A 112,796-nucleotide genomic window follows, 5' to 3' on the forward strand; every position below is an offset into this window, starting at 1 on the left:
CTCTGGATGAGGGCAGCTGCTAAATGCTGCAAATGTAAATGACGATGTTGATGATGATGATGATGATGATGATGATTATTATTATTATTATTATTATTATTATACACATGGAGAGTGTGCAAACTTATTTCAGACAGATACTAAGTTATTAAAAGCTAAAAATGGCTTTGGCAAGCATGACCTCGCTATCCTTATTCACACGGCATGCAACAATTTATATTCCATGATGCAAAGAGTTTGGCATGCTGTTCCCAGCCAGTGGGAAGTGATGTCGTGTTTCTGTATTGTCTGTTTGACAGAACTGAACTGAGAGAAGGGAATAAAAGTCCCCTGCTAGAAAGCTAGATTTGGGTTTCTTAGCGGAGTAATTTATGGTGTAATTTATGAGATTGTTAACACTTGCACTATTAAATGCTCAGAGATTGGAGCACAAAGGAGAAACTTCACAGAGCAACTTCTGAGGACACAACACAATGACGGAGAAGTTGAGAAAAAGCAATACAGTAAACATTTCTATGATTAAGTCTGACCATTTACTTTTACTTTCTTTTTATGGCATTTTGGCAGACGCTCCATGTCCAGAGTGATTACTAATGAGCAATTGAGGTAAGGGCCTTGCTCAAGGGCCCAGCAGTAGCAGCTTGGTGGTGATATAACATATATATATATATATAAAACCATATAGATGTAAATACTGTATGTATATGGTTAGACATATATTTCATGATTTCATAGCAAGACATTGTTACTGCTGCAGAAGGAAAAGTGCTGGATTAAAACTACCAGAATTACTGTTTTTGTGACTAAAACTAAACTACCCTGATATGTGACTGACTGTGTGTACATGCATGGGTCTCTGTGATAAAATGCAGTGTGTATTCCTGAATCATGTCTTGAATTCGCTCTGTATACACTATCATCATAAACAAGACGATTACGTATGGTGATTATTATCAACGTTAAATAAGTAATTGAATAATAATGTTGCTGGGTATGTTGTGTCTTACTGGTTGAAATGAAAGGCTAAGTTTGTCAGATCACTGTATGCATATATCTTCTATATTTGGAATTTTGATATCTCTAACTTGAGACTGCCAGGGCACCCATTTATTGATGCTTTTAAATGTAAGTGGTCTGACCTTAGTGACATTGTTGCCACAAATAGAATTGTTAGTGTTTTACATACAAAAGTCTAAAGTACATTATGGTGCATTTACTCATGCACATTAAAGAACTGAATGGCTGTTCCACATAAATATTCTTCTTATGTATATAAAAATCAGCACTTTATCTGATTCATTATTGGATTTCCTCCAAATCATTCAGAGTATGTGATATTCTTAACTATTCTGAATATTGCTCTATAAAAGGTCCTTCACACAGAAAGCATTCTCCTGACTGACACTTGTACAGTCCTGTCAGCTAATTTTACACGTGTCAGTCTGTCACAGGGACATATTTTAGTCCAGGGCTCTGAGTGAAATGAGCTGACGCTTTAATTCCACTGTACCGGAGATTCCTTATATGGTAAACCCGAGCCCTAATTTTTAGTGAAGGAAACCACATGGTTAGAATGCAGCACTGTATATTTACTGATCTCATTCCTCCAAAGTAATTCATATATAACTTTATGTCGGGAGGGTTAATCATATGACCAGACAAACATTTGGCAATTGATATGCATTTCACCAACAAGGCTGAGTACTTATGCAAAAACAATTTCTACGTTTTTTATTTTTTAATAATTCACAAAATATATCAATATTTTTCTTATAGATTCATACAATTTTCCAGTTATACTTCCATTTCACAAGTCAGTTTCACAGGTCTAACATTTTGAGATGCTTTTCTTCTTATCACAGTTTCAAAGGGGGGTTACAGTAGCCTTTTTGTAGCCACGCTCATCAAGGATTTTTTTCCCGCAACAATCTGATAGTGTTGTGTGCAAGATTCTCTGGAGATCAGGTTCTTCTAAAAAACCTTACACTATCTCCTAATACACTATATGGACAAAATAATAGGACGCCTGAACTTTACTGCCATTTGTGGTTCTTCTCCAATCTGTTACCACAAAGCCGATGGGACACAATTGTACAGGATGTCATTGGATGTAGAATAATAAGATTTATTGTTCACTTGAACTTGGAAACCCAAACCTGTTCCAGCATGGCAATGTCCCTGTGCTCAAAGTGAGCTCATTGAAGATATGGTTTACATGCTTTGGAGAGGAAGATCTTGAGTGACCTGCTATATTGGAACACTGACTGCACCACAGGCCTCCTCACTTTGCATCAGTATTGAACTTTACTTACACCATTGTGGCAAATTAGGACTACATGTGTAATGTGAAGCTCAAAAAGCACAATCAATTCTTATGACCAGGTGTCTGCAAATGATATCACATACCTCCCTTTTCTTCTATTTGCTGTGAACATTATCTGAATCTTTTGGCCAATATGTACATAATTGCAAGCATTTTGCTTTCAGTTTATTTGTACAATTAGAATTTACCTTTCAGGTCAGTAAACACAATTAAGAGGAGTGGTTTATGTGTTATTGCTATAATAAATTGATTTTTTTAGAATAATTTGGCTCTTACCTAAAATGTATATTGTACCCTTGATCTACACTATACAGTGTATACAGTATATACTTAAACACCCCATTCTCCCTTTCTAGTAATAAATATCCAGCACTCTATATGCCAAGGCTTTTCACTAGATTTGTGTTCATTCAGCTACAGATACTGATGTCAGGAGGCTTGGTGTGTATTTTGTGTTCCAATTCATCCAAAGGGAGTTCACTGCAGCTCCTCCATTCCAACTTTAGCAAGCCATGTCTTCATGGACCACGGTTTGTGTACAGGGGCATTGTGGATGAGACACATTTAAGACACATTGAGACACATTGATGGAACTTATTTGACTTTCTTAGAATCAGTGAAAGAACATTGTAATGCCACAGCATGCAAAGACATTGTACTGTTTGGGTGTGGCAGTGAGGTGTCCACCTAGTTTTAACCATATGCTGTATGTTGCAGTTCCATCCTGTTAAATTCATGACAAAGTATAACACTGGAAGTGATTAAACACAGGCAAACTATTAAATTAAACAAGAGTGCTAACTGCTTTATTTAATGTACACTCTACACACATAAGTACAGCTCAACAGCTCCGAAAGCATACGGCTGACTACATCACTATTTTACAGTATAAAAGCCCAGGTAAAAATGACAGAGTAAATTTATGTTATACGCTTAAGAACAGCGCGAAATGACCACATGACCAAAGCACGATTGACAAAATAACACTGTAAACGTTCATGTCTAGGCCACTAAAATTAAGACTTGTATATTTAGAATGTATAAATTATAGTCGTTTACTAGACATGACATTGGGGTCAAAAAAAAAAAAAAAATTATAAAGTGGGCCAGAAATCATTCATAGGATTTCATTTGGTCTTTACATAAATCAAGTGCGATCAGCCAAAAAAAACAACATAAATAAATAAATAAAACAATTCGCCACATCGTACAGGTGAACGGTAAGCAGGAGTGACACACAGTGGCTGTGTTACACATCAGTGAAGCTGTATATTCAACTTTTTATTCAACAGTGAAATACATTATAAAGCATTATAGGACCACATGGCCAGTTCATGCATACTGATACGATCTTCACTATGGCATGCCTAATGTGTTGTGCTTTATTTGAATTGATCCAGATGAAGCTTTATCTTTATCTGCATTTAAAAATTGTACAACCGAATATCATATTCAATGTGTCAGTAGTTAAAGAGTAGGTGGGTTTCATTCGCTTGTACCTGAGCCTTTGGTTTTACATGAAATATGATCAAACTAGGCAAGTTATTAGCAATAGATCAGTGATTACAGTGCCTACATGATAACTGCTCAGAAATATATCAGAGCTTTATGGCACGGAGCACGAAAAATACAGCGCAATGTTGTACAGGTTAGTGTTTAGAAATTGTGCTCACGGTAACACTTATGCATAGTAAAATTGTGAACACGATAGTGACGTTACAGTGTCATTCTAATGCTGTCATTCCTTTAAGAATCTTGTCTCACTACAAGTGTTATTTTATTGAGTGTATGTTGTTGCATTTCTAAACCGAATGCAAATTTACAGTATTTCGTATGTTAAGTGCATTTCATTAGCTAACATATGCTCCTTGACAGTGTAGTGCCATTAAATGTTGTATTTTTTTTTTTTATCTTCACTCACATTTGCCTGGAAGCAGAACAAACATTTGTATGCCTAAATCTTAACCCTCTATATAGCTTTACCATCCTGTCATCCTAAGACTGGATAAGGCTGAATGTAGCTTACTGTACACTGTACCTCATATTACACAACAGTGTGAGGAATCCCAAAATCTATTTTGCAGCAGCAGCTGTGTTCAGGCTCATATATTTTTCCTAAGTATTTTATAGTTTATGGTAGGATTTTATGGTTGCAGTTCAGTAGAAATGTACATACACATGTGCAATACATGCAGTGTGTATGGTTTTACGTGATATATTTATGGTAACCAGGTATGCACTGACTGTACATTTAAAAAACTATGAATGAATTTGTGCAGATAAAAAAATGACATCTTTTTAAAAAGCTGTATCTTTTTTTTCAAAAATGCAAAGACAAAAATCACCTTAAGCTCCAATGAAGTGCAAAGATTACAAAAAAAGAACCAAACAAAAAAAAAAAAAAAAAAATTTTTAATTATCTTAAGAGCTTCAGAAGCTTTTCACAAATAGTCCACAAAAGTTCTCGACAAGCCTGCAAGCATATTGCAAATATGAAATGTCATTAGTTAGCAGGAATTATCCAGCCGGAACTACATCTCAAACTCTCTGACATACTAGGCTTGGTTTGACAGAAGGCTGCAGTGAGATTCGTTGAGCTTAGGACACACCAGTCGCTCCAAAGACCTCTGAGTCAATCAGAAATCCCAGTCTTTGCATTCATGCTTCTAGAAGTCCCAGCTCCATCTCTGTACTTCGTTCTTGTTTTTTTTTTCACTCTCCTTAAATTACAGTCTGAGTTAGGAGGTCAAAGGTCAGTCACTTTATTTTCCACAGCTGCTGCAATCTGCTGAAGCCTGTAGCCCAGCTGCATCTTCTGAGCAGTTGAGTCTTCCTCTAGAGCAGCAATGATCTGGAAGTAGGAGGGAGAGACACAAATTAATATTAACTCAATACAACAAATGGTTAGCGGTAAAATCTACAGATTAGAACCTCGGAATTATTGAGTAAGGGTCTTATTCAAGTGACAACGAGGAGTCATTTATATTTGTTTAACAGAACTGTGGATAAGGCTATCTCTCTCAGATACAGCTATATATACTGCCTTCATATATGGAGACAAATGTTTATATTTTTAGCCAACAATTTATAACCATACTGTTGATCAGTGTTGTGCTAGTTACTAAAAAATAGTAACTAGTTACAGTTACTCGTTACTTCATTCAAAAAGTAACTTAGTTACTTTGTTGATTACTTACCCCAAAAAGTAATGCGTTACTGTTAAAAGTAACTTTTTAGTTACTTTTTAAAAGAACGTTCTTTAATGTTCCCATTAATGCCCTTTTATGCGTTATGGTCTATACAAACACAAAACTGACTTAAACACAAAGTCATTTTTAAACACTATTTTATTAAAGTCAGACCAGCACAAACTGAATATATCACAAGGATTTCTGAAATAAAAAACAAAACAAGCTGAATAATATATTCACAATCAAAAACTAAAGTGGCTTCTGCTGTTGTGTTGAGCTCTTAAACATGTTCCTTTCACAGCTGAAGTATGAAAACTATCAACAATGTAGAACAGAACACCGGGTTAGCTTCTAGCTTCTAGCTTCTAGCATGGAGGTCCTGGAGCAGCTTCAACAGATTGGAGTTGCTGTTTATCGCAGTAGATACGAGCTTCGAACCAGAAAGACACAGCTTACATTTGACTTTTTCAAGTTTTTGTCTTTATGCTCAACTAAAGTGAAATAATGAGCCTATTTCCACTTTGAGAAACTCGTCTTGCTCTCGCCTCGACTCTCCATTACTGCTGCACAGACCTGAATAAACGGAGACACGCCCTCAGTGCGTCTTCTTCGTGTATACAGAGGGTAATCCACCAATCCTACAATGCGACGCTGCTGTAAGCAAGTTAGACTGTAGTCTACACTTCAGCTGAAATTAATTAATTAAAAAAAGTAACGGGTAACGCACCATACGGTAACGGTAACGGAGTTACTTTATTTTTACTAGTAACGCGTTACTGCCCAACACTGCCGTTGATATGAAGTACTTTTTATCATTGTAGCCACTATGCTTATGTAAGATATAATGAATTCATGGGCTCTGCATGCTTTTACACTGACACACTGTACAGTGAAGATTACATCAATTATATCATTTTACCAGACCTTTAAGCATTTTGCATAGGAGCGCTTTAATTTAACATCGAAGTATGAACTAGCACCAAAATAAGGTAAAATAGCAATCTTTTCCTCTACAGTATAACAGTAGATTAGCAAACTGATATAAAACCTGGAATGATCTGCACAGTGTGTTTCAATATCAAAACTTACTGTAACTCACACCTCCTAGAAACCACGCCACTCATTTGATCTCAGATGCTTTACTTTCTCTCACAATAAACAAGGAATGTTTCAGAGATGTCGTTAATGTGAAATTAAAATCTATCAGTGTTTAACTCAGCAAACTTTTGTGAAAAACGTCACCTTATAAAAATTAAAAAATTGATGTTTTTAGTACTCAACAAATAATGTGAATAGTGATCATAATTTAAAAGTGATTTAATATGATTTTTGCACCGTTCAGCACTTAGATTCAGTACATAAAATGTGTATACGCTTTTCTGTATGTCAAAATGTATGTCACAGTAAACCACTCCTGGTCCTTAGTGTAACAGTCAGTTAGCTGAATGCTAACACTCTTTAATTGTAAACATTTTTATGATCATTCAAATAAATTTTATTTGTAAATTGATTTTTAACAATTAACATTATCCCAAAGCAGCTTTGCAGAGATAAATAGGTTAGAAATATATATATTTTTAACATTATAAGTTAGTGTCTATAAGTTTATTGTGTCACTGGGCTGGCTATCTAATACGTCTTTATTTAAGGTCTTCATTGGTAGCTTGGAAGAATTTTTGCAACAGCCCATATGAGTATATCTCATATACCACACAGTGTGTCTCATTAACAGGTGTTGGCCACCAACAAGCTTGCTGTCACGGACATGTCTGACTAAGAGCTCTGTTTATTCTGTGCTAAAATTAGTATATACACTATATAAGCAACTACTTGTGGACACTTCATCATTAAAATTCCTATGTGTTTTTTAAACATAAAATTTCACATTTAGTCCCCATTTGCTGTTATAATAACCTCCTTAATAACTCTTTTCATTAAAAAGATTTCATTAGATTGTAGATGTGGAGATTTGTGCTGCCATTAGGGTTTTGGTAATGGTATTGATGAAGTGTGAGGACGCCTGGGGTGCAGTCAGCACATCTTAGGTTAGACCTCTATAGCAATCCACTTAAGATCTTTCACTCCAACCCATGTAAACAATATGTTCATGAAACCGGTGCTGTGCATGATGAAACAGGTTTGGTGCTCTCAGTTAAAGTGCTCCAAGACACTTCTGTTCCTCCAAGTTTGTGATAACAGTTTGGGGGAAGAACCACAAAAAAACTAAAATATAGATATTTCCACTATAGGACCAAATACTATGAAGGCATGTAATCCCACAATCCAGCATCATCCACAACAGGATGGGCTTTAAATTCTCATTTCATTTTTTTGTGCTGTGATTTTCTCATCTTGGTTCTGGATTTCAGAATGTCTGCTGAAGTATAATGAAATTTATGTGATTTTAGGATAATGAACCATAAAGTTTTGACCCCCAATAAATTAAAAGCAGATAGTACTCTCGAACCTACATAATGTTAATTGTACAAAAAATACATGTATACAATTCAATTAGATTAAATTACAATTTACATTAATTTCAAGTTATTCAAGTTCATTGTGATATTTTTTTTCTCCCATCTGGTTTTATTGTATAATTTACATATCAAAATCTTTTTTTTTTATGTTTTATTTTTTTAAAATAAATTTTAGTGCACCTGTTTTATGTATTATGTAATTAATCACACATATCACCGTATTTGTCTTTTATGTTTGTCCAAGTTCATGTTCATAGTTGTTTTATTCTTTGTTTCACATGCTATGACACATGCCATGGTTATTTATGCCCTGATAAATAGAAACATACAATTGAATTGGGATTCTTTTCCCCTTGACTGTAGACTGGAATAGCATGGGTACCAATATTTACTTACCTGATCATAATATTTGTTGATATACTTGTATAACTCATTCAAGGCCACTAGATGACTTACTTCACTGGAGTAATTCTGGAAAAGTCAAAAAGGAAGAATGAAAGAACAAAACATTTTGAGGTAAGACAGTATATACCAAAGATGCAGGAAAACAGACACACTAGTTGATTTTCATGAATCTTCCTTAGTATTCAAGGTGAGCATTCAGCATTCAGGCAAATCATGTACCAAAGTATTATCTATAATATTAAAGAAAGACAAGAGGACTTGCTTACCCTAGACAGCTCTGCCAAAACAGAGTTCATTTCTTGGTCACTGGCAGACATGGTATGCTTTATATCAGCATAATACCTGTGCAAATATATGAATGCCATCAGACATCTTGATTTTACTCTTGACCGTGTATTTGACTGATCTCAGCCTTTTTTTTGTTCACAAACAGGTTAGTTAGCATGATGATTCTGATTAGCCATTGTAGGTTCAATCTTACATGCAGTTTTTGTTTTTAGTGTGTGTTTTTTTAATGTTAGTTATTATGTATTAATGCTGATATATTGCACAAAAAAAACAGTCAAAAATGTTAGTTTGAACTAAATATTCACAGTTAATTTTAAACTGGGCTTAATGGATATTAAGTGATATGCTGAGTTTCCTCCCTAAAACTACATCGCTCATGAATAACTATATTAACTGGACAAAGCAAGGCTTATGTCAAAGCCAGTTTTTTTAGTTAACGGTATGCAGTGACTTAAAAAGGAACCCTCAATTGACATAATGTGTTGAATATTTGAGAGTGTATCCATTTTTATTTTAAATATAAGTTTATTATACAATGTATAATAAAAGTTCTTTAGTAACAGCACATTTAGAAAGGATTGTCAAATCTTCTATGATGTGTCCACATTTTGGGAAGTACATTTAGGGCATCTGTGTTTAATAGAATATTTGGATTACTGTATATTTTCTTAAACTGACATGTTATGACTATTTCAATAACTTAATTTATTTAAAAATCACAAAAAAAGCATTTACCTTTCCACCATCTGTTTGTAGCGTGGGATGTCTCGAGCATACAGCAATTTGTTTATAGGAGAATCCTGGACAAGGAAATGCACATGTAAGAAAATACTGATTATAGCATTTATTCCATAAAATAACTATGTAAGTCAAAAAGTTTCAGTTCTTTAACTCCAGTTTGCTAGTTGTATACCAACTTTTGCTTTTGACTGGCCACCTCATTCCTGATTGGCTTACCCTGCCCAGTTTGTGGTCAGCGATTGTACAGGAGTCCATGAAGGTTTGAGCGATAACAGACAGCACTGCATCCACATTGTCTGAGGTTGGGACATCAAAGATGAATTGTGGGTTTTTCAGAATATTGATCCAGAACCTCAGTGGTAGACTACAAAACAATGACAAGCAAGTATTTGTTTTAAATAGCAGTTTGTCTTCATTACAGTATGACAGGCTCAGCTTTTATTCTCAACAACTTAGAACACAGAATTATATCATTGAACGATTACCTGTTCGTCTTCCAGATGTGGATGGTTTCAGGGTCGGTAATATTGTGTTGTGCTGCCTGGTCATCCAACAGATCAAAAAAATATTTTACAGCCAGAGGAACTGGCTGACTGGTACTAAGAATCACGGTGAACAAGTCGTCAACAAACTTTTGCAACGTGCCCTGCAACACAGAGACGTTCATGTAAATTGCTAATTTACGCTACATTCAGATACTACTTCATTCTACATTAGTTTGCAGTCTATTGTTTTGGTCATGTTGTCATGCATGAGTGGTGGATGAAGTACAATGTTCCGGTTCATGAGAAAAATCCAGTTAAATTTTTAATCCAGTAAAAGTACTCCATTTAAAGTTAAGATAACTGTGTTTTAATCATTTGTGAAATTCCATGTTCCATTTTTTTACACATCATACCATTGCGATTATCGTTCAATGCAGTTTATGTATTCACTTCAAAGTAGTTGAGAGAAACAGCATGTTTTGCACATGTGTACCACCTTCATAGACAGTAATCGTGTCAGGTAGATCTCTGGAATGGCCTTGGCTCTCTCTCGCTCTCTTTCTTTCAGACTCCCTCGTCTGTGTTTGGACAGATCTGGCTCTTCATTGGCTTTCTCCAGATGCCAAAGCCTTATTCCTTCATCCTCTCCATCCTCCAGCATTGGAGTTTCTGACAGACAGACAAGGATCATAAAAGAGAGTAAATGTAATGGAGTTATATATCTATAGAAATCTTACTGAAAAAACAGTGTACTGTGAGACTCACTTTCTCCTGGTATGTAGTCATGGCTGTCATCATGATTTTTGGACTGTCGTGATACCAGTGTAACTGTGGCTCCATCGGGGACCTGACACAGTAATCAGAACTAGTTTAAGTCCAAACAAGGATTGCAAAGCATTCAATATATCAGCTGCATACACAAAATCAACGATTATAAAAATGTGGCGCTTTGAATTTTTTTTGTTGACATGTCAGAAATGTCACAGAAATACAACAGAGGCGATTTAGTTATGATCTAAAAAGGGCAATCTCTATTTTATTTTTGTGAGACTGAACTACTTTTGCTTTACCAGGGCCATGAATCAGATTTAGCACTGAGTTCACCTTCAAGAGTCTGTTTCCTTCTTCCAAAAATCTTCCAAAATGCTCTCATGGTAAAGTAAATTTGGTTGTTCAAAATTATATTGATGAAATGAGAATTATAGTGTGAAATTAAAATAATTATAACATTAAAATTGTTTTTTAAAAGCTCGGAAAATGGTTAATTTATTGTAAATCATAAAATAGATTTATTGAGTACAAAGTGAGTCATTCTTTGCCTTCCTAGACACAACTTTATACTGAAATGTCCAGATTTTTACCTTGTAGTGTTGCAAAGTGTTTAGACGTTTCCAGGAGCCCTGAACCACTGAGGTCAGGTCTTCATCAGACAGGATCAGGTGTCCTGCCATCCCAGCCCTCCATTCTACATTAGAAATGAAAAATAGACAATATTTACTTCTCCTTTCTTAAAGACACTAAAGAAGTAAGCTAGTAATTTAGCTCTGGTTGCTTTAAGGCAGAATTCACATTGTTACAGTGTATTCATTAAATTGTGTTTAATGCAAGTGGTTGTAAGGGCTCTTACCTAAGTGCACTGAATCTGTGGAGGGTCTCTGAGAGTATGATGTGCCCTTCCATGCATGCTCCAGGATCTTCTCCTTCACTTGTGTGATGGTGTCACAGTCCAGCACTTTAACAGGAACTGTCTGTGATTCATTTGTACCTCCACTGGTTACCAGGACATTTAGAGTCTAAAGCACAAAAATAAAGAACAAGGTGCGAATGTAATACACCAATTGATCATTTGAAGCATACCGACACAGTTATAATCCTTTTTGAAGAACAGTTTATAAAACTTCTATCATTTATTTGCCTGTGCTTCTACATAATATTGCACAAACTTTCCATTTAAATATAAACACCTGTATAGCTGCTTATTTATGCAGTCACCTAATCAGCCAATCGTGTGGCAGCAGTGCAATGCAGAATATCATACATCAGAAACTGCTGAATATCAGGTAATGTATTTCAGAAACTTCTGGGAATTTCACACCCACTGGTATCAATAAAAAAATTACATGGAGTGGTGTGACAAAAATACATTATAGACAAAATACATTAACCGATTGACAATGTGGTGGTGGAAATGCTTTGTTAAATAAATGTGAGGTAAAATTGGTGTCTCAAGCCGCCAGGAGATATACTAACTTATATAACGGTTCAAACTTTTTACAACTGTGGCAAGCAGAACAAGTATGTCACCATGCACAAAACATCAAACATATGAGCAAGAGGACATGCATTCCTAATAAAGTGGACAACATACAGACAACTACACAAAAAAGACGTGACTATGTCGCACTGGGCGTATTTCTTACCAGTGTGTGGTATTCTACATCATCACGCAGTAGCCGGTTGTCGTTGAGTGTATATTTGGCTTTGCTTGTTACAGCATCCACAGGGCCCTTATCCACCTGGTGCTTTATGGCTCGGAATAGCATGTAAAAAGACTCACCTGCGGATTCCTGTGTTGCACAAAGAAACTGAGTGAAATACTACATGCCGCTATGCTCACAGTCCTCTGCAAATCAGCTCAATCAAAGTAAAGATTACATCAGTGGCTTAATTGGACTTATGTAAGATTAGAGCTACAGATTCACAATGGGGTAAGAGTGTGGGTTAAAATAAGGAATTTACCCTTAGGAATGAATAAAGGCAAATAGACATCCAGTTGGTTAGTAGCTTCTCTACCACTGATTCAGTCCTGTGAAAAATATAGAGAAGCAGAATATCTTTATTTATTAGATATATCTTTTGCTTAATGCTTTAATAACAATATAAATAGCGCAGCAAAACAGACCGCTCAATGTGAGAAAGACATTTTTTTTTCTTAGTTCAAGAACAAGATGGCAGCACTGACCTGCGCAGCATGAGCTTAGGGTTTTTGTTGGTGTACTGCTCCACCAAGTGACTCAACAGGGTTTTCAAAATGTCAGTGAAATATTCTAACTTTTCGTGCAGTGCCACTGTAAGAAGGGAAGCCACATATGCTCGGTCCCTTGGTGAGAACGTCCTCTGGCTCTCCAAAGTGTGGATAAACTGCACATTTACACATTCAAAATGAATATACATCAAGCAATACTTTCCATTTCATAAAACCATCTTTTGGAATCAAGTTTTAGAGGAATGCACCTTGACGAGGAACAGCTTGCTGTTGAGTAAATTGGAGAGCTGGATGAGCCCCTGCTCTACTGTAGTCCTGCGACAAGCTGGCACATCCAGATCTCTTTTCAGTGGACACTCCCGGTGGCCAGGGAAGAAGATCCTCTCAGAGTAGGTACGGTAGTCCAGAAAAGGAATTCCTGAGCCCACCAAGTCACTAGACATGTCCATCATCTCTGTCATCAAGTCTATCGATAAGGACAATATTTAGATTTATAACCTGGGTTTGGCAACATTTTAGAAATAAATATATGCAGTATATTTCATCCACTAAATGATGATACCAGTGAACTCTTTTTTGCAGCGATCTCTCACGCTGGTCTCTAGGTTCTCTAGCTGAATCTGAACTTTCTTGTAATCCCTCAGAGCCTGTTTACTCTTCCTCCTGATAAACACACAGAAATATAAACACATGCTGAATCATGCACAGACACACAGATAAACACACATACAAAACTGTCACCAAGAATTAGAATTGACTACTGTTAGTCTTGCTGTGTGTTGTACCTGTATATAAGCACGATGATGAGTACAATAAGAGCCACGATAGAGGCACCGACTCCAACGCCCACTTGAGCTTCCAGAGGAAACAAGGCCTGGCTCAGAAAGTCATACTCCACCTTTCCCAGGGAGAAGTTTAGATTCCCCATTCGTACCTATACACACATACAGCAGGATGTGCTGTGACTTGAACACTGAACTAGTTTCGAAATCTTTTCCATTTGAAAATAAGACATTTGTACATAGTTTATTAAGATAATTAAACATGAGTCAGTCATGTTTAATTGAACACGTTGAACTAAATAGTATATAGTCCAAAACATTTAGAGGATTCATTGTAACAAAAGGAATATTTTGAATGAACTTATAATTAGACAAGTTTAGTCTTGAAGTAATTTGGCAACCTTGAAGACTACATTGAGATTTATTTTTATCATTACACACAAGAATTAATCCATGATAAATCTCAAACAGCTGAATAAATAGGGGCTCTGGAGGACTGATGGCATCATGAAAATTCTTGCTTAGATAAAGCATTAAACAAGATACATACAGTACATCTAAATCAACATGAGAATTATTAACATTCTGCATTGCCTATTTATGTGCCTATTATGCATATTATAAATGAACTAAAGTTGGTCTTCATTCACAAACCTAAGAACATGAAGCTTGTTGAAATGTTCTGTATGTGGGAGCATGAAGATTCATCTATGACTGTTCTCCAAACTTGGCAGACTTGACGGACAGTGGAGTTAGTTTCTCAACAGGAGGCTTCACCAAATGTTCTGATGATGTTACTGTTACCACATCACAATTGCAAGTAACTCTTGAGCTTGGTCCTAATTTTTTTCCACCTACAAAAACTTGCTTTTCGATGGACTGGCAACACTAAAATTGCTCTCATACGTGGCTGAGTAAATGTGGGCGAGGAAATGATGCCCTGAAATGGACTTGCGTTCCATCTAGTGCACAATGTTCCTGAGCTGGGCTGTGGATCCACTGTGACGCTGACCAGGATAAAGAATGAACTGAAGACAGATTAATAAATAAATAAAGTTTCTAAGACTCACTGTGAACTCTGGCAGAGGATCTCTGGCCTCTCGTTTCTTCGTGGCAGGTACTGAGGGCTGCTCAGCAGGAGGCTCACAGTAAAGATGGTTCCTGGTGAGCGTTTTCACAGCACATACGGCTTCACCTATCAGAGCCACCACCTCCTCCTTAAAAATGGCCAAGTCGAGATTCTCCCCCTATACCAATATACAAATGAAGTTAATTCATACATATGCGCCTAAAAAGCTTTTGTCTAAAAAAGTTAAATGAATGATATCTAATCAGGTTATAGTACACAAATGTTTATGTATGAATTTAATGTTTATGTTAACTTGAAAATCTGAAAATAGTTTGGGGGCTTTTTGAAAAGGGCCTTATTTTATTTGTATATTACAGCACAGTGAAATTCTTTCTTCATATATCCCAGGGACGTTAGGAAGCTGGGGTCAGAGCACAAGGTTAGCCATGATACAGTGCCCCTGGAGCACAGAGGGTTAGGGGCCTTGATCAAGGGCCCAAAATTGGCAGCTTGGCAATACTGGAGCTTGAGACAATCTGATCAGTAACTCAGAACCTTTTCCAATGAACTACCACGTCCCAAAAAGAAGAGTCAGATAGAAATACAGCTAGTCCCCAAGTAATGATGGTTCGCCTTTCAATCTTACAATGAAGATGAAGTGATACAAATCATTTTTAAAAAATATTTACATTTCCACACGCCATTTTAATTTTCATAGGATATGTTGGTACGATACATTTTCAGTTTTCTGAGATGTCTTACTCTCGCCAGCGGTTTACTTTTCTGTGTTTTTGGGCTTTTCAAATCCCAATTTTAGCTCATCTCTCTTCTTTTTTTATTTCCGTCTCTCATGCATGCACCCACTGCTAAATACATATATGCTGTAATGTTTATACATTATGTACTGTAAATTGCTCTGTTTTGCTAAATTATGTCCTGTAATTCTTTAAATTATTAACAAATGACCGTATACTACCCCATAATGATCACCAGTCTTTAGGATTCCTGGGTAGGCTAGGCCATGTGTCGACTTATATTTTTAAGTTCCGCTGGTGTCATTGTAACACATTTTCATTGCAAGTCAGGGAATACCAGTAATCATAACAGCAGGGGAAGGATTATGTGTAACCTCAACAGAGATGATGCTTCCAGGTTTGTGAAGGTAGGGTTTGCTGTGATCTTCCTGGTTGAGTGGGTGGAGAATAGGGTTTAGCTCATAAGTGAAGGGGCTGCCAGTGATCTCCTCAAAATCGAAGTGGAGGTTATCAAGCAAGAACTGGATGCTAACGGTGGCATGGCGAGCTTCAGGGCCCAGTGCAGGTGTGGGGCACAGAAGCAGAGTGGAGCTGTTTATCACACAATGATTCTCCGTCTAAAAAGGACAAAACACATGCAAATTAAATGCCTTGTTTGTTGTTGACAATGCTATAAACTATTTCTGGATTGCACACTATGAATTTATTGACACAATATATATGCATATATACAGTACATGACCATACCCAAACACATCGACTCACACACAAGCATTAAGTCCATACCTGCTTCACATCACAGACGCTGTCTTCAGGACAGCGGGATTCTGGAACTATACGCCGCTCTCTTTTGAGAGGCCAAAGCATGTCGTCTTTTCCAATATGCCTCTCACTCTTTCTCTTTCTCCTTCTCCTTTTTCTACCCTGGAATTGTGGCCCTGGGGGGCTCAGGGTCACTTGGATGCGAGGGTCCAGGACAACATCCAAGTTTTGACCAGATACTCTGATCACACGGCCCCCACTGGGAATTGAGAGAAATGAAAAAACAAGTTTCATCAAGTCAGAGAGGAAACTGGGGAAGCAGACATTGTCGGTATGTGAGACTGAAAAGCAAAGCTAAGAAGGATTAAATAGATCAAATTTAAATCTTGTAGAGTGTTGGCAAGGAGCGCTCTGGCTTCCCAGATAAATGCAAAGAAAAAAGAGTTGTGAAAATGTTCCTATTACTGTGTCTTTTCCTGGCTTTGGGTTGGAATCTAATAAAACATATGCAACCTGGCTAGACTACATCCCTGCTTTTTGTGTTATTATTTTTGGGGCTCTAGAAAGTGACCCAGTCATGCAGTGTATATTGTAACATATTGTAACAAAATGTTATTTTTATTAAAAAACAAATCTCCCTTTTTTATCCTTTTTAAAATGTGGTGAATTTACTTACAAATTGCTTTCTCTGAAATCTTGAAACATGAATATACCTGAGGAAGCTTTTAGAGGGAGCAGCACTGGTGATATTCGGGTCTGTAGTATAGTGATAAAAAGAGCCCTTTAGATGCCGCTCTGCTCTTCCAAACCACACTGTCACTGCGTGGTTTCCTGTTCTGTTGCTTCCACTGGTCACGCATGCGAGTTGCTCATCATCCATTTCTGGAGAGCTGCGAATTCAGCATATGAGCAACACTGCTATCAACACATGGACGGTGCATATGACATGAACGAGTCTATGATTATACACTACATACACTGTGTTAACTAAAACTTTGCTGATTATGATCAGTTTAAAAGATGAATAACCAAACAATCAAGTTAACTACTTGAAAAAGTTTATACCTAGTTAAGATGCAGGGCACTCCTCCAATCAGGATTTTGATCTCATTAGAATGGCCTGTTCGTAAATCCCGCCCCATGATGATGACTAAAGAGCCTCCTGACATTGGACCTTTCAGTGGAAACATTCCCAGTAACATTGGGTCCTGAAATATAAATAAACATGAGAAAAAAATACAGCCAAAACCATGTGAAAAACAAAAGGCTGTAATGCTAATATCAGTTTATTGAACCTGGGCATATTTAAATATTAACTGTCATCCAATTCATTAAAATACATAATTATTATTATGTAATAAAAAAGTTATTAGTTAAGATAAATCATTATTACAACATACTGCTGACAACATACATCTCATAACTGTACTTTAATAATGCACATGTAAACTCCTGGCCAACCACATATAGCAAAAAGTAACTTTTCATTAAACATTTTTTGGTCCAAATCATTGATCAGGAATTTAGCAAAAAAAAAAAAAAAAAAATAGATTAAAAAAAACAATTAGACAATAGATGTAATTTGTTAGGGGTTAGATTTTCTCTTGGATTTTTAAATTGACATTTAAATGTTTTAGCTTTGCATACAAGAAAACAATTTTCCTTAAAATGAAAAAGCATATAAAAAAATTCTAGACTGAAAGCTCTGTAAAGTGAATTGTACCTGGTAGAAAAAGTCCTGAACAGATTTTCCAACTCCTCCTCCTTTAACCTCTACAGAAACATGTCCTTTTCTCCTACTTCCACTCGCTGTGGTCTTACACACGATGCTGAATTAACACACACACATCCCCAAACACACACACACGCACACACACAAAATTCATGCTCTCATTAATCAGTTTATTCTTTAAAAGACATGTCACTATTCTTTTGTGCAAATCTATAATTATAAACTGCAAAGAAGAAAAGGTTTTGGCTTAAAACTCTTTTTCTTTCGGCTGCTCCCACTAGGGGGCGCCACAGCAGATCATCCAACTCCATACTACCCTGTACTCTACATTTGACTCTTTCAAATTACCTCCCTGTATGTCTTCCCTCACCACATCCATAAACATCCTCCTTGGTCTTCTTCTTTACCTCCTTCCTGGTGGATCCATCCTCAGCATTCTCCCACCGATATACCCCCCTCTGCACATGTCCAAACCATCTCAATCTTGCCTCCCTCACCTTGTCTATAAAAACGTCCTACATGTGATGTCCCGCTAATAAACTCGTCACTCCCAATGAAAATCTCCGCATCTTTAGCTCTGCTACCTCCAGCTCCACCTGCTGTCTTTTAGTCAATGCCACTGTCTCTAATCCATACAACATCTAAGGTCTCACCACAGTCCTATAAACTTTCCCTTTCCCTCTTACAGATACCCTTCTATCACAAATCACTCCTGCCTTTCTTCTCCACCCACTCCACCCTGCCTGCACTCTTTTCTTCACTTCTCTAACACACTCTCCATTACTTTGCACTGTTGACCCCCAGTTACCTGAACTCCTCCACCTTCTCCACCTCATCTCCCTGCAACCGCACCACTCCACTGCCCTCCCTCTCATCCACACATGTACTCTGTCTTACTGCTACTGACTTTCATTCCCCTTCTCTCCAGCAAGTACCTGCAGCTCTCCAGGTTCTTCTCAACCTGCTCCCTACACTTGCCACATGTCCTCTTTCTGCAACCTTTCGTACGCTTTCTCTAAATCCACAAACACACAATGCAACTCCTTCTGACCCTCTCTATACTTCTCTATCAACATTCTTAAAGCAAATAATGTGTCTGTGGTGCTCTTCCTTGGCATGAAACCATACTGTTGCTAATAGATGATCACCTCTTCTCTCAGGCTGGATTCTGCTACTCTTTCCCATAACTTTCTGGTGTGACTGAACAACTTAATTCCCCTGTAGTTACTGCAGGTCTGCACATCTCCCTCATTCTTAATATTTAGTACCAGCACACTCCTTCTCCATTCCTCACCTTCCAGAATCTTGTTCAACAATCTTGTTAAAAACTCCACTTTCATCTCTCCTAAACATCTCCATGCTTCTACCGGTATGTCATCTGGTCCAACTGACTTTCCACACTTCATCCTCTTAATAGCTGCTCTCACTTCCTCCTTACTAATCCTATCCTCTTCCTGCTTCACCATCTCAATCATCCAACCTTCTCTCTCTCTCTTATTTTCCTCATTCATCAGCTGCTCAAAATACTCCCTCCATCTTCTTAACACACTCTCCTCACTAGTCAACACATTTCCATCCTTTATTGCTCTAACTTGCAGCACATCCTTCCCAGCTTGGTCTCTCTGCTTGGCCAATCAGTACAATTCCTTTTCTCCTTTATTAGTGTCAAACTTCTCATATAAAAGGTTTTTGCTTAAAATAAGCAATTAAAATAACAAATAATACAATTGGTCGGACTATAGTGTACCTGGAGGAAATCTCATATCTTGTGGGAATAACAATGCAGGGAACTCCAGCTACATAAACAGAATGCTGAATGTCTTCTGCTCTCCGGCCCAAGTTCGATCCTGAGATAGTGATCACAGTACCGCCCTCTACTGGACCAGACAGAGGCTCTATCTACCACAGAAAGCACAACATGTGAGTGGCTGTAAGAATGTTGATTAAAAGCTGGATAGCATCTGTCAAATGTTACATAAAAATGTCTGTATAAACCTTAAATAACACAAATTAGCTAGATTGTATACACACCTGGTGTATGTGGGGTGCAGGGCAGATTTGCTGGATGTGATCTTTGCAGGAGCTGTTGAAGATGCAGCTGGATTGGCTTCCTTCACACCACACGCATTCATAACTTGGCTCGGCTGTGTGACAGCGGCTGCAGTCGGAACGGCCCACCGAGCAGTTATACAGTTTCACTGAGAACAAAACATATGCCTTAGTACATATACAGGCATAATGTAACAGCTGAATGATATTATCATGCAAATGCATCTTATTTTTCATTGCATTATGCTCATGTGTAGCACACCAAAGTAATATCTTCTTGTGATCTGGGTGATTATTAAAGCCGCTTTTACCGTGCAAGTCCTGAGGACTGTCGATTTGAAAATAGCCTCGTCTCCTCACTGTGATTGCTGGAATGTATTCGTCCACAGCAGCTGTGTAGGAATACTAAAACAGATAAACACACACTTTCAGACTTTGTTGCAATGAATGTTTAATCCATAACTGCTGAATAGTAATGTAATGATGTGAGTGAATTCATGAGAAATGTATGAAAGACCTGGTGGCGTTGACACGTGATGTGGAATAAAAAGGGCTGTGAGTCATCCCTTTTAACAAATGCGGGCACCACAACAGACCTGCCCTCTATGGCTAACACGCACTCATAATCCATCCTGAGCTCCTCATCCTGAGAGCATACAACCACAGCCACAGGGTAAGTCTCACACCATTATCAATCTGAAACCAATGAATGAGATTCACATTTGTATTACCTGGTAGAGGTGCAGATTGCGTCCTACCAGCGTAATCTGTCTGGCAATGTTTACAGGTAGGAGCGAAGAACCTTGAACCTTCTCTACACATGGGCAGGTGTTGGAAGCTTCACTCACCACTGAGCGTTCATTGTCCTGTGCAAACATCGCCATAATGCATCATAGAATTAATGAAAAAATATGTCTACTTATCTTATATTCAAACAAATAACAGTCATTAATAATAGACCTTTTATCTACGTTTTTGTTGCAATAAAAAATCTATTTGGAAAGATCCTCATGTGCGTTAAAAGTGTTCTTATGTCAATGATATCAATAGACCCATTTAAGAATGGAAGTGTATTTTGAGTTGGCTCAAGCCTTCTTGGTCTTGATTCAGCCAGAGGACACTGACTCACCATGGGGGAAAAGTCAGACTGGTAGTCCACTTCTGAAGAATATGGAAAATCAGGTGACACTTGCTGTGTCCTTCCATCCTCAGATGGAGGAGAAGGAGAAGACACTAATGATCCAGTCTCAAATAATGCTTTTACATCATCAGTCTGCTTTAACCAATGGTTCACCCCAGGAGTAGAGGAGGTTGAAACTGCTTTATGTGTAAACCCTGCATCCAGAGCTTCCACCATTTGGGTGGTGGATGTGGCCAAGTCTGCAGCTGATCCTTTATGACTTAGATCACTATTGTCCTTACCACTGCCACCAGGAGTCAGTACTGACACATGTGCCTTCTCTCCACCTACATTGCTGTCCTCATGTAGAACCTGGGCTTTTGCAACTATAGTTATTGCCTGTTGGGTTGAGGAAGGCATGGTATGCTGGAAATTGCTCGGCAGGTTGGTGAAGGGTTTCACAGCTGTTCTAGTTATTGCAGTTGTCTCTTGAATGATGGGAGGTATCACCACAGCAGTAGATATGGCTATAAATTTGGCTGGAGTAGACACTTTGGTTGACTCTGTAGTAAATGTATCAAAGTCTTTTGTTGTTGAAGACTGTAGCTTGAACTTGTGATCATAAAAAAACACAAAAGGGCGATGAGTGATAGAAAAGAAGTAAATAAAGACACAAACATTTGTAAATTGTACCTGTAAAAAACGGCTTAATGTTGACAAGGACACTGCAACAGTGTAAACACAAGGCAAAACAAACTAGTAGATGTATAAAGCACTATAATAGGACTAACTGAACTACAATTTTTCTGTCAGTAACTTACATGCTGATTGTATATGATCACTCCTTGGTCGCATGTAGCCTCGTGAGAGCAAATGTGCTGGTGAACACACCAATTACACCTCCAGCGACTAGTCACACACCCTATACATCTGCACAGTGAGAACACATACAGAGAAAAAAGGAGAAAAATAACTTCTGTTAGAGAGGGGTGAAATGACATCCAATACTCCAAGCAGAAAGCCAGCCCATTTTCATAAAGCCCATAGAGGCTCATACTATGTGCAACTATTAAATTATAGAAATTCAAGCCTATTACTTCCCGGACCTTAATGGTTAAATCAAGACATACTGGGCGGTATCTGAATCTCAATACATGTTTGCTGGGAACTACTGGTTGAGAATGAGAACGCAGGAAAGAAATGGGATGTCTTGCCTCGACAAGGAATGTACAAGACAGCTGCTACATCACCAGAGAGACATCTGTCACTGAGATGAGACCGGGTCAGATTCTTTGTTACTCTCACTGCCCTGACATTTTCAAATCCGTGATATTCTATTACTATAAATACACAATAATCAAACAGTGAAATCTTCTGCAGCACAAGAAAATGCCAAGAAATATATGTTTAATTCCTAACACTAGACAAAGGCTTTCTGAACTTTTTTTTTATAGCCCACAAGCTCATTCTATCTTGACACTCAACTGAAAAACTCATAATGACAAAGCATCTGTTTGTCATATGGATGTTTGTCACCTCGGAATGTTTGATCAGACCTGTCTGGTCTGATTACACAGAAGGGGTTCTATATTACAAATTGCCCAAAAGGTTTTATCCCAGCTCTTATAGAAGAGCACGCAGCTGCATATGCTCTCCTGTACATAAGCCAAAGCAATGGCAATGGTATTCCCAAATTGCAGTAGCCTCCTTCAGCAGGATAATACTCCATGCCACACTGCGAAAACATGACAAAAAGTTCAAGGTGTTGACTGGACATCTAAAATCCACAATTGTTAATCTGATTGACCACCTGTGGGACAAGCTGGACAAGCAAGTCTAATCAATTGAGGCCCCGCCTAATTCCTTATGGTAATTACAGAATCTGCTGCTATTTTAGGGACAGACACCACAGCACGAAAGGGCTATTAGAATATTAGGCAGGCTGTTTATATATTATATATATATATATATATATATATATATATATATATATATATATATATATATATATATATATATATAAAACCGCCTGCCTAATATTCTCATTTTACTATAAGCATTGTTTTTTTACTATAAATTTTAATTTCTTCACTTTGTATCTTTTTCTATACTTTTATAGGGCAAAAAGTAAATATTCATGAGCCAGTGTACTCATATGGTCAAAATTCTTTCTCCTCATTAAATATGACTGAAATGTAAATAATTTCCACTTTAAACTCATTTAATTGATTTAATGTCAATCACAGTAACTATTTCAATGTGTTGTTTATGTCTTGTAACAATGTAACAACATTGAACAAAATGTGTACAATGTAACAAAAATTAGTTCACAATGTCAAATTTTTCTTTGAGTACCTTGTATTAATGACACTGTTTTTTATTTTTATTTTAATGATCATATAAGCTATTAAAATTATACATGTACTTCCAGCACATAATATCTTTTTTTTTTTTTTTTTATCAGTATAAGAGTCAGTCAATATGAACTCTAAGGGCATCCTCAACAAATCCCAGACATTAGAAAAGCATAGAGATTGGCAGATCACAATCTTAATTCAGCGATGAATGAGATTTAGAGTTAGAGAATCTAATTAAGAAATAAGAAAGATATGGATGGCCAGAGGAAATTATTAACTGACTGAAGAATAAGTCTGGCTTGCTGGTAAAATCTTTCTATTGTATTATTTTGCTGAAAACCTGCATTCTAGGTTTAGCTTTCCATGTAGCCTTCATACAAAAAGCTTTTAATTCACTACATACAAGGTAACATACACAACATAAGAATCTGTCTTTTTTCCAATAAAATGATGGCTGAGCAACTTACGGCATGGTGCCTGACAGTTGCTGCACAAGAGAACAGTCATAGAACGTGAACTCCTGAACTGCCACAGTCACGTTCAGGAAGCGCAAGGACAGTGTGACTGACACTGAATCTGTCAAAAGAGACAAGTAATGTAAGTTTTTCTGACAAAATCATTGCAACAATCTACACAATAAGTATTGTTACAAATACAAAAAGCTTTCCTGAGGTGTGTCAGTCTTGCTATTAGTTCAAATTCTGTTAGTAAAATCTAATCAGTGCAATATGTCTATGGGAAAACAACTAGAACTGCCTGAAGACATTTAATGGAAGCATTTACAGATTTTTATCTCTATGCCTGGCATGTTTTTTTGAAACATTTTTATGACCAGTATGTATAAAAAAACATACTTTCATTTTCTATTAAATTTGAGTGAAACAACAGAAGAGCTTGCTATAATTGGTCAGAAGTTCAAGAACTGTACATTGGCAGCAATTTCCTCAAAATGTGTTTTGCTTCATTTGAAATATAGTGGCATGATTTTAGAAAATATATAGTCAATGGTTTTATGTGTATTGGACAAAACACATTCTAACTTTCAACTTCCCTAGGTGGTGTCATGGGAAGAACTAGTCGCTGGGTGAAATTTGGCAAATGGTCAAACTGGAAAAATTACAATTACTCGGCATGAGTGTACAACCACATATACTATATGTCTATGTATGATTAAATCAAACTTAAAGCACAAAGTTGGATGTACACAATGCTGTATGAAGCCTGTATGCTGTAAAATTTATTTCAGTAACGCCTCCTAACCCAACATTAGTGTGAGAAATCCCCACAGAATGATAAAGTTTCCACAGTCACATGCCAAAATCTAGTAACCAGCTTTCTCTGAAGAGTGGAGCTTATTATATATGAAGCAAAGGGAGACTAAAATCTGGAACAGGATTTTCAACAAGCATGAGTGTTTTACCTTGTCCTTGAGGTACAGGAGGCAACATGCTGGCTGAAGGAGTGAGGCAAGTGACTATAGTTTCCTGAACAGTCACAGCACTTTGTGTCTCATCAAAGAAACATGAGTACTTATCGCCCTCAGAGAGAATGGGCAAGCCCGGTATATCGAGTGCCACCTACAGAAACACAAGTGCTATAATCAGTGATTTCATATTATATTACTGTACTTGGCATTTTTTTTATATGATAAAATCCAGGATTTTAATGTTTAGATCTGTGTTAGCAAATAGATAAGAAGAAATATGATGTCTTATTTGTCCAAACACATACATTTTTCTCTACTCCAAGGCTGATGTTGGACTGTGACAGTGACTCCACCTTCAGACACTTCTGCCCCATGTCAAAACTCCAAAGCCAATGGCCTTCCCTTGAGCCAGAACTACAGTCAGAACGCATAACACACCTAGACAAAAACAAAGAAAGAAAGTCCAGACTCCTCAAATGAACATCAAATACAAATACAAAAAATTTCATTTTCAGTTTTATGCAGAATGACTTGATACTCACTTGCCCTCCAAAACACACCAGCCACAATAAGGATCTCGAGCCGCAAGACATGATTGGCAATTTATGTGTTTATTACACTCTGCCACTGGCATTTTCTCTACCTGCACACATTAAAACAGAGGAAACTCACAGCTAAACTCACATATCATGCTTGCCCATGTTTTTTTTTTTCCAAGATTTAACTATTTATGCCTTTTTTAGTGCACAATCTGAGAGAAAAGACTCACTGTATTTCTAGTCATAATGTAAAGGTGTCTCTGGGAAGAGTCAAGTAGCAGGTCTCGGTTAATGGCTGAACCTGGCTGGATGGGAAGACTGGAGTAGCTCTTCACTTCTCCAGAGCTCCCCAGAAAAACCTATTAAACAAACATTACAGATAATTTGTCAACAAAAAAAAAAAAAAAAAAGAAAAAAGAACATCTAAACTCTAAATGCATGAAGAAGCACTTCCTCAAATGACTAACCAGCTATTAATATGTGGTAAAACCCATAGCGAAAATATCCTAATTGCTACACAGTAAACGCTTTAAATGTTATACTACATTTTAGAATCTTAAATAACTACACAATGTCTTTTGGGCTTTCCGAGCATCATCCTTTAACAAGAAGTCCGGGAGAGACTGTAAGAAGAACAGCAACAGAATACATCCGTGAAAGATCCTTAATGTCTCTTGAATCACATCAAGTGTGGAGTGGATTTCAGGTAATGTGATTACTAGCTTAAGAATCCCATCAGCAAAGCAGGTGACATTGCTAATAGTGCCAGAAACCTCATACTAAAGAGCTGCACGGGTGCTTGCATACTCAGGTTAGGCAGCTTTAATTGGATTAGCATCGACTAACTGCCAGTTACTGCAAGCTGCGGGAAAAAATCATACAGACTTACGGTACAGATCTACACATCAATGTATGCCTCTGTAACTACTGTGGTTAAAGGAAAGCTCCACCTCAAATGATTTGCATATTACTGATCAACATGCAAACACTTAAATAAGGTCCAATATTTTTTTCTAAAGAAATGAGTTGACTATTTAAGCTTAAACTACTTAGAGGGACATGGTATATTTGTACTTTGTCTAAGTTTCCCTCATTGTCTATAACGCTATTTGACTGACTGAACAACAGTCAAACTGACAGTGTTGTTATAGATTTTCACTTCATTTCTAAATGAAAGAGTGATGTAGCATCGTTCTCATTGGTACACTCTGCTCAATCAGATCATAGTATATAACATCTTGTAGATCACTATAAAGAACAATTCTCTGTAAATAGCACAAGTGTCTCAAGTATCTGTCTTATAGCTAGAGGAACTTCAAGTACAACTTTTTTCTCCAACATTCTAAAACTGTTTCTTCAATAATATGACACTGAAAGATACTGCATGACATCTGCTTTTGCAGATGTCTATAATTTGTAAAAATCTGTACTTTTATATTTACTTAAGTATAAGTAAAAGTATAGTATTTCACTGCATTTTAAATCATCTCCGTTAATAAAAAGATTTATATAAAAATGCTAAATCATGTCTGGAAACCACTGATCTAAAATCACAAGGAAGATGGGGATAGATAAAGCAGAGAGCTGTGGTGTAGCAACAGCTGAAAGCAAAACCCATCAAATACAACTGGAGTTGTACTCAGAGAAAAAGTGACCCCCCCCCCCAACCATATTAAAGTTTTTAAAAAACTCGACATGAAAACTGTGTTAGCATGTAGAGGTAAGTTATATAATACCTGTTCCACTGCATTGGCAGTTAAAAAAAGGTATAGTACTTTGCTTAAATTAGCCAAAAAGACAATACAATGTTGGTTGGTGCTAGCAACCTGCTGTACCTAGCTATTTATTCTGCTAATGCTAATTATGGCAGCCTGTTTAAGTCTAAATAGTGATATGACTTCATATACAGTGATCAGGCATAATCAACTTTATGGCCACTAATTAGGTTTAAAATTATGACCAACTGCCTAATATTATGTTGGTCCCCTTTTTGCTGCCAAAACAGTTCTGTGCTGTCAAGCATTAACAGCATTAACTTCTTCAGCAATTTGAGCTACACAAGCTTGTCCGTTGGATCGGACCTCACTGCATCAATGCCGCCCATGACCCTGTCGCCAGTTCACCACTCTTCCTTCCTTGGACCACTTTTGATAGATACTGACCACTGCAGACCAGGAACATCCCACAAGAGCTGCAGTTTTGGAGATGCTCTGACCCAGTCGTCTAGCCATTACGTTTTGGTTCTTGTCAAACTACATCTTTATGCTTCCCCATTCTTCCTGCTTATAACACATCAACTTTAAGGACAAAATGTTAACTTGCTGCCTAATATATCCCACCGACTAACAGTTTCCATGATGAAGAGATAATCAGAGTTATTCACTTCAGCGGTCATAATTTTATACTAACATAATGTTGTGCCTGATTGATGTACATTTACACCAAATGAACAAATGTGTGAATGGTAAAGTGATAGTTCAAGTTGTTTTGCGGTTGTAGGCGATACTTATGCCTAGTCAGTTTATTACCTGTAGCAGACAGTGCTCTAACAGTAGACAGGGTCAAAATATATTATGACATTTAACTGCAAGATCACACAACCTGGAGAACCCTCAAACTTGCACAACTCTGTACATTAGTTTATAGCAATGTTTAAATGCTGCACCCTGCTGTAATCTAATGAAACTATAACATACTAAAATCAGCTGGTCAACATCTATTGCTTGAATGTCAATGCTAACTCCGTCTTAGTTACCTTGTGTAAAATTCCTTTGGAGTCTCCCAGAAAAGCAATGGAATGTCCCTCTCTCACACTGACAGCCACTGCAGTGAAACGAGCAGAAAGACTCTCCAAAACCGCTTCAGCTTCCACTGGCTCCTGGCTGGCCATCGGACTTGGAGTGTGGTCTGAGCCACAAGGATAGGTACTTAGTGTGTCCTAAAAGTAGTTATACAGACAAAAAATTGTTCAATAGTGGTTACATCCTATTATATATAACTACAAACAAAAAAATATTTCTTTCTTCAGTCTACATATTTGATCTTCATTTATTTAAATGCCATGCCTAGAAAATCCAAAGTTTAAGTAAAACCTGAAAAACAATTAACTATCCTGAATTTTTTATTTACATCGCAGACTCTGTGTACATCCCATGTACCTTTTGTGACATTCAGAAAAAGTGTAAAGAAGATTTTCTCACTTTTGGTAAGTTGGCACAGCTGGATTTAACCTCATACTCTATATATGCCACCCTGGTGCCATCTCTATGACCATCCTGTGTGTAGCACAAGTCTCGTGTACCATCAATCCAGTGGTCAATATCATCCAGACTGTAAAGGCAAAGTGCTGATTCTTCACTCGGCATGCTGGCACCATTCAATGATGTTGAAAACACTGCCATCAGGACCTCTCCACCCACCTGTGCTCCCTGGAGGAGATTGTAATTTTTTGTCAAGCGAGAGTGGCACGTCAGGGGAACTTCGATGTAGGAATAATATGCATGATCATCCAGGCACATCCGTGCTATGTATGTTATATATTCTCGGGAGGTGGCTTTGAGGTTGCGTCTTAAGAATAAAAAGTAGACATGGCTCCCTCGTGCAAAGGCATGTATAAAATTGTGGTCGTACTCTGATAGGCGGCCAGCCACACCTAGTTTAGCTGTTTCCTCATAGGAAAAGATGTGCTCAGAGGAAAGTTGGCGGGTGGAGATTGGTGGGAGGCTACCCCGTCCCACGTAGCCCCTTCCCACATATAGCAAGGGTGGAGCCCCATCTCTCTGACTTGCTACAAGTCCAATGGTGGAGACAGTTGGGTCATTGGCAGCCACGTATTGAGTGTCCATTGGTCTTTCGGCAGAGAAGAGAACTTGGCTGACATTAGCCAGGCTGCGCTTCTGGCATGTGCCCTGGTGGACACTGCCACATGTAATAAGCTGGAGGGAATAGGGTTCCACCAGCAGCAGCTTGTTGTGGTTACTTACTAACCGGGAATGTGGGCAGTTCTCAGGAGTTACAGGTGGAAGACAATCCTTACTGTCTCTCAAAGGACCTGTTGTCTCTTCCACCTCCAGAAGCAAGCGGTCCAATCCAGACAGCTGGAAAAGGCGATCCTGTGCACCAATGTACACCGTGCCCACGGTAGGGTCAGGGTGCAGCGCCAAGTGCTGGAACACAGTGTCATTGGATGAGAAGCGTGGATAGTGGCAACATACAAGTAGGCTTTCCAAAATGCCCAGAATGAGCGAAGAAAGCAGGGTGGAGACAAGTGCCATCCCACAATGCACTGCAAATGCACTAAAGAAAAAACACAAAAAGATAAAAGTTATTTACAAATGACAAAGAACTGGACCATATTATGTTACAGATTATATTTCAGATTTTTTAAAAAATCTGGTCAGCAGTGGGCCACTGTCCATTAATGGGCACTGTGCATGTGTACATAGTAAACATATTTAAACTATGGATGTCAAACAATTACAATATTTTATTGGGATTAATCGCATGATTGTCATGAGTTAACTCGTGATTAATCGCAACTTAATTACACATTTATCTGTTATAAGTGTACCTTATATTAATACTTTTCAAGTTTTCAATACTCTAATCAACAAATGTGGATGCTGTATGCAAATGCATGTTTATTAATAGTGAAACCACTCAATATAGAGCATGAACACAAAATATTTTTGTAAATATTTAAAAGTAATTATGGTGTTTTATTATTTATTATTTTTATTATTTTGCTGTTGGCTTTTGTCCTCTTGGTTATCATGTAGCATAGGGCATGTTCATGGGTACAATAGGAGAACAAGATTGTTTAATTGTTAAAAATGTAAAGCAAATAAAATATTGTAAATCACTATATGCCTTGCTTTATATCATTTATATGTAATTAATAGCAGCTTAATAATGTAGAGAACTCTTGACAACTGATGGGTGTTTTTTTCCTTTGACGTTTCCTTTGATATATCACTTTCAACTTTGCTCAGTTCACGTACAGTAAAAGATGCATCATGTTTGCACACACACACACACACACACACACACACACACGCGCGCGCACGCATGCACGTCTACTTCCTGCTCATTCTCTCACTTACTTTATGTTTCATTTATCATTTTATTTAATCTTTACTGCTAATATTGGATATTAGCTATAATTTTTTAAAACCACAGTATAAAAAATAACACACCAAAGCAGATATAATTTTCAATAGATCACACACAAACAACAACTCAGAAAATATACAATACCAAACTTCTACCCAGAATGCCTGCCCAGCCGAATAACCATTGGCTAAAAGGCAAGCATTGTGGAGCTGAGGGCACGAATGCATGGACTAAGGGAGCATGTCAGAGTCACACGGGGGAGGGACAGACACTAATGTCTGTTGTGGAAAGCTTGGTACTGATTCTACATTTCATAGCTTCAATAGAGTGTCACGTCTCATTGGGCATGACAATGAACATGAGAAGCTGCCACTCTGGGTGATTAAGAAACCAATTTATTATTCCCAGGGGACAATGTGACCATTCACCACACGAAAGAGTGTTGAGACTGGTTTCACGCTGTGAAAAAGGCTTTTTCAGATATCAATTTAATGACATTAGGAGCTGGAATGGAGATGATTTGTCTTCAAATTGCTAGTTATTGCATATGGACGCTATTTCTAATGCGGCAGCTAATCTGGCAGCTGCTTACTGCTGGCAGCTACAAAGAAAGTGAGAGACAACAATAGAAAAAGTACCAGAGTTACAGAGACAGCAAAGGTGCAGAGTGAGAAGAGAGAGAGAGAGAGAGAGAGAGAGAGAGAGAGAGAGAGAGAGAGAGAGAGAGAGAGAGAGAGAGAGAGAGAGAGAGAGAGAGAGAGAGAGAGAGAGAGAAAGAGAGAGCAGAAAGGAAAGTGTGTAAGAGAGGCTACTTGCAGCTACTTACAGGGTCTTTGGACAGACACCAACACACATCATACAACTATAACTACCTTTTCAAATCATACTATTCTAGTCATCCTGCAACTATTTTTGATTGATTGTTGTTTTCTCTGACTTTTCTGATCATTATGATGGTCAGGGACAATTCTACGAATTTGTTTCAACCTCCATATTATAAAGTCTTTTGCACTTACAGTGTTTTTTTTGCTCTTTACTATGGCTCCATAGCTACTTTCAAAATCTGTTATATAATTATTGTTCCTAAAAACTCATGGATGTGTTTTCACCGTTAATGTGATTGGTAGTTGTTGTGCGCAGGGTTCGTAATTAATAGTAAAATTAATAGTAAAAAACTGTTTTCAACAATTTTACATTCATCTCTAGCTTGAGCTATCTTTTTTTATGTAAAGTTTACTAAAATATATTTCATATATAGTATTAATGTAATGTATATAAATGCATGTACTTAAATGTTTTTGTTTAAATATTTACTTTACACCAAAAGTTTGTAAAACCTGTCCTTGTTGAATATCCCATTCCACAGTTTCAGTCACAGATTGTTTCATGGTTGTGTGGATTTGTGCTTGTTTAGCCTCAAAAGCATTAGTAAGGTCAGAAACGTATGTTAGGTGAAGAAGCCTGTGGAGCAGTGGATGTTCCTAATCATCCCAAGGGCTTGGTGCAGGTTTAGTTACATTACACTAATCTTGGCAAGCCGCATCATCATGGACCTTACTTTATGCCTAGGGGAACTCTCATGCTGAAACAGGTCATTTTTGTGAAAGAAAATTGGAAACTTTCCACTTTGTGGAAAGTTTGAGTAAGAACCAAACATGGCTGTGAATATGGGATATGAAAACTTTTTCTATACAGTAAATTTTACCCTATTTTGCGAGCCAATTTCGAAGGCAAGAGCAAACCCACGTTCCCCACTTTCGGCCGAGGGTAGCATCAGTTGCTTAGTTGATCTCGTGTCGCTCAGTCTCTCTCGTTGCTCAGTGCAGTGAAAACTTAACTTTTTTAGTGTTATATTTTTATTTCACTAGAAATCTTAAAAAATGTGTCCCAAGAAAATCAGTGATGGTGCTGGAAAAACTAAATTAAATAGAATTACCTTTGAAACCAAGAAAGAAATAGTCGAAAAGTAAAGAGTGGTGTGCATCTCACACTCGCAATTAACCACTACCACATGGGTAAGTGTTAAATTATTTTTACTGTACAGTAATTTGCAGTGTATTTGTTTGTCAAAATAGGCTACTTTTTAAGTGCAAAAATAAGCGATAGAATGAGGTTTCGGAATGGATTAAATCACTTTATCATTAATTCTTATGGGGAAAACTAGTTCGAAAATATGAGCAAATAGACCTACGAGCAATATTCACGAACAAATTATGCTTCATATGGGGTTTTACCGTATAGTGTATATGTCAAACAGCATTACTTTTTTTAAAATTTGTAGTGGATACATACTGTACACTGTCAATTACAAAAATAGGCAATATTTATTTATTTATTTATTTATTTATTTATTAATTTATTTCTATTTTTCAGTGTGTAAAAACTGTAGTAAACCATTTAATTTTTTTAATAACAACTTAGCAGTGATATGAGAATGAATTTGAGAAGCATAATCATACAGCATCATCTGTAGTTAGCAATCAGTGACTGCTTTTTATTCTTAGGGGACTCACAGTAAGTCTCACAAAACATTAATGACAGAAATAACAGACATGAATTGAACAGAGCTGTTGAGGGTCTAGCATGCCTAAATGACACCAGGCTTGACTTATCTAAAAGTTCTCAGGCTCTTCAAGTCATCTTGAACAAGTACCCAAGTCCTAAAACACAGAGTTCCCATGACAACAAGACCCACAACACTATAAATAGGCCCACCCTCACCCCAAAGGTTAGACACTCAATGGGAACATGAATGGTAACACAGAGGGGTGTCTTTTTTTTCTCTCCTCTTTGCTATAAACCATCTCTTCATTCAATTCTAATCTAAAATTTGAACCACACACAACCATACACAGTAGATGTGCCATTAAATGCTTTTTTAATAATAAAATTTTACTTGTATACAAAATTTACTTGTATACATGTAGAAATGGAAAATTACATAACTATATTGTAAAGCGTATGAAAGATCAGTGGATCTTTCATATACATATGAAAGATGTACAATGCAGTACATGTGGGAAGTCGCTTCTGCTCATTTTCTCCATGTTGGCCTTGAGGTACAATGAGTACAGTGGGTGAGCTTTCAAAGCACTTCATCGCAACTCTTACTCTGTTTATTTTGTTTTTGTAGAAAAACTTAAAACTTAAACAAAAGTTAGCTTTGCAAAATAAAGTTACAAAATAAACTCAAAAGTTACAAAAATTATCACTGTGCTTGTCTAACTCTTATTTCGGTTAGAAATGGCTCTAAAAGGCAATAAGAGCTGTTGCTATATTGCAATGATATGAAAAGTTGATTAACACTTTTGTTTTTTCACGTCTTGACTACTGTAATGCTTTGCTGGCTGGAGTTCCTAAAGCTACCCTAAGTAAATTACAGTTGGTACAAAATTCAGCTGCTAGAATTCTGACTAGGACCTGTGCAATGGAACACATCACACCTATCCTGGAAAAATTGCACTGGCTTCCTGTTAGTTTTCGTATTGATTTTAAAATTCTCATGCTCACTTATAAGGCCTTGAATAATTTGGCCCCTCAATATCTGTGTGAGCTGTTAACCCCCTACACACCTTCACATGCTCTACACTCTTCTGAAGATGGTCTTCTAACTGCCCATAAAAACACGGCTAAAAACTGTGGGTGATCGGGCTTTTTCTTCCTTGGCTCCCAAACTGTGGAATTCCCTGCCCTCCGAGATTAGGAATTCAGAATCCCTGGGTGTTTTTAAATCCCATCTTAAAACGTACTTTTTTAGGGTAGCTTTTATGTGACTTCTTTGTTTGTGATTTATTGGGTTTTTATTTTTTGTATGGTTAGTTTTAGTGTCTGTATTATTATGTGTATCTTTTAATTTCATCTTTTATGTCAAGCGCTTTGAGAAACTTATTTTAAAAGCGCTATACAAAAGAAAGTTTTTTATTATTATTATTACTATTATTATTATTATTATTATTATTATTATTATAATGTTTTATTGTGCCTAATCTTTAATAAAACTTTATCATAGGCATATACAGTATGTTCAGTATACAAGGTTCCATTTCAAGAACTGGTGCTGCATCGAAACGCTTTGGGTAAAATCCGGCCAATGGGCAAGTCGTGACATCATCAGCGGGCGACATCCAGGAAGCTACAAAATGGTTGAGCTTCTGATTGTTCATGTAAGCACTTTGTGTGTGAGTCTGTGCAGCCACACGATGAGTGTGTTGCAGGCATACCAGACTGACCTGCTATGAGATATGGACAAGGGATTCAGCTCTGGGGCTGACAATTAAGGAGTTACGGGGCGCTGTGACCTAACCCTCACGGTCATGCCGTAGGTCAGTCCATGTCATCTCTAGTAACCCTGTAAGCAGAGATCCTGACAGGGACAGGGCTTTCCTTCTGAACAGCCCGGTGGCTCCCCCTGGCCTGTTCAGGCAACGCTGTAGGTAAGGGCGATCACCGACAGGTTCAGGAGTCTCAGTGGTACTTCCCCGCCGCTCTCATGGGGCTGCTCGGTGAGCGCAAAGCCTGAAAGCTAGGCCCAGATCGAAGGAGTCGGCCAAACTATGGGGGGTCCCCTCCTCAAACAAATGGGCAGTGGTGAAGGCTAATAGAGCCAGTACTTCGTTGTTCCGAAAAAGGACGGTGGATTGCGGACAATCCTAGGTCTCTTTGAACCGCTCACTCATGAGGCTCAGGTTCAGGATGCTTACCGTCAAAGAGGTAGTATCTCAGATCAAGTTCAAGAACTGGTTTGTCACGGTAGATCTAAGGGAAGCCTATTTCCACATAGCCATCCTTCCTGCTCACAGGAGGTTCCTGAGGTTTGCTTTCGGGGATGAAGCTTACCAATACCGGGTCCTCCCCTTCAGCCTAGCACTCTCAGCCCGCACCTTCACAAAGTGCATGAATGTGGCTTTAGCCCCGCTACGGTTTCAGGGCATCTGCATTCTGAACTATATCGATGATTGGTTGATATTAGCTTGATCAGAGCAGTCTGGCATTTAGATGTCGTTCTCGCCTGCATGAAGGAGCTAGGGTTAAGACTGAACGCAGGGAAGACTGTGCTTTCTCCATTGCAGAGAACCACCTTTTGTGCGTAGACCGTGTTGCGGGCACAATTGTCTTCCACCTGGATCGCAGCCATCCTCACAGCAGTCGGGAGAGTAAGAGAAGGCCAACCACTCACTGTGAAGCAGTTCCAGAGGCTGCTGGGTCTCATGACGGCATCGTCGAACGTGATCCCACTTGGCCTACTTCATATTAAACCTGTCCGGTGGTGGGTCAGAAATAGAGGGTTCTCCTGAGGGGGCAACCCACTCCGTACTATCAAGGTCTTGAAGCGAGCTCTTTAAACCTTAGCTATATGGAGAGAACATACGTTCCTGTTTCAGGGCCCCATCTTGGGAACTCCTTGTCATCAGGTAATGCTAAAGACAGACACATCCCATATGGTGTAGGGAGTGGTCATAAGTGGCCGCTCTGCCCAAGGTCGGTGCAACAAGCTACATCGATTATAGCACATAAACTGCCTGGAGATAATGGCTGTGCCTTTTAGCACTAAAACACTTCCTCCGGGACCTGAGAGATCAGCACGTGCTGGTCCATGTCAGTGGTCTCATACATCAAAAGCAGATGCCCCTTCAAGGCAAGGGCCGAGGCCCGGGAATGTAGGCTCCACCCCGAGGTGGAGGAGCAGATATGGCAGAGATATTACAGAGCCAGGGTGGATCTGTTTGCGACTCCGGAGACTTCGCACAGTCCTCTCTGGTTCTCTCTCTCTCACCCAGCCCCACTGGGGCTGGACACCATAGTGCGGACGTGGCTGAGGCTATTGTGTTGGCAACTCTATCTGAGTCCACCTTCGAGCCCTTGGCTGAGGTGGGCCTTAGGTACCTGTCGGTAAAGACCGCCTTTCTTTTGGCGATATCCTGGAGGCTCTGTCTGTGACCCCATCTCTCCTGGAGTTTACCCCTGACATGTTTATTTCTCTACCCTAAACCTGGGTATGTGCCTAAGGTGCCTACGGCTCCCTCACGACTTGTCATACTGCGGGCATTCTTCCCTCCTCCTTTACTAGCTCAGACCAGGAGAAGCAAAATCGACTGTGTCGATTCAGAGCGTGGACAATGCATGGCGTTCCCAAACCGTTTTAATGCAGCATCTCATTCCCTCAGGGAACTAGGGTTACATACGTAACCTAGAGACGTTCGCTACTATTCATGTATTCTTTAGGACTTATACCCCCACGAATAAGGGGGTTTCACTGTATCGAAGTTTATATTGCAGACAGTTTCAGAGGCCTGGACCGGTGTACAGACCAGTACTACTATACCTTTTTCAAAGAGCGTTTGTATCTGCTAATCAACCCCTGCATTTTTTGAGGGTTAAGTTATATACTGGAACATGTTAAAATGCTCATGTTCATTATTTCTCTGGTTGCTTGACAACAGTCAGAAAACAGTGTCCCTAACAACCTAAAATCATTGATCTGATTGATCTTGTTGTTTTCATTTTTTTTTTATTTTGTTTTAAAATAAAATAAAAAAAATTCTAAATTTAATTCAGCCTATTGATTTACAAGATTTACATGCCAAAGCCATAAAAAATAAATTATTTTCATATCAAACCAATAGGGCTATGTGCCACTGTTGAAGGACCTGAAAGTATTTAATTTATTTAAACAATTTTTCTGAACTTGTCTTTGTTATATACAATTTTCTAGGGTTACTTACTACTGAAACCAGTCATTGACTTGAACTTAAATATAAGAATGACAGTTTAATTAGAGTTTACAAGTCCGCTGAGCAATCCCTCAAAACACATATCTGTCTCATGTGTTTCTGTTAAAACTCTTCCTGCATTATTAGTCTACACTTCTACATGGCATAACATGTCTTCAGTATTATCTATTGGAACAGTCAATGTCATTCTTTTTCTTTAAAATTGCTATCTATGTACTAGACCAAATTCACAACCAGACAGATGAGAATTGCAAAATCCTGGTCTTCTTCCAGTCATCAACTGTCCATTTTGAGTGAATCTGTGCCCATGATTGCCTTACACATTTGCTGTGGACATTAAATGAAACCCTTTACCTGTAATGGCATGCAAATACATCTCCATAAAAGTGTGAAATAATGCAAATATAATGATAATGGGGTTTTGAACTGTCAACAAAAACCCAGTAATAATTATCAATTGAAAAAAATAAGGGCAAACGGATCTTCATTAAAACCAAATTTAAGTTTGCAAAATTATCTTTTTTTTTTCTTACTGTTTCAGGAAATAAAAAAGGGTAGAAATCCGTAAGGATGTAAAAAGAATACCGCTTTCATGGTCGTTATTGCTGAATTGCATTTCAGTAGGCTGAGGTCCAGTGCACCTTTAGAGGAGCACTTTCTTCTGACTCACCATCAAAAGACAGCTGAATAATATAAGATGGCATACAGAGGACATGCACACCTGCTTCTTAAGCCTGCCAGTTATTTCAGCCCCTCACCACTGGCCCCACACTCAAAGCTACAGAGCAAAGCAATGGCCAGACATCCAGGGGAGTTCTGGCAAAGGCGAGTGGATTGGGGGCCTTTCAATTATTCAGAATGTTCTTTCTATATTGGGCTGCAGTCATTGTCCACCAGCTCATTGAAGTGTTAAGTCATGCTTTAACAGTCCCAGATGTGAGTACAGGTTAATTAGATGATCACACAAATGCTGGATTTTATATCAAATACAACAAATGATTATTGGGTTAATATTTTTGTTTAGTCTATAAATTTTCTGAAGTTCATCCATTTGCGTTGAAGCTTCAAAAATATGTATTGTTTAAGAGATTTAAGGGTGATATGCTGTGGAAATATGCTGTGGACTGCAAAAATCTTTTTTTTTTTTCATCTTAATAGATTTCAAAGTGTCTTCTTTCTGATGTTTTCTTTTGGCAGAAGTGCTAGATGTGACATCAGGTCTACATAAGTACCAGAACCATTATAATTAGTTGCTAACTCAGCTTTACCACAACCACAGAAATTAAAGTGACTTCTTTTCTGCTCACACCAACTCTCAATGCCTGAGCATGAGCAATACTGCATCTACTTATGTTTAGTCAACATTTCTAAAGTGGTTTAAGTGCAGATTTACCCTACATTCATATTTATACAGGTAAAATCGTTCAGAGTTTTAGGCTGCCTGATTTGTCTTGTGTAGAAATGTCGGCAGTGAGATCCTTCAATTGTGTCTTAACTACCAACTTTAAACAACAGCACTTGTCTTTGAATGCCAAAATATATAGGATACAAAATGCAGACTAAAAAATTACTGTAAAATATAATATGATACACAATAATAGCATAAAACAATACTAATACAATGACATATAATGATATCAGAACATGTACAGTACAGGATAAGGCCAATAGATTGCTTCAGGAATAGTCATAGAAGTAATTATCACATATATCACTGTGTTAATTTAAAAATTAAAAAATATCACTTGATCCAGCATATGCATTATTTACATTTTTGTCTATATCATGCACCAGAAGATTAATAAACAGGGGGCACTCTTTGCCATCTCTGTCATCTCTCTTAACAGACACTTAAAAAAAAAACAACTGAATCTCAGTGAATACTTGCCTCACAGACAAAATGTCTAGAAATTTCTACTTTTATGAATAAATCAATTAAAATTGAAAAACAAATATTGTCTGATTATGTAATCCGCATGAAAGTTAAAAGAGGTACAGTTTCTCCGGTATCACCTCATTAATGGTCTGTGTGGAAACATAGCAAAAGTTCAGTTTGGTGTCCTGATAATTTAAACATTTAAAACACCATAATTACTTCAAAACATTTACAAAAATATTTTCTCTTCATGCTCTATGTTGAGTATGGTTTCATTTATAATAAACATACATTTGCATAAAATATCCAAATTTGTCCATGCCTATGTTGATATGAGCAGGCTTCATTCATTGGCACTACCCTTTAAGCTGCTAGATGCTTGAAGGATCTCTTTTTGATTTGCCAAATAAAAAAAATCCTACTTTGCCCTACTTCTCGTTGGAGTTCTAATAACCTGAAAACCACTCACTGCTGCTGAGGATAGCCCCACATGGGCAGCATAAAGATCAATGACATTACATAAACATGGCTGGGGATGGTCTTTCTTGGATAGCCTTAAAGACTGCAATTACTATGAATGGCTTTGCACTCAAGTCTCCATCACTGAGCAGTTAAATAAAATAAACTTCATGTTAAAACATAATGAATTTAGAAGATGACTCTGATGCCCATATTCATATTCATAAACAACTGCATTGAGCTTTGGCCCAGGAGGGATGGCCCTGGAGGGATGGCGGTTTCTGGATCATGTTAACGCATGCCTTTTCTTTTGCAGGATTCATCTATGAATGATTTAACCTGCATTTGTGGATGACATGGCAAACTGTTTTCACAGACAATGATTTTGCGAGGTGTTAATGAGCCCACGCAGTGATTTCCATTACAGAATCATAACTGTTTTAAATGCAGTGCCGCCTGAGGGCCTGAAGATTACAGGCATCCAATATAGATTTTCACCCTTGTCTCTTATGGATAGAGATTTCTCATATTTTCTCAGATTTCACAGTCTTTAACAGACTGCGCATCTTTATTCCTAACAGACTCTGCCTTTCTCAGATACACTATTTGCATCATCTTACTGACTTTTTAATTAAACTAATTACTTGCAAAAATAATTTTTTAAATGTCTCATTTTAATGACTCTTACAAATTCTAGATTTTTGGGACATTTTGCAGCCATCAAATTCAAAATTACCTTATTTTTTCCTTACAAGGTACATTTCCTCAAACATTTGATCTGTTTTCTATGTTCTATAACTGAATAAATTTGCAAATCATTGCATTCTATATTTTATTTACTGTGTACACTTTTTAAAAATTGGAGTTGTATGTGAAGCTGCTTTGTGAAAGTGTCCATTGATTAAATGCTAAGCAAATATAAAAAATAAACTGAATTAAAAAGTGATTGTGGCAGCTTTTGTGCATAGAGTACATATTGACAGTTTACCATAGAAAGTGCATAACCTAGTCTAAATATTTCTTTATTCATAACACAAAAATTGTGTTTGTGTTTGTCATATGAAATATTAGAATATGTAGATCTGAATTGCTTTTCATTTTGATTTGTTTTTTAATGGCTATCACAATTGTGAGATAAATAAACAAACTGCATGCATTGTCGGTCACATGCTGTGTTTGTGCTGGTGACACAATTTAAACTATATTTAATCAACTTCTCTGCTGTTGCAGTTGACAATGTGCCCAGTCTGACTGTGTCCAATGAGAGCTCTGGAGCATTATGTGGAAGTAATGTCCAGTGGGTGGTATTCATGTGCTTTGGGGAACACTATAAAGTAGATTCTACTATCTAAATACAGATTAGACTATTGGGGAAAAGAAACAATGTGGCTCTGCTAGCATGCTTAAACACTGGATAAACAGAGAGCAGTATCAGAAATTCAAGAATAGTATCAGAACCTAAGTAAATATTTTATTATCTGCTCGATAGGTCCCTCCAAAACATGCTACAAATCCATACAGTGACTTTGATGCTGTTCAGACTTGTTACTAAAATCTGTCCCAGGTGTTCCAATCATGAGTGGACAGTCAAGACAGATAGCTGCTCACACCTGCTCTAATGCCCTACAGTCATATATAAAGAGCTTGTTACAAAAAAGAACACAAACAATGTGAGCCTGACCTAAAAATTTGCACTTCCTCCACTTTTTTAGAAGCACAGCATGCTTTGAAGTTGCCTTCAACCAAAAAAAGAGTAATGGACTATTCACGTCAAAAGTATGTTCATAAATCTTGACTCTTGATATCAACTCATTTTTTCGTTCAGGTACAGTCACATAGCTCTCCACAAGATAAATCTTTGCCAGACTTGGAGACACAAAACACGTACAAAGATAAGCTCAAATGCTTATTCATGTCTTCTGCAGATAAAAATGCATACATTAACACCCACCCACAGTGCCACTGCCCTGCACAAAAGCCCCTCTTTCTCGTGCCTCTCAATGGGACTGAGAAGGTTCTTTGTGGCTACTGGTTGTCTTGACGACACGCCCTGTTCCAGAAAGCAGAGGGACTCTATGGAAGCATGCTCCATTTAGGAAAAACTATTTAGACCACTGCCAATATGACGAACACGCCACTACAGCTCTCTGTCACTATGCAAACGCAATCAATCCTTCCTACAGTAATCTAACAACCTGTGCTGTAACATGCACTGATTGCCCAAACAAAAAATAAAGCAAAGCAGAGACTTCAGAGTGTTCAGAGATTCAATACAACACAAAAAGCCACAATCCTTGTGTTTATTTATGAGAGAACTTGGAGAATGAATTAAGAACAAGTTATAAATAAGTACATTTAGGACAGAACTATTTGGTTTATTGAAGCTTCTCCCTTTGATTAGACAATAACTTGCTTCAGAAATTAAGGTAAAAATTGGATGGCTGCAGACAGTAAGACAGTTGGATCTATTAGCTCATAAATCTGCAGCACATTTCATCTCCGGTAACACACTTTCCATTTCTTCATCCGCACTTTGTACAGTGGCAGCAGAGTAGTTTGTTCATTAATAATTGTTAATAATTCAAAGTGTTTTAATCAGTGCAATTTGTTCTCATATACCTATGTACATTTATGATCATTTGTTTTTTATTTTATATGGTTAGATATTGCTTTCTTAAATATCAAACAGCTTCCAGTTTACTTGTGTTCATTTCTGCTGGCATATTTGTCTGCATTTATATCAGTTAAAGTCCAGAAATAATATCAAGATCCATCATAGATCATCCCCAGTCCAGGCAATGACATAATCAAATGTATAAATGCTACAAATATAATCCCCTACAGTGAGGTGCCTGATCTCTTTGTAAAAACACTAAAGAATTGTAGAGCGAAAACACAGCTTGAGTGAAACTGAAATGATTGAACAGATTTACGCTGAGCTTTTTTTGATAAAGAGTAGCTCTCACCTCACTGGCACCAATCAAATTGATTTCTACATGGTGTTAAACATACTGGGAGCTTTTGGAGTTGCCACTGTAATATATCCTCTCTGGCTGAATGGAATGGCCCACTGACTGCCTAATCTGCTGACCCACTTTGGACGAGCTCAATAAAAATGTGCCAGACATTTCAATTCCCTCTGCAACTGGGAAGTCAGAACAAATTTCCTCATTTTCATGTACTCATTGCTCAGAACAATTTACGACTGGTTAAACGTCGTCTAACACCTCTAATGCACAATGTAGATTTTTTAAATAACTCTATATAAACCTTTACTACTTTTTTAATGTGTATAATACCTTTGAGAACTGGCCTCATCTTTTCATGATCAGAATTAGTTATAGACTTGACTGCACTAATGTAAAATATTACACCATATTCACTGGATTCTTCTAAATAAGATGTAACAGTAACACAATAATGGCATAATAGTATGCAGCATGTAAATTTCATTAAGAGACAATATGATTGTGCTCGGTAAAATTAATTTTTACTGCATATAAATTAAGCACTGCCTGAGCCATGGTTTTAATGTTTAGTTGTTGGAAATATTCAAAATGCTTTGTGTGATCCATTTAGATATGCTACTAGGAGCATATAACAAGGCAAAGAATGTATTAGAATGTAAGAAAAATTATACATGGCTAATGAAACATTAGCTTACTGGCCAAGAAAGCCAGTTGCTGGTATGTAGGGTTGTCATGTCCGTAAATGCATACACTTTTAGAAAAACATTCAACAAAAACAAGCCCAAAAATTTCGGAGTTTAGAAATGGAAACAGACTTTTCGTCTGCTTTGGAAACAAGCTTAATTTAGTTCTTAATGAGTTCTTCATTGTACTGAGTAGACTCACATACCTGCAGCTATCAAGCTTCTCAGTCAGTGTGGTGTTTTCTTTAACCTAGATTGAATCAGCTGAAGGAAAGAGAGAGGGGAAAAAAAGATGTATTATCACTAGCTACCATATTACTAGTATCAATAGTACTAATACTGTATGTAGCACTTTTGCAAGTCCTGATTAGAAATCCAGAGGAAACTACTTTCACAAAGGGTAAACAAAGTTACAGTTAAATTATGTTTAAATGTTTATTACACCTCACTTATTATAAGTGGTATTTTATGATGAATAGCCTACATTATTATTCAGTCTATTGAATGCATTGTTCAATATTCAGTGCTTTGAGAGGCTCTAATTGAAAAAGGCATAAAATATGATGTCTTGTTTCCTATCACAATCAGACAGGGCTCTCTTCACTAAAACCCTAAGTGATCTTGACATCTTTGTGAGACAAAAGAGCATGATCACAAACTTCAGCTAAATCAAATGACACTTTGGTTACATCAGCAAGTCTAATGAGCCTATAAAGACAAAAGACCTGTCTCTCGCTTATCCTAGTTGTTTGAGCATTCATGCGGTGGCGTGTCATCATCTGTGAAGTGCACCAGGCCCTCTGATTTATTTACTTCTTCTCTTGATGAACTTGAAAACTAAGTGTCTTCAAATCAAACCCTGGTATTGTTCTGGGATAAATAGCTCAAATTACTAAAATAAACCGTTCCTTCGGCAGTTGGCGTCACGAAATAATCTGCTTTGTGTGCTTTTCTTGGCATGCACCCAAATTAACAGAATCAGGACAGATAGCATCTGTGTTTTCACAATAAAAAGGCCACTCATTCTCAGTCTGTTACACTTCTACTGTATATTCCCACTGACCAAAATTTCATCACCAGTTCTATTTTTTATTTATTTTCCCCAGCAAGCTTAAAAGCTTAAAAAAAATTCTACTTTGCTCCAAAAGTATATGGACAAAATTTGACAGTATTTGGTGAAATTTTCATAATTATGTCTCTTTACACCACCAAAATGGTTTTAAAAGTAAGCAATCAAGATGTGATTAAAATGTCTTGTAGATTTAACTCAAGATGTTTAACAAAACATTCCATTAAATAAGAAGACTTATAGTTATTATTACATAGCTAAAATCTAATTGGACACTTGACTCAAAAGCAGTTGAATGGACAGGCGTTATTTTCAATAAAACCCTTCAAAACATCTAGCTAACAAAAGAACACTTTTGGGGTCAAATTCTATAATCAATTTATGTGATTCCTGTGATTTTGATGATGTGATATGCTTTGGACCATGAGAAGGTTTATCTCAAGATGCAAAACACTGATAGCACTCAAACAGAAAGGCCAAATTACACTGCTAGAAAACATAACCAGTTTTGAACAAGATTAACTGTTACTTGAATTATTGAAAGAGAAGAGTTTGGAGAAGGAAAGTAGTGTCTCATGATCCAAAGCATATCACATCACCTGTCATGGACATGTACAGTATAGAGTTATACTTTCTGCTCCAATAAAGTCAAATGCTGCAAAACTGAAAGTATAGCACTTGACAACACAGATGGACAATGACCCAAAATATAACACAAAGCAACACAAGAGCTTCTTGGCAAAGAAATGTAATGTTCCTAAATGAATGTGTCCGTCACCTGACCTCAACTCAACTGAGCTGCTTTTTGAACTGCTTGCCTTTGAAGATAAAATAAAAAAGAACAAACCCACACACAAGCCAAAAACAAACAACAACTGAAGGCAAAGACCTAGCAAAGTAACTCAGCTTTGGACTATGGCCATGGGTTCCAGATTTGCACGATTTGATTAGTTTGTCCACTTAGTTTTGAGTGCGAAATGGAGGAAATGTATTAAAAAAAAAAGCCTGAAACTAACATAACCCTAACCCTAAAGAATGAATGCAATATTTATGTTAAACATCTTGATTTAAAACTAAAAGTTTACACCTAATTTCCAGGCATTGTTGGTGTACAGAGTCAAAATTTACATATGGACCTGACTATATACTTGCACTATCTGGTAATGTGTTCATAATATCCATGTTTATTTGTCAGAACAGACTATCAAGAACAAGCACAGAACTATGAAATGTCAATGAATCACTCTTGTACAATGGTGAGGTCAGCTGTCAGTCCACCACTGCAATCATTTAAACATAACAAAAGGTCTTGCTACTTTCCCTAAAAAGGAATATGTTTCCACAACCTTCTGTTCCACTTTTGGAAGATAGACAACTTGATTTGAAAGATAATGGGCTCCTAAGAATTTGTGCATTGTCGTCATTACAAATGGAGACGAATGAACATAAGCTTCAGGAGTGAAAGGTCAGCAGTTGTCAAACGCTTTATAAACCACGTCTATTTTCAAACACCCACACACTAACATATAGACACCTCCCAAAGCACACAAACACATGCACACACACAAACAATCAATTGTAACGTAATCAATCTTTAAGTCTACTGACAGGAAATCGTTGGTGATCAATGCCTGCCAAGTTGAAAAGCCCTGGTGTTACTGACAGTGGGCATGAACGTGGGCCTGGATGCAGGCTGAAGAAGGAACAGCGCTAATGAGTAGGTGGAGAGGTCTGCAGGTGGTCGAAAAGAAGACATCTGTCTGTTTGTTCCTCTCCCTGAGCCATGGCAGAGGAATAAAAGAATATGGGAACATGAAGAGGTGACAAGTTCCGCTTGGACGGAAAGAGAGCGAGACGGGAAATGGGAAGTGAAAATAGAGGGTGGGAGGGGGGGTTTGAAAGACTGAGCAGATGCTGTCCATCATGCACACATGATCTGCAATCGGCAGCAAAGACAAAGGGGCACGCCTGAGCATCTGCATCTGTCTGTCAAGCGCACATGCCAGATTTGGACTTATATGAATAAGATAAATGCAGTTAATTATGATTTGACAACACTGTGAGCTATTGAGCATCAGTGTATGTCAGTGATTTCTGCTCTATGTTACTCTTTAAAGGATGTACATGCCAAAAAAAAGTGTAAATCATTTGTAAATTGGAAATATAAAAAAAACTTAAATTTATGAAAAAAAAAGAAGGAAAAAAAGTAATTAAGTAAGTAGGCAAAAAAGTAATAAATAAATAAATAAATAAACAAATCACTTTTTGTGTAGTTAGAAAGAGCAGCATGGGTGCAAAAAGTAAATAAATAAATAAAGATTTTAAAATGGTGACTAATGGCTTATGGAACCCTGCAGTTTGATTAATTGAAGCAATCTTTCCAAATTCAGGGATTGAGAGACGGAGCGCACACAGCCTTACCTCCTCAGCTGGCTGGAGTGGCCTCAGGAGATTACAGAAGGGAAGAGGGAGAAATAGAAGGGGGTAGAGTGGATGAGAGGCATACCCGTCAACCTCAGTGCCAGCCGAATAACAGCTCAAACACCTGGGAACCACATTAATGATTAATATGAGTGGAGTCACTCTCAGGCCAAGTCCCAGCAGGCCGTGGGCAACAGAGACGCACTGTTCAGCCTCTGAGCCTCTGGATTCTTCACTGCACAGACCACCAGATAAAGAATACATCACAGCGAAGACTCAGCATTCTCTACAGACACCGAGCCACATCATTTCCTTTATCAGCAGGGGCTTTGATTAGGGCTTATTTTTAACCTGGGTATTCAAGCTAGATATTTACAAGCCTTCAAAAGATCGGAATTCTGCAAGAACTGTTATGTATCGCCTGAAGGCTTTATCATACACACACACACACACACACACACACACACACACACACACACACACACACACACACACACACACACACACACACACACACACACACACACACACAGAGCTCTCTTTCTCTCGATTTCTCTTTGTCTGACACACACATACACACACAGTTAATACTAAACATATTTATTAAAGTCTTTATAAATGAACTGAAATTGTGAACTTGGAAAAAAAAGATTATGTCCAGTTGCCAGTGGCGTCGCTAACCCTTCTTCTCTTTTCCTCATTCTTATTTCCACTTTTCCCAATGAAAAAAGTGAGAGGAAGTTAAGTCAGAAACCTGACCTGCATCTGAATGGCTGGATGCACTAAAAACCCTTTCAGGAGGTGTTGGTTAGGTTCAAAGCAGCTACACTAGCCATGACTTCCTGATATCCACTGAGGTCAGTGTCTTTAGTGACCATTTGTTAAATTTCTAATTTACCCAGTCTACAGATGCAATGACAATGACATGAAAAACGATGTATAATTTAAACAGTATTAGAAATTGATCAAATCAAGTAAGTGAATCTATGACAGTTAATACAGCTGAAACTAAACAAAGGTAACTACAAAGCTGTCATAAACCTGCTGACTACAGTATAAACAGTCCATCCAAGGACATCCTTTACAATTGTGTTTTCAACACTGTGGTAAGAGATTGGGAAAAAACACTTACTTAGTCAAGCATTCCTATACTTTTTTCCTACTTTGTTCCTACTTTTAAAATGTTCATATTAATGTCAGTAAAAATAAAGACTGCTATTTACTAAATGTTTTTAATGGTATTCTGGGAACTCTGGCACAGTGAATTAGTATAAATCAGCCTGAATATGGATGTCTACAAAATGCTATAGACCTAATAAAAAGAAGCATTTGTTATTGCTACAAGCTATCAAAATATAAAAATGCATTAATGCAGGCTAATGATACCATTTGAAGTCAATCAATCAGGGTTTTACATTAGTTAGTCTTCTGATGTATAACATTTTGAAGAATTTTGACTCAATATCAGTGTACAAACAAAATTCTGAATCTTCAAACTAGTTATTTCCAAATGAATCCTTTTACATTTAGCTTGATACAGAAGCCCACTGCAAATAAAAAGTATCCAGATTAAAATAATATATATTTTATATAATATGATCTTATAACCATTGGCCAGTAGAAAGCACAAACACGTGTGTTACAAAAGAACTATTGTTACAAATATGTTCAAGTTGATCTTAGTTTGTATTAATGCACAACAGGGACACCAGTTCACCATACATTATTACCTAAGCTACCACTTTAAGTTTAGTTGATTAGCGTTCAATGCAAACAAAGCGTAAGACTGGGCAGCACACTGGATCCTCAAAACTATGCTTCTACTATTTGCACACCACAAAACCTGATTCTAATTCTAATTTCACCGGTTTCACTGCACACTTTCCCTAGCTCTTGTCTTTTGTTGTCATTTGTTATTATATTTGACTATCTTTACTTTTCTAAGCTTAATTGCTCCATCCATCCATCCATCCATCCATCCATCCATCCATCCATCCATCCATCCATCCATCAAAACTTGTATACATGTATGTTATTGAAACTCCAAATTAATAAAAAAAAAATATAGTGCATTTAACACTAAACCATTAGAAAGGTCCTTTCTAACTGCTGCTAGCATTTAAATGCTTCTGCAGCAGGATGTACATATACTTATATGTGTCCTTTTGAAGAAAGTTTGAATAAAGAAGCCACACCTTTTAGACTAGTGGTGTCTGTGTTTGTGTTGTCTAGTTGCCCTCAAGTACATTAATAACAAGTAACAGAATTTAAACTTTTTGCTAAAAAAAAACACACTCAGTCCAGTGTGTCTATTGAATGTAAAGTGTAAAATGCTTCAACTTCTAAGTCAAGAAGAAATACTTGCAGGGAACATAAAACCATCAGCAGGGTGTGGGAGCGTGGACGAGCATCAAATCGCAAGTGGAGGACGGACTCTTTCAGTGTCTGGCTTTAGGACACACACAAAAACACAGAAAACACCAAGACAAAAGGACTCTGTCGACTGCTGGCAAGAGTAAGGCATGTCACAAGGCGTAAGATGTGTAAATCCTGGCAGCGTCCCAACATATAAGAGAAGAATTGAAATGCAGCGAGAAAATTAAAGTATTTTAAAACATTTTTCTCATCGCTATCATCATCGTAAGCTCGAAAAATTGCAAGCCGAACCGTCATAACTCGTGGACTACTTGTATTTTTACATATAGAGGAAAAAAACTCATAGGCAGATATACTAAAAGATAACAAAGCCAGGTAAAACAGGTTCTTTAGTCAGGTAGATAGCTAAATTAGCTGAAAGAAAAAAAGGTGCTAAAACACTTTCTGAATTGCAACACGTTTCGCATGTGTAAAACTTGGTCCTTCAATTGCAATAATGCTGCTTAAAGCAATGTGCACAATGTCTCGGTTAAATGACCACGTGATATTTCATTTGTGTGCACGCAAAATACAGAGCCATTTTAGCATTAATAGCAACAAATGCTATAGTTTCAGATAATTTCAGATCATATATTGCTGTCCTAAATAGGTTTTAAACATTCAATATCTTGTGTAGGTCTAATTACATCAGTCTTAATTCTCCATGAAAAAGTGATTCATCATCATCATCGCCATCATCATCATCATGTTGATATTGATTTATGTTAATTTGGGCATACGGATGTTTGCTCTAGTTTTCACAATATCTGCAAAACCAGATTTCCCAAAAATCTGAAAAGAATCATGTTCATCACCTCAAAATCTCACTATTGATGATCCCAGAAGGTAAGTCTTGATTCACTTTTGCACTCCAAATGTAAAAAGAAGACTGGATTTTGTAATATCACATGGCATTATAACATGCAACTCTAAAGACAAACTACTTATCCACCTCCCAAGACAAGTTTTGGAACAACAGACTGTCTTTTACTGTAAGGAGATTCCCCACATAATCATTCGCCACATAATATTACTGTGACATGTCACCTTTTCCATTATACCATATCTAAAGCATGAAACAGAATGATGCTAATCTCGACTGCACATTTAGCCCTTCTACATTCCTTTCCTGTTGAAACGTACAAGTTGCTAAAGCAGCATCAATTTCAATATCTGATTATTTGTATTAGGAGTTTTAAGCAGAGGTATAGCCACAGGACTGGCAATCTGGGTAGTTGCTTGTGGTCTTAAAAGCTGAAAGTCCCAACTTTTAGCTTCCTCTGAACCCCTAATGTCCCCCTAAATCTCCCTAATGAAGGAAATGTATTGTTGTGCAGTTGTGGAGATAACCTATAAAACAATGATTAAGAATGATGATACAATATGAGTAATGCTAGCTAGGTAGGAATTAGTTATATTAATGATTGATGAGCTCCCAAGTTTTCATCTTGATCGGATTGTCCTGGTGAGAATAGAAATACATTTGACTGATGCTATTAAAAAAAACATATCTTTAAGATAGGATATAACTGAGTAGGAGTTTAAGTTTCTTGTCTAAAAAAAACTAAATGTAGCAGCTTGTAATAGCTTGTAATAACCTTCCAACCAGTACACTAAATCTCTAACTAGTCATCCACCAAGGGTCTGATTTCAAGCATGATTAATACAATAAATAGTATTCTTGAAAAAAGCAGTCTTGTCATTGAGAAAACATTTTAACCAGCTACAGGGAACATTAGTTGCCCTATTTCCTGTGATAGTCATTGCTTCATCTAGAGAGATAAGATGGTCCCCCTGGTTAATGTTAGATTTACTTAGGTTTACTACATGAAATGCTTCTTTCATATGAGAATTTCATTATCGTTACGGTGTAAATCTGATAGATTTTTTTTAATGTTTCAATTATTTTGTGCTTTATTTTGCGGGGAGTTATTGTGAGTCAGCAGGGAATTTAATAGTAAGAGTTTTCAGGCTTGTAAATTTGATTTTGGACTAGTGTCAAGTTGTTAATGCCACGCTAAAGTTACCAGCCCAATGCTCATCATCTGCCTAAGCTTTTTGCCCCTGGCCACACTCTGTCCTGCTGCCTACAGTGTTGGATTGCTTTCAGGCCTATGTACTGGCTAAAGAACCACAGGGTTCCAACATCCGGTCTCAAAGATGAGTATGATGTTAGTCTGCTGTGTGTTCTTGCCATTATTCTGACCCTTTTGGCTCCCCAAAATCTGGATTCTATTTTTTTCACATGGTGTGGTTTTCCTGTTCTGAGTAACAACACTTGTGTTTTCCTTTTCAAAAGAAATTTAATATTGATTCTTAAACATGGGCTAAAGATTGAGGATTTACATATGTTCCACGTCAAATCCTATCTCAAATCAACTACCACAAAGAGAATGAAAAGCTCAGATGCATACTGCATTCTCAAGTTAAGTCTAATTTATAATCGCTTAATTAAATTGAAATAAAATGCTTGAATCAGCTTGAAAAACAACTGCCTTTTCACTGAACTGTTAAATATAAAACCGTTTAACCACTAGTCTCAGTCGATTGTGTCCACTGATGTAACCGAAATATATCGCATGTCAAAGTGTTCAGGAGCACAGGTCAAACCCCCTTCCAATGGCACGTGACATGCTGGTTAATGGATTAAAGCTGAGAACAGATGCAGCTGTCACAAGTCAGACTGTGGCCCTCTTGCACAAGGAGCCATATTTCAAATAGCTCTCATACCCCAGTTAGGCCAAGAGTGTCTTGGTGGCAAAGCGTTAAATCTACTTCTACCCAAGATGACAGGAGTCACGTTAACATTTAGAAGAAACAATATAAAACAATTTCATTGCACACCTTTATGACTAGACATGCACAACAGTGTTTTTCCACAAGCAACAATACATAAGTATGTCATTAGATCTTCTGCCTGCTACCTTGAACAGAGCAGGAAATAAAATTGAGTACAAATCAGTGCATTAATGAACCATGCAGATATTTTTAGCAGTGCATTTCCTACTTAGAGTGAATGCACAGAGATTGTGTGTACATGAAGTGATGTCTTTCAGCATGGAGCATACATTAGTTTGCAGTAGTACACCTGTTCACATGAGAAACAAATGTTAAAGATTAAGCAACGAGCAGAAGCATTTTAACTTACTTACATCTAACTGCATTGCACGACGTGGCCATTTGGAGAGGCACAGGGTGGAGCTGAGAAACAGCAGCTGACACTTTTTGACCCTGTCTCCCCATACGCCCAAATCCATAGGCCAATGAGACATGCCATTCCAGCAAATGAAACACTTTAGCATTGCTCTAACAAAACAACTATTTATGGAGTCGGCCAGAAGACAAGCATTAGTATAAAAATGAGGCATAGCTAAAGTAGTTTTAGCACAGAAAAACAAAACAAAATCATTGGTTTAAAATAAAATAATAAAAAAAAAACTCTCTGGTCTTTTTAAACTGATATATTGAGGTTGACTGTCACTGACATAACCCTTTCTATATAGAATAAAAGAGAATTGACCAGAACTAATCATGGGTCAAGGACTATTACTAAAGAACACATAAATCCTACACAATACCATTAAGGATTCAGCAAGACTAATGTGAACAAAGGCTCATGGAGGGATGATGTGATATTAATGTTAGAATTAAATCATGACACACTTTTCTAAACATCACATTAGAGGCAGACAATCTCACTTGCCCGGATGCCTGGGATGAGCAGAACATGCATCGGTTTCTCATTAGTAGTTGGCCCTACTGATACTCCTTGCCACTCAGATAAACAAGACATCATTATTTTTATTCATTATTTAATTAATTAATTGATTGATTTATGTATTTAATGTGCACTCACACCCCACTTCATTAGTAATACCTGTACAACTACTTTAAGTGGAAATGTTAACATATTTTGTGTTTTGAGATGCTTTTCTGTTTACCGCGGCTGGATATGGTGGTTATTTGAGGTATCTAGCTTTCCAAGTCAACCTAAACCATTCTGGCCATTCGCTTTTGAACTCAACATCAAAACGTTTTTACCTGCAGTATGGATTTTTGTTTTTGGTTTGTTTGTTTTTTGCATTCTGTGTGGTAAATCTCAAGAGAGCAGTTTCTGAAATACCATCTTGGACCATGTTAGAGACAAAATAACAGAGATCGAACCACAATTTGCTACAACAGAGCTACACAAACTTGTTTTCTGCCCTGGATTGTAATACTAACTTATTATCAGTTAAGAAGTGTTACAGTCTGTTATATTTGTAACACATATGTATAGATTATATATCAATTTATAGTGAAGTTCGGTTAATGCATTGTGGGATAACTAATGACACGTTAACGAAAAACTACTTTTTAGTATCTCGTCCTCCAGCAAAAGCACAGGATACTAACATTTTGTTTTTTGTAAGCGTGTCATTAGGTGTCCGTTGCTGTTCACATTAAAAACTACTCAGTTAATCTGTTTTCATGTTGGTACAAAAATGTATCAAAACTTGCATCACTGCCTCATAGCTCCCGGTTTTTTCCTCTGTTTCTGCTTTACATTATAACTTTCTCTGGGTTTCTTCCACCACTGAAACATTCTTCTTGGGTAAACTGGTTACTCTAAATTGTACTTCGGTGTGAATGTGTGGTATCCTTTAACACAGTGGTCCCCAACCTTTTTTGCACCACGGACCTGATTAATGTCAGACAATATTTTCATTGATGGGGGGGGATTTAGCGGTAATGTATTATGTGTTACCGGCCCGAGCAGCCCCTTTAAGAAGGTAGCGAATAGAGGTAAGACATGTGACCGAGGCATCATGACATGCATCAAGAGCGAGTCATAGACAGATGTGGCGGAGAGAATCCAATAATTTTCCAAAATAAAACATCATTCAGAATCAGATAATAAAAAACACTGAAATAACGTAAGTTATGTATTCTTTCTGTGCGGCCCGGTACCAATTGGCCCAAGATCCACCAAAACCCTGCACCGGATAAAATGCTTACTGAAGATAAATGAATGAATGATTTGCTTATCTAGATTAGGGCTTCACACTCCATCTTGCTAATCAGCTATTAGTTTTGCATGTGATGTCTTATCAAGAGGGACAAAACTAGACTACATACAGATACACACATCCTCACACATAAAAACAATTTAAAGCTTTCATCCGACTGCCAACCATTTAAGCTTCACTTCTTTTTTTATCGTTTGCCATGCAAAACCTTGAAAGCCTTTGGGACGCTGTGTTTCTCTGAAAAGCCTGATAAGCCTCAAGAGTTCTTTTTCGTGCCCCTTTATTATCCAAACTGATGGAGTGGGGAATTGCTAATGTCCAATTTGACACCAATGATTGCAAATCTGTGCCTTGAAATTACAGAAATAAATGCAGTCAATCTTTAAAGTTAAATGTGTTTCCGAATTTACTTAACTGATGTCTTTGTTACTTTAACACACTTTTACATGCAGACACAGCAGAAAATGTACAGCAGCTGCTCTATATTTCCCCGACTCTTTCTAACTAACACCGCACCCTAATCTCGCATATCCATCACTCCCTCAGCAGAGTGACTTCTATCAGCATTGGACATCAAAGCCAACGCCTAGCTTGAGCGCAATTGGATTACTTGGGTATTGTTTAAACTGATAAGAACAAAATTTCATCATCTCAGATGCAAGTAACCTGCAGTATGCAGTTTATTTGCAAGTATGCATTTATTATTCAAAATGAAAAATAAATATTGTTGAGGGAGATGAGCAGAAAATGTACATTCTGCTATCAATGTGCTGGAACGTTTGCGCCCTAAATAAATCCCACAATGCACTGCAATAACAAGGGAAAATCGATGTTTCCTTACTGGAAATAATGTCATATTTTCTGAAGCCTCTCAGTGGAAATGAAAATAGCTTGTTATAATTGTTGTAGTGAGTTGTGTTCCCATACTTTTTGCTAACTAGTTTAGATTAGGTAATTATTTTATTACCAACAGACTTGCATTGCATACTGTTAAACTCAATTATATGGTAGGTAATGATGCTGCTAAAAAAAAGACCAATAGAATTATGTACAAAAATACACAAAAAATACGTCAATTCTTCTTGTAAATGCATAAATTCTTGAAGAGGCTTTTATTCTTCAGGTAACTGAAAAACATCTTGTTTTTAATAAAATATTTGTAAAATATATATATATATGTAAAAATGGTATGTGGATCAGGAAGTGCAATACGAAACCAAACCGGAGCCTAACTGAAGGAGGTGGGCTGAGGCCAGATGCATTGGACCTGAGCCATGATTCATGTGAACATGAGCATAGCACATATTCAGGTGGACACTTGTTCAGGGAGGAAAGTGCATGTTTGGGAGGTAGTGGCTCAGTGGTGCACCTTAAAATGATGGACTTTGATTAAAAGGTCCTTAGTTTAAATCCCAGCACTGCTGAACTATGCTCTTGGGCAGTTGAGCAAGACCCTTAACCCTTACTCAGAAATACCCAAACTAGGGCCTGTGGGAAAACATGGAAATAATGACATTGCCACAGATCTTCATGTCTAATTAAACATAATTTATATTTTTTTAACTGCAAAAAATGTAATTGAAATGTAATGTAGAAAAAAGAAATGAATTACAATTTTGAATGTTATTGTATATGCGTACATCAAGGGTGCAGGTATAGCATGCTTTGTAACACTTGAACAGTTAAATATGAAGACAACAAAACAGCAGCAGACAGATAAGAGAAAATTGTTTGCTCTTTTGAAAGATTACAATATTTCTTGTTTTAACTTCCTCAGAGTATGAGGATTATGGTGGAGAAAACATGTACTTTTATATAACATTCACTTCATCCCACGACCCTTAAACAAGTTTAATTTTTTAATCGTTCAAAGAAAAAAGTTTGGGCACCTCTGCCCCCACTTGTGTTAATGAGATAATTATAAGTAGCTCTGTATATGACCATCTGCCAAATGTCATAAAAGTGAATGTTTTAGCTGAAGAGGTTGCATTATATTAAAAATTAAATGCTAAAATCAAAAAATTAAATTAAATTAAATGCTAATTTATTTTACTACTGTTATTTTATTGTTGCATATTATATTTAATATATTACATTTCTCTGCACAGCTTTTCTTGTGTTTTCACATGATATACACAGACATTACAAACCTGATCAGAACAGTAAGACAGCTAGCTTCTAATATTTCAAAATGATCTTTATTTGTAAATACTGTTTCCTTTGATTTCTCCACAGTTCTATTTTAGTTGTATATTTTTTCAAATGTAAATTCCAATTTATTCAGCTATTGCTTGCACTTTTTACATTTTCTTCTTATTTGTATCATGGACCAATCGGCAAATAAACATTGCACTGCATGTCATTCTGTGTACAGTTTAATACAACCTGATAATGTGTACACTGCAGGTCATTGACAACCCTAACCCAGATAAGGTGAGATCAATGGATACACAAATAAATGAATAAATGAATGAACACATTTTCCATATAATACACCTTTCGAGTACAATGACTAAAATGTAAGCTAATACATGAATAAGTGAACATTTCCTCGTTTTTCCCAGCTTAACTGTACACTGTGTAAAATTACTCTACTGACATAATCACGTACTAAACTGAACTGGGACCAAGCATAAAACAAAGCAGCACTCATAATCATCATTGTGTAACTGTATAGTACTGTATAGTCCATATCCGTGCTGCTTAGTGGCCAGGGCTGAGTTAAACGTGTTTACTTCTACATTTAATTCATCTGTAAGTGAGGGGAGCAAATGGCACCATGTAAAGGAACACACACATATACACACACACACACACACACACACACACACACACACACACACACACACACACACACACAGGCATGCATATCCATTACACATTAAAGTGATGGGTGTGAACCCTCATTATCCAGTTTCACCAAGTGACAGCAGGAGAAATTATGTTGGAGTCATAAACTATACATTTTTGTTCCATTTTAACTGCAATCCCCTGTAATATACCCTGTAATAATCGTAGTGCTGTTTTTTTTCCAAAACTATCACTATCAATAATATTGTTTACATTGCCAGAGGTGCAGGAGATACACCTTACACTTCTTGTACACACATATTTTATATATATATATATATATATATATATATATATATATATATATATATATATATATATATATAGCTTTACTAGCTGATTCATATACAATTACTTTGCGTAACAACTAAGGAGCTTTAGGAAATGAAATATTCATTGTGGAGTATTTAATATTCTATTTATTAAAAATATTTTCTATCTATCTATCTATCTATCTATCTATCTATCTATCTATCTATCTATCTATCTATCTATCTAGATAAGAAGATTTTCAATAAATAAAATATTAAATACTCCACAATGAATATTTCATTTCCTAAAGCTCCTTAGTTGTTACGCAAAGTAATTGTATATGAATCAGCTAGTAAGGCTACTTTCATTCATTGGTGACTTAATGCATTCGTTTGGGATCATAAACAAATAAACAACCAAAAAAACTAAACAACTAAATAGAAACCATAAACCGTGCCTTTTCATGTGGCTGCAGTACAATGTGTGCATTTCAGCCTGGATTTGAAAACAGTTTGTTGGTATAATAAGAAGACATCAATCAAGAAAAAGCATGGCCAATATCACATCACAGTCAGTAAAACTGGGGCGTTGTTTATACTGTCAGACTGGACACGCTTCCTCTATCCGTATATATACATACTTACACACACACGTTTATATCACTATATGCAAGGTTAGAGAAATACTTACCCTTACATCCCGTTGCAGAACTTCTAAATCACTTCCACTTCGGCGCTCCTGTGAAGGTGCTCCCAGTTAATCCCTACTAATCCCGCGGAAGTGTTCAGACATCGAGCGCGCGCTCACACTTCTTCTTGCTTTATTACTTTTCTTTCTTCCTTTATATCTTTTTTTTTTTTTAAACTAAACTACAATCCCGCGCCCAAAAAAGTCACAAATGTTTTAGATTCACTGGAGGTCTGAGAGGAGCTCTTGTGCATGGTCTCCTCCTGATAAATGAGATGATGTGAATAACGGGAGAGAAGCGCTCATCATCATCATCATCATCATCGTCGTCATTATTACCCCGTCCTATGTGCAGTACTGTCCGCTACTGCGACCATGCGGTCAGTGAGGGGAAATGACGCACTTTTTAGGACTATTCTATTCCCGATTTCTTGCGGTTTTCTTTTTTGTCTACCTTCCCACACCTTATGTGTCTACTCTCAAATACCATAACAAAGTGCACTTTTTTAGGAAGAAGGGTGGAGACTGGAAAACTCTTCAGCTGTTTAGTTTGTGTGAGTTTGTGTTTGTGCTCATGATAGCATCAGATGCTGTTATTTGGCTGGCAGGAGAGGAACCTAATGTGATCTACAGTGCTGTAGCTCATCCACCTCAAGGTTTAATATTTTGTGCGTTCTGAGATGCTTTTCTTCGCTCACCATTTTTGTCAAATTGTGTTTGTGAGCTTTCTTGCAGGTCAAACCAGTATGCCCATTTTCCTCAGCTTTTCATGACCATTGTGTGAAAACCAGACCCTGCTCAAACCCACCGAGATGACATGTTCCCTCAATGTTCTGAACTTAATTAAAGCTCTTGACCTGTATCTGCATGATGATTAGATAACTGTATGAATGTGCCAATGAACAGGTGTTTTTTTTATGCATAGTAAATGTGTTATTTTCTACTAGTTATGTTGCAGTTTTATGTAAAAATGCTTACAAATGTTTCAAATCACTCCATACCATCAAAATGACAAAACAAAAGCCAGACTTATGATTACTTTGCAACCTGAGCTCAGGTGAATGTTGGTGTCCAGGTTCTCTTGTGTCCATGTGGGTTTCTTCCAGCTTTTCGTGGTTCCTCCCATCCCTGAAAAGACATCAGTAGTTTGATAAGTTATATTTGACCCAAAGTGTGAACAAGTGTGTGTGCTCTGTGATGAACTGGTATCCCATTCCTTTTATTGATCCTGAGGTTTTGGATCAATCTCAAAGTCCCTGCCAGTGACTGTGTTGAATCCAATTTTAGTTTTTTAACTAAGGTAAAGAAAGATGAACTTTGGTCTATAGAAAAATGTAGCCGTATGCAATAAGAAAGTCTTGAGGATGTTAATCATGGGCCTCAGACAGTTTTACAGTATATTTAAAAAATATTATATTGAACTTGAATGCGATGAAAACCTGCATTTGAATCTATTTAGATTGGGATAAAAATGGGAGGAAGTATGAACAGAATGTGTGTGTGTGTGTGTGTGTGTGTGTGTGTGTGTGTTTATATCACTGGCCACCATATGTGAAATCGAGATGTCCGGGGCGTGTCAGTATTTGGGGAAACGTTTTTAAAGAACTGTGTACTTTCTGCATGAAGAACACTTAAACACGTTTGTGCAAACACAGCCAATCCCTCTGCCCTGTTCTGTACAGCTTATAAAAAAAAAACAATCCCTTTTCACCCTGGTGTGTTCAAGTGAAAAATACTAAATTACTAATGCTTTTGAAACATTATAGTTATACCATTGGCAGCCATCTACATCTCACCTCTAAAATACATTATATAATCATTGTTTTGCAGAAACACATTTAATAATAAATAAAGTTATATTAATCATAGTTCACCTTTTTACAATTAAAAGGACATTAAGGTGCTCATGGTTGTAGTATAATGGTAGTTACGGTTAGGGTAAATATTTCAAACTAATGGGCAAATATTCCAAAGTTGATTCATGCTGAAATTCTGATAACCTTCATTTGACCCCAAAAGAACCTTAACTGTAGTAGTGTAATGTCTTAGTTACAGTGGTGGACGAAGTACACAAACCATGTACTCGAGTTAAAGTAGAGATACACCGTGTAAAATATTACTCCAATAAAATAAATGTGCTTCCTTTAAACTTTCACTTGAGTAAATGTACAAAAGTATTTTCCTTCAAATGTACTTAAGTATCCAAAGTATTATGATTTATTATAGCTATAATGTTCCTATTATAATTCTTGCTTAAGCAACTTATGTGAAAAGACTGTAATGTTACATTTAGCACAATCTATTTATAGAATGATATTAATGAGTCAAACAACGTTTAATGTCTATTAATTATCATTAACCCAAAACCTGCCATTTCTTTCATAATTTATTCCTCTAAAAATGTTCTGTATGTTTAAGCTAAGAAGATATCACCAACCGGAAATCAAAACAAGTTCAAAACATTGAACTGATTGGTGGCTTGCTGTGTGCTTGACCAGTTAAGTTTTTATCCACTCATAAATAAAAAGGAACGACTGATTTCACAAAATCTAGTTGAGTAAAAAGTAAGATATTTGACTTGGAAATGTAGTGAAGTTTAAGTAAAAGTCTCCCTAAATGGAAATACTTAATTTAATTACAGACACACGAAAAAGCTACACTAGACTTACACTTTTTCACAATTTAACATCTTGTCTTACATAATATGCAGTAGTATTAGGCCATTATTACAACCGTAGGCTGTTTATTAAACACATATAGAGCACTAATGAAGGTGAGTACACTTAGTAAAGCGCAAATGACTAGATAAGGGTGGAAACAAGGTACAAACTAATCGCAAAAAAAGGAAACACACTGCACTATTGACATGACACAAAGAGAGGAATGAGGGTTTGTGACCGCCCCCTAAATGAAGCTGGGCAGGAGCTCAGTACTGCACTGAAGCTCAAAGAAAGGTCATGACCTTGATGATGTGGGCGTAAAAGTGAAATGATCGTAAAGGGCAAAATTGCCATATTTGCTCCAAGGCATTGCCTTACTATGACTTAATAAAGTAACTATTGTTTGAATGATGCTTTTAGCCAAAGCAATTTATGAATGACAAAGGGTACAGTGTATGAGGGATGTAAGGGTATCTTGATCAGTGACAGTTTGGTGTTCAATGTAATATTCTTAAAGAAAACAAATAGAGATTGAAAAGAATAGTTATTAGTTATGAAATCCAAATAGTAAAGCATGAATGAATTCATCATTAAAATTGTGTAGTTTACCCATTACACACGATATATAAAATATAAATAACACAGTACATTCATCCATTCATGACATTCATTTAACCCTCCATTCATCCATTCTCTATTTCTGCATTTATAGATTTGGTAGCTCGAGGTTAAGATGTACTGCTGGGCCCCTGAGCAAGGCCCTTTACTTTCAAATGCTCCATCGCAAATATGGGATAATTGTAAATTGCTCTGAATAAGGGAGTCTGACAAATGCTGCAAATTTAAGCCACTTACCCTATACCGGTTAATAGAGAGAATCTTTAAAAATAAAAATAAAACGTTATATTTTATATATTTTCCAGCGTTTTGAGTTGCCTTTGATGTATGACGTGTGGTATAAATAAAGATACACTTACAATAGGTTTCCTGTAGGTGGCGAACTGTGTTTTTGAGTAATAACCATTACAGAGCCTAGTAATAATCTATGACTATATAAAATAATTACTGTACTCTGTATTGACTGGGATGCTTAAAAAGGAATAATAGAAAAATGAAATCTATAATTTGATTTGCTATTTTTGCAACTTGTTATGCTTATTGGACTTTATGTTGATGATCACCTCCATGTTTAAGTTTGTTTGAGTCTTTTTTTTTTTCTTTTCTCAAATCTCTATCCATAGAGTTCGACTTTACATAATAATAATAATAATAATAATAATAATAATGAAGAAAAATTAAAATTTTACACAGCAATGTCTGGCTTGAAATCCTTGTAGAACAAAAAAGGATGGATTGATGAAAAAACAACAAACAACAAGTTCAACCAGGCCTTGTTTGCATGTCTTGCATCTGATCTGTAGCTGTGGGAAATCTGCACGATGGGTCTTCATGACAGGAGCCATTCATTTCTAGTATTTATCACTTTTTTTTTTTTTTTTTAAACATAGAGGCCATCAGCACTCATCTGCAGTATTTGGGATAACACTACAGTGTAAAGAACATGCACTTCCAGGTTGAAGGTCTATGTAGGTGGTTGTAGTAAAAAGACCACATGCAGTGCCAAATTCCAGAGTTAAGCAAAAAAAAGTCAATTTCACAACAGTGCATAGGAAGGTGTCTGACTATTGATTCCAGAATTTAGCAAATTGCTACAGATTATATTTATTGATTCCGAATAGTACATTTAGAAGACCCTTGGGGTCTGCCATTCTTCTAAACTCAGCTCTACCTTCCGGATAATCAGGACTGGGACTGGCTTGGTGGACACCAATTTACAGGACAGTTATGATTTACAGTTCAGTCACATTAGAAAAAAAACCTATTAAATATCTATTTGCAATCTGAAAAAGAAATGCACTGCAATGCACAAATATAGTTTGTATTCTAAATTGATTCTCTGTGGCAGAGCCGGCACCAGACCATAACTTACAGGGGGGCACAGAATCACCAACAGTAACTTGCTAATAATGATCAGAACCGAGGAGCCATTTTCTAATATCCGTATTTCGCGATTCAAAAAAATGTAATGAAAAAACACGTTGCTAGCATCAGTGCTTTACACCACATACACATCAATATGCTAAAGATGTAATGACGCATGAGACACCGCAACGCAACCAATCAGAAAACCAGGTATATTTTCATAAAATAAACAACTCATCAAGTATAGTTTCTCGTTTTTATTACAGTAAAATCATGAAACCTTTAATGTTTCATTTATTTTGATTATTTTTCATATGTATTAAATGGATTAAACAGTGTGTACAGAGGGCACAACAACCTCTTTAGGGGCCCACGAGTGGTCCGTTACTTTTGCTTTGGGGAAAAGCTATAGTCATCTTGTTACAAAAATATAAAATCCTGATATGATTAAAATGTTTGATGTCAAATTCAACACGAAGGTACACAACATTTTGGAACTACTCAACAATTATTCAACTACTTAACAATTACTAAAGCTTAACAAAATTGAATGGAACAACACAAAGTCTTCTTTTTGTAAAAAGCTGTCTGCATGTTTACCTTCACAGCCTACACTTTGCTTATGAATAAAACACTAAAGAACCTGCCTACTGAAAAATAGAATCAGTGAGTATTTTGATGCTTATAATGGGATTTGTATTGGTTTTAATAAAGGGCCAAAAATCAAACTTGATTGAGGGCCGTGGACTGAAAGTAAGAGTTGCATAAACGTAAATGTTTCAACACCATACTTAACAACTAAAGCTTCTAAACCCTTGAAGTATGCATATAAGAATCTATTATATTTCCTACATTTAATTTCTATTTAAAATTTTAGCAGCTAAAAAATAAAACAAAAATGGTATGTTAAATTAGAAATGAAGATATGTGACAATTATATTTCTACCTATAATTTCTAGTCTCATATGTATACAGAATAGCCCTAGTTTGGGCATCACTGGTCTAATGTCTAACAGCAAAACCAACAGAACATCATTGTCAATTTGTAGCTCATGTTTCTGCATTTATTTATTCTATTTTATTTTATTTTATTTTATTAATTTTTTGGTTTGATAATGATGTGACACTCTGTGATTAAAACCATTTACATTCCTGCGTTTTATTATTTTAGCAGGAATCTCATACTACTATCTATCTATACACCCTTCAGGCTTAACGTTATGACCACTGACAGGTGAAGTGAATAATAGATTTATTTTTTTTATCATGGTGCCTGTTAGTATGTGGGGTATGTTAGCAGCAAGTAAATATTTTGTTTTCAAAGTTGATGTGTTAGAAGGATTTGGGTGAGTTTGAGAAGGGCCAAATTGTGATGGCTAGACGACTGGGTCTCTAAAACTGCAGCTCTTGTGGGATGTTGCCGGTCTGCAGTGCTCAATATCTATTTAAAATTGCCAGAGGAAGGAACAGTGGTGGTTGTGAGTAGCTAAGGCTCATTGATGCACATGGGGAGTGAAGGCTGGTTCATGTAGTCATTTACTTTTGACAGCACAAACAATGGGCATGTGAGCATCAGAACTGGACCACGGAGCAATGAAAGAAGGTGGCCTGATTTGAAAAAACATGTTTTCTTTTACATCATGTGGATGGCCAGGTGCATATGTGTTGCTTACTTGGGGAACACATGGCACCAGAATGGACTACAGGAAAAAGCAAGGAGTTTAATATGTTGATTTGTCCCCAAATTCCCCTGATCTCAATCCAATCAAGCATCTGTGAGACATGCTGGACAAACAAGTCCAATCAACAGAGGCCCCATCTAGCAACTTAAAGGATCTGCTGCTAACATGTTGGTGCCAAAAACCACACATTCAGGGGTCTAGTGGAGTCCATGCCTCGAGGGGCCAGGGCTGTTTTGGCAGCTAAAGGTGAACCAACACAATATTAGGCAGGTGGTCATAATGTTATGCAGGATCAGTGTGTATCATCCTTGTATAACTTTAAAATAAATGTGCATACACTGTTTTAATTTACCATATTGTAATATAATATATTCTTTAAATATGCTGTGTCTTACACACATCCTGCTCTAATCTAAATATATATATATATATATATATATATATATATATATATATATATATATATATATATATATATATATATATATACACACACAGTGGGGCAAAAAAGTATTTAGTCAGCCACCAATTGTGCAAGTTCTTAAAAAGATGAGAGAGGCCTGTAATTTTCATCATAGGCACACTTCAACTATGAGAGACAAAATGAAAAGAAAAAAAAATCCAGAAAATCACATTGTCTGATTTTTAAAGAATTAATTTGCAAATTATGGTGGAAAATAAGTATTTGGTCAATAACAAAAGTTCATCTCAATACTTTGTTATATACCCTTTGTTGGCAATGACAGAGATCAAACGTTTTCTGTAAGTCTTCACAAGGTTTTTACACACTGTTGCTGGTAATTTGGCCCATTCCTCCATGCAGATCTCCTCTAGAGCAGCGATGTTTTGGGGCTGTTGCTGGGCAACACGGATTTTCAACTCCCTCCAAAGATTTTCTATGGGGTTGAAATCTGGAGACTGGCTAGGCCACTCAAGGACCTTGAAATGCTTCTTACGAAGCCACTCCTTCGTTGCCCGGGCGGTGTGTTTAGGATAATTGTCATGCTGAAAAACCCAGCCAGGTTTCATCTTCAATGCCCTTGCTGATGGAAGGAGGTTTTTACTCAGAATCTCATGAGACATGGCCCCATTCATTCTTTTTCCTTTACACGGATCAGTCGTCCTGGCCCCTTGGAAGAAAAACAGCCTCTGCAGGTCATTCAGTAGCTCCCCCCGTGTGGTTCTGGAATTTTTGCTCACCATTCTTGTGATCATTTTGACCTCACGGGGTGAGATCTTGCATGCAGCACCAGATTGAGGGAGATTATCAGTGGTCTTGTATGTCTTCCGTTTTCTAATAATTGCTCCCACAGTTGATTTCTTCACACCAAACTGCTTACCTATTGCAGATTCAGTCTTCCCAGCCTGGTCCAGGTCTACAATATTGTTTCTGGTGCCTTTTGACAGCTCTTTGATCTTAGCCATAGTGAAGTTTGGAGTCTGACTGTTTGAGGTTGTGGACAAGTGTATTTTATACTGATAACCAGTTCAAACAGGTGCCATTAATACAGGTGGAGGACAGAGGAGCCTCTTAAAGAAGAAGTTACAGGTCTGTGAGAGCCAAACATCTTGCTTTTTTGTAGGTGACCAAATACTTTTTTTCCACCATAATTTGCAAATAAATTCTTTAAAAATCAGACAATGTGATTTTCTGGATTTTTTTTGTCATTTTGTCTCATTTTGTTGAAGTGTACCTATGAGGAAAATTATTGCCCTCTCTCATCTTTTTAAGTGGTAGAACTTGCACAATTGGTGGCTGACTAAATACTTTTTTGCCCCACTGTACACACACACACACACACACACACACACACACACACACACATACACACACACATATATATATATATATATATATAATTAATAAACAAATTTCCCGATTGTACACATCCCACATGGCACATCCTGCTCTAATCTAAATTTATATATATATAAGGCAGGATGTGCCATGTGGGATGTGTACAATCGGGAAATTTGTAATAAATATCTATCTATCTATCTAATCATCTATCGTGTGTCCCGATTGTCTGTCTATACTAATTTCCCGATTGTACACACCCCATGCAGAACACCTGTGCAGTAACTAGGGAGTGGTTTGAGGTCGTAAACGACACCACGTGACCCAGCCAAGGTGCGTTCTGAAGTGGGCGTGTCTCCGCCGCAAACCTGAAGGAGCTCAAGGGCCTCCGAAACAGAGCTCACTGAAACAGCGCTGAGGCTGAGGCTTTACACACAGCACACTGCCTCATTGTTTTTCTTATAACTTTTTTGTAGAATTTTATGGCTTCTCCTCTGAGAGCGGGCTTCCATCGTCTGGAGGTCCAAAAAACCTCATGGGACATTCCGGACCGGTACACGGCATTAAATCCAGTTGGCTCCGGGGCATATGGGACTGTGTGGTAAGTGTGTGGAATTATTATAATTAACAGTGGTGTTTGCATATTTTCCACCTACTTTGTATTATAATTATTATATATGTATACAGGATAAAATTCTAAGCCTGGAGCAAATAAAAAAGTTGGCTCTGCATGCTGTGCAGTTCTATAGCCGGAGGCTGTATTTGCAATGCTGAGCCACTGGTTTTCCTTATAGTCTATTTTTTTCCCTTTCTTTTTCTTGTCATTTGTATATATTTAAAAGCCTCAGACATACGAGTTTGTGTGTTTTCTTCTTCTTCTTTAACCATTATGTAAGAAATAAACAAGCTTATATGGATCGCATACCAGAAGAGCAACAAGTTTCAGCAAGTAGCCATACTCTCCTGTATTTTCACACATGCAGTGATTTTATCTGCATGTCGCCAGGCTGCATACTATAAAAGTCGTAGTGGGCGTTGCCATTTCTGGTTGCCATAGTAACTGATCAGTGGGTGGAGCAATTAGCATTCCACTTGTGAAAACAGATCAGCTTTCATGCGGTTGATATACTGTAAATGTGTGTCATCTGACAGCGAAGGAAGGAGAATCATTGGCGGCTTTTTTTTCATTTTGCAGTGAAATCGCAAGCGCCAGACTGTCGTGTCACGTCTCATTCCAACTGATGCAGGAAGTTGCTCCATATTTGCATGAAGTTAAAATAGTCTCAACCTTGTGTGTGCCTGTGACTGTACACTTAAATCTTGTAGCCAACGGACACTGTCAATAGGCCCGGTGAAAGTCACAAGCAACGAATGGTCTGGGGTCACTGTGTCGATGTGAATCAATAAATGTGATGCTACGTTAACATATGCAGCAATTTTATTGCCGCAAGTTACCAGTCACTTTACTATGGAGTCACCAGTAGCGTATTTTAACTTTTAATTCATTCCACAAATCAGGATTTGGAGAGTGCGTGCTTAACTGTCTTTCCTTCCATTGGTATAAAGATTGTGCATGCTGTACTGTATTTACTCCCATTAGTAGACGGATCATAGGCACTGTCTTCAATCCCACAAGTAGACGGATCATGTACGCTCTACTGTCTTTACTCCTATTAGTAGAGGGATCATGTGTGCTCTACTGTCTTAATCCTATTAGTAGACGGATCATGTGTGCTTTACTGTCTTTTATTACTGTTGGTAGTTGAATCACGAATGCCCTACTGTCTTCACTTCCATTTGAAGTCAAATCATTTATGCTCTACTTTCTTCACTCTTATTGGTAGACATATCACAATTACTCCACAGTACTTACTCCCTATTTGTTGCACCAAGTTGCTCCATATTACATAGAGTTAAATACATACTGTACATCTAGTAGTTGGCTTGTTCGATTATGTGCGCTCTACTGTCTTTACTTCCATTGGTACACAAATCAGATCTTCACTGTTTTAAGTGGGCTACTCTTGGTGAAGAGAAAAGGCCCCCAGGTTGCTGCGAGCTCCATGGTAACTTTTATCAGTGCAAATAGCCGTCCACTTCTGTCAACAAAACTGCGTTCTTGCCAAATTAAAAATACTGCGGGGAATTTGTATTTAAAATTTACTGTATATAAAAAAATGATCCAAATGACTTATGTTCTTCCGTGTGTTTGTGTATGTAGCTCTTCTATTGACCAGAAAACGAAGGAAAAGGTGGCCATTAAAAAGCTGTACAGACCCTTCCAGTCTCTGATCCATGCAAAGCGGGCTTACAGGGAACTCCGACTGTTACGTCACATCCAACACGACAATGTGAGTGGCAAACTCTTTCTAAACTCATGACAAAAGCCTGTTAGTGTTGTAGTAACCATGTTATTACTTGACAGTGATAAAATCAATTTGCTATTGACATGAATTACAGTGTTAATTATACAGAGGTCTGTTCATCCTGCCTGTTTTTATTGTGAACAGAAACGCTTAAAAAAACTGTAAATTACTTACCTACCTTGAAACTTTTTGTGTTTAGACCATTTATAGATATACTTATAGATTCTTACCAAAACAGCTGACCTGACCAAGAAATAATGAACTATGCATCACTGCAAGCCAGAGCTTAATCAAGCACTAAAAAATGTATCTTCCCCCTCTCAAAAAAACGGCTCGGTGCATCGTACAGTCTCTTTACAAGCACCTGTGAAAAATACATGATCTTGAGTTTCCATAAGAATTTACAGTAAATTTTCTATATACATACCGCAGTCATTAGATCAGATTTTTATTAAATTAGCTTACATTATTAATCCCATTAATATGTAGAACCTACAAATTGGAAACTACATGCATAATCTGAATGATGCTCTTGAATGATGAGAGTAATGAGTTAAAATTGGAAGCACGCTTAACCTTGTTTTATGTATGTCTTATTGATTGTCCAAAAAAGGTGATCTGCCTTCTGGATGTTTTCACTCCTGACTCCTCACTGGAAAAATTCCAGACTTTGTAAGTAGCAAGATAACCAGAACTCATACCTGTGCAGAAATTCTCTGCTTGTCATGACAAGTTAAATAGCTGAAAAGTGTGTGTTTGTTGTGTGTGTGGTGGGGGGTCAGGGTGGGTGGGGTTTTGGGAGGGGGTATTTGGGTGTGGGGGTTTGGCTATAGATAGGGCTCTCATTTAAATCTTTTTTATTTTTTCTTCTTGTTCAGTCTTTTCATCACATTCTTCAATTTAGTTCAATTCAATTTTATTCAATTCTATTCAAATCAATTTAATCTTTTTTCAAATAATTTTTTAACAATGAACATTGTCCCAAAACAGATATAAAAATAATTATATTACAAATATAAATTTTAAATGTGAGTGGCCATTGGCAACAGTGGCAAGGAAAAACTTCCTTAGATGATATGAGGAAGAAACCTTCAGAGAAACCAGACCCAAAAGGAACCCATCCTCATCTGGGTAACACAGAATGTTTATTCATCATAGCTACCTCATTGTTGAGGTTATCAACTGTACACTGACAGAGATTCAAGACTTGTAGTCCTAAGCCATTGTGGCAAACTGTTGATATTAATTCCAGTCTAGAGCCATCGTCATAGCTCTTGAGTTGAGTCCTCAACAGTAACAATCCAGAGCCAGGTAGTCAGTAAGATTCAGGAAGGTCCACAAAGAAGAAAAGACATGATCACTGGTACCTCAGAAGCATGTTTGAGAGAGAATGAGAGAGAGAGAGAGAGAGAGAGAGAGAGAGAGAGAGAGAAACAGAGCATGGCAACAGGGAGAGAGAAACAGGCATTATTAGCTACCATTAGTGTTATATTATATCTCTAAGGACATTGTCCAGTATGAATTTATCTTCTTCTGCATTTGTGTCTTCCTCTTTTCTTTTCTTCCTGCTTTTTCTTTTTATTTTCTTCTTGTTCAGTCTTTTCATCACATTCTTCAATTTAGTTCAATTCAATTTTATTCAATTCTATTCAAATCAATTTAATCTTTTTTCAAATAATTTTTTAACAATGAACATTGTCCCAAAACAGATATAAAAATAATTATATTACAAATATAAATTTTAAATGTGAGTGGCCATTGGCAACAGTGGCAAGGAAAAACTTCCTTAGATGATATGAGGAAGAAACCTTCAGAGAAACCAGACCCAAAAGGGAACCCATCCTCATCTGGGTAACACAGAATGTTTATTCATCATAGCTACCTCATTGTTGAGGTTATCAACTGTACACTGACAGAGATTCAAGACTTGTAGTCCTAAGCCATTGTGGCAAACTGTTGATATTAATTCCAGTCTAGAGCCATCGTCATAGCTCTTGAGTTGAGTCCTCAACAGTAACAATCCAGAGCCAGGTAGTCAGTAAGATTCAGGAAGGTCCACAAAGAAGAAAGAGACATGATCACTGGTACCTCAGAAGCATGTTTGAGAGAGAATGAGAGAGAGAGAGAGAGAGAGAGAGAGAGAGAGAGAAACAGAGCATGGCAACAGGGAGAGAGAAACAGGCATTATTAGCTACCATTAGTGTTATATTATATCTCTAAGGACATTGTCCAGTATGAATTTATCTTCTTCTGCATTTGTGTCTTCCTCTTTTTCTTTTTCTTCCCTGCTTTTTTCTTTTTATTTTCTTCTTCAATATTTTCTGGTGTCCCAATTCGCATGCTATTTGTCCCAAATAGGAAAAAAATGTACAAGTACTACTTGCAAAAGAGAATATGAATGACCTAAATCTGTTTACAGTGTACATAACTAGGCAACAACATGGTCTTTGTGTTAGTATGCACATAAAAACGAGGTGGTATCGAAAAGTTTCAAGACTAGTTTTGTAACACAGAATCAGATGACAGCACAAGCCTGCACGCACCGAACTTCATAAGTCAGTGTGCCAAAAGACATCATCCTGTGTACATCGGAAGCTCTGCAACTGATGCAATTCTGACCACGTGCGTTACCATGTCTGCAATTTCATCATGGACAGCAAGTTAGAACAAAGAGCAACCTTGAAAGTCTGTGTGAAACTGGCCCAATCTGCCACAGTGACGTTTGACATGATTCTGAAAGAATACGGCGTTGCTGCAACGAGGTGATTTGAGTGGCACGCCTGCTGCAAGAGCGGAAGAACATTATTGGAAGAGGGTGAGAGATCAGGGATACCTTCAACAAACTAAACCCCTGAAAATGTCGACTACTTGTGCATTATGATTGTTGCAATCTACAACGCTGCTGTCATTGTCGTTGTGTCATACAGAACAGTCCAGGCAATCCTCATGTGTGATTTGAACATGCTCCAAGTTCCTCCCAAGTCTCCGTCAGCAGCGTGCAGTGGAAGACCTGTCCTTCATGCCGTTTTTTTTACACATTACCAGTGACATGGGTGTACGTTATGACCCTGAGACAACAGGAATGCTCACTGCATGCCAGGACTTCTTGCCTAATCTCGTTAATACTCTTGGCTCTGAATGGGCACATATTCAATTCAATTCAATTCATTTTTATTTGTATAGCGCTTTTAACAATGAACATTGTCTCAAAGCAGCTTTACACAGATAATGTGGTGATTAAACATAAATATGTTCTGTGTAAGTATGTTTGTCCCTGATGAGCAACTGTTGTAAGGAAAAACTCCCCGAGATGGCATAAGGAAGAAACCTTGAGAGGAACCAGACTCAAGAGGGAACCCATCCTCATCTGGGTTGCACCAAATGTCCATTTGAAGCAGATATACAATGTTGTGGGGTACAGTGATGATGATCAGAAGCAAACTGCACTCCCGAGTCAGTGCAGCAGACCGCCGACACCAACTACAGTCCAATCCGTCCTCAAAGCACCCGTTCTACTCCGGAATTAAGAGACCGTCCCGAGCTGCACAGAAGTGTGAAGATCCAAGGAGGGAGAGGGGCAGGAACACTGGTCACTGGAGCCTCAGGAGCATGTTTAACTCGACCGAGAGAGAGAGAGAGAGAGAGAGAGAGAGAGAGAGAGAGAGAGAGAGGGTGACGGGAAGAGAAGGATATGGATTATTAAGTGTAACTATTGGTGTACGAAAGTTAATGTCACTGTGCAGTTTGGACTCCGGCAAGACTCGCTATGGCAGCATAACTAAAAGGGAGAACCAGAAGGTAACACAGACATGAGGGATCTCTGGGATGAGGCGACCCACCACACCACCGTCAACAAACCTGAGTGAGCGTGTGAATGTGAGGGGCGACAGCATACAAATATACCAGTTCACCAAACACTCTATATCCATGTTCCTCCAGATCTGTGCCTTTACCTAAGAAATCTACTGATAAAAGGCTTGACTAAATAAATACGTTTTCAACCTCGACTTGAACACTGAGACTGTGTCTGAGTCCCGAACACTGATTGGAAGGCTGTTCCATAACTGTGGGGCTTTATAAGAGAAAGATCTGCCCCCTGCTGTAGTCTTCATTATTTGAGGAACCAACAGATAGCCAGCACCTTTTGATCTAAGTAGGCGTGGAGGATCATACTGGTACAGAAGTTCACTCAGATACTGCGGTGCGAGACCATTGAGTGCTTTATCGTCAGTAGTAATATTTTATAGTCAATGCGAGATTTGATTGGGAGCCAGTGTAGACTGATTAAAACAGGGGTGATGTGGTCATATTTCCTAGATCTAGTGAGGACCCTTGCTGCTGCATTCTGGACTAACTGAAGCTTATTGATGCACTTACTCGCACACCCAGACAGTAAAGCGTTACAGTAGTCTAATCTAGAAGTAACAAAAGCATGAACCAGTTTTTCTGCATCCTGTAACGACATCATATTTCTAATCTTAGCAATATTTCTAAGGTGAAAGAAGGCGATTCTGGTGATATTATTCACGTGAGACTCAAAGGAAAGACTCGGGTCAATAATCACACCAAGGTCTTTGACAGCCGTACATGCTGAAACAGAAACACCATCCAGAGATGCTACGTAATCGGAAAGTTTACTTCTAGCTGCATGTGGTCCTAGTAAAAGTACTTCCGTCTTATCTGAGTTGAGCAGAAGAAAGTTATTAAGCATCCACTGTCTAATGTCCTTTACACACTTCTCAACATTGTTGAGCTGATCTCTCTCATCTGGCTTTGCTGAAATATACAGCACATATCCATAACCACATTTATAAACCAATTTGCAAAGACTTCCCAGAAGGGTGGGGGTTATTACAACAGCAAAGGGAGGCTATATCTGGAACTCAGAAAGGATATGAGGTTGTGATTATCAGGTGTTTAAAAGCATTTGGATATATAGTGTGTTTTGCTATACTTTAATACACTCACTAAGCATTTTTATAGGACCACCTGTACCACTGCTGCTTGTGAGCAAATCCACAAAACCACACTGAAATCTAGATTCAAAATAGGGCGTGGGGGTGGGGGGCTAGGGATAGATCATGACTAAGTCGGCTTTAAGTGTCCAGTGTGCACTGATGAATACATGTGTGTGTGTGTGTGTGTGTGTGTGTGTGTGTGTGTGTGTGTGTGTGTGTGTGTGCTTTACTAGCTATTTGGTAATGCCTTTTGTGGCTCAGGATCTTAGCCACATAATGAAGAGGAGGAGACTCACTGAAAAAGTCATTGTATATTTGTTCTACCAGTTACTCAGAGGACTAAAGGTCTGGCCTCGCTTTTTTTTGCCTTTTTTATTTAAACTTTTATTATGTTTGTAAATTGGCAGCTAATAGTAACATAAATTCTTTCTTTTAGTACATACATTCTGCTGGAATCATTCATCGGGTATGAACAACACACCTCACCTCCTGTACATCCTGCAATCACTCATTCGATCTGACCCATTTATCTAGCCATCACGATTTGGCCATTTTTTCTGCTTTGAACACATCAACTTTGAGGACAAAATGTTCATTTGCTGCCCCATATAAATAGATATATAAATATACCCCACATACTAACTGGTATTATGATGAAGTGACAGTGTTATTCACTTACCCATCATAATGTTGTAACATCATAATATTATGCCTGGTTGCTGTATATAAGTTATGTAAGTATGATTCTGTGTTTTAGAATGTAAAGATAATAAGGTGGATATATAACCCAGCCGTGTTACATTTTAAGTCTTATTGATCAGGTGTTGATTAATTTTTAATAGCAGTACCGTAGTAGTACCTGTAATTCAAATCAGAGGTTTACATTAATGCCACATAGCCCATCTTTAGTTATTTCCCTATTCCATGTCCCTTATCATCATTCAAGTTTATATACAACCCTAGTTATTAATCTGCTGCCTTTTTAGTCTGTTTTTTGTAGTTCCAGTTATTTGAAGTCCATAAGTATTTGAACTATGATAACATTTTTCACATTTTTGCCTACAGTATGTACACCACTACAATGGATTTCAAATAAAGCAATCAAGATGTGATCGAAGTGTGGATAATCATTTTTGTTGTTTTAACATTTATGTTTGAACATTTATGACGCCTCTTCACTAGGATCTGAAACCAAGCAACCTTGCTGTTGATGAAAACTGTGAATTAAAGGTAAATGACATTTTGTAGTTTTATTCAAACTTAATTGCATTATATTTTCATGGTTAACTTAAATGAATGCCTGATGAACTGTTCTCTCTTTTTCTTTTCTGAACACTTATCCACACACACAACCACAGATATTGGACTTTGGATTGGCGAGACATGCAGAGATGGAGATGACTGGCTATGTTGTGACACGGTGGTATAGAGCCCCTGAAGTCATTTTCAACTGGATGCATTATACTCAGACAGGTGCTCTTTGATTTTTTTTTTCCCAGTTGTTATATGACCTTTAAAAATATATAAATAGTGTAGCAGATGCTTATATGGAGTTTTTTTAATTGTTTAATAACTTCAATAAAATACCATTACTATATCCATATAATGTTGCCGTATATATTATTTCAAATAATGCAAGCTAGAAGTTTGAATTTTGTATAGTTAACTGTAATTAGTGTCTGAAGTGGTCTGAATTTTGTTCTGTGCGTAGTTGACATATGGTCTGCTGGTTGCATCCTGGCTGAGATGATCACCGGTGAGGTGCTTTTCCCTGGAAATGACAGTATCCTTCCTTAAACTTTAGATTTGCATCTCAGTAAACCACTGAGTTGTATTTGTTATTTGTTTGATAACCAAATCTTCACTGTAGGTAGCAACAAGCTGGCAGAAAAAAAACAGCCTTATTTTTTTTCAGGGGTTGCAAAAGCATAGGAACAGTGCTATGGAAAAACGCTATGGCTAATTACTGGAAACTAAGGGTGTAACGGTACACGTATTCCTACCCAAATACAATTTTTGGTACAGGGCTACATGCAATACTTTTTACGTGTGGAACATGGATAAAATCTGAGTTTCCTCAGGAACATATTAAGTGGCAGACTGCAGATCAGGTAGCGCTATGGATTCTTAAGCATTTTATGTCCAGTTTCAAGAACTTTTTTTTAGGAGAAAATCCTGACAATTCCATATATCGAGGTAGCAGAGGTGGAAGTAATGAATACTTCGTTACTGTACTTAAGTAGATTTTTATGGTATCAGTACTTTATTTCAGTATTTATTTTTCAGAAAACTTTTAACTTTTACTCATTACATTTTTACACAAATATCTGTACTTTCTTCTTCTTACATTTTCAAACCAGGCTCCTTACATTAGTTTTAATCTATTTGGTGACATGATCAATATTTTTTCTTCTCATTGTGTGCCATTTTTAGCCCATCAACCTATTTCTTTGACATTGTGTGGCTTTTTCAATCTACCACTGGTGTATCATTTCCTGGCTCTTACACACCACAGATGTAGACTAGTTTAAGAAGCTGAAGATCAGCAAGGCAGAAGGCAACAAGAAGTATGGGGTTAAAGTGGAAGAGACTGAGGGAGTCAGTGATGTAAAAATGACTGAGAACAGAGACATTCCTGATCACCCGATCATCATCATCTTTTCTCTGCTTTTGGTTTAAAGGGTGGATGTTCAGCCTAAACACATTTATTAGGTAACAAAACAAAATGTGAAATTCGTTTTGGAGTAATATTTATATATATATATCTATCTATATATATCTATATCTATATCTATATCTCTCTCTCTCTCTCTCTCTCTCTCTCTCTCTCTCTCTCTATATATATATATGTATGTATGTATATATATATGTATGTATATATGTATGTATGTATATATGTATGTATGTATGTATGTATGTATGTATATATATATATATATATATATATATATATATATATATATATATATATATATATATATGTATGTATATATGTATGTATATATAAAATATATAAAGAACGCTTGAAATGTCTACTTTTAAATAAACCATTGAATATTCTCTGATTATGTATTCAAATAAAAGTTAGAAGTGGTACAATTTTTCCGGTATCACCAGTTTAGCGTCCATGTGGAAACAGCAAAAGTTCCGTTTGGCGATTTACATAATTTAAATCAATTTAAATATTTTGTCTTCATGCTCTGTGTTGAGTTTGGTTTCACTAATAATAATTATATGTTTGCATTAAGCATCCATATTTCTCCAAGCCCATGTTGATTAAAGTATTAAAAACGTGATGTATTTATTCATAGTACATTTAGAACAGATAAAAATGTGCGATTAAGTTGCGAATAAATATTTTATTTACACAAATTTTAATATGATGTGACGTCCAGTTATCAGCGTGACACTAAAACATGTAGTAATAATGGCTACTTTTTAATTAAGTATATGTCAGAGCCCAAACGTCTTTAATTTAACTTGAGTAAAAAAGTATAGTCAGTACTTTAACTTTTACCAGAGTACTTTAAAACATTAAGGCTTGGTTCTAAATGCTGACAGTGATATTAACCTCAGGTGATGAGACAGAGACTAAATGAGATGATGCTGGTAATCAAAGTGACTACTATTTTCCTACATTTTAATTGATAATAATTTTTTGGAAGGTTTTTTGGTCAAGGGAGAAAATAAGAGTCAGGCATAATTTATTATAAATACTTTATATACGTTTAATGCACACACATGCATACACACATCTCTGTGTCACAGCTCAGTTTCTCTTTCCTGGTGCTCTTCTCTCCCAACTTTCTGATGCCTCTGCTCCCTTAAAACACAGCAAAATCAATAACCCAAAAGATCCCTACCCTTCACCTTCCCCCGGTCCCCCTTTCATTCACAAACTGGAATTTGACCACACCATCACATATTTTCCTTCAGTAATATTTTTCCATAAGTAGATTAGGATAGAAATGTAGGTGGGGCATCTTTCATTGGGATTCAATTTTAAAAAATTCTCATGTTCACTTTTGTTGGTAATCACATTATATAATATAACAATTTTACTTCTGGTACAGATACATACCAAAACCCTTTGTATTCATGGGAACAATTTAAATGAAAGTATTTCTTTATTATATCATTATCTTTATTTTGATATGATTTATATTTTCATCCAATTATAGTACTGGCTTGCCATTTTCATAAACCATAGGTGGCAAAGCTCTATTCTATTTTAAACCCTGTCTACAGGTTCCTTGATCCTATTACCTAGGTATGGACCAACTAAACATGATCCTCCATCTGACGGGAACACCACACTCATCACTGGTGCAGAAAATGCAGAGCAAAGATGTAGGAATCCATTAGACTTAATTCAATGACCAGTAATGCTTTTTGAGGCTAATTTTATTTTAAAGTTTTATGATGTTAAAGATATACGGTAGTCGTCTGCTCTCTTTTTTTTTTAAATGAAATTATTCTGCTTGCAGGCAAGGTTATATGTACAGTCTCTCCCAACCCAGAAAAAGAAAGTTCTCAAAGATGTCTTCCCGTCCATGGATTCCAGTGGTCTGTATCTGCCGCTGCAATATTTAGATACATTACATATAACTGCATAGTTGTGGGACTGATTGACAAATTTTGAATGAGACTAAGAGCAATTTGAGAGAATAGTAGTTAAGCGGCCATTGTTAACATTGTAACATCAGTCTTTGTACACTAGATGGCGCAAAACCAAATGTAGTGCAATTCTCATAATTAATGACCGGGTGTACTTCAGTTTGAGAATCGTGAACTCAGTTATTGAGTGAAAGAAACCTCGGGAATTATGTGAGAAAACTTATTTTTTGCAGTAGTTAATGTGGACAAAGCATAACCTCAAATATTATTAAATCAAGTATGTAAATGTTTGTATGTTTAGTAAATTAAGGCACCCTTGTGGGAAAGATGAACTCATTATTGGTAGTAGAAGTTATTACTGTACCTTTTTAAGGTCTGATACTGCTACCGTTAATGGTTTGTTTACAGTAAATGAATTGTTAAATAAAGTTTTTCGAAAAAGCTCATTGGAAAGCTTTATTTTATACAAAAACTGCATCAGCTAAAGGATGTACACCAATCAGGCATAACATTATGACCACCTGCCTAATATTGTGTTGGTCCCCTTTTGCTGCCAAAACAGCTACAGACAGTAAACACCCTTTCAAGAGCTGAAGTTTTGGAGTTGCCCTGACCCAGTCGTCTAGCCATCACAATTTAGCCCTTGTCAAACCTTGCTCATTATTATGTTTGCCCTTTTTTCCTGCATCTGACACATCAACTCTGTGGACAAAATGTTCACTTGTTGCCTAATATACCCCACATACTAACAGGTGTCAGGTTGAAGAGATAATCAGGGTTAATCACTTTACCAGTCATAATGTTATATTTTGATAATGTTATGCCTGATCGGTGTATGCATAAAAAAAACGTGTTTCACCAGTCATAATGTTCTATTTTGATAATGTTATGCCTGATCTGTGTATGCATAAAAAAAACGTGTTTCACTGGAATCTTTTGTTTGTCAAGCTGTGAATCTGCTTGAGAAGACTCTGATGTTGGACCCTGAAGTCAGACTGACAGCTAAAGATGGACTGTCTCATCCTTACCTCTCTGAGTTTCATGACCCAGAAAATGAACCTGAATCTCCCCCTTATGATGACTCATTTGAGAGCCTGGAGCTGGCTGTTAGCGAGTGGAAGAGTGAGAACACACACACACACACACACACACACACATACACACTCTCACAGGAATTGCAACACATAATTTTTCCCAACATTTGTTATGACCCAAATCTAACACTTATTCACACATAATAATTATTAGAAAATAAATATTATTATATAATCTCATATAGAAAATAATTGTGGTTTGTTTGCTTTTCTTACAGGTCTTATACACATGGAGATAATGACCTTTGACCCTGACAATCCTAGACAGACTGCAATATAAGAGTTCATCATACCCAGGAAAATGTCGCAATATCAAGTCACCTAGTTTAAGCAGCCATCTTACAGGCGAAAGTTTGTAACTTCTGTTTTCATCTCAGTGTACCCTGTAATATGTTGATTCAAGAATTTTTCTTTTTACTCTGATCCTTTCCATTATTTGTAGTTACATTTCAGGAAAAAAAACCCACTTGTATTCATACAGTAAAATATTGCTGTGAAATTGAAAACCACTCAAAAAGCCGTTACACAGTAACAAGTTCTTGTACTTTGGAAGAAGTCGTGAATAATCGGTCGGTTGTCATTTGTTGCCATTCAGGTGAACTTTACAGGTTTGCGGTTACTGATATGTTGTTGTTGTTTTGCACACACATATTCAGCCATTTTATAGACACGCCTAACTAGCAGCTGTGCAGTTTTAGATGACAGCTCATCTCTTATGCACAGTTTGAGTAATAATTCTCTAGGACTTCATCGTTGTCAACACAAAATAGAGACAATAGTGACACGGAGGTGTGGAGCAACACTGCAGCATGTATATGATCCATAAAGATTAGACAATGAAAACAGTCATTTCAGTTTTTTATACATACATAATTAGTCATTTAATAAAGTCAGCTTTAATAAACAATTAGGGGAGAATTTTATGCAGTATATAACATCATTAAAGAGGCATTGAATCTGACCTGATTTTAATATTGAGGTAAAAAAATTAAATAAAATTAAACAACATCTTGTTGTCTTTAAATGTGCACCAACACTGGCCCCTTCACAATGATACTGATTATACATAATATACACAGTTGGGCTATAAATAATATGAACAGTTTTACTACAATGGCTTAGGGCTACTAGGGCTTTGTGTTTTTCACTCAAATCATCAAGGAACAGTTTCAACCTCAACAATGATTGAAATATAATGAAAGTACATTTGGTGTGTGTAAGATGAGGATGGGCTCCTTTTTGAGTCTGGTTCCTCTTAAGGATTTTGCCCCAGTTTTCTCTCACAAAAATCATCTCTGGCTTGCTCATTAAGTATACAATGTCTCACAAAAGTGAGTACGCCCCTCACATTTCAGCAACCTTTTTAGTATCTTCTCAAGGGACAATACTATAGAAATTAAAATTGGATATATTTTAGTAGTCAATGTGCAGGTTTTATAGCAGTACAGTACAGATTTATATACAAGATACACAATACAATACTAATACAAAATACACAAATTTGTCTGGTCCTGTCAAGCAGACAAACGTTAATATGATGAAAAGAGCATGTGGCTTTGTATGGTTAAACGGTGTACAGCTGTTATCACTTTTGTTGCCAGCTATTTTGACAATGATGGCTGTATGTTGAGTTATTTTCAGAGGACAGTAAATCTGCACTGCTGTACAAGCTGCACATTGACTACTCTAAAATATATCCTAGTTAAATTTTTTTTTAATAGTATTTTCCTTTGAGGACATATAATAAAAGTGTTGCTAAAATGTGAGTGTTTTTTGTCGGATACATATATATATATATATATATATATATATATATATATATATATATATATATATATATATATATATATATATATATATATACTGTATATATACACTGGCGATCAAAATTAGAGAACAATTTATAAACATTTGAACAATTCTGAAATAATGTCATCTTCCCTGCTCAACAGTTGGAGTTTTTGTCCTGTCTATACCATGCTACCAGAACACCTTTTCCACAAAATAACTAAGGCATTTAAAAAAAAAACATTATTTTGCAGAAAACACACTGATCAAAATTAGAGAACAACAATGACTGTAGCATGGAAAAAGATTACAACAAAATTTTCTGAAGGTTACAACAGTCAGCAATTAGTAGGAAGTGTACAGGCTTCTGCTCTGAATGACTTCAGCACATCTGCAGCTACAGGACAGCACTAGTCTCTCACACTGCTCTGGTGTGATTTTGGTCCACTCTTCTTCCAGTGTCCTCCACATTTCGGTGACTGTAGTGGGTTTCTTGGCCAAAACTTTGTCACCAAGGATTTTCCAGAGGTTCTCTATTGGGTTGAGATCAGGACTCAGGGCAGGCCATGTCATTATTTCAATGTTTTCAGTTTTCAGGAACTGCTTCAGAACACTGTGGGTTGATTGGGTGATGAACGCAGGGAAGGAACCATATGTTGTTGAAGAAGGTTCTGATAAACGTTTGCATTTACTCTGCTATGTAGCTGTATAAGAGGCCCAACTTCTGCTGCAGAAAACATGCCCCAAACCACGACACTTCCTCCTCCACTTTTCACTGACTTCTTTACACACTTTGGGTTCAGTCTTTCTCCAGTTTGTCGCCGAACATAATGTTTTCCATCGGACCCAAATAAATTAAACTTGCTTTCATCACTGAAGTGAACTTTGGACCAGTTCTCCTCTGTCCACACAACATGCTCCTCAGCAAAGCTTAGTCTAGCCTTTTGATTCTTTCTGCTAATGAGAGGTTTGGTCACTGCAGAGTGGGCTTTCAGTCCAAATGCTCTTAAACGTCGAGACACTGCATGACGAGACAGATCCTTACCCTGTTCAGCGCTGAACTGGTGAGCAATTCCAGCTGTAGTGTGGAAAAGATTGCCCATTGAGATCCTCTGCAGTATCCTGTCCTCGCTTGCATTTGTCTTCCGTGGACGACCAGCCTTCTTGGCAGGCTTAAATGAGTTTGTGATGTTGTAAAGATTCGATATTCTTGAAATCACAGATTTGGAACCACCAACTTGTCTTGCTGTGGCTGATAGGGTCATCCCTTTGGCCTTCATCTGGACAACCTGCTGCCGGAGGCTTTCAGTCACTTTAGAACGGCCCACCATCTTGCAGAGTCAGTGAAACTGGAAGTTAGGCTGCCATTTAAATAGGGGTTGACAGATAATCAAGGAAATTAGCACCAGGTACCAGATTAACACCAATAACTGGGAGGTATCTGAAAGTGTTCTCTAATTTTGATCAGTGTGTTTTCTGCAAAATTATGTTTTTTTTTGGAAATGCCTTAGTTATTTGGTGGAAAAGGTGTTCTGGTAGCATGGTATAGACAGGACAAAAACTCCTTCAACTGTTGAGCAGTGAAGATGACATTATTTCAGAATTGTTCAATTGTTTATAAATTGTTCTCTTATTTTGATCACCAGTATATATATATATATATATATATATATATATATATATATATATATATATATATATATATATATATATATATAAATTTTTTATATATTTTTAATATATTATAATATATAAATAATATATTTATATCAGCAGTTTCATCAAAACCAGCCTTATACATTTTCATTTAAATATTTTAACATTTAATCATTTTATTTCCAAGATACTCAAACCGTTGATTGTTATTTTTTCAGCAAAACCACTAAACATTTTTTTCTTCATAAAACCGTTGCTTCTTGCAACACACTAAGGTTTAAGGCTCCCTTGGGAACTCCTTTGAATGGTGCTTATGTTGATCTGTTTGCCAAACAACTGTTTAATGCAAAGTAGATAGAAAAAGTAGAGTTGGCAGGAGCTTGTTGTAATATGATCACTATTGCTCAATTATCAATTACTTTTTGATCTTAAACTTGCAATTACAGCAACCTTTAACAATTATATTAACAATTAAAATGGTATATATACACAGCAGGTTAGTGCAGTGGTTTTCTGTGCATGTTCTTCCCATGTATGCTTGACTTTCCTAAAACATGCAAGCAATTGTATTGTTTTAGCCAGGTTCCTTGGTGGTCTAGTGGTTATTATGCGGCGCCCTCACCGCTGCGGCCCGGGTTCGATCCCCGGTCAGGGAACCAACCCCAGCCATTAGGGTTGCACAAGCCTTAGTGCCGGTCCCAAGCCCGGATAAATGGGGAGGTTTGCGTTAGGAAGGGCATCCAGCGTAAAAACATGTGCCACATCAAACATGCGGATGGGCCGCTGTGGTGACCCCTAATGGGAGAAGCCGAAAGAAAGTTTAATTGTATTGTTTTAAATAATTTAGCCCTAGATGTAAATAAGTGCATACATGGTGCATTGGAATGGACTGGTATTAGGATTTAGATCCTCCTTGGCTCTGATCAGGAAACTTATGAATATATGAATATAAAAAGGCTACACACCCCTGTTAAAATTGCAGTTTTTTATGTTCAAAAATCATGCTGAATTTTTTGTCATGGTTGTTTATCATATGCTTTCTGGCAGTTTGAGCATCTAACCATCTTCTTCTAAAATTTCTTATTAGTAATTCCTTTCTATCTACAGAAATGTCTCTCACTTTTTTTTCCACACCACTCTGTAAACTCAGGAGTTGTGTGAAGTTCCCAGGAGATTTGTTTCTGGAATACTTAGACCAGCCCATTTGGCACTAACAACCACGCCATGATCAAAGTCAGAAAGATCACACTTTTTCTTCATGGTAATGTACCATGTGAACATTACCTGAAGTGCTTTACCTGCATTATCTGCCTGCTTTTTTGCATTGTGGTGCTGCCACATAATTGACTGATCAAAGAAATAAAGTGAATGCATATCCTTTGTATATACTGATTTCTATATAGTATGACTCCATACTTTTAAATTAAAAAATCTGCTCTAAATGTTAATACAAACAATGTAAAAATAAATATTTCAATTATTTAACAAAAATATAATAGTGTAAAGAAGAAAATGATCATATATTTAATTATTTGTGGAATGAATCATTTCATTTTGAATTGTGGTCATATTTTTTTATTTATAACATATAACATAAGTGATAACATATCAGAGGTGGCAAAAGTACACATCCTTAACTTGCAGAATGACAGGTACGAAAAAAACACACACTCTTGTCTCTTTTATCTTGTTTTTTATTTTTTGCACACATGAACTCATTATATCACACTGTAGATATAAAACATCCACTGTTCTGATGGTGCAATGATATACTATGTGTGAAACATATGTAAACATATTTGATACAGCTCAGAAGATGCTTAATAAATACCTACAGCATGGGCTGAACATGATCAATGGGATGTGTGGTTGTAAAGGTACAGATGGGTAGTGAATTAGAGGACGTCTAAATTTCTGTGATTACTTGGGGTAAATCAGTAATGGGTGGATCTGAAAGTAGTCTTAGATGGACTGGGTGGACACTGGCTGCTTAGTGCCGGTAGGCAGAAGATACCCCAGAGGAACGTGACATGGAAATTCCATGACTACCACCACTCAAACTGAATCGAGAACTACCGCCACCACCGCCACTCAGGGTCAAACCACTACCCAGCCCAAATCCACCACTACCATAACTGCCACCACCAAACCCAAATCCACCACTACCACCACTGCCAATACCATGCCCAAATCCACCACTACCACCACTGCCAATACCATGCAGAAATCCACCACTACCACCACTGCCAATACCATGCCCAAATCCACCACTACCACCGCCACCACCACCACCACCACCCAGACTCAGGCCACCACTTCCACCATAGCCAAATCCATTGCTGAAGCCACCGCCGAATCCAGATCCTGAAAAGAAATATATGGGTTTCATATTCTGGACTTTTCTGAAATGTTCACTTAAAATATAGATGTCTTTATAAAAATCAATTGAATAATAGTAACAAAATTCATACAACACATACCACTGCCACTGCCAAGTTCCTGAATATGGACTGTTGCAGTTCCACCACCAGAGGCAATCCTGTGGATGGATTTATTCCATGCACTTTAGAGACAACACAAAATCGCATTTTGAGGTATAATCTTTTATTTTTTGTGTATAAAAATCTGACCTAGTCTCCTCTCCTTCCAGGAGTTTTTTGTATGTTGCAATCTCAATGTCCAGGGCCAGTTTGACATTCATGAGCTCCTGGTATTCATGCACTTGGTGGGCCATGTCCTGCTTTGCTCTGTGCAGGGCATCTTCTAAGTCCTGAATACGTAAATTGGCATCCTTTACTGCCAGCTCACCTTGCTGCTCAGCCTCAGCAATCTGTGTCTCCAGGTTGCCACGCTACAAAAAAAGAAAAGAAAGAAACCATTTATAACTAAACCAATGATCTGAGAAGCATGTATTTTTCAGACGTAGAATTTTGTTGAGAGTTTAACATTACACTTTGTACAACTAAAATAAATATCTGAATCAGAAAAATTATGACAGTAGTTCACCTGTCCCTTGACTGACTCAATTTCATTTGTGATTCGTGTGATCATGCGGTTGAGCTCTACAAGCTCAGCCTTAGTGTTTCGAACGTCATCAGTATAGCTGCTAGTAGATGTCTGCATCTCCTCAAACTGGTAAATAAAATGAACAAAAGCACAAATTCAGTGAATCTTTATATGTTACACAATTTTTCCCAATGTCCAAAGACCTGCTCTTACCTTCTGCTTGTACCATGTCTCAGCTTCAGCCCGACTGCGATTGGCAATCTCCTCAAACTGAGCACGGACTTCACTCACAATGGCGTCCAAGTCCAGGCTACGACTGTTGTCCATCTCAACAATAACTGATGTGTCCTTGATCTGTCCTTGAAGCTCCTGCAGCTCCTATAAATGTAAGGCACTAATGTAAATCATTTCACAAAACTTGAGATCCTGCTTTGATAAAACATGTACACACTTTTGATCACATCACAATGAAAAAGTAATTGGATCATTCTCCTACCGCATCATACACAGCTCTGAGGAAGTTGATCTCATCCTGAAGTGCATCAACTTTAGCTTCGAGCTCAACCTTTGTCGTGTAGGCGCCATCAACATCCTGTTGGAAGACAGGTATGATGCTAACCATTTATATAGTGCTTCCTATTCCTGAATAAATCTTAAAAAGTTCTTGCCTTCTTTAGAACAACAAATTCATTCTCTGCTACTGCACGCTTGTTGATTTCATCTTCATACCTGCAAAGAAATATGTGATACATTTCCGAATTATGCATGTTTGGCATACAGTTCATTAGCATCAGCAAACGATAGGTTAAAAAACGTACTTGTTTTTGAAATCCTCCACAAGGCCTTGCATGTTCTTCAGCTCCCCCTCCAGCTTAATCTTTTCATTTCCAAGGCCATCCAGCTGTCTGCGCAAGTTGGAAATATAGTTCTCGAACATGGCATCAATGTTAGAATGTGATGTGGTCTGTTCCTGAAGAAGCTCCCACTTGGTCTCCAACATCTTGTTATGTTGCTCCAGGGTACGCACCTGCAAAATTGGTAAACCCATTATAATAATGGAATTAAATCTTCAAATTAAAGGAGATGTTGGGTCATTGTCTTCTAAATACCAGCCCATGTCTAACCTATGGTTTCCTAATTTATAATATTAAATAGTTTAAAATATTAAGTTCAGAAGTCATCCAGAGATATGCAGATGAAAGTGCATTGTCTTCTTTAGACCATGTTTTATCTGTCTAGTGTATGCTTTTAGTATATTTTTTTGGCAAAGCTTCTTGCCATTTTCCTTTGACACCCTTGTGCAACAATATTGCCAGGCCAAAACCGATATGAAGTAACACTCCTTGCCCCAAGAGCACAAGCTTTCACTGATAATTACAATCACTTAAGGAATTTTTTGTACTCTGGAAGTACTTAGGGAGTTTTGAACTCTGCAAAGTTATATTAATATGGATATTATAACAAATGCCTTAAGATTCTATAAATTAAGGTTTATCAATTTATGGAAATAGACCTTGCCAGGACCATAAAAGGATGAAGAGGATCCTTATCCGTACTAAAACACTAAAAACACTGAAAAACTATGTAGGATATCCAAACCAGAACCTTAATGGAATGTCATTTAAAACACAGCAAGGCCAGATTTTCTATATCTAGGCTACTTGCTGTGAAATGCTTAATTAATATTTTGAATGTCATTCCGATATTTGTGCAAGGTGATGCTGTTGTCAGATTTAATATTTATTTATTTAGATCTAATATGTATTAGAAATTACACACAGACATGTGCACAGGATTGTAAAAAAACAGAAGACTTACCTTGTCAATAAAAGAGGCAAAGCGATTGTTGAGAGTCTTGATCTCATCTTTCTCTTGTGTGCGGACGAGCTGGATGTTGGGGTCAATGTCCAAAGAAAGGGGAGAAAGTAGACTCTGATTGACTTTGACAGCAGTGATAGGAAGTTGCATGAAAGGTCCACCGAAGCCAAACCCAGCTCCTCCTCCAGTTCCCAGGCCAGCTCCTGGTCCTGCTCCACCTAAACCTGAACCAATCCCTCCACTATAGCCACCTAAACCAGATCCATGACCTCCACCATAACCTACACCAAAGCCTCCAGCACTGCTGCCCAGGCTGAATCCTGAACTAGAAGTAATGCCAGCACCTCTGCTAAAGCCAGTACCTCTGCTATAGCCACCACCTCCGCTATAGCCGGCACCTCCGCTAAAGCCAGCACCTCCGCTAAAGCCAGCACCTCCTCTGTAGCCACCACCTCCACTATAGCCCCCACCTCCACTATAGCCGGAACGGTGGATACCATGGCTGATCCTGGAGCTGCTGGGTGCAGTATAAGATTGGCTGGAGAAGCTTCTTCTGATACCACCTCCAAAGGTACCTCCACCACCTCCACTACTAACCCTGGTGGTCTTGCTGCTGCTCTGTAACCTGACACTCATGGCTGCTGGTGAGAAAATGTAAAGGTGGAGAGGGCTACGGCAAGAGGGCTTTTCTAAGAGGTTATTCCCTCTGAGTGCCTTCTCTGCAAAAGTGCACAGCTTTTAAAGTTGGAGACAGGAGGAGTCCCATAGTCCCACCCAATCTGCCTCTGGCACATCCTCCACCATCTTCCCTGCGCAGGTACTAAGCATGTATCACATCACATTCAACAGGCAAGAAATTTATTTGGATTGAGGCACAACCTGCTGCATACATACATACATACATACATACACTAGAGAAAGTGAGGTCACACAAACATAAATACAGTGGAACCTGGTTATCTCGCCCTCGGTTACCTCAACAACCCTATTAAGTCGACGTTTTTGAAGTGGAACCGCCAAATTCTCGCTTTGTCTAAGCATTTTTTATCGGTTATGTCGACTTTTTTTATGTCGCCGAACCCTAAAATCTCGAGCACAAGGGGGGAAAAATTTGTGGGAGATCCGCGATGAGCTTTGGGAAGAAAAGAGCAGCCGTTGAAAGAGTGCCGGTGGGAAGACACGTACCGGGATACGCTTGAGCGATAACAACGACCACCGTGAACCAACACTGGTTGGTGGAGCTGGTGATGATGATAAATGAGCACCATATGTGAGAAAGCGGCCGAGAAAGCACCTGACACGCTGAAGGGGGCCGAAGGGGGCGTGGCAGGTGGATTCCTGACAGATAAACATGTACTGTATGTATTTTTATAGCATGCCTTCATCAAACAAATCGCGGCAACGCTGTTGTGTAAAAAAAACCTTCAAAAACACATGCATGCACATTCTCATTTATTAACGCACATCATGTACATAAAGAAATTTCAAGCATGTTAATATATTGCCGCCATATTGATTTTTGTTTATCTCGATCATCGGTTACCTCGATGCTTTTTGGCGACCCCCTAGGACATCGACATAACCGGATTCCACTGTATATCTATGTATATATATATTAGTCAGCCACTAATTGTGCCACTTAAAAAGATAAGGGAGGCCTGTAATTTTCATCATAGGTACACTTCAACTATGACAAACAAAATAAGAAAAAATAATCCAGAAAATCACATTGTCTGATTTTTAAAGAATTTATTTGCAAATTATGGTGGAAAATAAGTATTTGGTCAATAATAAAGTTCATCTCAATACTTTGTTATATACCCTTTGTTGGCAATGACAAAGATCAAATGTTTTCTGTAAGTATCCACAAGGTTTTTACACACTGTTGCTGGTAGTTTGGCCCATTCCTCCATGCAGATCTCCTCTAGAGCAGTGATGTTTTGGGGCTGTTGCTGGGCAACACGGATTTTCAACTCCCTCCAAAGATTCTCAATGAGGTTGAGATCTGGAGAATGGCCAGGCCACTCCAGGACCTTGAAATGCTTATTACGAAGCCACTCCTTCATTGTCTGGGCTGTGTGTTTGGGATCATTGTCATGTTGAAAAACCCAGCCACGTTTCACCTTAATGCCCTTGCTGATGGATGGAGGTTTTTACTCAAAATCTCACGATACATGGCCCCATTCATTCTGTCCTTTACACGTCGTCCTGGTCCCTTGGCAGAAAAGTGCTTTCTGTAGTAACTACAGTAGGTGCGCACACTTTTGTTACTCACTATACATACAGGTGACTTTATTTAGAAAATCTTGTTCTAACTTCTTGTTGCTTAAGTACATATCAGCATTAGATATTTATATTTACAGGAATACTCTCTGCCTAATATACAAACATGACTTCAATAAAGTTGGGACACTGTACAAATTGTGAATAAAAAATAAAAAAGCAATGCAATAATTTACAAATTTCATAAACTTATATGTTATTCACAATAGAGTATAGATAACATATCAAATGTTTAAAGTGAGACATTTTAAAATGTCATGCCAAATATTGGCTCATTTTGGATTTCCTGAGAGCTACACATTCCAAAAAAGTTGGGACAGGTAGCATTAAGAGGCTGGAAATGTACATATAAGGAACAGCTGGAGGACCAATTTGCAACTTATTAGGTCAATTGGCAACATGATTGGGTATAAAAAGAGCCTCTCAGAGTGGCAGTGTCTCTCAGAAGTCAAGATCGACAGAGGATCACCAATTCCCCCAATGCTGCTGCGACAAATAGTGGAGCAATATCAGAAAGTAGTTTTTTCAGAGAGTTTGAAGTTATCATCATCTACAATGCATAATATCATCCAAAGATTTAGAGAATCAAGTGGAAGTGGAAAAGTGTTCTGTGGTCAGACGAATCAAAATTTGAAGTTCTTTTTGGAAAACTGGCACGCCATGTCATCCGGACTAAAGAAGATAAGGACAACCCAAGTTGTTATCAGCGATCAGTTCAGAAGCCTGCATCTCTGATGGTATGGGGTTGCATGAGTGGCATGATGTGGCATGGGCAGCTTACACATCTGAAAAGGCACCATCAATGCTGAAAGGTATATTCAAGTTCTAGAACAACATATTCTCCCATCCAGATGTTGTCTCTTTCAGGGAAGATTTTGCATTTTCCAACATGACAATGCCAGAGTAGAAGAAGGATCCGGGTACTGAAATGGCCGCCCTGCAGTCCAGATCTTTCACCAATAGAAAACATTTGGCGCATCATAAGGAGGAAGATGCGACAAAGAAGACCTAAAACAGTTGAGCAACTAGAAGCCTGTATTAATCAAGAATGGGACAACATTCCTATTCCTAAATTTGAGCAACTTGTCTCCTCAGTCCCCAGACATTTGCAGACTGTTATAAAAAGAAGAGGGGATGGTCTAGTGGTTAAGACGCAGCGTTCCCACCGCTGCGACCCGGGTTCGATTCCCGGTCAGGGAACCATCCCCAGCCACTCTCAGTGCAGGTCCCAAGCCCGGATAAATTGGGGAGGGTTGCGTTAGGAAGGGCATCCAGAGTAAAAACATGTGCCAAATCGCTGTGGCGACCCCTAATGGGAGAAGCCGAAAGAAACTTTATAAAAAGAAGAGGGATGCCACACAGTGGTAAACATGGCCTTGTCCTCAAACTTTTTTGAGATGTGTTGATGCCATGAAATTTAAAATCAACTTATTTTTCCCTTAAAATGATACTTTTTCTCAGTTTAAACATTTGATATGTCATCTATGTTGTATTCTAAATAAAATATCGAAATTTGAAACTTCCACATCATTGCATTCTGTTTCTTTCACAATTTGTACAGTGTCCAAACTTCTTTTTTGGAATCGGGTTTGTAGAACATACTATGATCCTCAAATAACACTGTAAATCAGGCAGTATTTCTTTCATGTTACACCATTAACAGCTTTTTAATTGTAAAAGAATTTGCTGAGATATAATGTAAGATCCTTTACTTAGAGGAGGTTTACCCGAATCACAATGCCATGTGAAAAGCCAGAAAAAACAGATAACAAAGTAATGACAACTAAATAGTAGTATACTGTGGCACAAAGACAACGTGTAAGTGTTGCTTAAAGTGTTGTTGCTAGAAGAAAACCACACACATTTTACATGCATGAATGTTTATGAAGATTTGACTTAGGAAGGACAGGTTCCCTACATTTATATGCATTTGCACAGGTGTGTCAATTTGTATTTATTTATACACATAGACAAAATTAAAAGCAATGTTGGTTGTACTACTATTGTGTTTTAACCTCTAAACAAGTTGGGTACTTTACTGTTACTTGATTTCTATGTGTGTTTTCCTCTTGATGGAAAACAAAAACAAATATACACACCAGTCTTTCTGTGTAATCTTAAATTAAATTTGTAATTTTGGAGAAAATGAAGCAGCAGTTTATGTTGTAATTAACCACAATCCAGCATAACAATGGGTAACTTTTACACTGTTTAGGGCCCCCAAGATATACCATGATCTGTGTCTGATTAATACAGTACATGTGCTCTGTAAAACAAACTTCAAGTACACTGACATAATTGCTGAAAATCATGTATCCAGTTAAAGTTGCCACCAGTTGCCACCTTGTAGAAGGAAAAAAAAATCTATTGTGTGGTTCCATGATATAGTAAGATGTGCTAATACAGGCATTGTGACACTAGTAATTATGCTAGTAAATTTTTGCATACTGTTAATATTGCTACTACTACTAATGCATCATCTGCAATATAGCATTTATTAGTTTGTTACAATTATTTAATTACATCCTGATTTTTCTTTTTGTTTTCTCCCCAACTACTGTTTGTGTTTGTCTGCTGCTGTAACTTAATAATTTCCCTCACAGGATCAATAAAGTATGTCTAAGTCTACTACTACTATTACTACTACTACTACTACTACTACTGTTATTACTATTAATAATTGTTAAATCATTATTATTTAATAATAATATTGCTACTACTTCTGCTACTAGTACAACTAATAATAATCATAATAATAATAATAATAATAATAATAATAATAATAAGAGGAAGAAGAAATAAAAAAACCTTTTTAAATAATATTAGATAATATAATACTAAAAGTTTGTGGTATACTGTGTTTTAAAGAAATCATAGTATAAACATTAACTTGTTTTTAGGCTTGAAGAGTGGCTTCTAAAGGCAAAATTGCTAAGCAAATTAATTGCATCAAGCATTTTGAAGAAAAGCTGTTAGACGAGAATAAAAATGAATACCACAAATACACCTGAGATTGCATTACACTGCACATTCTGTTATGGAGGACAAAGAATGACTAATATAATTAAATAAATAAACATGTGATTGCATGCAGAAATAAATAGAAATTATGGAAGTGACCACTCAGTGGTTAAGGTTTTGGGGTATCTGTATCAAGGCTGACCCTGTGCCTCTGACCACAGCTTCCTGCTGGGATATGTAAAAACACAATTTTACTCTTCTGCAATGTACATGTGACAAGTAATTGCCACTTTTCTTCATCTTAATTTTTCCCAGCAGAATGACAGATATGAAAAAAAGACACACACTCTTGTCTCTTTTTATCTTGTTTTTATTTTTTGCACACATGACCTCATCATATCATCCTGTAGATATAAAACATCCACTGTTCTGATGGTGCAATGATATGATATACTATGTGTGAAACATATGTAAACATATTTGATACAGCTCAGAAGATGCTTTATAAATACCTACAGCATGGGCTGAACATGATCAATGGGATGTGTGGTTGTAAAGGTACAGACAAGGGTAGTGAATTAAACGAAGTTTGTTTCTGTTTCTGTGATTACTTAGGGTAAATCAGTAATGGGTGGATCCGGAGGTAGTCTTAGATGGACACTGGCTGCTTAGTGCCGGTAGGCGGAAGATACCCCAGAGGAACGTGACATGGAAATTCCATGACTACCACCACTCAAACTGAATCCAGAACTACCACCAACACCGCCAGTCAGGGTCAAAACACTACCCTGCCCAAATCCACCACTACCATAACTGCCACCACCAAACCCAAATCCACCACTACCACCACCAAGCCCAAATCCACCACTACCACCACTGCCAATACCATGCCCAAATCCACCACTACCACCACTGCCAATACCATGCCCAAATCCACCACCAACACCACCACCACCACCACCACCCAGACTCAGGCCACCACTTCCACCATAGCCAAATCCACTGCTGAAGCCACCGCCGAATCCAGATCCTGAAAAGAAATATATGGGTTTCATATTCTGGACTTTTCTGAAATGTGCACTTAAAATTTAGATGTCTTTGAAAAAATCAACTGAATAATAGTAACAAAATTTATACAATACATACCACTGCCACTGCCACTGCCAAGTTCCTGAATATGGACTGTTGCAGTTCCACCACCAGAGGCAATCCTGTGGATGGATTTATTCCATGCACTTTAGAGACAACACAAAATCGCATTTTGAGGTATATATATATACATTTTTTTTGTGTATAAAAATCTGACCTAGTCTCCTCTCCTTCCAGGAGTTTTTTGTATGTTGCGATCTCAATGTCCAGGGCCAGTTTGACATTCATGAGCTCCTGGTATTCACGCACTTGGTGGGCCATGTCCTGCTTAGCTTTGTGCAGGGCATCTTCTAGGTCCTGAATACGTAAACTGGCATCCTTTACTGCCAGCTCACCTTGCTGCTCAGCCTCAGCAATCTGTGTCTCCAGGTTGCCACGCTACAAAAAAAGAAAAGAAAGAAACGATTTATAACTAAACCAATGATCTGAGAAGCATGTATTTTTCAGACGTAGAATTTTGTTATGAGTTCAACATTAAACTTTGTTCAACTAAAATAAACATCTGAATCAGACAAACAATGACAGTAGTTCACCTGTCCCTTGACTGACTCAATTTCATTTGTGATTCGTGTGATCATGCGGTTAAGCTCTACAAGCTCAGCCTTAGTGTTTCGAACGTCATCAGTATAGCTGCTAGTAGATGTCTGCATCTCCTCAAACTGGTAAATAAAATGAACAAAAGCACAAATTCAGTAGATCTTTATATGTTACACAATTTTTCCCAATGTCCAAAGTCCTGCTCTTACCTTCTGCTTGTACCATGTCTCAGCTTCAGCCCGACTGCGATTGGCAATCTCCTCAAACTGAGCACGGACTTCACTCACAATGGCGTCCAAGTCCAGGCTACGACTGTTGTCCATCTCAACAATAACTGATGTGTCCTTGATCTGTCCTTGAAGCTCCTGCAGCTCCTATAAATGTAAGGCACTAATGTAAATCATTTCACAACATTTGAGATCCTGCTTTGATAAAACATGTACACACTATTGATCACATCACAATGAAAAAGTAATTGGATCATTCTCCTACCGCATCATACACAGCTCTGAGGAAGTTGATCTCATCCTGAAGTGCATCAACTTTAGCTTCAAGCTCAACCTTTGTCATGTAGGCGCCATCAACATCCTGTTGGAAGACAGGTATGATGCTAACCATTTATATGATGCTTCCTATAACTGGATAAATCTTGAAAAATAAGAGAATAAAGTTCTTGCCTTCTTTAGAACAACAAATTCATTCTCTGCTACTGCACGCTTGTTGATTTCATCTTCATACCTGCAAAGAAATATGTGATACATTTCCGAAATTATGCATGTTTGGCATACAGTTCATTAGCATCAGCAAACGATAGGTTAAAAAGCGTACTTGTTTTTGAAGTCCTCCACAAGGCCTTGCATGTTCTTCAGCTCCCCCTCCAGCTTGATCTTTTCATTTCCAAGGCCATCCAGCTGTCTGCGCAAGTTGGAAATATAGTTCTCGAACATGGCATCAATGTTAGAATGTGATGTGGTCTGTTCCTGAAGAAGCTCCCACTTGGTCTCCAACATCTTGTTATGTTGCTCCAGGGTACGCACCTGCAAAATTGGTAAACCCATTATAATAATGGAATTAAATCTTCAAATTAAAGGAGATGTTGGGTCGTTGTCTTCTAAATACCAACCCATGTCTAACCTATGGTTTCCTAATTTATAACATTAAATAGTTATTGTTAAATAATTATTAAGTGCAAAAGTCATCCAGAGATATGCAGATGAAAGTGCATTGTCTTCTTTAGACCATCTTCTATCTGTCCAGTGTATGCTTTAAGTATATTTTTTAAAAGCTTCTTGCCATTTTCCTTTGACACCCTTGTGCAACAATATTGCCAGGCCAAAACCGATATGATGTAACACTACTTGCCTCAAGAGCACAAGCTTTCACTGATAATTACAATCACTTAAGGAATCCCAAGTTTTGAACTCTGCAAACTTATAATAATATGGATATTATAATAAATGCCGTAAGACTTCTATAAATTGAGGTTGATCCAATTATGTAAATAGACCTTGCCAGGACCATAAAAAGGATGAAGAGGATCCTTATCCATACTGAAACACTAAAAACACTGAAAATGTATTTAATGGACAGGTCTGCCTGCATGCATTGGTCATGCACAATTCTGAGTAAAAAAAAAGTCACATTGTTTTGTAACTCCGCATCCAACACACACACACACATACACACCTGTACGGAATGGGAAACTTGACCCATGCACTCATTTTAAGCGGCGTACGTAGGATATGGTTTCCAAACAAGAACCATTTAAACCACAGCAGGCCAGATTTTCTATGTCTAGGCTACATGCTGTGAAATGCTTAATTAATATAACATAAATCATCTGAATGTCATTCCGATATTTGTGCAAGGTTTTGCTGTTGTCAGATTTAATATTTATTTATTTATTTATTTATTTAGATCTAATATGTATTAGAAATTACACACAGACATGTGCACAGGATTGTAAAGAAACAGAAGACTCACCTTGTCAATAAAAGAGGCGAAGCGATTGTTGAGAGTCTTGATCTCATCTTTCTCTTGTGTGCGGACGAGCTGGATGTTGGGGTCGATGTCCAAAGAAAGGGGAGAAAGTAGACTTTGATTGACTGTGACAGCAGTGATAGGAAGTTGCATGAAAGGTCCACCGAAGCCAACCCCAACTCCTCCTCCAGGTCCGAATCCAGATCCTGGTCCTGCTCCACCTAAACCTGAACCAATCCCTCCACTATAGCCACCTAAACCAGATCCATGACCTCCACCATAACCTACACCGAAGCCTCCAGCACTGCTGCCCAGGCTGAAGCCTGAACTAGAAATAATGCCAGTACCTCTGCTAAAACCAGTACCTCTGCTATAGCCACCACCTCCGCTATAGCCGGCACCTCCGCTATAGCCGGCACCTCCGCTAAAGCCAGCACCTCCGCTAAAGCCAGCGCCTCCACTGTAGCCCCCACCTCCAATATAGCCACCACCTCCACTATAGCCGAAACGGCGGATACCATGGCTGATCCTGGAGCTGCTGGGTGCAGTATAGGATTGGCTGGAGAAGCTTCTCCTGATACCACCTCCAAAGGCACCTACACCACTTCCACTGCTAACCCTGGTGGTCTTGCTGCTGCTCTGTAACCTGACACTCATGGCTGCTGGTGAGAAAATGTGAAGGTGGAGAGGGCTAGGGCAAGAGGGCTTTTCTAAGAGGTTCTTCCCTCTGAGTGCCTTCTCTGCAAAGGTGCACAGCTTTTAAAGTAAATACTGGAGACAGGAGGAGTCCCATAGTCCCACCCAATCTGCCTCTGGCACATCCTTCACCATCCTCCCTGTGCAGGTACTGACTAAGCATGTATCACATCACTTTCAACAGGTGAGAAACTTTTTTTGGATTAAGGCACAACCTGCTGCATACATACACTAGAGAAAGTTAAGTCACACATACATAAATATATATGTATATATATATATATATATATATATATATATATATATATATATATATATATATATATATATATATATATATATGTGTGTGTGTGTGTGTGTGTATATAAAAGATTAATGATAACGATTAATAATTAATGAAGGACTTTTAGACAGTAACATGCAATTGTGATCTTTCATGGAGTCTTTTGTCAAACAAACTGGAGTCTGTTCACCCTGAAGTTATTCTTTCCCTCCACTGAGCACACCACGTTATTTACTGGTTTATGTTGCAGTTGAGTGAATTACAAGCAAAGAGGCTCATATTTTAAAAAACTATTCTACGATATTTTATAAAGTGCTCCTGACTCCAGTGTTTGCAGTGATATTATAAGAAGTGATTGTAGTTTGTTAGAGTTTGTTTACGTTTCATGTGCTTTCTGTTGTAACTACAGTAGGTGCACACACTCTTGTTAACCTCAATACATACAGGTGACTTTAATTAGAAGTCTAATTTCTTGTTGCTAACATACAGATCAGCATTAGGTATTTATATCTACAGAAATACTCTCTGCCTAATATAGAACATACTATATTATGATCCTCAAATAACACTGTAAATCAGGCAGTATTTCTTTCATGGTACACCATTAACAGCTTTTTAATTGTAAAAGAATTTGCTGAGATATAATAATATACAATCCTTTGCAAAGAAGATGTTTAACCGAATTACAATGCCATGTAAAAAGTCAGCAAAACAGATAAGAAAGTGATGACAACTAAATAGTAGTATACTGTGGCACAAAGACAACGTGTAAGTGTTGCTCAAAGTGTTGTTGCTAGAAGAAAACCACACCCTTTTACCTGCATAAATGTTAATGAAGATTTGACTTAAGGAGCAGAGGAAACACCAAACTTAAGCAAGGACAAGTTCCCTACATTTATATGCATTTGCACAGGTGTGTCAATTTGTATTTATTTATACACATAGACAAAATTAAAAGCAATGTTGGTTGTACTACTATTGTGTTTTAACCTCTAAACAAGTTGGGTACTTTACTGTTACTTGATTTCTATGTGTGTTTGTCTCTTGATGGAAAACAAAAACAAATATACACACCAGTCTTTCTGTGTAATCTTAAATAAAATTTGTCATTTTGGAGAAAATGAAGCAGCAGTTTATGTTGTAAGTAACCACAATCCAGCATAACAATAGGTGAATTTTACACTGTTTAGGACCCCCAAGATATACCATGATCTGTGTCTGATTAATACAGTACATGTGTTCTGTAAGACAAACTTCAAGTACACTGACATAATTGCTGAAAATCATGATTTCAGTACTGTATTCATTCAAAATAAATTATAAATAATGATTAAATCCTGGCTCTATTGTAACCTAATGCAAAGAGATGAGCTTGGGTAGTACTTTACACTTAGCTGGTCTCTCTCACACACACACACATACCAAGACTACACTGACACTCACCAACACTGTGGTAACACAAATTGAAACACTAATGCTGCACTAACAATGAAATTATGAGGAAATAACTATATTACTATGCTCTTTCCCTTTATTCATTGCATTGATAGTTTAACTAATCATTATTTATCCCACTGTTTTCTATGTTCTCTACAAGGTCGTTTCACCCTTGGCACTGTCTGTTGGAGGCTTCTACAAAACCTGCCGCCTACTTAACAAAGAGTTAAGATCAAATGTAATGCCAGTTTTTTTGTGGGAACATTTGTGTATGTGTATATTTGTGTGAGTTACACAGGCACTTCAGTCGAATTTTCTGGGAGTGCCATTTAGATTATGCAAATCACCTGTTTGTAGTTACTTTGTCTAGTTTTGCCTGATTTTTTCTACATTGAGATGTTCAAGATGGGGTTTTCCAGTACTGTCAAAACCATGTTTTTTTTATAGCACAAACACTGGAATAGGGTGAGACCAGTAACCAGCAGGAACCCCCTAATCTCTGGGTTCAGTCTTTCTATCTATCTATCTATCTATCTATCTATCTATCTATCTATCTATCTATCTATCTATCTATCTATCTATCTATCTATCTGGAAAGCTTTGTGCTATGAAATGCAGGCCTTGTTGAATCAGTTATATCATAGAGCAGGGAATGGAATTCAGAACACATAGACATGATGCTCTTATCATACCAATCATAGGCTGATATCAGCAACTAATTATATAGCTATTTTGCGGGTGTTCCTATTTTTTAAAACACATTTATTTCTGCAAATACAATACGTTTAGTCACTCTAAACAGAGATGATAGTTTATTAAACATCATAATTCTTTCTTTTAAGCTTTGACAGATACTTGAATATGTGATACTCAATCACTGTAATAAAAGAATAATGTGTGAACAGGATGATGTAATTTTACCTTACTTTTCATTTGAATGACTTGTTCGCAACATAGGAATTTAAGTTCCCCATTTGCTATGTAAAAGCCGAACCTGGATGCCAGGGTCTGCCAAAGAAGTTCATGAAATAAGGACATAATCAGAAAAACAGCATAGACAATCTACATACCAATCCAGCACATTAAGGGGACCAGGAGTGGTTCGATTTTCCACCTCCCTCCAAGGTCCTGCGTGTCTTGTACAAGCTCTAGACAGGGAGTTACACAATTATAATCACAGCACCCACCACTAAAGAGTCCTAAGATTCCATTTAAATTGTAATTTCAATTTGACTGTAATTAAAGCTTAAACCACACTGCCAATTTGCAGATAGGATTCTGTGCCTCCCTGCACAAAATACAGAAACTGGCTGGAATTGATGTTGGTCCATTTGGCCCTCAGGTACTTCTTACCAGTTCAGAGAGATTCACATACTTAGAATACATCATGAATGCTACATCATCAGGGTGATACAAGTTTGAATCGTTCTCACTTTTCACAAAATCTCACTGACTTTTCATTACAATAGGATACAGATTTTAGCCTTTAGTGAGGCTATTGGAAGACATTTACATTTTAATCATGGTACACACATGATCAGTAAACTCTCGCTAACAAAAATTTGCTAACTGCTAAAAGAACTAATGATTTGTTCATGGCTCTTAATGCTGTATCAATTAAGGTTATTATAAAGTGTTAACAATAGTTTTACTGTGACATGTACATTGTAAGTAACTGTAAGTAACTGAGCTCTGTATGAATAAGTCTGTATGAAATGCCAAATGCCCCAAGAATATTTAGTAAGTTGTAGCTGGGCTTAGGAGTTGTGCAGATTGCTTTGTAAAAGGAATGGAATCTGATATGCCAGTTGGCTAACATCATATTAAAAATGTTTATTAGGGAAAAAATAAATGTGCTAAAATGTACCAAAATGTGGAAGAGGAAAAGTGGACAAGAACTGAACAAACATTTATGTATTATATTTGTATAGCACTTTTAATAATTGCCATTGTCACAAAGCAGCTTTACAAACGTGTAAAGAAAACAAATTTCTGTATTTAGGGAATCAGATTCAAAAGTAAAAAAAAAAAAAAAGACTGAATATATGACTGAATGCTTTATGGCATTCTGCTGGTATTACAAGCACAACTAATGCAAGTTTGGTTAGGATTTTTCAGTGCTCTTTGTAATAATGCCAGAAACAATAAAAGAAAATGTGCAGAGACCCACATTAGAATAAGCCTACATCAGTGCTACATTGCTCTTATTATAATGTATTACAGTTGATTACCTTGTATAGTGTATCCACTACACACATTTGAAAATTCACATTGTCATAAATAGCTTCCTTCAAAGAAGCAATGCTTCTCAAAGAATCTCAAGAAGCATCTCAAAAAGATCCACAACTGGGATATTTGTTCAGACACATTTCTGAATGTGGAAAGTTGTGTGTGTGTTCATGCTATACAGTACAAATTGGTGTATTTTTCAAATTATAACCCTGAGATTTCAGGCTTAAGCTTTGGCTAAGTAATAAACTGGGATCGTGGTTAATTTAACTGAATGGATTGTCAATCAGTGGTATAAAAATACAGGTAAAAATGTACTTCATTTATCCTATTATCAAACTTTCAAAAATGACAAACCATTAACCTACATAACCATGACCAAGTTGATCTATCTGTCTCTCTCTCGCTCTCTCGCTCTCTCTCTCTCTCTCTCTCTCTCTCTCATTCTCCCTCGCTCGCTCTCTTTTGTTGTAAAGCAGTAGTAAAGGATGCTAAGCCTATAAAAGTTGTGGAAACTGTAGTGAATAGTGCATTTTTTGTATGTATGGAGTGAAATTATAAATACAGACCTGTAAATTTAAAACCCCAAAGTACTCAGTGGTTAAAAATACATTTCTGTACTATGTACTATACTTTGCACATGCAATAATAGGATTAAAGCATCCTACATTTTGTGCAGGTGTTCTGCTATAAAAAAGAAAAACAGATAGGAATTAGTACATAATTGTACATGTATTTTGAACACCTACTCTTTTCTTAAAATGCATTTACTTCTCTAATATACAGTAAACAATGGATACGATATCTAAATCTTTCATACATAAATGATGTATAGTTCACTGAATACAGTTGTTTTAGTTAATAGTTGCTAGTATGTTGTTTGTTTAATGTATTCAAAAGAAAAAGAGAGACTTTTTACTTGTCACATGTAAATTACTTTTCCCCTTTGCATAAGAAAAACATGTAAATACTGTATGCCTATAATAATTTCATGTTGATTTAAAAAAAACTAACACTTTAAAACTCTCAAAACTAAAGGTCATAAACGTGAAGTGGAAAACTAGTATTAAATATAATTACATATAAATTACATCTAGTCTAGTTGTATGTTGACCATTTAATAAAGTTCAGGTAACCCTCAAGCAATGTACATTTATTTCACAGTTCATCATGTTAAATTTCTGCTTTTACGAGATACAGATTTCGATTTATATACAATCCTAAACAGAAAAATACAGAACACATTTAAAACCAGACATTACAGATATGAAATAAGTGGGTGCATTTAAACCAAAGCCATCTCAAGGTCCTTTCACAGAGCCATGTGCCAAAATCGAAAGCATGATGAAAGAAACAGAAGAACAGACAACCGTGAGAAAAGTCACACTTCAATTGGTATTATATAATAGAACTTTTGTATTTGCCTACTACACAATGCTTCACACAAAAGCTACAGTACAAACAAAAAGGTGAATTTACATAATAGTATTAATGGGTTGCATATCTTAAACAACAGTTATTTAGCAATGAACTGGTCCTTCAAATGTACAAATCAACATTTAAAATATTTAATATAGAGTGAATATTTTAAGCTGTTTTATATTACTGCAAATTTAATGTGGGTTTCCAAAAAGCACTAATGCATGAAGTACACCCTTGAAATATATTAGAGATATATGGAGGACATAATATGTCATTATATAATCCTAACTATACAAAGTAGAAATTTTGTTTACTCAAGTATTTATTGTTATCTTTTTATATATATATATATATATATATATATATATATATATATATATATATATATATATATATATATATATATACAGTTGTGTTCAAAATTATTCAACCCCACTGAAATTGATTGTTTTGGTCGGTTTGACATTGATTATGATCATTCAGTCATCCTGCTTACAATTAAATCAAAGAGGCACGTGTAGGTCAGACAAATATAACATAACATTTATAATGAAATAACCACAAATGTCTTTTCTGAGCTCACATCATTATCAGTTTTATTCAACCCCCAAGTGACATTCAATCTTAGTACTTAGTACAACATCCTTTTACAGTTATAACACCTTTTAAACGTGAAGCATAGCTTGACACAAGTGTCTTGCAGCGATCTACGGGTATCTTCGCCCATTCCAGTTCAGTCACATTCTTAGGCTTGCGCACTGCAACTGCTTTCTTTAAGTCCCACCAGAGGTTCTCAATCGGATTTAAGTCTGGTGACTGCGATGGCCACTTCAAAATGTTCCAGCCTTTAATCTGCAACCATGCTCTAGTGGACTTGGAGGTATGCTTGGGATTATTGTCCTGTTGAAAGGTCCAACGTCTTCCAAGCCTCAGGTTTGTGACGGACTGCATCACATTGTCATCCAATATCTCCTGGTACTGAAGAGAATTCATGGTACCTTGCACACGCTGAAGCTTCCCAGTACCTGCAGAAGCAAAACAGCCCCAAAGCATGATTGACCCCCCGCCATGCTTCACAGTAGGCAAGGTGTTCTTTTCTTCATAGGCCTTGTTCTTCCTCCTCCAAACATAGCGTTGATCCATGGGCCCAAACAGTTCTAATTTTGTTTCATCAGTCCACAGAACACTATCCCAAAACTTCTGTGGTTTGTCCACATGACTTTTGGCATACTGCAGTCGACTCTTCTTATTCTTTGGGGACAGCAAGGGGGTGCGCCTGGGAGTTCTGGCATGGAGGCCTTCATTACGCAGGGTGCGCCGTATTGTCTGAGCAGAAACTTCAGTACCCACATCTGACAAATCTTTTCTCAGTTCCTCAGCAGTCACACGGGGACTTTTCTCCACTCTACGCTTCAGGTAGCGCAGAGCAGTCGAAGTCAGCATCTTCTTTCTGCCACGACCAGGTAGCGTTTCAACAGTGCCCTTTGCCTTGAATTTGCGAATGATGCTTCCTATGGTGTCTCTTGGTATGTTTAACATCTTTGCAATCTTCTTATAGCCATTGCCCTTCCTGTGAAGAGTAATCACCTGTTCTCTTGTCTTCCTGGACCATTCTCTTGACCTCACCATGTTTGTAACCACACCAGTAAATGTCTAGAAGGAGCTGAGTATCACAGTCATTTTAAAGCTGCCTAATTGGTGCTTATTAGGCTTTATTGCTGCTCCTGATATCCACAGGTGTTTTCAATACCTGATTGAAAACACTTCATTGAACCTCTGTTCTTCAGAGTGGTAGTCTTTAAGGGGTTGAATAATTATGTCAATGAAGAATTCACAAAAGAAACATTTACTACTGTATTACAAAACTAATTGATGTCATTTTAGTTGCATATGGTTCTTTAAGAAGTCCTTGTAGGATTTCATTCTGAATACAATTACAAATGTACACTAAATTCCCTAAAACCATTTACAGCATTGGGGGTTGAATAATTTTGAACACAACTGATGCGCCAAGTCTGAAATCCATCACCAAAATCCGCAGTGATGTACACATCCGTCACTTAAAACTGTCCATGTGGAAAAATAGCAAAAGTTTAGTTTGGTTCCATCCTGATGGTTTGTCTAATTGAAATCACCCATGTTGATTACAGTATTAAAAACTTGAAAAGTGTTCATTTAAGATACATTTAGAACAGAAAAAAAATTGCGATTAAGTTGCAATTAATCACGAGTTAACTCATGATGAACATGCGTTTAATCACGATTAAATATTGTAATTGATTGACAGCCCTTATATTTATGTGTGTGTGTGTGTGTGTGTGTGTGTGTGTGTGTGTGTGTGTGTGTGTGTTACGGTGCGTAGAGGTCTAATGGTATATGGAAAATCTTTTCCATAATTCTGATATTAACACTATATTAATGCATAAAAACTTTAATCCTTTAGTCTTTAAAGGCCATAAATATTAAATCAGCATAACTTTTACCGCAAGAGCACTCAGGGGTTAAGGTTATGTGTTAATGACGGGAAGGATGTAATTTCAGATCCCTAGACTGACTCTCCAGTAAAACTCTTAACTCTCAACACTTTAAACTGTATTAAACTTTATCATACATTTAGACACCGAAAATATTACATGTAACGGCATCATAATGTGACTTGGTTTTTAAAAGACACCAAAACATTTATGTAGAAAATTGAGGTTTTATGCAGCAGATGCTGGTGTTTTTGTGCCTTCTGAGGGTGCGGTGCCCTCAAGGCCTATAATGCTTATACTGTAGTAATAAACTCGTGCAGGGCGAGAGGAATAGAGATACAACAGCAGATTTGTACCAGTAAATTCATTTTTATTTTAAAGTATAAAATAATAATGAATTAAATGTTTGAACATTTGTGACTTGCAGAAATGACTACCAGTTAGCCAGCATCATCATGTACTTTGTTTTGTGTCTCTATGCAACTTGATTCAATAAAATGTATGTGTGTACTATTAAATTCCTTCTTCATAACACAAAATGCAGGTTTATGAAATGCTGCTTTTGCAGTGAGCCAATGCAACTGAATATTTTATGTGTGTGGATCTGTTCAAATTTGAGTTGTTGAACCTATCCTAAAAAAATTATAAATATCACATAGCTCAAAAATAGTGGATTTAGTTAAAGAAGGGATGCAGGTATACCCTAATGTTATACCCTAATGTTACACAGTTATACCCTAATTATGTACACAGTACAATAATGCACATGTAAGTTAAAGATTTTGCAGACACTCAACTAGATAGTTAAGCTTTTTTCTTTTTATCTGTTTTTTTTTAACTCATGCATAAAATGGCTGTGAGGTATACACACTGGCCTGTTGCCTCTGCAGGGCATATGGCGCTGTAACTGTATCACGGTGCTTTGATCGGGCCACACCTTGAACCTGCATTTATGTGTGGGCTTTGTGTGCAGGCGTATGTGTACGTGGGAGAGTGGGAGTTTTGTTCAGACAGCCTGTTGTACTAAATAGGGTGTTACCTACTGGCTAAAAATATAACTACATAATTAAAGATAAAAAAAATTTATTAATATTGCTGCAATACAAATTTTCCTACCAACCTTATTTGTATATTCAGTAATCAGACCAGCTGGGAATTGCTTCAAGCAGATAAGTTTGCAATTCACACATATGGAGTCAAGCATGCTCCTGAGTAACCAATGAACAGTAATCATGTACCTTTCTTTTTCATACCTGATTCATCCTGACCCCCGATCTCTGGATAGAGTTTTCTTCTTTAGGAGACCACTCTATGCGGCTGTGGATGGTTCTGCATGAACAACTGAAAGATCTATGAAGTTACTGTATTGAGCAACTATTAAAGTGGCTTTTAACTGTAATTAATATAAACAGACTGTTACAATGGCCCAGGACAACAATAAGCATAAATTCAGCATTTAAACACAAATCAATCAACAGTTTACTGAACAGTACACCTTAACAATGATACAATTATAATGAATGGACATTTGGTGTCACCCAGATGATGATGGGCTCCCTTTTGAATTTGGTTTCTCTCAAGGTTTCTTCTTAATGTCATCTCAAGGAGTTTTTCCTTGCCATTGTCACCACTGGCTTGCTCATTTGGGATAAACTTATAGAGACTATTTTTTTATTTTATGAATATTCCTAACATATCTCTCTCTGTAAAGCTGCTTTAGGATGATGTCCATTGTTAAAAGCTCTATACAAATAAAACTGAATTGAATTGAGATCAACAATAACTTCAAATACTTTCACAGCTATTGATTAACTACAATAATTAATCAATTATAGACAAGTAATTATTAAGCTGTGTAAAATGTTGTGTAATATCATAGAATAGCAAATACAGGCCCAGTATCTGGAGTGGTTTAGGACATGCCTTAATACTTGATTACAGCATACACTGCATTTAACTAAAATTAAATATGTAAATATGTCATTCTAAAGAAGTGGCCTAATGTGTTTTGAAAGTAACATATATCCTGTAAATATTTGCACTGATAGATGAAACATCTTTGGGCTTCAGTGTGTTTTAAATATACATCATATGTTGTGGACACCCAAATGGTCCTCCATGACAACGCCTCTGTACACAAAACAAGCTCCATTAAGACATTTTTTGACAAGGTTAGAGTCTAAGAACCCGAGTAACCTCCAGAGAGTCAACCGCACTGAAAAACTTTGGGATAAACAGGAACGCTGACTGCACTCCAATCCTTCTCACCTACCATCAGTGTGTGACCTCACTTATGCTCTGGTGGCTCCATGAACACAAATCCTCACAGACAAACTCTAGTTAAAAGTCTTCCCACAAGAGTGGAGCGTACATCTTGAAAAGGATTTAAAGGGTGCATGTGAATGCAGTTGTAAGGGAGTAACAGACTATTGAGCATATATTGTATCGCACACCAGTGTACTAAAATTGCAGAGCAAATTTGTGTATAGCCAAGACAAATCAGCTTTTAATTATAGAGCACATTTAAAACAACAGAATATGATTCACAGTGCTTTAAAAGTCGATCCCATAAGCTAAAACCAAGTATAAAAATAAAAACATTAATATTTTAAATATCCCAACCAAAGAATTAGTCGATTTAAAAGATATCTATAAATGTACAGTACAGACCAAAAGTTTGGACACACCTTCTCATTCAAAGAGTCTTCTTTATTTTCATGACTATGAAAACTGTAGAGTCACACTAAAGGCATCAAGGGCAATTTGACCAAGAAGGAGAGTGATGGGGTGCTGCGCCAGATGACCTGGCCTCCACAGTCACTGGACCTGAACCCAATCAAGATGGTTTAGGGGTGAGCTGGACCGCAGAGTGAAGGCAAAAGGGCCAACAAGTGCCAAGCATCTCTCGGGGAACTCCTTCAAGACTGTTGGAAGACCATTTCAGGTGACTACCTCTTGAAGCTCATCAAGAGAATGCCAAGAGTGTGCAAAGCAGTAATCAAAGCAAAAGGTGGCTACTTTGAAGAACCTAGAATATGACATTTTTCAGTTGTTTCACACTTTTTTGTTATGTGTATAATTCCATATATAATTCCACATGTGTTAATTCATAGTTTTGATGCCTTCAGTGGGAATCTACAATTTTCATAGTCATGAAAATAAAGAAAACTCTTTGAATGAGAAGGGGTGTCCAAACTTTTGGTCTGTACTGTATATGGTTTTACTTCGATTTGTGAATGCAAGTCATGTGGAACGTCTGTGCAAAGCGCCATGGTTTGCGTACTTTTCTTTTTAACCTAAACAAAAAAAAACTGGGTTCTTGTGGGGCCATGCTGTATGGTCTGCTAATAGGCATTATGAGCTATCAAAGTCATTGATGTGTGCATGTACAAATAGTGCAGCATTTAATTTAGTGCCACACCTCATCTCATTATGCACCTTTTGTCACTCTGTATTAATACAGGCGACAGAATAATTCATGTTGAACACACAAAATTTAACACACAGATTGGTAAGCCATAACGTCCTGGCCCATTTCTAATAAACCAGCTTTGTGGATATATATCGTGTCAACCCACTTAAACATAAAAGCAAGTACCTTGATTATGCCCTGCCCTGTAATTTTAATCTTCTTGGATATTAAAAGAAGAACTATTTCTTCACAATGTACACAAAATAAAAACTTAATCTCTGAAGATTTTTACTCAAGACTCAAGAAATTTTTATTTTGATGGAAAGGAGTGCTAGACCAATTTACTTAAATACATTTTTTTTATTACTTCTCTCAGGGAATATAATAAATCTATTACTACATTCCCCAAGGCTATTCCCCTGAGAGAAATATATAATGACAGCACCAAGGGAGAAATGTAATCTGCTGTATACAGCACAAGTGTGTATCTGCATGTTTGCTCTTGAACTTCATTCACTTTGCTTTTTCATACACGCCAATAGCAATTCTTTAATGCTCACTTTTATAGTTATTGCAAATGTTACCAACAATTGATTGTTAAAACATGTCTAATATTATAAACATAAATTATAGCACAACCCACAACACATATGAAAAAAGCCTTTCTCCACTGAAATTAAAAGATAAGATTACACATCAGGTTTTTTTATTATTATTATTTCCCCTTCATTGGCATTCTTCTGTCATGACCACACCGCAACTTGTTTTACTGAAAAGTGGAAAGTTTTTCTTTTGTCACATTATGTTTTTATGATTTTAGAAGTATGTCATTGCACATGCTAGTTTCAGCAACAGGGGGGTTTGTATGCTTTGGCAAGAGCTCCACTGCACCTCCTATCACCTTCTCAATTCTTCATGGCCAATGTCAGAATATATGTGTTATAACAACCTTTAGCCATATGGGCACTTGAAATGATGAAAAGCAACAAAAACAAAATCTGAGTGTGTATATATAATCAGGAGAAAAACCTCAAACCTATGCTGCACTGTGTTGCATTTACAGTACAATTTGGTATTAACTTTCTGTGGCATGTCTGATCAGCTGTGCATGTACAGGTAACACAAAACAAAAACACATTTATTTCATGCACATACAGCCACAAGCAGAGAGCTGTTATGAGAATACTAACCTCCTCACTGTGGTATTGTGGTATCAATTCTACGCTCATGACTGTTTATATAAAGCTGCTTCACTCTTACTTGCATGGTATTGGTTTAATGTTACATTAGATCAACATATCAGCAAAACATGATAAATGTAGATCTAATAATAATAATAATGATCATAATAATAATAAGTATGTATATGTGAATCATTAAAAAAACATTACCACTTATGACAGGTGTGATCAGGATCAGCAACAATGCCATCGGCAAAACATTAATCTTGCTCTTTCGTCTTAAAGCTCACACTTCTGCAGAATAAAAACTAAAGCCTCTGATTGTTAAGTCCAATCTGCTATTCAAATCAGCACATTGCAATCTCATTCAGGAGCAAAAAAGCATACAATAACAATGTAAAGTACAATGTAGCTCAGTAGCAGCAATGTTAGCTTTATTCATAGATGATAGCAGTGTTTAGTGAACTGCAGCGTGCTTGAGGATTCGCTGCAAATTCCTTTGAACGGCTTGACAGTGTTAGTGCCCCACAGAGAAAAACGGTATGCTTATAAAAAAGGTCAAAGGAGAACAGTTGCATTTATTTGTGCTGACGGCAAGACAACAGTAACTTAACTAATCACCTTTTATCACTGTGGCAGAAAAGGGGCTCAGGATGTGCAACATATGAAAGCAGGGTCACATTTAGTTCCATGTCACATTGTGCATCATACTGGAACATTTTTCTGATGGGAAATATAAGAAGACATTCTATCCAATTGTGCACTTCAAATTTTGTGGCAACAGTTTTGAGTTTTGATAACAATCATATATAATATATGATTGATTATATAAGAATTAGTTTTTAACTATTCATATTCAGGAGCCACAGTTAAATGTGTTCAATAACAAAACTGAGCTTGAAGTCAATATTAGGACAAAGTTCAGTCTTCAAGACAGCAGAAAATACAACTTTTGCAAAATAATTGTAATCTCACACTCTTGACTACTTTTCCAGACCTCCCGATTCAAGCCACGACTGGTTTCAAAATACAAAACCTTTATTAGTGCTATTTTTAGAATACTATACAAGCTTTTATTGGGGCACATATTTTGAAAGCCAATATTTCTGAACCACATGTGAAAACGCTATTGAAAATAATGAAACACTGCTGACTGCTTCCCTGGATTGAGAATAAATATATATATTTTTTAATTAAGCAGCACCACACCCCCAGAGTTACCAGTCAGCTGCTTACAGTATGTCTGAGAGCTATTATTTACATAGTTTTGACTAAAAGCTTTTTAAGGCCAAGCAAGTTCTATTCGTTATGCCTTATATCATAAGCTTCGAAGAGGCAGAACTGCACTGCAGGTGGTTGTAAAGTTTTTTTTAATTATTTTTTGCAGAAAATGAGGTTGCAAAATAGAAATATTTCATATTATTTCTTATGTGAAAGGATTCTTTAAATTAGATTTTACATCTTTTTATGGGTACCACTGCACATCTGCACATCTGTAATAATTCTATTTTTGTCCTTTATTAGGGTTGCAATTGTGATTTTTAAATAAAAGGCATTTAAGCTCATAAGGAAAAACACATGGTTTCAGGTCGATCAACGGTTGCGTAGTTTTAGCCGTTAATATGTTTTTTCCCTCTTATAGCGCCATGGTAGAGCCAATTTACTCTATGATTTTCACCAAAATTTTAGCTAATACACATTTGGACCAAGTTTGGTGACGATATCTTATTGACCCTTTTTTTTTAATTATTGATATTCACTGTCCATGGAACATTTCCGCACTGGTTTGGTTCCAAGGGGGTGAAATACATAGTTCGGAAAAGTAGATTTTGGACATAACTTTGTGTGGGGGGAAAAAAACAGATTTTCCTGAACGAATCCGAATTTGAATCCGAATTTATCCAAGAATATTAAAAACTTGAATCTACAACAAACGGTGTACAAGCTATGGCCCAAAATGTCTGAAATATTGTATGTTGAACTGTAGCGCCCCCCTTTGGGCAAGTGGATTTATATCAATCTCTCCCCAAATTAAACTCTACCATCTGGCCAAGTTTCAAGTCTCTATGCCTTAACGGTTTGGTCTGCATGATCAGTTTTAGGTCAGAGAAATTTCTACCATATATAGCTTATGCAGTACACAGTAAAAAAGGGGCAACGTTCCTCCAGAACCCTGGTGCTACATTAAACAACATAGAGCTACAACACACAACATAAATCTACACAAAGTGCATTGAGTACAACCAAGTGCAGAACAGTGCAGACAAAAACAGTGCAGACAGACAACACAAGACAGTCTGGGACAAACACGCTTAACACAAAAATACAAAATAGCACTGACCAGTAAACCTACTGTATACTCTAATTGCAAAAGAGGACTATAAAGGACTTGAAACAAGGTGTATTTGTAAACAAAAACACAATGCAGTGCAATAACACAGTAGAAGCAGTCGAGAGGTGCAAAAAAACAGCATGTAAACAGTATAATATGATTAAATATAAATAATAAATAAATGGTGGTGGAATGGATTGAGATGAGTAATGAGTATGTGTTGAGTTCAGGTTGTACAGTTCAGTAACACACAGTTGAGTGTTTGTGTGTGTGTGTGTGTGTGTGTGTGTGTGTGTGTGTGTGTGTGTGTGTGTGTGTGTGTGTGTGTGTTTTGTACCTCTCAGTTCTGTGTGTTGGGGAGCCTGATGGCTTGAGGGAAAAAGCTGTTGCACAGTCTGGATGTGAGGCCCGAACTGCTTTCCTGATGGCAGGAGGGTGAAGAGTTTGTGTGAGGGGTTTGTGGGGTGTATAGAGTTGTCCACAATGCTGTTGGCTTTGCGGATGCACTGTGTGGTGTAAATGTCCGTGATAGAGGGTAGAGAGACTCCAATGATCTTCTCAGCTGTCCTCTGTAGGGTCCTGCGATCCGAGACGGTGCAGTTCCCAAACCAGGTAGTGATGCAGCTGCTCAGGATGCTCTTGTGAGGTTTATTGGTTATTGTTTCCAGTGAAGCTTTTAAAAACATGGAGGTTCACCCAGTTTATCGATTTAAAAAGCAGTACTTGTTTTAACATGCATAGAGTGGCTTTCAACTTACTTATCTATAAATCTAACACAGCCTCTAATACCAGTGTGCTATTTATTGCTTTTTGTAACAACGATGATCTAAGATGACGACCAAAAAAAGGATAAATATATAAAGAATATTCAAAAATCAAGGCAAGGTCATACACAGCAAATAGCAAGCAAGATACAGCAGATTTTTTACAATATCGATATCAGCAAAATCTTGCAAACTGACTGAGTCATTAAA

The 112,796-nt window shown here is 37.2% G+C and overlaps 4 protein-coding genes across 6 annotated transcripts; 1 reads left to right on the plus strand and 3 right to left on the minus strand.

Moving 5' to 3' along the window:
* Window positions 1-3,102: 3,102 nt before the first annotated feature.
* plxnb1a (plexin b1a) lies at window positions 3,103-58,410 on the minus strand. 3 transcript variants are annotated; one of them, XM_046869929.1, is made up of 39 exons: window positions 58,024-58,410; window positions 46,808-46,931; window positions 43,524-43,581; window positions 28,688-29,783; window positions 28,243-28,425; window positions 25,718-25,846; window positions 25,491-25,591; window positions 25,254-25,386; window positions 24,943-25,099; window positions 23,990-24,098; window positions 21,987-22,095; window positions 21,175-21,777; window positions 20,777-20,911; window positions 20,563-20,691; window positions 20,357-20,450; window positions 20,028-20,194; window positions 19,744-19,895; window positions 17,988-18,093; window positions 17,330-17,472; window positions 16,978-17,154; window positions 16,289-16,523; window positions 15,877-16,119; window positions 14,749-14,925; window positions 13,682-13,830; window positions 13,459-13,559; window positions 13,145-13,362; window positions 12,873-13,051; window positions 12,650-12,716; window positions 12,331-12,477; window positions 11,538-11,703; window positions 11,272-11,375; window positions 10,676-10,757; window positions 10,407-10,579; window positions 9,911-10,071; window positions 9,642-9,789; window positions 9,420-9,484; window positions 8,663-8,738; window positions 8,388-8,462; window positions 3,103-5,174 (listed from the first exon to the last, which is right to left on the minus strand). In XM_046869929.1, exons 4-39 carry the CDS (start codon window positions 29,759-29,761, stop codon window positions 5,070-5,072), a joined length of 6,372 nt encoding a protein of 2,123 aa, XP_046725885.1. In that variant the 5' UTR covers window positions 29,762-29,783; window positions 43,524-43,581; window positions 46,808-46,931; window positions 58,024-58,410; the 3' UTR covers window positions 3,103-5,069. The 3 variants fall into 3 exon arrangements, with proteins under 3 accessions (XP_046725885.1, XP_046725883.1, XP_046725884.1); XM_046869927.1 differs by lacking the exon at window positions 46,808-46,931; XM_046869928.1 differs by lacking the exons at window positions 43,524-43,581; window positions 46,808-46,931.
* Window positions 58,411-66,495: 8,085 nt separating this feature from the next.
* Window positions 66,496-80,186, plus strand: zgc:171775 (STKc_p38 domain-containing protein). Its single transcript, XM_046869942.1, has 12 exons — window positions 66,496-66,744; window positions 68,365-68,494; window positions 69,123-69,181; window positions 73,701-73,812; window positions 73,904-73,933; window positions 74,650-74,697; window positions 74,826-74,940; window positions 75,179-75,250; window positions 77,738-77,817; window positions 77,955-78,033; window positions 79,033-79,206; window positions 79,397-80,186. Exons 1-12 carry the CDS (start codon window positions 66,626-66,628, stop codon window positions 79,456-79,458), a joined length of 1,080 nt encoding a protein of 359 aa, XP_046725898.1. The 5' UTR covers window positions 66,496-66,625; the 3' UTR covers window positions 79,459-80,186.
* A 4,135-nt stretch (window positions 80,187-84,321) lies between these two features.
* Window positions 84,322-88,142, minus strand: LOC124398622 (keratin, type II cytoskeletal 8-like). The gene is made up of 9 exons (XM_046868815.1): window positions 87,447-88,142; window positions 86,447-86,655; window positions 86,297-86,357; window positions 86,125-86,220; window positions 85,842-86,006; window positions 85,629-85,754; window positions 85,253-85,473; window positions 85,103-85,161; window positions 84,322-84,986 (listed from the first exon to the last, which is right to left on the minus strand). The coding sequence occupies exons 1-9, from the start codon at window positions 88,080-88,082 to the stop codon at window positions 84,613-84,615; spliced, it is 1,947 nt and encodes a 648-aa protein (XP_046724771.1). The 5' UTR covers window positions 88,083-88,142; the 3' UTR covers window positions 84,322-84,612.
* Window positions 88,143-93,044: 4,902 nt separating this feature from the next.
* LOC124399356 (intermediate filament protein ON3-like) lies at window positions 93,045-97,074 on the minus strand. Its single transcript, XM_046870228.1, has 9 exons — window positions 96,360-97,074; window positions 95,205-95,413; window positions 95,054-95,114; window positions 94,869-94,964; window positions 94,586-94,750; window positions 94,373-94,498; window positions 93,997-94,217; window positions 93,837-93,901; window positions 93,045-93,720 (listed from the first exon to the last, which is right to left on the minus strand). The coding sequence occupies exons 1-9, from the start codon at window positions 97,011-97,013 to the stop codon at window positions 93,359-93,361; spliced, it is 1,959 nt and encodes a 652-aa protein (XP_046726184.1). The 5' UTR covers window positions 97,014-97,074; the 3' UTR covers window positions 93,045-93,358.
* Between the last annotated feature and the right edge of the window lie 15,722 nt (window positions 97,075-112,796).

This window comes from Silurus meridionalis, chromosome 16, assembly GCF_014805685.1.
Source record: "Silurus meridionalis isolate SWU-2019-XX chromosome 16, ASM1480568v1, whole genome shotgun sequence".
Lineage (NCBI taxonomy): Eukaryota > Metazoa > Chordata > Actinopteri > Siluriformes > Siluridae > Silurus > Silurus meridionalis.

What these genes read in the sequence shown, in the direction of transcription:
- plxnb1a (XM_046869928.1), bottom strand. Translation starts at nt 29,761, where the DNA reads ATGGCACTTGTCTCCACCCTGCTTTCTTCGCTCATTCTGGGCATTTTG. An exon ending in GCAAGCTGTTCCTCGTCAAG is followed by an intron (nt 13,052 to 13,144) that starts GTGCATTCCTCT and finishes GTAAATGTGCAG; the next exon opens with TTTATCCACACTTTGGAGAG. An exon ending in CACATCTGGAAGACGAACAG is followed by an intron (nt 9,790 to 9,910) that starts GTAATCGTTCAA and finishes ATTGTTTTGTAG; the next exon opens with TCTACCACTGAGGTTCTGGA.
- LOC124399356 (XM_046870228.1), bottom strand. Translation starts at nt 97,013, where the DNA reads ATGAGTGTCAGGTTACAGAGCAGCAGCAAGACCACCAGGGTTAGCAGT. An exon ending in AATTTGTTGTTCTAAAGAAG is followed by an intron (nt 94,965 to 95,053) that starts GCAAGAACTTTA and finishes GTCTTCCAACAG; the next exon opens with GATGTTGATGGCGCCTACAT. An exon ending in AGACATGGTACAAGCAGAAG is followed by an intron (nt 94,499 to 94,585) that starts GTAAGAGCAGGA and finishes TTTATTTACCAG; the next exon opens with TTTGAGGAGATGCAGACATC.
- zgc:171775 (XM_046869942.1), top strand. Translation starts at nt 66,626, where the DNA reads ATGGCTTCTCCTCTGAGAGCGGGCTTCCATCGTCTGGAGGTCCAAAAA. An exon ending in ATGAAAACTGTGAATTAAAG is followed by an intron (nt 74,698 to 74,825) that starts GTAAATGACATT and finishes ACACAACCACAG; the next exon opens with ATATTGGACTTTGGATTGGC. An exon ending in GGCTGTTAGCGAGTGGAAGA is followed by an intron (nt 79,207 to 79,396) that starts GTGAGAACACAC and finishes CTTTTCTTACAG; the next exon opens with GTCTTATACACATGGAGATA.
- LOC124398622 (XM_046868815.1), bottom strand. Translation starts at nt 88,082, where the DNA reads ATGAGTGTCAGGTTACAGAGCAGCAGCAAGACCACCAGGGTTAGTAGT. An exon ending in GTGGAGGATTTCAAAAACAA is followed by an intron (nt 86,358 to 86,446) that starts GTACGTTTTTTA and finishes ATTTCTTTGCAG; the next exon opens with GTATGAAGATGAAATCAACA. An exon ending in GGAACTTGGCAGTGGCAGTG is followed by an intron (nt 84,987 to 85,102) that starts GTATGTGTTGTA and finishes ATTTCTTTTCAG; the next exon opens with GATCTGGATTCGGCGGTGGC.